The sequence below is a fragment of the Boleophthalmus pectinirostris genome, unplaced genomic scaffold (assembly GCF_026225935.1).
Source record: "Boleophthalmus pectinirostris isolate CB_2022bp ecotype Guang Dong unplaced genomic scaffold, ASM2622593v1 HiC_scaffold_19, whole genome shotgun sequence".
Classification (NCBI taxonomy): domain Eukaryota; kingdom Metazoa; phylum Chordata; class Actinopteri; order Gobiiformes; family Gobiidae; genus Boleophthalmus; species Boleophthalmus pectinirostris.
Genome location: NW_026571140.1, coordinates 4634885 through 4752384, shown reverse-complemented (window position 1 = coordinate 4752384; position 117500 = coordinate 4634885). Strand labels below are relative to the sequence as shown.

At 41.0% G+C, this 117500-nt stretch overlaps 1 protein-coding gene, 1 long non-coding RNA gene and 1 pseudogene across 2 annotated transcripts; all 3 read right to left on the bottom strand.

The window, feature by feature from the left end:
• Positions 1-5342: 5342 nt before the first annotated feature.
• On the bottom strand, positions 5343-13015 carry LOC110175810 (uncharacterized; annotated as a pseudogene).
• An 889-nt stretch (positions 13016-13904) lies between these two features.
• LOC129409283 (uncharacterized) lies at positions 13905-16360 on the bottom strand. The gene is made up of 4 exons (XR_008632343.1): positions 16284-16360; positions 14251-14322; positions 14075-14159; positions 13905-13992 (listed from the first exon to the last, which is right to left on the bottom strand). It is a non-coding gene; the product is annotated as an uncharacterized LOC129409283 (long non-coding RNA).
• A 25735-nt stretch (positions 16361-42095) lies between these two features.
• On the bottom strand, positions 42096-109152 carry LOC110153558 (neuronal acetylcholine receptor subunit alpha-7-like). Its single transcript, XM_020917463.2, has 11 exons — positions 109069-109152; positions 96445-96584; positions 94081-94125; positions 90812-90921; positions 81869-81948; positions 67497-67664; positions 59165-59359; positions 54191-54277; positions 52321-52430; positions 46571-46818; positions 42096-43894 (listed from the first exon to the last, which is right to left on the bottom strand). The coding sequence occupies exons 1-11, from the start codon at positions 109121-109123 to the stop codon at positions 43600-43602; spliced, it is 1533 nt and encodes a 510-aa protein (XP_020773122.1). The 5' UTR covers positions 109124-109152; the 3' UTR covers positions 42096-43599.
• Between the last annotated feature and the right edge of the window lie 8348 nt (positions 109153-117500).

Sequence of the window (117500 nt, the reverse complement as noted above, 5' to 3'; positions counted from 1 at the left end):
GTGGGTTCCACAGAAGAGGACGTCTGGTTTGGTGCTTCATGTTCTCAGGTTCAACTATATTCTCTTATGAACATATGACTGTTGTTATTGACAGATTTAAAGTCTTATTAAAACATTTTTCGATTTGACTCCAATAGAAAAAATGCATATCTCTGAATGAAAAAAACAGACAGCACGTTATCTTTTGTTTATCTCTGTTCATTAGAGTTACTACTTGAATCTTTCTATCTTCTTTCTCCGTGATGGGGGTTTGTGAAATAACACCAAACGCAAACTTTTATTTATTTCTGCCAAACAGTTTCAATCTGATTTTGTCTATGGTGAGGAATCTCACTGTATTATAAATGATGCTACTTTTAGGAATTTTCAGAGGGGTAAAAAAAACTGTTGGACAAGTTACTTCAAAACTGTAATGTGTTATTTATTCGTTACATTACAATATTAATGCATTTAAACTGTAAGACACCACAACTACTGCAGTACTTTTCACTTACTCTCACCAAAATAACTGTGCCATGATGCCCAACTTTTGTACCATATATGGACTAAACCAGGACTAAACCAGGACTGAACTGGGACTAAACCGGGACTAAACCAGGACTAAACCGGGACTAAACCAGGACTGAACCTGGACTAAACAGGACTAAACTGGGACTACACCAAGCCTGAACCAGGACTAAAACGGGACTAAACCAGGACTAAACCTACGCGGGTGTCCCTCCGGCGTGTTACTGCAGCTTATATCGCGGTGATTTGAGTGAATTTGTATGAAGAAAAAGGAAAAAGGCGCCATTTCAGTCCAGGTTAAGGCGCGTTACTGACATTTGGACCGAGTCAAATCTATCACAAACCTGAGCTTTTACCTCCCGAGAGTCCTGGAGTCCGAGTCAGGGGACGGTCACAAGCTGTTTGTGAAGAAATATCCCAAAGATGAGGCTGGTGTCCGTAAAAATATTCAAAGCAGGTTTAAGAGCGCACTTTCTCGTCTCGAGCAAAGTTTGCAAAGATTGCAATGTTTGAAAGATGCACGTAGCAACAAAAAGAACAACAGCACGCACGTGCGCACTGACGTAAGCACGCTGGCGTCTTGGCGCGTTCTATACAGTCACGTGTGGCGCAGACAGTGTATGGATCTAATATCCACACACTTTACATATGATCTAAAACTCTGTTACCGACGCGGACACAACAGTATGTCCCGTTTACATGACGGCTTTCATTATAGCTTTATTCAAAACAATTCATCGGATATTAAATAATAATAATCATAATAAAAATAATAATACAATCATAAAAATGACATGGTCTTTTTCAATTAAACACTTCATTCCTAATGATTATTCGGAATTAAATTTAAATTTGAATTAAGTGGGTGGTTTATTACGATTTTAAAGCCGAATTAATTTATTCCGCGATCATGTAAACGTTTATTCCACTTCAAAATAAGTGGAGTGTAATATGGTAATAAGGTTTGTATCATGTTTGTGTCCCCGTACCTCTGTTTCCCGGTGCCTATGTCATTGTGAAAGACACCGATGTCCCCGTTAACACCGCGAGCCGTCCTCATCCCAAGTTACCATCATGAAGTCATAAAACGGCAGCATGTGGCTCACTTTGTACGCAGCTCAGACAGGGGCGAGTGGTTCTGTGCCGTCCTCTGCGCGCTGGGCGCGGGCTGCTTCTGTCCTCTGTGCCGCGGACGCGGCTGGTTCCGAGGTGGTGCAAAACATCCGGACAGAAGCGCCAATCCAGTTTGGTTATTATATGTTGTTGTGAGCGCTCCACGCTCCGCGCATCACGGCCGCTCCAACTCCTCTGAGCCCGGCCTGATCCAGAGCTGCTCCTGCTGGATCACGACTCTGGTTTGGATCTAGTCCGACTGTGACATTTCTCACACGAGGCTAAAAGCACTTCATTTTATACGTTGAATCAGTTGAATAGGGCCTATTCAGTTTAGACTCTAAACTTCACAGCTCTGTATTAATGGACTAAGAAACAAACAAACTAATGGTGACGCTCCGTAGCCAATCAAATGTGAGCATTCAAGACGACTCTGAACACAGACAGAGGAAAGAGGATTTGAGAAATCTGTTGAAAAATGGATTGAGACTGTTAAGTTGAGATGTGAAAGTTCAAGAAAAAGGGAAAATCAAGCTGCTATGTTTTCCCCTGAAATGAAGCACTTTGTTTTGAGATGCACAATTTAGCCATTTGATTTATTTTCTCTAATTCATTTGAATCTGCAGCCCTATAACTAATGTAGGACTACTGTGTGTTTCAGTGTTAACAATACATTTTGTGGAAATGTTTTGAGCTTGTATTTTCGTTGATTTGACAGTCTATTGTTCGTACATTCAGACATTAATAAAGCGAGGCTGCTTCTGTATCACAGTCATAACACAAGTTAGACATTATGATGTCCCGGACCTCTGCTTGAGGAGATTTTCTCTTTTCTCTCTCCTCAAATTTGAGTTGAATACCCTGCTATACAGTGTTATAATTTAATGGGCCCTGGGCCACTCTGCACTGGAAAAATTGGGCCTCAGCGTCAAAAAGGTTAAGAACCACTGGTCTAGAGCAGGAAGTGGAGGAGGAAAAACTTGGCAGAACAGAATTAAAGAAAGAGAAGGCTGCCATGTTGAGGACCACTGAAGACCTCAAAGTAGAGCGAGACCTGCTGGTGGGCAGATGCAGCGCACTGGACCACGCCCTGACTAGAACACAGGAAGAGCGCTCCCTGCATATGGACAGATATATAGTACATAAGAGCAGCTCCTGACAAGAGCAGAGGAAGAGCGCTCCCTGCTGATCATGAAGAACAGGGCGCTACACCAGGCGACAGTGCAGGAAAAACAAATCAGAACTGCTCTAGAGGAGGAGAAGACAGCTCTCTCAAAGACCTGTGAGGAGCTGAACATAAAGCGCTCCCTACAGGTTCAAAGATTCACTGTCTTGGAGGAAAAGCAGAGGAGAACAGAAAAATAGTTCTCCCTGCTTGAGGAGATGAGCATTGTGATGCAAAAATGTCATTAGTCCGACCTACTGTCTGTAAATATGACGCAAAGAGTCAGAATAATAAATATAATAATAACAATAAATGTTGCCTAAATAAATCCATTTTAAAATCCACTAGAGCCAAACCTAAGTTTGTTAAACAATTCAAGATTTACAGTGAATTTTTATATCACGAAATATATCGGTGATTATATCGGCCATCAGCAGCTCAAACCCCCATTTTATCGGTAGCATATCGGCCACAACAAAATCCATATGGGTCAGGCCCTACTTCAAACATGTTCAAACTTAAGGATAAACTTCCAGAGTGCAAAAATAATGTACAAGGCAAAATGGAAAGAACGACCAAAACATATTCAGAAACATTTTATTGAAAGAGAAAGTTCATGTAATTTAAGGGGAATGCGTCTCTTTAAAATGTCCAGAGTCCGAACAACAAGGAAAAGTTTTTGTGTTTCAGTTTGTGGATCAAAATCTGGAACACTGAGTGATGAGCTCAAAAAATGTCCAAATCTGAAAATGTTGAAAGGAAGATAAAAAGAAATGATTCTAGCTAAGTGTGCAGAAGAAGGAATTGAAGTGAATTTGTCATCTGAATGTAAACTAGAACATTTATTTTGTATCTGGAGTGACGTACGATTAGAAGAGTCTGGCAGAAGCACATTATTGCTTTCATGAATTATTGATGTATATTTTTATCTGGAGATTATATTTGTGGTGAGTGATGTCAAATAATTGTCTATATGTATCTGTTGATTGCTGTTATTACAGTTGCTACAAACTCTTTGGGATTATTTGGATTTCTGCATAAATTTGGCATAAAATGTGTCCTGATCTTCATCAAGTCACAACAACAGAAAAACACATTCTGCTTTAACTAATACTGCACAAAAATGATATGTTTTCAGTTTTTCATTGAATACAACATGTAAAAACTCACAGTGCAGGGTGGAAAAAGTCTGTGAACCTCTGGGCTAATGACTTCTCCAAGAGCTACTGGGAGCCAGGAGTCAGCCAACCTGGAGTCCAGTGAATGTGATGAGTTTGCAGGTGTTGGTTAAAGCTGCACTGCCCTATAAAAACTCACACTAGTTTTCAGAAAGCTGTTCTCAAGAAGGACTGCCTGATGTGAACAATGCCCCACACAAAAGAGCTCTCAGAAGACCTGATCAAGAATTGTTGAGTTGCATAAAGCTGGAAAGGGCTATAAAAGTGTATCTAAGCCTCGATGTTCATGAGTCTACAGTAAAACAGACTGTCTACAAATGGAGAAAGTCCAACACTGTTGCTGCTTTCCCTGGCGTGGTCGTCCTGTAAAGACGACAGCAAGAGCACAGCGCAGAACGCTCAATTAGGTGAGGAGGAATCCTCGAGTCTGACACTCGAGACTAAAGACTTTGCAAACATCTCTGGCACATGCAAACATTTTTGTTGATAAATCTACAATACGTAAAACCTGAAACAAGAATGGAGTTCATGGGAGGACACCATGGAGGAAACCACTGCTGTCAAAGAAAAACATCGCAGCACATCTGAAGTTTGCAAAAGATCATCTGGATGTTCCACAGCACAAGTGGCAAAACTTTCTGTGGACAGATGAATCAAAAATTGAGTTGTTTGGAAGGAACACACAATTCTATGTGTGGAAAAAAAAACACACAGCACCAACATCAAAACCTCATCCCAGCTGTGAAACACGGTGGAGGGAGCATCATGGTTTGGAGCTTTACTGCCTCAGGGCCTGTGGGATTGCTGTCATCGACGGAAAAATGAATTCTAAATTGTACCAAGACATTTTAGAGGAAAACTTAAGACCATCTGAGCACCAACTGAAGCTCAAATGAGGGCGGGTGATGCAACAGGACAACGACCCCAAACATAAAAGCAAATCAACAACAGAATGGCTCAAACAAAAGAAAATGCACCTTCTGGAGTGGCCCAGTCAGAGTCCTGACCTCAACCCCGACTGAGATGCTGTGGCATGACCTCAAGAGAGCAATTCACACCAGACAACCCAAAAATATTGCTGAAGTGAAACAATTTTGTGAAGAGGAATGGTCCAAAATCCCTCCTGACCGTTGTGCAGGTCTGATCTGCAGTTACAGGAAACGTTTGGTTGACGAAAGGAGGGTCGACCAGTTATTAAATCCAGAGGTTCACAGACTTTTACCACCCTGCACTGTGAGTTTTTACATGTTGTATTCAATGAAAAACTGAAAAGATATCATTTTTGTGCAGTATTAGTTAAAGCAGAATGTGTTTGTTTATTGTTGTAACTTAGATGAAGATCAGGACACATTTCATGTCAAATTTATGCAGAAATAATAATAATCCCAAAGGGTTCACATACTTTTTCTAGCAACTGTATGTTTCTCTGTTTGGTTCATCTTGGTCCATTCTCAGACTGACTGAGCGCCCTCTGGTGGACAGAACACAGAACACAGCCTTGACATGACAAACATTTGGAAGTATAAAGACAGCGAGAGAAGGGTTTTCTCAAATATTTCATGACACTTTATAAAGTTGTGGTCCCGTACACATATAACACCCACACACATCTCTCACTCTAGACATGTGTCTTCATACAGACACTGAAGTGAGGCTCATGTCTGCACTCTTTTTCTGTCAAACTCCACTATTAACATCACTTTTTTTGTTAAGCGATGTAAAAATAGATGAAAAATGTTGAACTGTTTTACAGCGAGGAGAGTGAATCTGTCGGAGCACACAGAGACACTGAGGAGTCATACCAGAGCCTAAACCCTGGGAGCAGAGTGTGAGTGAATGTGGTGTTGAAGGTGTGGAGGTGGGTCAGTTGGTCAGAGGAGACTGTGTAGAAGGACAGAGAGCCAGCAGGACAGTCCACAAACACTGCTACTCTCCCACAAGAGGAGGACCAGGGCTGAGGGAGGAGGGTTTGTTTCTTATTATGATGAACAGAGAAACCAACTTTAGAACACTCCAGACTCCAGGACTGATCATTGCGTCCAAACAAACTGTCATCACCGTCTCCTTTCCTTCTAATTCTTCTGTAAGACACTGATATAGAAACCCATCCACTCCACTGGACCTCCCAGTAACAGCGACCAGTCAGACCAGTGGAACACAGAATCTGAGCCCAGTCAAATCTGTCCTGATGATCTGGATACGGCTGCTCCTCTTCCACATGTGTCACCTTCTTGTTGTTGTCAGACAGTTTGAGTTCTCTGTTCGCTGTGTTTGGATCCAGAGTGAAATCACAGAAATCTGATGGAGAGAAGATACAACACAGCAGCAGTTAGTCCCCTGTCCACTCTCAACTTTCCACTCTTCTGTTTGTCTCAGATTTATTTGAATGTAAAAACATTTCCTTTCACCACCCCACACCAGTCTATTTCAGATTATTCTCAGTGTAAATCTGGAGTCTATTTCAGATTATTCTCAGTGTAAATCTGGAGTCTATTTCAGATTATTCTGTAAATCTGGAGTCTATTTCAGATTATTCTCAGTGTAAATCTGGAGTCTATTTCAGATTATTCTCAGGTAAATCTGTATTTCAGATCTGGATCTGGAGTCTATTTCAGATTATTCAAAATGTAAATCTGGAGTCTATTTCAGATTATTCTCAGTGTAAATCTGGAGTCTATTTCACATTATTCTCAGAGTAAATCTGGAGTCTATTTCAGATTATTCTCAGTGTAAATCTGGAGTCTATTCAATTATTCTCAGATTAGTAAATCTGGAGTCTATTTCACATTATTCAGAGTAAATCTGGAGTCTATTTCAGATTATTCTCAGTGTAAATCTGGAGTCTATTTCACATTATTCTCAGAGTAAATCTGGAGTCTATTTCACATTATTCTCAGTGTAAATCTGGAGTCTATTTCACATTATTCTCAGAGTAAATCTGGATTTCTGTGGAGTTTGTTGCTGCAGTGACAAAGTGCAGCTTCAATCTCTGACGTCACTCCACACATTCCTACACTCCTCTGTGCTCCAGGACACACACTTTCTCCTTTAAAGAGGGGCTATGTTCTGAGTCTCCCCTCTCTTTGCTCCCCGTGTTAAATCCCTCCCCCTTCAGAGCACTATCCCAACGCACACAACCACTAATGAAACTCCTGCACATCACATGAGGTTTGTCCAGTTGCTGTGTTCAGTTTTGTGTCATGTTTTTGTATATTTATGGAGAATTGTCCTGTGGGAGCATGGGGGACGTAGGTTTGTGGGTGGAGCCTTGTACAGACTTGTACTGCTAACAGTAAGGAGGGTCCAGGAGAGATCTCTAGATTACTCAAACATGCATGGATGACTTTTTCTTGCATAAGAGCCGCACTTTAAAATCTGTCCACGTGAATCCAGTGTGACTTGTGCTTGTGTGGAGACAGTCCTGTGCTGAGTCCAACAGTTGTGTCTGTGTCAGTGGCTCCAGGGCTCCTCCTTTGCTCCAGCAGCAGTACTTCTGATGTTTAGATTTATTTATTGTGATGATTGTGATTTTGTACAAATAAACCTGCTTGGATTGTAAAAACAGTGTCCAGATGATTACCCCTGAAACTCTACATCTCTACATCACAATAGTGTTTGAACTCACTCAAAAAGGAAATTCTGTGACCCTCAAAAATGAGCCAGATGTGTAATAGAATGCTGACAGACGCGTTGTTTGTGTGACACAAATAAAATCATAAAACTGACCAGAGTTAAATGGGTTAAGTCAGACTTACATCTCCGGATTGGATTCATCCATCGTTCTCCAGCAGGTCTCAGTCTGAAGGAAACACACCACATCAGAGTTTGTCTCAGAGCATTTTCACCCAATGTGACATTCAAATGTGTTCTTCTGGCCCTAACACTCTTCTCAATCTGTGGTGCACAGGCCTCTGGTCCTTCTGAAGTCTGTTTTTATTCATGACACTGTCATTTATGATTTTGAGTGTTAAGCAGGTGAGCATGTCCATACCTGAGAGTGTCCAGTGTGCAGTGGGGGTCCTCCTGTAGAGCACACAGGAGCTTTACTCCTGTGTCTCCTGGATGATTGTAGCTGAGGTCCAGTTCTATCAGGTGGGAGGGGTTGGACCTCAGAGCTGAGGCCAGAGAAGCACAGCCTTCCTCTGAGAGCAGACAACCTGACAGTCTGAGGACACAGATTATTGGAATCAGTCCATTCATTAGAAACATTCAACCCAAATGAGACAAAGAGCAAGTCCCATATCTTTATGTGACTTTATCAAATGTGATTTTCCAATGCAAATACCAACAGGTTATGTAATAATAGTGAAGAATATGAACCCCTCTGACCTGAGCTGTTCCAGTTTACAGTGAGGACTCTTCAGTCCAACACACAACATCTTCAGCCCCGAGTCCTTCAAGTCGTTCAGACTGAGGTCCAGGACTCTCAGACTAGAGGACTGGGAGCTGAGGACTGAGGACAGAGCTTCACAGCTTCTCTCGGACAGGTTACAGCTGCTCAGTCTGGAGACAGAAAACATTGTTTATGTAGAAGTTGAATCAAACCATCCTCTGTTAAACAAAGGAGACTCACAGAGCTTTGGTGGAGGCCTTGACCACTGGCAGCAGCCTCAGGAGAACCTCCTCTGAAGCAGAGTATTTCTTCAGCTCAAACTGGTCCAGATCTTCTTCTGATGACAGTAAGATGAAGGCCAGAGCTGACCACTGAGCAGGAGACAGTCCACCTTCAGACAGACGTCCTGATCTCAGGTACTGTTGGATCTGCTCCACCAGAGAACGATCATTCAGTTCATTCAGACAGTGGAGCAGGTTGATGCTCCTCTCTGCAGACACATCCTCACTCAGCTTCTTCTTGATGTACTCAGCTGTTTTCTGATTGGTCTGGGAGCTACTTCCTGTCTGTGTCAGCAGACCTTGTAGAAGGCTCTGATTGGTTGACAGTGAAAGACCCAAGAGGAAGCGGAGGAGCAGGTCCAGGTGTCCATTTGGACTCTGTAAGGCCTGGTCCACAGCTGTCTGATGAAGATGCTTTAGTTTTTTTTTTCTTCACACTGAACTTTGTAGTCTTCTGTGTTTTCTGTGAGAGCAGGTTGATCCCAGTGTTGATGAAGGTCTGATGGACGTGAAGAGCAGCCAGAAACTCCTGCACACTCAGATGGATGAAGCAGTAGACCTTGTCCTGGTACAGGCCTGGCTCCTCTCTAAAGACCTGTGTGAACACTCCGGAGTACACTGAGGCCGCTGCAGCGTCCAGCCCACACTCGCTCAGGTCACTCTCGGAGAAGATCAGGTTTCCTTTCTGCAGCTGCTCAAAGGCCAGTTTTCCCAGAGACTCCACCATCTTCCTGGTTTCTGGACTCCAGTGTGGGTCGGTCTCAGATCCTTCTTCATACTTGATGTTCTTGACTTTGGCCTGAACCACCAGGAAGTGGATGTACATCTGGGTCAGGGTCTTGGGCAGCTCTCCTCTCTCTCTGCTTTTCAACACATGCTCCAGGACTGCGGCAGAGATCCAGCAGAAGATCGGCAGGTGGCACATGATGTGGAGAATTCTGGACGTCTTGATGTGGGAGATGATTGTGTCGGCCTCATCTCTGAACCTCTTCCTGAAGTACTGCTCCTTCTGCGGGTCGGTGAACCCTCTGACCTCTGTCACCATGGAGACGCACTCAGCAGGGATCTGATTGGCCGCCGCGGGTCGTGTGGTTATCCAGAGGCGAGCGGAGGGAAGCAGACTCCCCCTGATGAGGTTCACCAGCAGCACGTGCACTGAGGCGGACTCTGTGGGGTCGGTCAGGGCCTCGGTTTTGGTGAAGTCCAGAGGAAGTCTGCACTCGTCCAGACCGTCAAAGATGAAGAGCACCTGGAGGTCTTCAAAGCTGCAGAGTTCTGCTTCTGTTTGACTAAAGAAGTGACGAACAAGTGTCACCAAGCTGAAGCTTCTCTCCTTCAGCACATTGAGTGCTCTGAAAGTGAACGGGAACAGCAGCTGTATGTCCTGGTTGGCTTCACCTTTAGCCCAGTCCAGACTGAACTTCTGAGTGAGCACTGTTTTCCCGATGCCAGCCACTCCCTTTGTCAGCACTGTTCTGATGGCTCCATGTGTGTGAGCTGGGCCTTTAAACATGTCTTCACATGTGATGGCTGTCTCTGCTGGGCCTGGTGTCCTGGAGGCTGTTTCCATGTGTCTGACCTCATGTTCCTGGTTGACCTCTGAAGACTCTCCCTCTGTGATGTAGAGCTCTGTGTAGATCTCATTCAGAAGGCTGGAGTTCCCTGCTTTAGCGATGCCCTCAAACACACACTCAAACTTCTGCTGCAGGTCAGACTTCAGTTTACTCCGACAAACTCCAGAATAAGTCCCTGAATGAAGACAACAGATACAGACCTGAGTCTCAGAGAAGATAAAATGACTGTAAGATCCTTGTTAAATGTGTTAAATGGTCCTACTGCTCCACAGACGCTCAGCCAGCTCCTTCTGCTTCATCCTCCTCAGGAAGTTCAATGTGATCTTCAGAACAGCCTCACTGCAGCTCCTCTGCTCTTCATCCTCATCCTCCCCAGGATCTAAGCCTTCTGGCTCATCTGTACTCAGAACCTTGTGGAGCTTCTTCAGCTCCTTCTGGACAAAAGTGAAGATGTCCTCCTCCAGAAGCTGAACAGACACATTATAAACAACACAAATGCACTCAGTATCAGATCTGTGTGAAACAGGCTTCATTCATTTGAACATTTACAAACTTTATGGTCTGAATGACAGACCTTAAATATGGAGTCCAGCTGTGTGTGATGGTGCTGACCACTGGAGACCTCTGGACCCGGCTGCTCCCCTCTGTCACANTTCTTCAGCTCAAACTGGTCCAGATCTTCTTCTGATGACAGTAAGATGAAGGCCAGAGCTGACCACTGAGCAGGAGACAGTCCACCTTCAGACAGACGTCCTGATCTCAGGTACTGTTGGATCTGCTCCACCAGAGAACGATCATTCAGTTCATTCAGACAGTGGAGCAGGTTGATGCTCCTCTCTGCAGACACATCCTCACTCAGCTTCTTCTTGATGTACTCAGCTGTTTTCTGATTGGTCTGGGAACTACTTCCTGTCTGTGTCAGCAGACCTTGTAGAAGGCTCTGATTGGTTGACAGTGAAAGACCCAAGAGGAAGCGGAGGAGCAGGTCCAGGTGTCCATTTGGACTCTGTAAGGCCTGGTCCACAGCTGTCTGATGAAGATGCTTTAGTTTTTTTTTCTTCACACTGAACTTTGTAGTCTTCTTCTGTGTTTTCTGTGAGAGCAGGTTGATCCCAGTGTTGATGAAGGTCTGATGGACGTGAAGAGCAGCCAGAAACTCCTGCACACTCAGATGGATGAAGCAGTAGACCTTGTCCTGGTACAGGCCTGGCTCCTCTCTAAAGACCTGTGTGAACACTCCGGAGTACACTGAGGCCGCTGCAGCGTCCAGCCCACACTCGCTCAGGTCACTCTCGGAGAAGATCAGGTTTCCTTTCTGCAGCTGCTCAAAGGCCAGTTTTCCCAGAGACTCCACCATCTTCCTGGTTTCTGGACTCCAGTGTGGGTCGGTCTCAGATCCTTCTTCATACTTGATGTTCTTGACTTTGGCCTGAACCACCAGGAAGTGGATGTACATCTGGGTCAGGGTCTTGGGCAGCTCTCCTCTCTCTCTGCTTTTCAACACATGCTCCAGGACTGCGGCAGAGATCCAGCAGAAGATCGGCAGGTGGCACATGATGTGGAGAATTCTGGACGTCTTGATGTGGGAGATGATTGTGTCGGCCTCATCTCTGAACCTCTTCCTGAAGTACTGCTCCTTCTGCGGGTCGGTGAACCCTCTGACCTCTGTCACCATGGAGACGCACTCAGCAGGGATCTGATTGGCCGCCGCGGGTCGTGTGGTTATCCAGAGGCGAGCGGAGGGAAGCAGACTCCCCTGATGAGGTTCACCAGCAGCACGTGCACTGAGGCGGACTCTGTGGGGTCGGTCAGGGCCTCGGTTTTGGTGAAGTCCAGAGGAAGTCTGCACTCGTCCAGACCGTCAAAGATGAAGAGCACCTGGAGGTCTTCAAAGCTGCAGAGTTCTGCTTCTGTTTGACTAAAGAAGTGACGAACAAGTGTCACCAAGCTGAAGCTTCTCTCCTTCAGCACATTGAGTGCTCTGAAAGTGAACGGGAACAGCAGCTGTATGTCCTGGTTGGCTTCACCTTTAGCCCAGTCCAGACTGAACTTCTGAGTGAGCACTGTTTTCCCGATGCCAGCCACTCCCTTTGTCAGCACTGTTCTGATGGCTCCATGTGTGTGAGCTGGGCCTTTAAACATGTCTTCACATGTGATGGCTGTCTCTGCTGGGCCTGGTGTCCTGGAGGCTGTTTCCATGTGTCTGACCTCATGTTCCTGGTTGACCTCTGAAGACTCTCCCTCTGTGATGTAGAGCTCTGTGTAGATCTCATTCAGAAGGCTGGAGTTCCCTGCTTTAGCGATGCCCTCAAACACACACTCAAACTTCTGCTGCAGGTCAGACTTCAGTTTACTCCGACAAACTCCAGAATAAGTCCCTGAATGAAGACAACAGATACAGACCTGAGTCTCAGAGAAGATAAAATGACTGTAAGATCCTTGTTAAATGTGTTAAATGGTCCTACTGCTCCACAGACGCTCAGCCAGCTCCTTCTGCTTCATCCTCCTCAGGAAGTTCAATGTGATCTTCAGAACAGCCTCACTGCAGCTCCTCTGCTCTTCATCCTCATCCTCCCCAGGATCTAAGCCTTCTGGCTCATCTGTACTCAGAACCTTGTGGAGCTTCTTCAGCTCCTTCTGGACAAAAGTGAAGATGTCCTCCTCCAGAAGCTGAACAGACACATTATAAACAACACAAATGCACTCAGTATCAGATCTGTGTGAAACAGGCTTCATTCATTTGAACATTTACAAACTTTATGGTCTGAATGACAGACCTTAAATATGGAGTCCAGCTGTGTGTGATGGTGCTGACCACTGGAGACCTCTGGACCCGGCTGCTCCCCTCTGTCACAGAGACACATGAAACATGCATCATTATTATTTATTATTTATATATTGTTCTTATGATCAATGCTTTTGAAAACTCGTGGCTCTGTGGCAAAATGATGTGTCTCTCCCATAGAGCGGTCACTCCTGAGGGACTCACAGGTGGGGGACTCTTCAGAACACTCTGCTCTGTGCTGGAGTCTGCTGGATTTAATTAACAGGAAAATACATTTGAACTTTAAATTCAAATGATAAACCAGAGCACTGAGCAAATCTCACACCAATGATTTTTTTAAATATAGTTTTACCCTAAACTTTAACTTTTTAATTATAGTGACTGAGTCTTTACTTTGACAAACTAAGGAAACTTTCACTTGAACAGAATTAGAGAAACACTAAATAATCCGTATACCAGATATAACTCCACATATACTTCTAATATCATGCACCATAATACACAGCGCTCACTCACAGCTCTCTCTCCTGAAGAATATTGGATGTATCATAGACCAGTCACTCCTGAGGGACTCACAGCTGGGACCAGGTTCAGACGGAGGATGTTTCCTGGTGGATCCTGAGACACAGAAGAAAACACACTTCAGTCACAGTAAAACACATGGGACTGTTGTGACTCAGGTCAGATACTTCAGGAGGTTCTACAAAGTGTTCATGAGGCCTTCACCACAGACGCTTCAGTACAGCTCATTCAACAACAAACACATCCAGTTTAGATATTTTTAAAGTTTGAATGATGGAACAAAGAACAGACTTGTGTGTATCATTCTGATTTGAATGTGATTCTCTGTGAACTGTGGACCACTCCTGGACATGTTTTTTATTTCATTAAAACCACATCACCCACATTATATCCAAATGTTTGTTCACTTAAAGTGTGACATTATAAGGTGTTGTGAGTGTGACTTACTGTGGACCATGTTCTCTTTTCAAATCAATCCCTCCATCATTAGAGCGATCACTGTTGAATGAGTGGGCGCTGGTCCCAGGAGCAGGTCTGTGGACACAGATGGAGCAGTGGCTTTAGTCTGAGCTCTGACATGGAGAACAGTGGTGGAGCGTTAGAGATGGTCCCTTACCTCTGAGCTTTGGGGGGGTGAGTGGTTTTAGAGGGAGGGGCTCCGTCCTCTCTGTGCTCTCTCTGATCCATGCTCTGTTCATTTGCTTCAAAAGGAAAAACACACAAAACATTCATCCCAAACAACACTAATGTTTAAACATGTCACACAAATGTTTCTCTCCTCAACACACTTACATTATTATGTCAGCCCTGTTTGGAAACGGACTGATTTGGTCCAGATCAGAGTTTGTTTGTCTTTATTCACACCTGAAATAAAATCCAGACTTTCAGGGAATTGAACTCCCGTCCGTTGGAATCAGACTGAAGCCCAAACCAAAACTCTGATGAGTTAATAGAGCAACTTTATCACCGCAGAGTTCAACACTGTGGTTTACAAAGAACAACATGTAAAATAACACTTTACACAGAACCACATGTAAAATATCACTTTACAAAGAACAACATGTAAAATATCACTTTACAAAGAACAACATGTAAAATATCGTCCAGTTCGTCTCTAAGTTTAGAGCAGTGCTTCTCAAACTGTGGTGCGAGTCCCACTAGTTCAGATATTTGCTGAATTCATTGAATCCACATTTTTGTTCTCCTTTGGGTCAGTCCTTGGTTGTGTTTGTTGCACTGAAAAAGGTTTTTCAAAAACCTGCGTCCTTATTGTGAGTTGGCTTGCCTCTCCACAAACCTGACTCTCATTTGTCCTGAAGGAGGCTCTCCTCCTCCTCATGCCTCCTCCACAAATGCACACAGTGTTCCTCTAATGAATGCATTTGAACGGGAAATGTTGTAGAACAAAAGCTGCTACGAAATGTCCCAAATGTGAAAAGAAGTTGATTGTATTTGAAAGTATTTTTCAGTCTCTCCACAGTTTGAGGAAATAAGACACAGGAATAAGAGCCACACCTTTGGACTGGAGCAGCACATCACCAGACCAACGCCTCACACTGCACAAGACAAACATACATCTGTGTGTGGACTATTTCCTCGCTTTGTTTCACTCTTTTCTTTGCTTTATATTTGACTTGTTGCCTCTGATTTCTTGTTTTTTGTGTTATTAGTTTGAATGGTGTCCATGGTTACAGAAAGTGATCAGAGTGTTAAACAGTGCAAATGGACTGACGTTCTACAGCACACAGTGTTGGCTCCAACTTACTCACTTCTACTTAGTTACTGTCATTGGATTACAAGTACCTCAGTAGTGTAACGCACGAGTGTGAAAATCCTGGAGCTGAAATGAGGCCGGTGTCCTGTCGATTTGAGCTACTGCACATGTGCTCAACCCCCGAGCGCTGTGATACTTTAAATGCCGTCGATTTTATAACATTTTAAATTGTTATGGTTTTATTGTTTGTTCCAGTTAAACATTGATGTGTGCATGTTAGATTTGCAGCAGAAAACCTACGTTACATGATTGAATAGTTTGAATTTAATGTTTGATTTTATCGTTAAATCGTTGCAACTTTGTTTAGAAAATCACTGTATAAATAAAATATCACTATATTATAACAGGAAATTCACTTTGGAGCCTGTGATATTAGTGTTAATTATTATATATCTAACACTATTTAATCTAAAGATTTGAGTGTTTCACTCATTTCTTTCTCTTCTTTAGTGGAGTTTTATTTGATATTCAGATCTGGGCCTGTGGAAATGAACTCTGCCCAAATTCATCTAAATGTCTGAATAATGTTGATTGTTCAGTGGGACATTATTGGAGGAGAAATTGTCCTGTGGATCTGTGTGAACTTTAGAACACGACTGTCCACATGAACCACACACTCACATCAATGAACCACACACATTCACATAAATGAATTTAGATTTGACACACATCAAACCCGTGTCTCTGATCCAAAGAAACATGTTGTCAAACTGGTTGTGGTTTGGTTTTCTTGAGGCTGTAACTAAGTAGTGTAATAGATTACATTTTGAACAAGTAACTAGTAATGAGTAACTAAAGAGTTTTTCAAAATCACTTCCCCAACACTGAACAACACACAACGTCACAATGAAGTGTTGACATCATGAAATAAACAGAATGATGTTTGAACGACTAAAAGGAGCTCTTGGTTTCTTCATTAAGGCTCAGACAATAAACTAGAGCAGGAGACAAAGACTTTTACACATCAGTTACTGCAAACCAGACGGAAAATACTGCTTTTATAACCAAACACAAACAATACAAATGCACTTTAGAAAGAATCAAGTCAAACCTTGTTTGAACAGCTGAAAGAGGCAAAGAGAACGCGTCTTTAACACCAGCAAATGTTCAGTTTTTATAATCACTATCAATAACTTCCTCATGTTTCACAGACAACACAAGAATCCAGTTTGACAGGTTCAGTGTGTGTGTGTGTGTGTGTGTGTGTGTGTGTGTGAGCTGCCTCCTCATGGCAAAGACTTTCACTGTCGATGTGTTTTTGACACTGGTTAATAATCAATAAGATAAATTCACAAACGGGAGGAAAAAATGAATGCCTGAACATTTATTCATATTTTATCATGAATGAAGCAGAGCTTCATGTCGGCCCTCGAGTCTGGTTCCTTTGCGAAAGCTCAGAGAAGATGTTCATTTTGTCTTTTTCTGTTCTTTCACTTCTTGTTTTTTTTTTTTTTAAGACAATACAGTAAACAACTGATGATTAGTATTGGATTTCGTAAATGGTGTTGCAAAACACAAAAATGGAACACCATTTACGAAATCCAATACTAATCATGCAATAAATCCCACACAGGGGAAACAGGCCAGACATTTCACATCTGAGAAAAAGAACACCAAAAGGAATGTGAGAAGGAAACATCAGGGAGACTCACCAGAACACAAAAAGACATAGAACAGGACAACCTCAAATCTGTCATATCAGAGCGCTGTAAAATAAAGAACCACATTCTGGACTGGGATGGGGCTCGGGTCATTGGATCAGAGAACAAAGAGTTCAAACGTTGGATCAGGGAGGACAGTGAAATCAGGAAACGAGGCACAGACAGCATTAACCGTGATGACGGAGCGTTCCTCCTTTCACTCACCTGGGACGCCCTCCTCCAGAGAACACCGAGCGACGGGAGGCGTGGTCAGTCTGAGCGACCTGCAGGTCCATCAGACTGACCACGCCCACAGGAAGTAACAACAGCTGATATACGACACGTCACCACCAACACCGGGGACAGTTCTGAAGATGGCCTGCAGTTAGCAGCCGAAACATGTCAACAAGGTAAATACACTTTATTTTATTGAAACCAAGAAGTTAAAATTGTCATACAGGCTTTAGAAACCTGGTGACCAAGGACAGCCTGGTGACCAAGGACAGCCTGGTGACCCTGGGGAACATGGAGGCCCTGGAGAGCCTTCTGGTCCAGGAGAGAGCCCTGTGGTCCAGAGGAGCCTCGTGGTCCAGGGGAGCTCGCTGGCCCAGGAGAACCTGGTGGCCCAGGAAAGGCTGGTGGCCCTGAAGAGCTTGGGGAGCCTGGAGAGCCTGGAGAGCCTTGAGAGCCTGTTGGTCTAGGTGAGCCTTATGACACAGGAGAGGCTGGTGGCCCTGGAGAGGGTCGGGAACCTGGAAAGCGTTGTGGTCCAGAGGAGAGCCTGCTGGCCCTGAAGAACCTGATGATGAACCCAATGAACCTCGTGGCCCTGGAGAGCATGGTGGCCCAGCAGAAGCTGGTGAACCTGGATCATCAATATCTTCAGGTCCCTGGGGAACCTGATGGCCCTGGAGAGGCTGGCGGCCCAGGACGACCTGGTGGCCAGGAGAGCCCGGGGCCCAGGAGAGCCCGGGAGCCCAGGAGAGCCCGGGAGCCCAGGAGAGCCCGGGGGCCCAGGAGAGCACGATGGCCCAAGACAGGCTGGTGGCCCAGGAGCGCTTGGTGGCACAGCAGAGGCTGGTGATCCTGGAGAGCCGTGTGGTCCAGAGGAGAACCTGGTGGTCCAATGGAGCCTGTTGGCCCAGGAGATCCTGGTGGCCCTGAACAGGCTGGTGGGCCTGAAGAGCTCGGGGAGCCTGGAGAGCCTGGTGGTGTAGGGGAGCTCCGTGACCCTGAAGAACTTGGTGGCCCTGAAGAACCTGGTGGCTCCTGAGAAGCTGTTGGCCCTGGAGAGCATGGTGGAGCCTGAGAGGGCGGGGCTGAGGGGGCGGGGTTTTTAAGATGCAGACTCTGCCACAGTTTGTACAGAAGCTTGTGGCTCTGCATCACACTGAAAGAGAAGATACAAACACAGTTAATGATTTTAAGGAGAAATGTTGTGATCTTAGAGCTTTGAATCCAGCTCTCGACATAAACATCACTGGGAGAGCAGATTCACTGACCAACAGGTTGGTGATTCCTGCTCCCACAAATGAATGTTGCTGTCACTTAATGCCCCTCAACCCCAGTGTCTGTGTACACAGGTGTATGTATGTAGTAGTAGTATGTAGTATGTAGTATGTAGTATGTAGTATGTAGTATGTGTATAGTATGTATGTATAGTATGTATGTAGTATGTAGTATGTAGTATGTAGTATGTTGTATGTATGTAGTATGTAGTATGTAGTATGTATGTAGTATGTGTATGTAGTATGTTGTATGTAGTATGTAGTATGTAGTATGTTGTATGTAGTATGTAGTATGTAGTATGTAGTATGTTGTATGAAGTATGTAGTATGTAGTATGTAGTATGTAGTATGTAGTATGTAGTATGTAGTATGTAGTATGTAGTATGTAGTATGTTGTATGTAGTATGTTGTATGTAGTATGTAGTATGGAGTATGGAGTATGTAGTAGCAGTAGTGTGTGCGAGGGGACAGTGGGTACTCACTATTTAGGCTCCGCACCCTTGAGGTGGCTCATGGTGAGGAAGGGGTGCTCGAGCACCTCCTTGGGGCTGATCCTGGTCTCTGGGTTGAGGTCCAGCATACGTGTGAGCAGGTTCACAAAGACGGCCCGGTCGTGCTTCTCTGTGGGGGTACAGGAGGCCAGAGGACCCCGGGGGTCTCTCTGAAACACACACACACACACAAAGGGTCACATCTGCACCTGTGGCTCGACTTTACAATGTTACAATCACAACTCTGACATCAACTGCCCCAACCGTATGTGAGCTGAATCTATCAACACAACTGTGGCTGGAGGTGGGGATGTGCCTTGCTCAGGAGCACTACGACACTAGTGTGAAGCAGCAGCACTTGAGTTGGTGGCCGACACCTCTTTTGTTTTACAAAACCCTAACACACATGACTTTGAGACAGTTTAGAACTCAACCTGTGCCCTGAGTAAAAATGAGATGTGCTCTCACCTGGTGGATGTTCTCCAGACGTGTGACCCTGAGAGGGGTCTCCAAACTACACTGAAACAAGAGCACACAATTACTTACATATATATACATATCACACACACACACACAGAGTGATGACACATATAGCAGTGAACAGAAGGAGCTGGACGTACTTCATATATCCACTTGTCTTTGTAGAAGCTGTAGAAAAGTGTGGTCCAAAGACCCTGGTCCAGACATGACATGGGAGGATGTCCTACAGTCTCCACGATGAGATTCATCAGCTCCCACTCATTTTCAGCCCCAAAGAGACGAACTCCCAGGAACATCTCAGCGGCAATGCAGCCCAGGGACCACATGTCTATGGCCCCACTGACAGGGGCCTGGAGGATGCTCTCTGGAGCTCTGCACACAAACATTTTACACTCTGTTAGAACCACCTGCAAGCAACTGTTGTGGACCACAGCAGTATGTTAAACTATCCTATATGTACTTGTAGAAGTACTTGAGTAAAGTAGCACAGTACTGTGTACTGTCATACCTGTAACAGAGAGACTGTCTCTGCTTTCCCTGCATGGGTTCTCTCACTGAACACGCCAGGCCAAAGTCGATGATCTTGACTGACAGCGGCTTCTCCACGTGATCCTCCATCATGATGTTCTCCGGTTTCAGATCAGTGTGCATGATGCCCTCACGCTGAAGGAACAGGAGAGCTCGGGCCATCTGCAAACACACGTTACACACAGGACACGTTAGTACAATATCACGCTTGATAACATTTTGAAGATTATTTGGTCAAAGTGTGGTGCAGGGGCGTGTGTCTGTACCTGCCAGATGATCGGGCGGATCTCCATGAGGCTCAGACTCTTATCTGGCCTCTGGCTGAGAAACTGGGCCAGGTTGATGTCCAGCTTCTCAAACTCGTGGAATAATCTTCCAGAAGACTCAAAGGAGCCGAGCCAGCGCACCATGTGGACGTCGTGTGCGCCGCGTGCAGAGAGGACCTGGAGGATCTTCAGCTGTGGGGACAAAATATCAGTCATTCACAAGTCACACTTAAAGGAGATGTCTTATGTATGTATTGTACTTAAAACACTGAGTATGAGTGATCTGATTATGAGTGATCTGATTATGAGTGATCACATTTGTACTGGCCATGTGAGTGTGACCTCTTGTAGATGTGAGAAGAGACTGAATATGAAACATTAGTATCACATGTGACACGTAACCTGTTCAAACTGACCTCTTGAAGCCACGCTTCCTGGTCAAATGGTTCTTTCAGGATCTTGAGCACCACAATCTGACTGGTGGTGAGATTGTGGCAGAGACAGATGTTTCCGTACACCCCAGAGGCCCAGCACACTCTTGAGCTGATACACGGACGAGGCCGAGTAGATCAGATCTTCAGACCTCGGTGGTGACTCCATTATCTGTGGAGGGTGTGTGTACAAGTACAAGTACTATACAGAGCTGTGTACAAGTAAAGGTACAGGTATCGCGAGGGTAGGGGTACAAGTACAAGTATCAAGAAGCAGGAGCTGTGTAAATGTGTGTTCACTGTTCAAAGACCCAGAGAAAAGTGACGATCTGGACTGAACTTGCTTTCTAAGTAAGTCAGTCTTCCTTTATATAGCGCTTTTCACAGACATTTTATGTCACAAAGAAGCCAGTGGCCGGTTGCCGTGGTCACTGTTCTATGTTCTAAAACAGTAACCACGACAACGGGATTTAGTCACATGACAGTGGAATGTTCAAGAGTTCCGTCATTATATAATATTCTAATATATCAATGTCCATTTTATGTTCTGGTAAATATAGTTTTATGGTGATATTTGAAAACAAAACAAAACAATTAAATTTAAATAAATAAATAAATAAATAAATAATAAAAAGAAAAAACAGTTTAGCATGTAAAATTATAAACATAAATGATCCAAAAGTATTTGAACTGTAGGTACAGCAGACCTATTGTACAAAATGGACTTTACAGACCTTTGAACCATGTTATAGTAGTTTCTTGTCACACTTGACTCACCTGAAGTTGTATTTGAAGTGATTCGTGCATGTTGGAGTCTTCTGTAATCGCTGATTTTCAAGACACCATTTTGCCCATCACTGCTCTGTGTTTACTTCATCCTCCAGATTTATTTTCTTCATCAGTGATACACGTGGCGTAGTCATGTTGGTACAAATGTAAAGAAATGTTCTGTTCTGGTGTGATGTGCAGAGGAGGCGGGGCCACAGCCTGCGGTGCTTTGTTGTCATGACGTTTACGGCGCCGTCCGCTCCCGTTGGACACCACAGTTTTCTAACACGGAAGTCAGCGGACAGTGTTTCCTTTATTAAGTTTAACACGTAGATCCTGAATATTTAGGCTGAGTTCTTCTCTCAAACATGAAAACACTCTGTTCCACCTTGTGATGTCATGTGGTAATACAGGAAGTGCTCCACTGTGTTTTTAAACTCCATAAACCTTCACTTGAATTATTTGGATCATTTCAACCCTGGAATTGCAAATCTTTACTAAACAAAACATAAAAGGAGCTGTTAAATTTAAAACTATCACAAGGTGGAGCAGAGCATTTTGAGCTTTAGGGATGTAAACAGACTAATAATAAAGAGTTAAACGTGTGAATGAAACAAAACACAACTCCAGGTCTGTTTTAGATCAGGTAACAACATTAAAACATGACTTAAAGTTCAATTCTGTGTCATCTCCAAACTTTAATTCACAAAGTATTTGAATAACACAGAGCACTGATTTGTACATAAAGGAATATAACACACGTTTGTATTCTTTTTATGTGATTCATACACTGTATATGGACATAGCTAATAAGATAACGCGCTAGTCACCGCGTTCCAAATAGGAAGTGAACATGGTGCGGTGATCCCAGAAACTCAGGGCAGACGGGGAGAGTGTGGGACATGTGACGGCACAGAGAGAAACAGTTGTGTAGAAGTGAGGAGGCATCACAGCAGGACGTCTGCTCACTCACATGGAAATATATTTGTCACAAGCTTTGGTTGTTATTATTAAAAATGTAGATTAAAAGATGAATTCTGTTAAAATGTCTGTAAACTGTTTAAATCAAGGGGAGAGAGCCACTGCAGCACCAATAAAGAAAGCCGAGAGTAAAAGTATAAAATCATTTTTTACAAGGTTAAAAAAGAAATACAAATTAAAAAAAGGATTCTCAATAAAAACAGTTTTAAAAAGGGGTTAAAACACTTGGTGGGCCAAAGTTAAAAAGAGGGGGGCAGTGCATGGGTGTGATGTAGGGGGTCAGCAGCCTCACAGTTCCACTGAGACATATCACATATTCATTATGTAACGCCAAGTTTTACTTTAGTTTACTACTTTGTAGGACAAAGCTTCTACTGCACAGAATCCATGCACAGTGACTGGATTATTCATATCTAATACATTTTATAAAACAGTAGTGGATTTAACTTAATAACAATGTTCTGGACTGATCGCTCTGGGTCATTCAGACATGATGAGACGATTGTAAAGTGCTTAAGGACCAAACACCTTCGCATGGACAAAGCATGTTAATGCTTTGTCCATGGTGAAGAAGTCATCTTACAGCCATTTGTTAAGCATTATTTAACACACTGGTTAATCATTTGTACACACTTACCTCTTCATTTCATGTGATTTAATCATTAATAAACACATTATTTAATGTCTTTAATCATCATTAGTAAATCATTACTAATTCATTACTACTCATCAACTTTTAATATGTAAAAGCATTGTTACACCCAAATTTATCAAATTCTTAACCCACATACTCAACTAATGATTTGTTACTCATTTCTTAATGGGGTTATTCCCCAGTATTGATCAGTTATAAGCACTTGTACATGGTAGTTAGAATAGGTTAAGCAGGGGGTGTTTACGCTTACCACATGACGACCACCCTTCATGGACGCAATATGTTCTTCTAAAGGGAGACTTGTCTATGCTCTACTAAACATTTACAAATGATTTGTTAAGCCTTACTCATGATTAACTCATCAGTTATAACTGCTTACTTAAGTATTTTGTGGGAGCTCTTCTAAAGTGAAGCTTGTCTATGCTCTACTAAACATTTACAAATTACTTATTAAGGTTTGTATGAATATGTAAAAAAAAATGGACATGTCATGAAACCACACCATAGAGGGAAAGAAAATAACAAATATTTAACTGGTTGTGTTGAACACTCTTTTCAACAGAGAAGAATAGAATATGCTTGAGTTAATCATGAGTGAGCCTTACACTGCAAAAAGTGCCTGACTAGAAACAAGAAAAAAAAAATACAAAAAATTAGACAAATGTTCTTGTTTTAAGCAGAAAAAATCTGCCTATGGGGTAAGAAAGTTTTTCTTGCCTAGTTTTAAGAACATTAGTGCAATAAAAAAGTCAGAAATTCTTAATTTAAGCAACTTGCAAGTAAGATTTAAGCAAAATATTCTCAGTATATGGTCAAATTTAAGAAAATAATTCTTATTAAAAACATTCTAGACAAATGTGCTTAAATGTAGCTCAAAATAAGCAAATTTTTTCTAAATTTAGCCTAGATTTAAGCAAAACTTGCTCATATACTGTAAAATCTAAGCAATATTTTCTCATTATATACAAATTTCAGGTCAGTGTTGCTAGATTTAAGCTAAATTTACCTATATGCATTTCCTTAATTTAGTCATAAATTAGAAAAAAAAATAAAAATTTAAATCTTAAAATTATGCCCATTCAAAGCTGTAATTTTAAAACAAGACAACCCCCAAAAGTCTTTCCTAATTAATTTATCCATGAAAGCATGGTATCAAATACAGATGGCTCACAATAGCTACAGTAGAGCAGATTTAAGTAAATATAACTAAAATAAAAAGTAAAACACTCTTAATTAAATTACAGAGTAGTATATTATAAGGAAAACCAAATGTAAGAGCCTTCTTGTAAATGCTAAATCCTCTGGTAGCACAACACAAGTGTTTTGGAAAATTTGTTTGGCATAGTAAAAGGTCATCAGGTACACTAGTCCTTCATTCAGCTTGTCACGTGCAAAGGTGGTCACAGGTGTGTTGCCAATTGCGATCATGCAGTTGTCCTTGCTCAAGAGCAGCACTCTACACGATAGTGGCCGCTTTTGAAGATAGCTTTCAGGGTCCTCGGATGTCTGCGATACAAAACATGATAAGGGTAAGTATCCACTGTTATAAAACACTGAAACACCCTACTTCTAAAGAATAACATACACAAAGCTATTCTCACCTTACGTGCGTGAAAAAAGCTTCACCGCAGGAGCCTAATTTCTTTGATGGTGGTGCATTGGATGGAAAAAGGAGGGGTAGAGCTGCAAACACTGCTAAGGCATGATCAGACAAAAGACAAAACAAGTTACCATCTGTTATAACACTGGTGCATTAGTCTAATAATTGTGTTATCTCACCACTATTGAGTGTCTTTGGAGGCTTCATGGCTTTCTTCATTACCCCATAGAACTTGACTTTTGAAAAAACGTTTTCCCATCTGTCCCTAGTCTCAGCAGTGTAGTTGGAGTTTTTTGGTTGAATAATTCTCTCTACATCTCATCTACTACTTGGAAAAAATGCAAACTGCTTAAAGCACAGTAAAAGTAGAGTAACTAGTTTAAGGAAGTTGTACTTGCATGGTCCAATTCTTTGAAACAAGGGTAAAAATCCAAAAATGTTGATGGCCTGTCATCGTCTTTTAGAACATCTGATGTGATGAAGCATCGTCTTGAGTCAAATTCCAGGTTGAGCAAGTGGCTGACAGCAGCTTTATTCGCCTTTTTAGCCTTGTACATCTCTTGGAGTGTCTGACTTGGCTCTTCTGACTGTCCAGGACGTCAGTGTCAGCAGAACCCCCTAAGCGAGGACATAAAAATGTTGTAATGTTTTTTCTTTGAATGAATACAAAGTAAAACTTCATACTGTACCAGCATCATCATCTTCACTGCTGTCTGGAGGGGGCTCTGGAGTGCTGGCAGCAGCAGGGGACTTCTCCAGAATGATGGTGGATGCTTGGCTTGATCCAGTTAAGATTTCATCAAAGTCTGTTGAGCAAGACTCTTCATAGTTCATGCGACGTTTCTTGAAAGGTGCACTGGCTTTTTGGGCTTTTGATGTTTGAGAGCCTCTTTATGAGCTTCTTGGTGACATGCCCCTGCAAGATAGAGAAAATGGCAAAATGCATAAAAGGGAATCAGAAAAATATTCTTATATAAACAATACTGTGCTAGAAAAGTACTGACCCATTCACTCTCAGGTGTTTTTTTTCTCTTTAACATTGGATAATACTCGACTAATCTTTTCGCCACAGTGTCAACCTCATGTTTGGAAGGGTACCTTGAGTCTTCAAGGGCTCTTGCAATGGACACCATGTTTGTCATGGTGTTTCTAATCAGTCTGCAGAAGAGTTCCTTGGACAAGTCAGAAGTGGTGGAGCCAAGGCGTTTTTGTTCAAAGTAGGATGAACGGGCTTGTTCAAGTTCACTATCTGTGCAGACAATATACTTTGGGCTGGACATGGCTAGATACTTTGAGGGATTGGGTCTGTCTTCTGGAGAGCGGCTAGTTGCAATGGCAGATTGTTTTGATGGCTCCACATCTTTGGCAACACCTTCAACCTAAACAAATAAAAGTATTCTGTGATTAAATCTTTATTGCTTTAAGTTGCATGGAAAGTTTTGATTCATCTATATCAACAAAACATACCTCTTAAAGTGTCTACTGTAATTTCGTCAAGTGCAGTTATTGCGTGTTAATACTGGGTTCTCTCAAAAAATCTATCTTTTCCTGCTCCTGTTGAAACGAGCCTCCAGAAGAGCCGTTAGGATATCACAGGCACGCGCCGCGCGCGCCCTTGGATTTGAACAGCAAAGCGCCGCTCTCTGGACTAGTCCATTATGTGTGAGAGGGGTTTTCGCGGTGTTGGGTGTAGTTTAGCATTTTAGCTATATCAAAATCTATTTGACTGTTCTAATGGCAGGCAGATTACATTTTAATTGACTAATTATATGAGCTGACATCTGTCTGTCACAAACAATCATTTTGGACTAATCTGCCTGGAGTTTCTGCATATACTGGATAATTGCAGTTACTGAACAGTTTTTATAGCACATCAAGCTATTTTATCACTCATAGAACTCTCACCTGGCTCGTTCTGCAAACACTCAGGTCGAGTGGCCTACCACTGCCAGTCATGGCACCGGGAGTAAGACAATCCCCCTTAAAACCGGATAACGACGACAAAACAATCTCTTGTCTAGAAGAACAAATCCAGCGACTTCATACTGATCTTAAGAAAAAGGATGAAATAATCGCCAAACTTATGGATGTTGCTACAGGACAACACAAACGAATAGCATCACTCAACAGCGCCCTCATGGACACAGTATTGTGGGACCCACAGGCCTCTACCCATTAGAGATGCGCGGATTGCGGTTACAACCGCGGTATCCGCGGTTAATCCGCGGGTCGGGCGGATGACGTGACGAAAAATTATATTTTAATTAAATTCGGGCGGGTGGCGGATTCACTACTCAAATAAAAAACTTTGAACTCGGAGCAAATGGGAGGAGACCGAGCGGATGGCGGGCGGGTGCTGTTTTGAAAAACTGTGGTTGCAAATGGATAGCGGGCGGATGATGAGTTTTGCGATGCGGTTGCGGATGAAAAAGTAGCCCATCCGCGCATCTCTACTACCCATCCCTCCTGCTTTCAGACCGTGCCTGTATATTTTTTAATATAACTATTGTGCAACCCCCCATATCTGAATGCACGGTCAGAAAACGCTGTATTACTGCTGAAGTTATGACAAACTCTACAGAAATATTGAATGACACTCTAACCCCTATTTTATCCTCGTGCGATCTTACTGTTAAATATTTTAATAATAAGCTAAAATCTGCTCTTGATGCTGTAGCACCGCTAAAAGTCTAAACTGTGAAGACAAAAAAGTCCCCTTGGAAAAATGAAAAAACAAGACAACTTAAGCAAAATTGTAGGAAAGCTGAAAGAAAATGGTGCAAGAATAAAATTACTATAAATTATGAAATTTACCGTGAGCAGATGAGAAAATACAACAATGCCGTGAAATGTGAAAGACAAGCATATCTCTCTCAGCTCATAAGTAACAACATTAATAATCCCAGGTTTCTGTTTTCCACAATTAGCTCTGTTATTGACCCTGTTCATACTAGGAATGAGCCATCAAACATCCCAAACTGTGAGGATTTTTGACATACTTCAGCAATAAAATACAGTCCATGAGAGCTGAAATGCAACAGATCCAACCAGGCAATGCCTGTAATCCTTTGGTTTTATCAAATACACTTGAGAGTTTTGCCCTGGTTGATGCTATGACTCTTAACAAAATAATTTTTCAATTTAAACCAACCACTTGTTTTTTAGATCCTATTCCTACATCGCTTTTTAAATCAGTTTTTAATGTTTTAGCCCAAGAACTTCTTAGTATTGTAAATCTCTCACTACAGACAGGGGTTTTTCCTACAGCACTTAAAACTGCCATGGTCAAACCTCTGCTCAAAAAGGATAACTTGGACTCCTCCCTACTCAGTAATTACAGACCTGTCTCAAATCTGCCGTTTTTAAGCAAAATTTTGAGAAAAAAGTTTTTAACCAGGTCAATGATTTTATGATCTCCAGCAATATTTCTGAAATGTATCAATCTGGTTTTAGAGTTCAGCACAGCACAGAGACTGCATTAGTAAAGATCGTAGATGATATAAGATCCAACATGGACAAGAAAAACCTGTCAGTCCTGGTGCTGTTGGATCTCACAGCAGCATTTGACACTGTAGACCACTGGATTCTATTAGATAGATTGCATTATAAAGTTGGTCTCTCTGGGTCTGTTTTTAACTGGTTCAAATCGTTTTTAACAAACAGGGATTTTTATGTTAGTCTTGGGGAACACTCCTCTGCAAAATGTAAAATGGAGTGCGGTGTTCCCCAGGGCTCAATTTTAGGTCCAACCCTTTTTAATCTTTACATGCTGCCACTAAGACAGGTCATCAGGAGACACGGTGTTAACTTTCATAGCTATACTGATGATACCAGCTCTATATCGCCGTGTCTCCTGGTGACCTAAGCCAGATCGACACCCTTTTTAACTGCATTTTAGATATTAAGTCCTGGATGGCAGTACTTCCTCCAGCTCAACCAGGGCAAAACTGAGGTTTTAATAATTGGTCCTGAAGCTCAGAGAAAGAGGCTCAAAGCTAAGCTCCAAACCTACTCACTGAACCCCTGTGAGAGGGTCAAGAGTTTAGGAGTTACTCTTGATAGTGAGCTTAGCTTTGAACCACACATCAGGTCCATCACTAAATCTGGTTTTTATCATCTAAAAAATATTGCCAGAGTCAGACCTTTTCCCTCTCAAGCCAGTGCAGAGATTTTAATACATGCTTTTATTACAAATCGTGTTGATTACTATAATGCTCTCCTTTCTGGTCTTCCAAAGAAATCTACAGCTCCACTACAGCTCCTCCAAAACTCTGCAGCTGCTGACGAGGACCAGGAAAAGAGAGCACATCACCCCAGTACTGAAGTCTCTGCACTGGCTCCTGTGAGCTTCAGGATAGATTTTAAAGTTCTTTTATTGGTTTAAAAAGCTCTTAATGGTCTTAGTCCTATTTATTTATCTGATCTGTTTTATCATATGAGCCTCTCGGACTCTCAGGTCCTCAGGTAGTCGTCTTTTTATGGACTGAGAGGACAGGGGAGCAGCGGCCACGGGACATACCGGAACATCGCTTGCAGTAGCCTAAGGGGGGCTTGCGTCCCTTGAGACTGGGACCTTACCTTGGAGAGCCGGGAAATCGATTAAAGAGTCCAGATTGGGGAGTGCCTGTACCGGAGCGGGAGGAGCAGATGAGTCCGATGCCAGTAAAGAGAAACGATTTGTAAGGTTCAGTTGGAGGGTCATGTCAGATGTACGTTTTCTGTGGTTATTACATACAGCGGAGTCATCGCGGGGCAACGGGGAATGCGGGGTTGAGCAGGAGGGAAGGGTAGTTGCCTGTGGGTCCCATAAGACTGTATCCATGAGGGCGCTGTTGAGAAACGCTATGCGTTTGTGTTGTTCTGTAGCAACATCCATTAGTTTAGTAATTATTTCATCCTTTCCCTTCAGTTCAGTGGATAGTCGCTGGATCTGCGCTTCTAGATGAGTGATTGCTATGCCATCTTTATCCGTATTTGAGGGGGATTGTCTTTCTCCTGGTGCCATAACTGGCAGTGGTAGGCCCCTCGGCCTTAGTGTTTCCAGAGCGAGCAAGTAGAGAGTCCCGGGAGTGATAAAATATCTTGGTGTGCTGTAAAAACTGATTAGTAATTGTAATAATCCAGTATATGCAAAAACTCCAGGTGGATTAGTCCAAATGATTGTTTGTGACAGACAGATGTCAGGCCTGCTCAGACAGTTGCAGCCATCTTGGTTGTTCCTTTTAATATTGTAAATTTTTTCTGTTGTATGTGAAGTACTTTGTGCTACATTTCAAATGTATGAAAAGTGCTATTCAAATCAAGTTTGATTGATTGATTGATTGAATATAAATTGAATGTATAATATTAAATGTTCAGGTAGAACCGCTATTTTAGACAGTTTTATTGTACAATTTATTGCATAAGTGGTTCGACCCACCGTGAAAGTACAGCGGCATTATGAGTAAAATAGAGGTGCTGTAAACAAGTTTGTGCGGCATGTCGTGAGAGACTGTAGTCTTACCGAGAGAAAATATGATTTCACGTTGCGTTATTTGCTTTGTATTTGTCTAACCCTTAAATCTTTACTTAGTCGCATCAACTCTGCCCACAGCTGAAGTCCGGACTTCCGGGTGGTATGTGGTATTGATGGCTGTGAAAAAAAAATCGAGTGTACAACTCACTCTGGTACCATATCTGGAGATGTCAGTCGACGTATCTTCGCTGTGGCCAACACAGGGCAGCTCCACTCCCGGGAAGGAATTCTGGGAATCAAAATACGTGGGAATACAGAGCCGGTCTGGAGCACGGGGATGCGGAGGAGTGGGGCCGACCTGCAGGTGACACCGCTGGCAGCGCTGCGAGCATCTGTACACGATCAACACACAGACCAGCACCCGGATGCCCCGCCGAGACGGAGGAAATGCCACGACCACATTCAGACAGTTTGATTTTGGATCATTTTGGTGAATTCAGTGGTATGTCACTGTTCGGCGGGTTTAATGAGAGCACCCTGCTCGCCTCTCCTTCACACCGGGATGAAATACCCTCCTGCGCTGGGACCAGCCCAGTCCAACCATCATCTACACTGGATCCACCGGTTGAGCCATCGGATACTGCTCCTGCAGCATACATTCAGGTAATCCTCTGTGTATTATTTTATATATATTATTTGTTTCAGTCTTTATAAGAAAAAGTGTGTAGATCATCTACTATGGAGGTATAAGACAGGGCTGCTAGATTATGGAAAAAATCATTATCCCTATTATTTTGGGCAACATTGAAATCATGAGTATTCAAACGATTATTTTGTTTAGTTACACAATGCATCTATTGAGCATTTCTCTCATCATAGATTTCACTGAGTCCTGTCCTTTAGTTCGACAGAAGATGATCTGGGGAGGAGGAGATAAGACCGTTATTCCGACAGAGGGGGCGGGAGTGCGGGGGACACATGCTGCCTGTTCACCATGCTTGGTGCTAAATTGAAAAACAGACACAAGCATTTTTGACAATGTCGCATTAAAAAGTATATATATATATATATATATATATATATATATAGAGAGAGAGAGAGAGAGAGAGAGAGAGAGAGAGGGGTACATATTATTTCTACAGTAACATGAACATGTTAGACTGTATATATATATATATATATATATCATAAATTAATACATTTCTTTGTGGTTGTTTTTTAGACTGGCGTGAATGATGTTGTGGCTGCAATACAGCAGTATCAAGGTATGTTGGTGTCTAATTTGAAGAGTCGGTTTTAGAGGGTCTTCCAGCAACATCCAGAAAATGAACTTGAGGGGGAAACAATGGCAATGTTTGACCAGATTGAGGATCCATTTGCTACAGTTCCTACAACATACTTTCTCAGGTTCAACAAAATTAAAAGTTTTTTTGATCACACTGTCCTGTCTGTGACAGTGGGGTATACGGCATGCCCCGGATCTTTTGACAACTCTTTCATGTACTCTTCAGATGTTCATACCTTTTACTATGAGACACTGCAGAGATTTTTATCTTCCCTTGTGCCGAACTTCCACAAATCTGTTCTGTTCTCAAACACATATGAGGAGACACATAGGGGAGAAACCTTTCAGCTGTTCAGGCTCTCTGTTACAAAAAACACCTTTGTTGAATGACTTTTTGTCCCAAGACTACTTCATTCTGTTTTTTTTTAATTAGCCCTTAAGATAATGTAATGTATATCTAACAGATAAATTATAAATTGGTGGTATCTTCTCTACAAGTGTCAACATTACCAACTGCACCCACAGAAGGCACAGAGAAAAACAAAAAACAGTTGCTAAAAGGAAACGTGTCAAGTTGGATTCTAAATAATAAATGTTCACTACTGGACTTTGAACAATTTAAACACGTTTGTATCATGACATGTTAACCGGAACTCCAAATCACCAGTAGGCCCTATTTGTGTTGTTAGTAGTTAAAAAAAAAAGTAAAGTAAAGGTCGCTCTGAAAAGTTGATGGAACATGGAGCAACTATTTGTTGGTTGCCATAGTTTTCTAGTACTATTTTCCATAGTAACTAAAAACTAACAAATATGTCATTTTTGTGGAGGTAAAATGATGGAGGGTGTTGCTGTACTAACCCTGGGTGCTCTTTGTATGGCCACTGCTTCGCCGATCTGTCCTCCTCCTTTTGAAGCTGCAGCCGAGAGCAGGGAGAACACAGAGAAGACTCCAGCCACAAGAGGGAAATCAGTGTCTTGATTTGCTTTTCCATACGTTTAGATAATCGTCTAGCAGGAAGACGTAGGGAAAGAACAGCTAGGAAAAGCACACCACCTGCCATTTCCACACCTGCCGTCTCCTCTGCCCTTACTCCTCCTCTCGACCTGAACACTGAGAAACTGATGCAATTGGGAAGAATGAGGCTTAGTCCTGAGGAACGCCTACATCGTTTTCCCCTCAAACTTTGCATCTACAGCGGCCAGGGTGGTCACATTTTGGCCAATTGCCTCACTAGGCCAAAATAACAGGTTCATCAGCCAGCAGAGGGGCGTTGGTGAGTCATACCCGATTAAATTCCTCCTCCAAATGAATTCATTTCCAAGGTACTGTGTTCCACTCTAATGACTTCTTTCCCCTGTCAGCTCTAGTGGATTCTGGAGCTGATGACCACTTTATTGAGTGTAACTTTGTTTCCCTGTGTAACATTACTTCCGAACCACTGCCCGAACCTAAGAAAGATTATGCCTTAGATCGGGGTCTTCATTGTTTTTCAGGCCAGTGACCCCCAAACTGATGGAGAGCTGGAGCATGGACCCCCTGCTACATATATATGGCATACACTTGTGTTTTATATTAAACTGAGCCTTGTGTTGTGTATAAACAGCTACTCTGTTATTGTACATTCAACACTAAGGGGGTATTCCATTGAAGTCGCTTGACAAGTCCAGCCTTATCCTGAAATCCTGAGCTGAATCTCACTCTATCTCCAGTTTAAGCCTCAACTCCTTCCATGACTGAAATAAGCCTGAGTCTGACCAAAGCTTATTCAGACCTGAAGTTTAAGTTGCACTTTGTAACTCTGAGAAGGCCAGAGCAATGGAGCAATGCCGAAACGATGAAAATTGGCTCAACGTGTGACTCATTCAGCATGTTTTCAAACTCCATGGCATCCTGCCGGACACTGTCTCAGACAGAGGCCCGCAGTTCTCTTCCCAGGTATAGAAGGCTTTCTGTCGTGCTCTGGGGGCTTAAGCCAGCTTGTCATCGGCGTCATCCACAGACTAATGGGCAGACTGAGCAGGCTAATCAGGACTTGGAGGCAGCACTTCAGTATGTCACAGCTCACCATCCATTTTCTTGGTCTACTCATCTCTCCTGGATCGAGTACTCTCACAACTCCCTGGCCTCATCTGCATCCGGTATGTCCCCATTCATGGCTGCTAATGGCTCCAACCTCCTCTATTCCCTAACCAAGAAACTCATGTTGCGTCCATCCAACTCTCTCTTCAGCAAGTTTGGCATGAAGTCAGAGCAGTCCTCTCTCACTGCTAGGAACCAGAGACTTACAGACTATTGCGTTCTCCAGCTCTTGAGTATAACCCTGATCAGAAGGTTTGGCTTTCCGCATGTGATTTACCATTGTTCCATATGAGATTAATCCCACCCTTGTCTATTTCAAACTGTTTGTGTAGAGGCTGGAAAAATGCCAGTTAGAAATCAGACACCCGTCAAATTTAATTTTCTTATTTGAGTATTTTATTTTTATTTCATTGCTAATTAGTTCTACTCTATCTCTGTTGAGTTAACGTGCAATTCCTTCCCTGACCAGTAGATGGCGCATGTCGCAGCGTTGGTAGAGAGTAGACTGAGCACCGCAGAGGAAGAAACAATCTTCTGTTGTGAAGTAAAGTAGCTCTAAATGTGCTCTGTCTTCTGTCAGGTTGGTGACAATAAAATTATAAGTTTTATATAAATTGTCAAAGTTCTAAGATGTCAAAGGTTACTCTGTGCACAGTAGGAAAAAGTGGAGCAAAGTTTGTAAAGGGTTTCTGTGGTCAAGTGTAAGGAAAGTACAAGGTGGCTAAGCTCAAGCTAAAATAAACATAAACAGTGTTGGGAAGGTGACTTTTAAAATGTATTCCCCTACAGATTACAGATTACATACCCCAAAATGTAGTTTGTAACGTAATCCATTAAATTACTTAAAGTGAGTAACGTAATCTGAATACTTTGGATTACTTGATTTGCTGTAGAAAAACAAAGACGAGGAAATCTTCACATAAGAAGTTTTGTTTGCTAAAAGACAATAAAAAGCCCAGACTTTACTTTTATTATTATTAAATATATTATTGATAGAAGAGGAGGAGACACGGACTGCACAACATGGTTTAGTCCTGTTACATCCTGTTTCAGTCCTGTTTTAATCCTGGTTTAGTCCTGGTTTAGTCCGGGTTTAGTCCTGGTTTTGGTTCTGGTTTTAGTCTTGGTTTAGTCCTGGTTTAGACCTGATTTAGACCTGGTTCAGTCCGGGTTTAGACCTGGTTTAGACCTGGTTTAGTCCTGGTTTTAGATCTGGTTTTGACCTGGTTTAGACCTGGTTTAGTCCTGGTTTTAGTCCTGGTTTAGCCCAAAATGTGAAAACAGGAAAACACCGCCGTGTAATCCATTTATTTCAACAAAGTAACTGTAATCCAATTACCACTCACTGAAACAGTAACTGTAACTGAATACAGTTACTCATAATTTGTACTCTGATTACGTAACTCCGGTACATGTAATCTGTTACTCCCCAACACTGAACATAAACATAAACCAGTCTAAAGTGCAAGGAACCACTTGAGTCATATTCTTTAAGGATATTTATGAAACATTTTTCATGCAGTAGTGCATTTAGTGGATTGTATGTCACATTAAAGGTGCACAAAAGTTTAAAAAGTGTATTTACATTGATTTTACAAATCTGTACAAATGTTAATATTCATGGATTCGTGTCACTTGGATTGTATGTTATGTGCATGAGAGGAAAAAACAGTCTTCTATTGTGAAGTAAAGCAGTTCAAAATGTGCTCTGCCTACTTTTATTAACAGGCTTACTTCACTGAGGCATATGCCCTCTGAACCACTTGTCAGAGGAGCAACATTTGCTTTCTTTAAATGTTCATCCTACCTTCCACGTTTCCCGCCTGAAACCAGTCAGGTCTAGTCCTCTTGGTCCTACAGCCGAACTCCCTCCTCCCGCCTGGTTGGTCGACAGTCATCCTGCCTTTACGGTCTGGCAGCTCCTGGATGTCAAGCATTGCGTTCTTGGGTTCCAGTATTTAGTGGACTGGGAGGGTTATGGCCTGGAGGACCACTTCTGGACTTCCCGGTCCCTCATTTTGCTGTTAGGGTTTGGTGCCTATGTTACCCTCCCTTTGTGTTTTCTTTTTCTCTGCAGACTGGGTGTGTGACGGGGAGTTTCTAGAGCTTCCTGCAGCAGAGTGGCACACCAGCAGCTCATTCAGGGTCAGCTGGGCTATAAAAAAAAAACACCCTGCCTTCTCTTTGCTGCCAGAAAATTCCGTCTCATGCAGTCATCTTGCCAGAGCCTGCCTACTTCCAGCCTGCCTTCGTCACCACAGCCTGCAAAAACCCTGTAAATAAAACTGTTAAAACTTATGTGACTTCGTCTCTGCTTTGGGGTCCTTATTGCTAAAAACATAACATGCACAGCAGAAAAGCTGTTTTGACCAAACTTTTCATAGTTCCCCTTGTAGATTCCAGTCAGTTAAGCACATTTATTTACATTTTTGTATTCTGTTATATCATAGTGGTTCTTCTGTTGATGCGACAGAACACTGATTTATGGCAGTGTTATTTGAAGCAGAGAAGCATTTTCCAGTTAAACTGCATTTTCTGTTGATCAAACTGAGAGGTCCTGAAGACCAGTTCTCAAAGGTTTGCTTGCAATCAGCCTCATTCATGAATCTTTTCTTTAAAAAAGTTTGTAATTCTTGATGTCGTAACTTTTTATTTTGTATTATGATGGATAAAATATACACAATACATTTTATGTACGACTGGACTCATTCAAGAGTTTACAAATATTTATTTTATGCTCAACTACAGACAAATATGCACGGATTTCTATTCTATGCACACAAATATGTCTGAAAGCTTTCTTACTCCAGGATTTGTTCTCCCAGAAAAACTTTTTTTTTTTAAAGTTTTGTGAATGCCAAAAATGCTCATGAGAAGGCCTTAAGTCCAAATTCATTTGTAAGAATGTTTCATGAATGAGACATGAGTGAGTGTTTACAGAAACACATTTACTGGGCAAATGTATACAGTATAAAATGTGCCTTTTCTTAAAATGAGTACATTTTGCTAATGGGTAGACATCACTTTCAAATTATTTTATTTGACGTGTCTAAAAGCGCCATTGTCCATGACAAAGAGTCCAGAACAGTCCAACACTGACCTCCCTGTGCACATTTATGTTTCTGTCCCATTAAGTCATTCTTACAATATAGCCTTGACTACAACTTGTGTCAAGTTGTGTCATGATTTTACAAAGGCTCCTTTAGTAGTTTGCTTGTTATCATTGGTACATGGAAAGGACCATATCTGCATTGTCTCACTGCTCTGGAGTCTACTGAGCTTTCCATTGTCCCACTACAGCAGTTAGGCTTTTCTGTGACTGTCTATCTACAGCAGCAGAGAACTCCAGCGATGAACATGTTACACAGTAATGTGGCCTTCTCTGAAAGTCCATGAAAAAATGCTCTCCTAACATAGGCAGCCTTCTTCTAATTTGCTCAATTGTGACATCCTTTATACAGAAACAGGTTTATTAAAATCTATTAGCTCAACATGTAGAAGAGTTACTATCCAGTGCAGAAAGAACAAAAATGTGGCTGTTTGCTGCAGGTGTTCCAATCAGTAGGAGCAAATAGAGGGTGCTCTTGGAAAAAAGGATCAAAACTCAAGACACAACGTATTCCAGACACTCCAAAACAGTAGAAAAAATTAACACATCGCACGAGGAAAAATATAATTAAAAGGCCTTTATTTGAATGGCCAAATTAAAAACAAAGCATGGGCGTGGCCTTCAAGTAGAACACATCAACCAATAGCAAGGCTGGAGTAAATTGGAGGCAGACAAAGACAGGACATGGTACAGGCAAAAAAACTAAAACAAAACATCATTACCATTAATGTTTCCATTATTACTGTTACTAATAATTTATTAAAAATAAAATAAATAATAATTTATTAATATTTATAGTTTGTATCATAATTTATATATATATATATATATATATATATATATATATATATATATATATATATATATATATATATATATATATATATATTATATTAGTGTTATTAATATTTTTATTTTTTATTTTTATTATTAATATTATTGCCATCATTATCAATAATAACTATAAAAACAAATAATATACATAGAGAACCTATCAGCCTACAGTGGTTGTAAATACAACATTAATAAAAGAACATTATTAAACCTTATATTATAAAAATTATTGTAAAAAACAAGACAGATCAAAATCCTCATTCAAACCTGGATGTTCACATGCTCTCAGTTTATGGATCCAGAAAGCTTCTCTTTGATTTCATTTCTGAAGTCTGTCTCCACCTCTTGCCAGTGGTTTCACATGTTCAATACCTTCAATACGAAGCAGAGTGTCATTGCTATTATGATTTTCACAAAAATGGCGAGCCATTGGGTAATCTTGATTTTTAACCCTAATCGCATATTTGTGCTCGGCTAAGCGATCTCTCATATGCCTTTTAGTGCGGCCAACATAGAAAAAACCTTCAAGACAAGGGCAAGACAGACGATATACCACATGAGTAGTATTACAATTAATGAAATAATTTTGTGTGAATGATCTACTATTGTGTACATCCATGAACGTTTTTGTTTGAAAGACATTTGGACAATGAGGACAACACTTAAATGTGCCCATGGGTTTTTGTAGCCATGTACTTTTGTTTTCTGGAGGAAGATAAGAATTCATTAATCTGTCTCGAAGATTTGGAGCGTGTTTAAAAGAAAATAAAGGAGGTTCAGGAAACACTTTGCTTAATACAGGGTCACTTAAAAGTATAGACCAATTGTCCCTAACAATCTTTTTGATTTGTTCAGCACTAGTACTATAAGTGGTGACAAACATAGGCCGAGATAGCTCTTTAGATCTAGCCGTATTGTTTTTAGTGAGTAAAGTGCCCCGATCAAGAGATCGAGCCCTGTCACAAGCCTTTCTGACCACTGTAGGCTGATAGGCCCCATCTAAGAACCGGTTAGACATAGCCTCTGCCTGCTCTACAAAATCCTCTTCCCGATTACAAATGCGACGTAGACGTTGGAATTGCCCAAAAGGGATGTTGCACTTAAGGTGTTGAGGATGAAATGAATTTGCTCTAAGGATAGTATTACGTGAGGTTTCTTTCCTATATAATGTAGTGTTCAAACAGTCCCCTTCCCCCTTAAATATGGTAAGATCTAAAAAGTTTATACTGTTTTGTGAATATTCCATTAATAATTTAATATTAGGGTTTATAGAGTTTAAATATTTGTACAATTCCAATAGTTCTTGTGAAGTACCATTAAACAACAACAAAATGTTGTCAATATAGCGACCATACCAAGTGATACAATGGAAAAATGGATTAACTGTATTAAGAACAAAATTCTTCTCCCGAAGACCCAAATATAAACAAGCATAGTTGGGTGAAAAACAAGAACCCATTGGAACCCCAATCTTTTGAATATGAAGCTCATCCATAAAAATAAAAATATTATTATGAATAACCCATTCTGTAAGCTTTAACAAAAAATCACAAGAAGATTTGGGGATGTCACTCTCAGTAAGAAAATATTTTAGAGCAGATAAACCCTCTTGATGTTCAGTATTAGTGTACAAACTTTCAACATCCATTGTCACAAGAAACTGGTCTTTAATGTTCAGCAAAGATCCAATCCTGTTCAGTACATCTGTAGTGTCCTCAATGAAAGATGGAAGTGTTCTTACCAAAGGTTTTATGTAGTAGTCAATATATTTGGTATCTGGCTCAGTGAGAGTGCCATTACCAGATATAATAGGACGTCCAGGGGGATTGTCCTTGGGCCTCTTGTGGACCTTAGGCAACAGATAGAAGGCTGCCAGAACCGGGTGTTCAACTGTTAAAAAAAAAATTCGTTGTCATTAATAATTCTCATGTTCCATGCTTCCTTTAAGAGTATAACAAATTGTTTTTTCATAACTGACAATGGATTGGTAAAGAGTCTTTCATAATATCTCGTGTTGAGCTGTGGATGAGCCTCCTGCACATATTTAGCTTTAGATAAGACTACTACACCCTTATCTGCTGGACGAATTATTATATCTGTGTTATCAGAAAGTTCATTTAGGGCTTTGCGCTCCTTGTGAGATAGATTATTCCTAGGAAGGAATGGATTACTCTGTATTAATTTGTTTCCCTCATAATCAATTTTCCTCGTAAAAGTAAGTAGTGTCGGATTAGATACAGTCGGTTGAAAATGTGTTGACATAATACCATTCCCCATAGAGGCAACAGACCCGTTAGACACAGCCTGGTTGTTGTTAGTATTATAATACCAAACCTTAAGATGTAAGTTCCTATAGAAGCGGAATAAGTCAACCTTAGTCTGAAATTCAGGAACACCATTGGTCGGGGCAAAAGTAAGGCCTTTAGATAACACTTTTGTATGCTCATTACTTAAATTGAAATCAGAAAGATTCATTATCGTGGATAATGTCTCTGAGTCGTGTGTCTCAGGCCGGTTCTTCTTCGCGTCACTGGTCGTCTTTCTTCGTCTGCCTCGCAGTGTTCTGCGTATACTATCCAGTCCTTGTCTTTTTGTGCCATCTAGTGGGCAAAAAAGGCAATAGCACAAAATTAAGGAGGTGCAGGCTGAGCTTGTGTATTGTTTAATGTTCTTAACCCTCTTCAGGCAGGCGTTGCAGATTTGCAACAGCTACATTCCAATTACCTACTTACTCCACATCCATATTTTATGAGCTTTTTTTACTCAGGAGCCTTTTCTCCCATCCATGCTGATAAACGTGGACGATGCAGACTGTGCAAGAATGTCTACACGCAAATGGCCTGCCAGAAGTGCAAAATACTTTTGTTGTTTACAAAGGATAAAAAAGTCAGGATTGTATATTACTACCCCATATTATAATTTTCCCCAAATATCAGTTTTTTCCTGATACTAAAAATTAATTTGAGCCTGAGAGGGTTCTTCTTTAATAGTTTACACAGTGTAACATTTATTTTACAAAATGTGCACAGGGAGATCGGTGCTGGACTGTTCTGGACTTTGTCCTGGTCAGTGATTGGCTGAAAGCACTTTAAATTCATTGACGGGGAAAATCAGTGAGAGGAGATCATTCTCATATGGACAACAGCGCTTTGACGTGTCAAATAAAATAATTTGACGCGTCAAATAATAGTTTTGTCTTACCATAGGTGAAGGTGGACACGCCGATCGCGTCCCCAGCCCCATGTAGGGCAAGAGTTTGGGAGTGTTAGATAAAAGTCCTTTTTGTTGCATACCTGGGGCTGGTGGTTGTTAATGGTCTTCCTGAAGTTAACCTGTTGTTCCCGGTGGAACAGATTACCACTGCTGCTAATATTCTATCTCTCTGTTCTTACTCCTAGTGTTAATTCTTATTTGATGAAGGTTGTGGGATAATAGCTGAGGTTTTGTTGGGATTTGGAGGGAAGTGTAATATACGACTGGATTTGCAGTGCAATGCAGGGTTAGGCCTCGGGGTTAGCACAAGTCACTTTAGCCCAGATAGGCCCCGTTAGCACAACACACTTGAACCATCTAGAACTCTGTGCACTTTAACTTAACGCCAAAGCCTACCTCATGTACCTTTGCACATGTACTTTAAATCAGTAGTGGTACTACAGTTATCTTCATGGAGAGCAGGTTACAGGTCGGACCTGTGGACTCCCATCTTCCCTTAAGAATGCATGTTTATGTCTTACCCATAAGGACAGGATTGTTGAATAAATGCAAGACAGATACATTTAAGCCATACTGTGGAACACTGCAACAGCTATCAAACAGTTACATAGTGCACCTTTAAGTATATGCTACTGGTGTAGAGTTCAGTCTTCTGCTTTCTGCCCAGATGTATCCTGAATCTGTTTTTTTCATATCAGTGTGAACAGCCCAAATCTGAATTTCTCCAATAGACTCAGACCACTTTCATATGTGGAAATACATCTGATTTGGACCTGACCTTGTGCTGTGTGAACATGCAAGTCATTTGTCTGACTTTTACTGCCCTGAAATACTACAGGTGCCACATTTTTTCAATGGAAAACGTATAGTTTTTAAAAGCAGAACATTGATCTCGGCGTCTCCTTGTGTTTTGTATTGTCTGTTGGTTTGGTGCCCTCTCTCTGTCTTGGAGAAATAATGGAGAGCCCTGAGCACTTTTGTGTGCACTGTTGAGCTAAGCTTAAGCTGTGGTTAAGTGTACTATTGAATTGTTGTGTGTCTGCTGTATGTGTGACACTGTTGCACACTGCTGGACAATAAGAAAGTTGAAAGTTGAATGTTGTGTTGTAGTAGCCAACAGAGGGCGCTCTAACACACTGCGGTGTATTACTGCTGTGTTTGAAGAATGCTGGGCACTGGGGAAGAAGGGAAGTAAAGAGAGAACTGAAGCTGATCCATGCCTCATGAATGCTCATTTTACTTTTAATGCTACGATACCACAGTAGCCTACTATTTTAAAGATACATTTTCAAAAGATTTTTTTCTATGAACATTCTCGGCTGGCTGGAATGGATGATGTATTATTACATAAGACTAAATACAGAAGCATAGAACTCCCTTCACTTGCTTTACCCCAAAAAAGAACCAGGTTTCATACAAAAAATACCTTTATTTGAAAAAAACAAAACAAAAAAACATTATGCAATTAAAGTTAGAACAACAATATATGACATATGCAAACATATAATGAGTATGGCTAAAGGCACACTCATAGTTGGATTAATATTCATGTTACATATTCTGTTATACATTTGCTAATAAAAGTCATATCTACTACAAGGATAACCATATGCTATTATGGTATAATGGTTATTACTTATGATTTGTCTGTCAAATCCAGAATAACTCTGTGTATTTTTTATACACAGGTATATCAGTCTGATCACCAGGGCTCTCAAGTCAGAACCAAACGTGACTGTCCAATAAAATTGTTTTTTGAAGTGATGCATTTGAAATTAAGATCATTGGTCAAATACAAATAAAATCACATTTCTCTCATGTCAGATGAACAGAGTTTAGTGCTCCACTCTTTGATTCTGCAAAAATCACAATCATTTTATTGTGTAATTAATTTTTTTTTTCTTTTCTTTTTTCCTAGTAAACAGAAGGTTCATGTTTGATACGATGAAGCACGCATGTCCCCAACTGGCTAATCCACCTGTCAATCTTACCCATCTGCACATCTGAGATTCACTGGTGACCAGACTCACGTCTTCATAAAGTATTGAAGAAGTGTGTATTCTGGATCGCAGGCAAAACACATAATGGTTACATTAATATGACACTGAAAACAAGATAAATCAGTCCTTTGATTAAAACAAGGTAAGTTAGGGCTGAATAACTAATCATAATTTAACCAAAAATGTATTTTGCATTATTAGAACTGTTAATTCACATACACACTACTGGGAATATACTTTCCAATAGTCTCTATACAGTCTATGAATAAAACCAGCTAACTCTAGAGTTTAGCCCATTACAACAGACTATACTGGTATATATTTGATGCAAAATCAACTTTCAGAGCTTTTAACTATGTTATAGTTGTTCCCTTCACCAGTTACTCACCTGAAGTTATGTCTGGAGTGATTCGTGCATGTTTGAGTCATCTTCAGTCACTTAGTTTAAAGACGCCCCGTTTTCACCTCCACTTGCAAACACCCACTTAATCGTTAATACACGCAGGATTTGGTAACATCAAATAATCGTTATGGCACAAATGAAAAAAAATCTGTAGCTCGCTAATCTGATGTTCAGCTTTCCACAGGACGCGGTGACAGCTGCACAGCTCTGTGTTTTCATCAAGTTTAGTGTGACATCTCCCATTGGGCATCACATTTTCTAATGCAGCAGTCAAACGTGTTTCTTTTATTAAGTTATTTTAGATGAATATTGTGATTGAAAATGTCCCATTTATAACATAATGATTCATGGGTGTCACAGATTATAACTACAGCAGACACAAGCACGTGTCTGCTTATCACAATTCTTGTAAGAGTGGAATGAGTTTGAAATGTCCAGCTGCAAAGATTCAGACAAATACATATATTTTAGACATTTAGAGCTGTTTACAATTGTATCCCATCACGTTGTAATATCTGAACACATCATTTTGACCAAAACATTTCAATTAGCGTAAGTGCTTTTGGGAACCAGCAGCATTGCAGCTTCACCGAGAGTCCAAATGTTGAACACTGACTGTTCTATAAATCATTACCCCCATTTAATTACTGAAAAAGTCTTTGGAAATGGCCTCCACAAAGTTGGGCGCGGACATGAGGATCCCGATGGTGCAGAGGATGGTGAAGATGGAGAAGGCCATGAGGCAGAGGCGATCGATCACACATGCCGCAAACTTCCACTCATTGCACACAGTCTCCTCTGCGTCGTGGTCCCGGAAGCGTTTGGCGATGTAGCGAACTTCATCGAGGATCTTACCCAGCTCCGGCTCCACGCTGCCCACAGGGTAGCTTTGAGTGGGGGGCAAGAGCAGCTCCTCCTCCCCTGGGCGCAGCAGCCTGGGGATGTCACAAAGTGCAAGATTTGAATGATTGTGAGTAGGGGCGGGCGCTAGTGTTGTCATGCTACAAATTTCAAACTTGATTTCAGTACTAAGGAACAGAGCTGGAAATCACAGGGTCCCTCACAATTCGATACAATTCAAGACTTACAATACAATAATATCAGAATACTCACGATATTATTGTATTACACGATATATCAATACAACAGCCCATGATAACACTACACCACTGTGCAAAGAAACGTTGAGACGTCTTTTTAGAGTCATTTTTGCATGTCCAATCTTAGACTACTGAAGGGGCAGACTGTGACACCAGATGACGCCTTTTTTCTATCGTCTTCCAGACGTCCAGTACTGATGTTCTCAGGACCTCCGAATGAGGGCCACTTCTAGTCCAGATGAGGTAATTTTTGGCGCAGTGGGTATATTCCTTAATTACATAATTTTCCCACACCTGTTTTAGACGTCCCCATGACTTCCAGTTCAAATGTTTAACTGCATACTGACGTCCAAGTGGGGTCATAGTTAGACGTGTGGACGTAATTTGCACATCATTAGTGTAGAATTGGTCTTGGACAGATGGACGCAATATAGACAGGACCTGCATAAGACATTTAATGTTTAGAGGGACTGTATCAACAAAGGTAGTCGATTTTTTACTGGTATTTTTGCATGCCTCTACTAAGGAATAGACACAATACTCAATACCGATACCATGATGATGATTAAAAAAACACTTTTGGACAACAGAATGTAATTTTCAATATGTACGTTCTTTTCTATTCCCATGTGGTCTTGTATCTGTGTTATCCCTCAGTGGTCCAGTAGGTTCATAGTGTCCATGTGTGTGTACTCTATGTACTCTGATACACATCAACATAATCGATACCTGCTCAAATCTAGTTTCGATAGTAGTTTTAATATCAATTAATATTTGATTTTCTATACTTTTGACAACCCTCGTGTACGGTATGGTGAATAAAATCCTGTCACACATTCTCAAGGTCCTTCATCACAGTTTTTATTTTTGTAGGGCTTCTTCAGGTTGCTCTGTGTGGTGTGTATCCTAGTGTCTCAGACCAGTACCATCAAACTGAAAATGGCTTCTGGTTCTGGAGTCTTCATTTCAAAAACAGCATCCAGATGACAAGCTCTCAAACCTTTTCTACTTTGAACCACTCCTAAACAAATGAGGGCTTACACCATCCTGCTTCCTCTGAGAACTCACACTTCACTGTGATTGGTTACATCTGTGGAGGAGTGAGTAGAAGCATGGACATATGTTTGTGTTGCGGTGCATTATACAGAGAAACCCTGAATCACATCAGAACCATCTACCATCATGTACAAGGACTACTCTAGTTGAAATATGGCAGTGTCAAGATCTCAAATGTATATGGCTGTACACTGTTCACTTCCCGTGCCTTGGGTTATTGCTGTGTACTACAAGTCTAATTTCCTGTGAATAGTTTGGGATGAATCCTAATGTAAATTTTTTTCTGAAAATATTCAAAATGTAGCTGTATAAACTCATCTGACCCACAACCACAGCACATCACTGACATCTGTCGAAGCTCTGCCGTTTAAAAAAGATGTTTCAGTCATGCTATTCAATTTGGAACAGCTGTCTGCAGTCCACTCCATGATGAACTAAAGTTAAAAATCAAATTACTTCATTTATCCTAGAGGAGCAATTTGAGCACATCAAGTAGTTAAAATTATATTTAGTTGAATATTTTAATATTTTATTATGCTGTTTTCAGCTAATATAGTATTTTCAAAAGAATAAAAGGTAACATGGAGATCTAAATATGTTATGTGTTTACAATAAATGCCCCATAGAAGTAAAATAGCTCTCTTAAACAGGAGCACTGCTCTTGTGTGATCCTGTGTCAGGTTCACTCTGTGCTGTTTACCCTCCCATGAAAATACATTCCACAGACACAGTACCAAGATGAAGTCATTTGTGTGCAACACATGGAGAGACACATGTTGGCTGCTCAAGCGCTCCGACACAAGATTTCAAACTGAGTGGAATGTTCAAGTCAGAGAGTCTCCATTAATTACTACAGCAGCCACCTACTTCAGAAATACCTGTTCCGTTCTTAGTGGAGATAAGACACTATTATTGTCAAACGTATCGAAAATCAAATATGAATCCTAAAATAAAAAATATGAATCCTAAAACTAGTATTGAAACTAGATACTCATTTGAGCAGGAACGGTGTGACTAAAAAGCCACAGTCACAGGAGAGAATAGCTGAATAGTTTCAGAATGAAATAAAAGCAAACAGACTAATATACGCCCACGGACCACTATGGAACCTACCTGGACCACTGAGGGATTATACACATACTGTATAACATTGCATAATAATCATGAGAAAGTACTACTAGTAGTGTTATTTAATGTTGAAAATAGCATTCTATAGTGTAAATAATTATTGTTTTTCATTATAATTGTAGTATCACAATCAGTATTGAGTATCAAGTCTATTCCTTAGTATCAAAATCAAGTTTGACATTTTATTTTAGTATGACAACACTAATAGCAATACCAGAATGTTGAGGGCAAATTAATTATTTATAGCTATAACACCAAAATAATAATATCCTAAAAACAATTCTTTGAGCAGTATTTCAAACGTTCAGCGCAAATGGATTGTCGTACCTTCCACACATGACCCCAGAGTCGGGGGAGGTGGCGGCTGTGGAGTGGGGGTTGCTGTCCAGGCCCCTGACACTCACGTAGAGCATGTTACTGGTGCTGTTCTGGGAGGCCGTGGACAGAGGGGGGGTCTCCATGCTGCTCAGTCTGGAGCGGACGCCTTTGTGTGGGCAGGCCGGGCGCACCTTGTCCTCCCCGGGACGCTTCATCCGGAGGAACCAGGCGCACCATTTTAACAGAAACACACGGGTCTGGAGAGGCACACAGAAGATCACAACATCAGCACAGACGTAGGCTAGACTTTATCAAAAGAAACTAAAGAATGTACGTAAGATTCTGACTGTATCCTAATATATGAGGTAAACACGTTCAAACCAAATCAAATTTTTACTGATAATTCTAATGCTGATTTATTCTTCATTACAAAAACACTGGACATGATGGACAAGTTGTTTATATTTGGTGTTTTGGTTCAAGATAATCCAATCACAAAGCAGAATGAGGCTCACAAGTGTTGGGTTGTCAGTTTTAATGTTGTAATCCAGTTGATTTAAAGACAAAATGTCTCTCTCTGATCTGAACAGTCACTCCCTAAACCCCAGCTCCTGCAGTTAGTCATGAGTCAGTGCTAGTGCAGCCTCTGCAGCTTAGAGAGGCAATTCTGGAGGTTCTGAGGTTTAACATGGCTCTCGCAGATTTATTTGTATAGTTCCCTGAACTGAGTTCTACACATCAATCTGTCATGACTCTCACTGAAAACATTTGGAACCAGTCATCAGAGCATTCAAACAAATACTTCATGCTGATTGGTGGGCACGTCACAACAGAGGAACAGGCCAGAAACTCAAACTTCAGTTAAATCCTTTAGTTAATTTGAGAGAAAAGCACATCTTTCCCTTCACAAATGCACAAAGCGCTTACCCTCTTCCACTGAAAGTGTATTTTCACTGAAATAGACTGAAATGGGTCTGTCGACATCACCATGTTTGTTTCAGTTTGTTCAGCACTGGCTTCTACCCAAACCACAGAGCTGCTCTGTGACTGGTCAGTCTCCAGGGCCTATCACATGCAAATGCTTCAGCTGCAGCTGAACAAGACGGATTCTCAAAAGTTTGTGAACTCCCAAAAATTGCTGGATGAGGCATGGTCTGTCCTTTACGTGCAGGTTAAGGCTGTAACTGTGAGCCATGCTATGTGCTACATTATACCTATAGAAATAATGCTATATTTTGTTTTTATTACAGTGTTACGACCCAGCTTGTTTGGGGTGAGGGAAGTAACAAAAAAATAATATGGAATAAATTAAATAATGTTTAATTAACAGGAATGTAAAGGTAAATTAACAAAAGACTAAAATATACAGAAAACAACCTAAACTAAGAAACAGAACAGAATAAACGGTGTTTTGTGCCACAAAAGGGGTCACGTAGGCTTACAAAAAACGAGTGGTAAAATTTAGGGACACACACTAAACCAAAACACAAGTTCCCCAAATTAAACCACATAAACCCACAAACTGAATCGAGTGACCAAATCAAAAAAGGCACAAAACAGAATGAGACTAAACGACATACACGAAACCAAAATGGCATACTGGCCACCAAGGCCAGCAGCCCCGAACAGGCAATCTCCTTAAATAGGGGGAGGTGGCTGCAGGTGAGGTGGGCGTCGACCTCCCCCACCAATCACAGACCAGGGCTCCTGCAGCAGGAATCAAGAGAACTTGGCAAAAATCACACAAACAAATTAAAACCAAGGCCTGGGGCCATAACATACAGAATAAATAAAACTGCCCTTCAGAGGTAGCAAGGTAGAGTACAATGTCAAGCTTTAATGTAGGGTGCCCTATGCACATTTTTGATGTACCTAATACTTCATACATTTGTTGCCTCTCTACAGTACTGACTGTGTTTGGTTCATCCAGTACAATAGCTGTTGTGATTTGACAGGCAGCTCTCACAGATCCTGCAGAGAAGCTGTGAAGACGGACTGGAGCTGTCAGAACGCCACTCACACCACTAAAGCGTCCTTGAGCAGCTGCAGCGTCAGAGGAGACCATTACTGTGAGTTATGTGGACTACACTGGCCTGAAATGTGAGACGGGCACAGCAAAACACATTTCAGTCTGTCTTCTGATGCATCCTTTTTATTGTTGCATAACTCAGATTAAAGGAACTGCATGAAGCCTGCACTTTTACAGTTTTAAAAAGACACTGTCCCAACTGAACCTGGGTTGCCAGTGCCTGAACCTGCAGACAGAGGACACAGACAAGTTTTTTCAGTATACAGAATACTGACTGAGAGGCTGCACTAGCACTGATTCATGATTGGATTGCAGATGCTGGGGTTTAGGTAGTGACCATTCAGATCAGAGAGAATCACTTTAGGCTACGGTAGACAATAATATACAGGAAACAGTATTATTAGATTATTAAAGCTTCATTTGAATGAAAACACAGGACTTCATAGAGGGTTGAACGAAGGATTGAGTTTAGATAATGATGCATCATAGAAACACAAGTCAAACATCATCAGACTCATGTAAACGTGCTGGTGCCTGTGCAGGAGCGGAGGCATGAGCCACACTTCTGTCCCTCATCAGGTGTCCGGGTTGAACCTAAAGGACCCTGAAGACCTACAGCGACTTGATCCACTGAGGCCAAACAGATCCTGTGATGATCCTCAGGCGCACGTCAGGCGCACCTCTAAGGCCTGGCTTAAAATGGCACTCCAGCCCGCTCCCGCTCCACCACACACTGGGCTCTTGAGTGGTGCACATATTCATACAGCAGGTTTTGGTGTGGTGTGTAACAATGGGTACTGGTGCCCCATTGGCCAGTAGGTAATAGCCTGATGGAGGGTACAGAGCTTGGGGGAAATTGGGCCTGTTTTGGAGCAGACTGGCATTGTTTACTGATCCTAGATAACCAACAGATAAGCAGATGAAGCAGGCAAAAAGGACAGTCTGTAATTCAAGTCCATTGCATGGTGGTTCTAGGTCTAGGTTTTCCGGGCTGTTAGGCGCTCTGGATTATAAAACGGACTATCTTAAAATAGACTTCAATATTTTCGGACTTTTTTCCACAAATAAACCGCACCGGACTTTAAAGGAAACCCAACAGTGTGATGGGTGAGTGGTTTTGTTTGTTTGTTCGTTCACGGTGACTCTGGGCTTTGTTCAGTTGTGGCGTGTAGGGAGGGTGCTGTCTGGGACCAACGGATTGTCGGCGTGTTCACAGTGACTCAGTTGTTGCAAGAAGTGGCACATTTGACTCGCTTTTTCGGTTCGTTCCTACGTTCCGTTCCTCGTCGGCGTGGAGTGATGAGTGTGTCTGCGGGTGTTTTTCGCTGTGCGGTCGCTGTCTGCTCTGTGTGTGTTTGCGGCTTTGTAGTTTACTGAAGTCGTGCTGGGACACCCGAGTGGATTCGTGTATAGGGCGCTCTGGATTGTGGGGTGTGCAGTTGTTTTTTGATGAGGTTGGAGGCTTAAGAGCGCACCCTATAGTCCGGAAAATACCATAGTTTGATGAGCATGTTGCATCCATCCATTGTGCCGCTGTGAGCCAGAGAGCCAAAACCCAGCTGAGGTCAGGAGCTCCTATGGCATGGGCGAAGATTTGAAATGATATTCCCGCTCGCATGGTGAATGATGTCACTGTGCTTTTTGGAAGGACAAATACTGCACTGACAACAGACAAGGAGAGGCCATGAGTCAGGCAATACAGGAAGATCAGCAGCTGAATGCATGCTTTTCTCACCACTCGAATAGACTAGGGTAGGTGAGTGAGTGGAAGGAAATGTAGGATTGTTTTTAATCACTGTAAAGCTCTTTGGGTTACAATTTTGTATGAAAAGCGCTTTATAAATAAAGTTTGATTGATTGATTGAATTTCAGGCTTCCCCCACGATCCTTCATAAAGCGGAGGAGCTGCAGGAAATGCATGAAGGTCTGAAAGTCTAAAGTCCCTCTTACGCAACTGTTGCTGTGGTCAGTGTTGGGGAGTAACAGATTACATGTACCGGAGTTACGTAATCAGAATACAAATTATGAGTAACTGTATTCAGTTACTGTTTCAGTGAGCGGTAATTGGATTACAGTTACTTTGTTGAAATGAATGAATTACACGGTGATATTTTCCTGTTTTCACATTTTGGGCTATATCCCCCTTTTTAAATTTTTTTTGGTAATTCCACTCATTGCCGGAAGCTAAACCAGGTCTAAACAAGAACTAAACCAGGACTAAAACCAGGTCTCAACTAGATCTAAACTAGATCTAAACCAGGACTAAAACCAGGTCTAAACTAGATCTAAACTAGATCTAAACCAGGACTAAAACCAGATATAAACTAGATCTAAACCAGGACTAAACCAGGACTAAAACCAGATATAAACTAGATCTAAACCAGGTCTAAACCAGGTCTAAACCAGGACTAAACCAGGACTAAACCAGGTCTAAACCAGGACTAAACAAGGACTAAACAAGGACTGAACCAGTACTGAACCAGGACTAAACCAGGTGTAAAACAGGACTAAACCAGGTCTAAACCAGGACTAAACCATGCTGCACGGACGTGTCGTCTCCTCTTCTATCAATAATATTTTTAATACGGTTAAGTAAAGTCTGGGCTTTTCATTGTCTTTTAGCAAACAAAACAAAACTTCTTATGTGAAGATTTCGTAGTCTTTGCTTCTCTACAGCAAATCAAGTAATCCAAAGTATTCAGATTACGTTGCGCAATTTCAGTAATTTAATGGATTATGTTACAAACTACATTTTGGGGTATGTAATCTGTAATCTGTAGAGGAATACATTTTAAAAGTCACCTTCCCAACACTGGCTGTGGTAGACATTATTGGGCTGTTTGGGTTTCATCACAAATATGCTCCTGTTTCCTGTGAATGCGTAATGAGATCTGAATGAATATGGATTTAAGGATTAGGTGATTTATATTTAAATGGCGTGAATGATTCAGCAGAACCTCTTGGCAGTGGATCAGTAAGAGCAGATGTTTTAACTGTGGCTCACACCTGACTCGAGGCACATTCTGGGGCAGGTTTTTCACTGTCACAGCCACTACAGAGTGACATGACACTCTCTGTTATAGTGCATTTGGAAAGGGCAACAGGATGAAACAGGGAAACATGACCATATTTTCCGGGCTATTAGGCGCTCTGGATTATAAAACGCACTGTCATTAAATGGTCTGTTTTCGAACTTTTTTCACAAATAAACCGCACTGAACTTTAAACAAAACACAACAGTGTGATGGGTGAGTGGTTTTGTTTGTTTGTGGTGTTCACGGTGACTCTGGGCTTTGTTCAGTTGTGGCGTGTAGGGAGGGTGCTGTCTGGGACCAACGGATTGTCGGCGTGTTTGCAGTGACTCAGTTGTTCAGGTGTGTCTAGAAGTGGCACATTGGACTTGCTTTTTTGGTTCATTCCTCCGTTCCTCGTCAGCGTGGAGTGATGAGTGTGTTTGTGGGTGTTTTTGGCTGTGTGCTGGGACACCCGAGTGGATTTGTGTACAGGGCGCTCTGGATTATGGTCGTTTTTTGATGCGGTTAGTGGCTTAAGAGCGCGACCTATAGCTCGGAAAATACGGTATATTCACTCAGAGCCTGTGTGACAATGAATGATTCACAAAAGGACGATCTTTCCAGATGAGCAGATTGTCACAGAGTGGAGATCACGATTAGATTTAAATACTCCTTATGGCTTAGTCCAGATGAGCAAACGCAGAAGCTGCACTCACCCACTTGGGCATCTTGCTTCCGTTGGGATCGTGGTGGTGATACTGTAGGACCAGGACGGTGGCAATCACTGACAGACCCACGATCACCATAGTCGTGGCAAAGTACTGAGCTGAAACAAAAAGATATACACAGATACATGGTAAAGTGGACAAAGAAACAACAAAAAACACCTTATTCTGACCCTCTTGAAGATATATTATTATTTGTTTCTAGTAATCTTCCATTTTGTAACTCAAATAATAGATGTGATGTCATGTGATGTGTCCATTCCTGCATGCAGCCGATAATTGAGTTTTTGAAGAGTGGAACAGTGGAAGTGTTTGTGTCCTTTGCTGGCAACAGTTAGAGATAACAAAGCAAAAGAAGACCATTCATTCATTAATTTCTCTGACAATGACAATCAAATCTTGAATTCTTTGCTGAGAAGGGTCTGAGCACTAAAATGATTACTCACGGATTAGCTGTTGACGTGATAAAAAGCTTACACTACCAGTCAAAAGTTTAAACACTTTTTTTCACTGAATGTATTTTCTTTTTTCATTATTATTTATATTGTAGATTCTCACTGAAGACATCGAAACTATGAATGAGCAAAAGAGGAGTGTAGTAAAGACAAAAGACTGAAATAACTCAACTTCAAAATAGTCTTTACCATTTGCTTTGGTCATTGCTTTGCACTCTCTTTGCCTTCCACTAATAAACCCTGACGTGGCCCTGCTGAGAAGTGAAAACCACCTCCAGGAGATCTCATCATGAAAGCCAAGGGCTTGCAGAGCTATCGACAAAGCAAAGGGTGGCTACTCTGATGAATTTTAAACATCTTAAGGTTTTTTAACATGTTCTTTCTTTGCTACATTATTGTGTACATCTTGCCTCATATATTTGATATCTTCAGTCTATATCTGCCTGATTCATCAGCCGGTTTCACTTCGTAGAAACTGTCATTTTATCAATAGCTGCTATTTTGTCTAACTGGTATATTAAGCTTTTCCCAAATCCTGTAGGCAGAAGGACAATTACGTCTTTCCCCTTGACAAAATTCACCAAACATTCTCTTTGTTCCAGCTTTAAATCCTCGATCTTGGGAACAGTTGCCAACACAGAATGTCTGGCTCTTCGCTGATTGGCTGGTGCCTGAACTTGTACTTCCAAAGTTTTTGCAAACCATCTAGTGTATTCTGATTCCTGACCTAGTCGCTGGAGAGAAATTAAATTGAGTGGAGGCACTAGGTGGTGCCAGCCTGGTTATGTAGCTGCAATGTAACAAAGAAAAACCTGTGGATGTAAATGTCTGAACAATATTTCTAGACTCATCACTGATGTAGTAATATCACAGTAAAGTAGGGCTGTAGCGGTTAGGGAATTTCTCCTGCGGTGTGGACTAGCGGCTCAACAGTGCAGTATGCGGTGATACCGCACCCCCACCTTGGTTGTCGCGAGGATATAGCGTATGCTTCCAAAGGGGAGAAGTAATATTTGGCTATGGAAGGTAAGTGCCGCTGCCAACTCTCCAGCTCTCACTGTGGTTGGGTCAGAGTCCTGCACCAGGTCGGGTACCCGTGGACTTGAGAGAGAGAGAACCCTGAGCACGTGGAGCAGGGTGTCCGCAAAGTGTGATCGGGCGACATCTGCACTTTACCTCCATTAAAGTATTCAAACCAACACATGCATCATTACAAACTCATGTAACGTATGTATTTCTGTACATGTCATATGCTTGTGTAGACAACCTGCGGGGAGCCCTCTGCACACCCACTTATGGAACCACTGTTTTAGATGAAGGAAAAACATGACTTTAATGCTCATGTACTTTGTGTAAAAGTATACGACAAGCGTTTTTGAGTTTGGGGTTGTACTCTCTGAGCTTACCTATGAGAGGCACGGAGTCTGAAGTGGCCGGCATGATCTCTGCCACCAGCAGCATGAACACAGTGAGGGACAGCAGCACCGTGATGCCTGCGGAGACACAGAGAAAGAGCCTTACATGACTGACATTTCACCAGTGACGGAAGGTAACGAAGTACAAGTAGTAAAGTACTGTACTTAAGTCGAATTTTTAGGTATCTGCACTTATGTAAGTACATTTTACAGTGGATACTTTTCTACTTTAACTGTATTTGAGAGCAGGCATTTGTACTTTCTACTCCACTACATTTTAGAACAGCAGTAGAATTAAAAGATACAATATGTCACCTGCCATGGAAATGTCAATCCAAATTCATACATTTAACATGGAGATAGAAGTTTTATATGGTACACTGTGGAATGTTATAGACTAAGAAACAATATTTCCATGGTGCAATACAACCATCCATTAAAAAGGCTTTAAAGGTGCATTGTGTAACTTTTCTAGTAGAGGGTCCATCAAATGCTTTTCTCCATGGTTTCACAGCATGGCATTAAACCTGTCTGTCTGTCCATCTATCCATCCATCTATGCATCCATCCATCTATCTATATCTATCTCCATCTGTCCGTCCATCTATCTATACATCCATCCATCTATCTATACATCCATCTATCTAGACATCCATCTATCTAGACATCCATCTATCTAGACATCCATCTATCTATACATCCATCTAGCCATCCATCTATATCCATCCATCTATCCATCCGTCCATCCATCTATATCTATCATCCCTCCGTCCATATTTATATCTATCTCCGTTCGTCTATCTATCTATCTATCTATCTATCTATCTATCTATCTATCTATCTATCTATCCATCCATCTATATCCATCTATCCATCTATATCCATCTATCCAGTGTTGGGAAGGTTACTTTTAAAATGTAATCCCCTACAGATTACAGATTACACACCCCAAAATGTAGTTTGTAACGTAATCCAATAAATTACTTAAAGTGAGTAACGTAATCTGATTACTTTGGATTACTTGATATTGTCATGTTTTTTTAAATGACATGAATGTAGCAACCACATCCTCAAAATTCATGTTGTCTTCAAATTGTCTGAGCCCAAGTCTCCATGAATAAGCAACTGTTTGCTGTAGAGAAACAAAGACCACGAGATCTTAATATAAGAGGTTTTGTCTGTTAAAAGACAGTAACAAGATCAGCCTTTCCTTCACCATATTAAAAAATATTATTGATAGAGAAATAATTTTTTATATGAGATCACCTTAAATTATGTCAACCTACTGTTAGGTGTCATGTTGTTTAGACCTGGTTTAGTCCTGGTTTAGTCCGGATTTTTAGACCTGGTTTACTCCTGATTTTAGACCTGGTTTAGACCAGGTCTAGACCAGGTCTTTAGTTCTGGTTTAGTCGTGGTTTAGTCCTAGTTTAAACCTGGTTCAGTCCTGCTTTAGTCCTGATTTAGTCCTGGTTTAGTCCTGGTTTAGTCCTGGTGTTAGTTCTGGTTTAGAGGCGCACAGGAGGAAGCTCGGTTTACGTGAGAAAACACAGTCCACACGCGACGGCGGTGTCCGCGCAGTAACTACGGAAGGAGACGTGGTCTGCGGGTTCTCAGGTTGATGACGATGATGAAGGTGTGTGTGTGTTTGTGTGTGTTTGTGTGTGTGTGTTTGTGTGCGCGTCCCTTCATGTGGCAGGTCACTATAGGACAGTAGTGCAGATATTATGAGTCTATGCAGGTTGTTTTCACCGGTGCCAGTAGCTCCTGTTTCACATTTAAGTTGTAGGCGATTTTATATTTGTTTTTGTTTTTTTATATATATATATCTCACATCGGGAGAAGAATTTCCAAGACACAAATGCGTTTTTACCAATGCACTGCTGCTTCCACTGTGTGACTGACACCGCCAACTTTAACATGACGTTTCCATCGCTCTTACTGTCGCGTTCTGTTTGGGCTTCAGGCAATGAGTGAAATTACCGAAATAAAAAAAATTAATAAATGGGATGTAGCACAAAATGTGAAAACAGGAAAATACCGCCTTGTAATCCACTTATTTCAGCAAAGTAACTGTAATCCAATTACCACTCATTGAAACAGTAACTGTAACGGAATACAGTTACTCATAATTTGTACTCTGATTACGTAACGGCGGTACATGTAATCTGTTACTCCCCAACACTGCATCTATCCATCCGTCCATCCATCTATATCTATCCATCTATCTATCCGTCCATCCATTTATATCTATCTCCGTCAGTCTGTCCGTCTATCTATCTATCCATCCATCTATATCCATCTATCCATCCATCCATCTATATTCATCCATCTATCTATCCGTCCATCCATCTATATCTATCATCCCTCCATCCATTTATATCTATCTCCATCAGTCTGTCCATCTATCTATCTATCTATCTATCTATCTATCTATCTATCTATCTATCTATCTATATCCATCTATCCATCTGTCTATCCATCCATCTATATCCATCTATCATCCATCCATCATCTATATCTATCCATCCATCTATTTCCATCCATCCATCCATCTATATCTATCCATCTATCCATCCGTCCATCCATCTATATCCATCTATGCATCCATCCATCTATATCCATCTATATCATCCATCCATCCATCCATCCATCTATATCCATCTATCATCCATCCATCATTTATATCTATCCATCTATCCATTTATATCTATCCATCCATCTATATCTATCCATCAATCCATCCGTCCATATATCTATCCATCATTAATGTCACATTGTGGAACATTCCAAGCAGAGCAATAATATATCCATAGAAACAAGTGAGTGACAAACCCCCAGTCGAAAAATGACATAGTGCACCCTACAGAAGTGAACCAAGATATTTCTGTCATTCTGTTTACTAGTTAAGGAGGATTAAACACCTCAGAGCAGTGTTACTCTGTGTTTAAGGCACTGGTGAAGTTCAAACTGTGTAACGCACAAATCTGAGATGTTTAATCCACTCATACCATGGTCTCACCAACTGAAAATAGTTCACTTTTGAATCTAACTGCCTTTTAGAAGCTCATCAGTTATTGTTTGTGTTTTAGCTGAAGCTGGTCCCTCTTAACAATCCACAAATGCACTTCAATTTTATCATTTCCTTAGCTCGAAAAAGACCATGAAGCAGCACTTGAGTCTGTAGAATGGACTGAATCACGTTGAACAGCGGACCGCGAGAAGTGTGGCTGCGTCTCTTAAATCTTAAATTCAGCTGCGGTGGGACTTCATTACCCAAACTGCCCCTCTCTGCAGACGCCATGTTTTCTTCCAGGACATCTGACATAAGGCATTTACCGACTTGCGCCCAGAGCTATAATACTCCTCTTGTCTTTATAGCGCACTCAGTCTTTGCATCATTTCACATTTTCTTTGTTCACGTTGCTGTCATGTTGTAGTTTATATTTATTCAGAAAAGTATTTATAGATGTAATTTGTGTTTTCGTAAAGCACCACCAGAATTATTTACACTTAAAGTCATGGAGGTTTAATCATCCCTCACATGTAAGGATGAAGTATTATTTACTGGTACTTTCATCACGTCACATCATGCTGGGGGGATTCTATATGTATGTATGTGGTGGGATGTTCATCAGTTACCATCATGGTGACGCAAAGAACACAGTAGCAAACCAGAGATGTCCTGATCACATTTTTTTGCCCCTGAGTCCGAGTCTGAGTCATTTGATTTTGAGCATCTGCCGATACTGAGTCCCGATCCGATACTTCTATAAAAATTATGAAATGAACTAAGAGCAAAAAATAAGATCCAGGACACGTGTGGAGATTAGACTGTACTGATTTCATGTTTAGTATTTAACTGAACTTGTGAAAAATCAAATGTCCAAAACTTAAATTTTATTAACTTTTCTAACCATGAACCATCATCGTTGAAAATCAAATCAAATCAAAAACAGTTTGTATATTTGATATTATATGGAAGTTTGTGCATTATATTTGAAACATTTAGGCTTGTCTATGATTTCCAAATAATAGAAAATCTTACCAAATAAAAACGGGATGACAGAAGCCCCACAGCCTCTCTCCCCCAGCTGCCCCCACTCTCCCGCACCGCCACCACATCCACAAATCCACTGCGGAGCCCACTGCAATACCGGTCCCACCGCTCAACAGACACTTCATGCAGCTGGACGGACCCTCTCCGCCAAAAGCGCCAACTCCGCTGCACAACATGCAAACAAACAGCGCTGTGCGACGATCGCCATTGGAGTCATCACAGGTGTGAACACGGCACGGCCCAAAAGTCCGAGCGTAAGTGCTCCTCTAGTACAGCAGGCGCTGGGACAGACAGTTGCGCTAACTGGACGTCCCTGAGCAAATCCTGAACCTCAGTACCACAGTAAAAAAAAAAAAAAAACTGTTGTGTGCTGTGTATAGTATATATAAATATATGTATATTATTTATCCGATACCTGATCGGACCTTAACGGCTGAGCCCGGATCAACTCCGCAGTCACGTGATCAGCGGCGATTTCCGATCACGTGACTGGATCAGGACAACCCTATAGCAAACACTGCCAAATGAGTTTTAAAATAGTCTGCGAACTCAAGGAAAAAAAAAAAAAGACAAAATTGATTGAAACGGCATATTTTCAGGAGCCTGTGATCAGGTCCTGTTTAGGAGTTTGATTTGAACAAAAATTGTGAGAGTGACTTGTTATTTGAAAGAAACTTGTTTAACACCCCAAATCAGCTCTCCCATTGTAGTTCCAGCTAAGTCAGTTCCTTCTGGTCAGGTTGTGTTCAAACAAAGCTCAGATTAAATTTGAGATTAAAGTTGAGTTTAACAGACCTTCACACAGAGCAGTGCCTACAGTTAGTTACTGTAAACGTTACAGTTTAAAATATATTTTTTCAGACAAATTATGGACCAGTGTAGGAAGATTCCTGCCCTAGTGCCTACCCAGTGAGATCTTCTCCCCAGAGTCGGCGGGCAGCAGGAACACGAGCAGGGCCAGGGTGGAGATGAGGATGCAGGGGATGAGCAGGTTGAGTCCGTAGTAGAGCGTACGTCTCCTCATCACCACAGTGTAGGTGATGTCTGGGTATGGCTCCTCACAGCACGGGTACTTCTTATCTGTCTTCTCCCCCGGGACCTCTGCGAACACAAGAGAGAAGCGAGGGCAGGGTGAGAGTCCTCGTAAACTACTGGAAATGTTTGTATTCTATATTTTATTTTAAAGGTCCTATATTTTGCAAAAGTGCCTATTCTGAGCTTTTAGTCTCTTCAAAAACATACCTGGAGTAGCCTTTTGTTTCATTCACACACGTTCATCATTAGTCTATCTGCATCTCCATCCAAAGCTCCAAATGCTCCACCTTGTGATTCATGAAGTGGTAATTTTCTTTGTTCAACAGAGATAAGCAATTCCAGGGCTGAAATGATCCAAATGATTCTACCGAAGGTGTATGAAGTTTAAAAACACAGTGGAGCACCTGCATTACCACATGACATCACAAGGTGGAGCGTCTTCTGTCTGAGAGAAGAACTCAGTCTAAATCTTCAGGGTTTGAGCGTTAAAGAAAACACAACTCCAGATCTGTTTGTGATGATGAAACAACATTATAACAGATCAGAAATAGTGTAACACAGTCCCATTAATGCATTGCCAAGTACTGAAAACACACCGAGTTCCCACGGTCATGGAAATCCTGGAAAAGTCATAGATATTGAAAATGCCATTTTCCAAGACTGGAAAAGTCATGGAATTATGTGAATTCAGTGAAAGTTTTGGAAAAGTCAACGTTACAGGTCAGATCTATGGAGAGGCGACCATAGTCATTGAGAGAATTATTGTATTTTTGAGGAATAGAATCACCAGGAATGAACAGGGATGTAACAATAACTAAAATATCGTGATATCGTATCATCAAAAGTCTAATATTGCTGTCACAATATATTGAATTACAAGTTCCTTTGCTTAAATTCATGGTTTTATAGTAGCAACAGCTTATGAACATAGGGAACTACATATCCCATGATTCATTTCAGTGCAAACATGAAGAAATATGTTTTTTACTGGAATTCTTGGGATTATGATGAAAATTTCACGCCAAAATCGTGTCAAGGTATTTTAAAAGCAGAAATGTGTCCCATCTACAATTACATAATTACATCTCCAAAATATTGCAATAAATATCGTACCGTGAGATGCATATCGTGATAATATCGTACCAAGAGATTTGAATATCATTACATAATGAACTAATGCTAGATAGAGTTTTTAATCTCACATCATCGAACATTCCAGGCAAAACAATAACATCTCCATGGAGACAAGCAGGTGACAGACAAATTACACAGTGCACCTTTAACAAAAGCTTCATTTAGTGAATTCAATGAAAGTTTTGGAAAAGTCTTGGAATCTCTTTCACACAATTACAGTGTTCTGTTAAGTTCTCATGAGGCTGTTCTGATTATTTCTGAACGTCTGCGCCTTTTGTTTCAAAGAGACGACAATAAATGCACTGACAGGATTTTGAATGTTAAAAAACTATAATCCCAAACCATATGGTGAGAGGAAAGGGTTAACACAGGGATCTCCAACCTGCACCTCGGGAGACACCAGCAGCTGTCCAACCTCTTCCCAGTAGCTCGCCAAGAAATGTCTGAATTTTATGCATTGTGTTGAAGAACGACATTTTGGTTAATTAAATGGCTATTACCATTGAAAATGTTGATGCCTAACTTTGTGCAATAATAAATGGTTTAAGTTTTATAAGTATCTAACTATACCCATCTAAGGCCACGGCTCTTTTATATACTCCACTAAAATAAGTAGCTCTCTGGTGTTTTTGTTTTGTAAATGTAGCTCACTGGACAAAAAAGGTTGGAGACCCCTGGGTTAACATTTCATATTTAGCCCTAAACGTATGCTCAATTCTACACATGTAGGTGCTGTAAAGCAGTGTTTCCCAAAGACTGGGTCGCAACCCTCAGGTGGGTCACAAGAGATTTTTTGTTTGGGTCACCTTGTCATGATCTGCATGTAGGTCTGTGAGAAACAGTTCTGACACATGTTGAAATGTTAAGACATATATTGTATAATTAGTGCTGTCATGCGATTAAAAAAATTGAGAGATTAATTAATTATGATCTGTAATTAATTAATCTAATTAATCTCATTTTAATCTCACCTAAAAATTGCTGAGAAAAGCCTTCAATTTGAGGTATTTTCATTTAAATTCATTATTACATTATTGTGGCCGATCAAAAGACTGATATAGATTTAAAAAAGTGACTTTATAAAGTCATTTATTGTTTAACAAATCTCTCCAATTTGGCTGTTGAGCCTAAGTCTCCATGAATAAGAAACTGTTTGCTGTAAAGTAGCAAAGACGAGGAAATCTGAACATAATAACTTTTGTCTACTTAAAAACAATAAAAAGTCCAGTCTTTCCTTAACCATATTAAAAATATTATTGATAGAGAAATGCTTTATATATGAAATCACTGATTTTAGTCCTGGTTTAGACCTGGTTTAGACCTGCTTTAGTCCTAGTTTAGTCCTGGAATGGATTAATCCTGGTTTTAGTCCTGGTTTAGTCCTGGTTTAGACCTGGTTTAGACCTAGTTTAGTCCTGGTGTTAGTTCTGGTTTAGTCCTGGTTTAGTCCTGGTTTAATCCTGGTTTAGACCTGGTTTAGTCCTGGTTTAGTCCTGGTTTTAGTTCTGGTTTTAGTTCTGGTTTAGTCCTGGTTTAGTCCTGGTTTTAGTTCTGGATTTAGTCCTGGTTTAGTCCTGGTTTAAGTTCGCGTACGCGAGAAAACACGATCCACACGCGGCTCACGGGAGCACGTCGATGTCCGCGCAGTGTCTACGGAAGGAAACGTGGTCCGCGCGTTCTCAGGTTGATGACGATGATGAAGGTGTGTGTTTGTTTGTGTGTGTTTGTGTTTGTGTGTGTTTGTGTGCGTGTCCCCTCATGTGGCAGGTCACTATAGGACAGTAGTGCAGACATCATGAGCCTATGTAGGTTGTTTTCAGGCGATATTATATTTGTTATTTTCTTTTATATTTCACGTCGGGAGAATAATTTCCAAGACACGAATGTGTTTTTACCTGTGCACTGCTGACTCTGTTCTACTGGCTCTACGACCTCGTCCATTGTGCCAACGCTGCCAACGTTAACATGACGTTTACTTACGCTGTTACTGCGCGCGTTTTGTGTGAGTTTCCGGCAATGAGTGGAATTACCGAAATAAAAAAATGTATAAATGTGTTTTGTGTGTGTGCGTGTGTGTGTGTTGTTTCCCAACAACACATAAAAACAGGTTTTATAATAAAGAAACTCACATACAGAAACACTAAAGTTAGAGATTAAAAATGAGATTAACGCGATTAAAAAACATAATGCGCTAAATATGACTGTAATTAATTAATCGCAATTAACGCGATAATTTGACACCCCTATGTATAATTTCTAATCTTTTTGTAATTATTTTATTGACTATCTTGTTCCAGTATTGTTGGCTCAATGAAATGTTGAAAAGAAAAAGAAATGGGCTACAAATGTGTCCAAATAGGCAATTTATTGATCCTTTTATTGCTGGTTCAATCACTCAACCATCAATAAAATAACCTCATTAATGTTCAATAATGGTCAAATCCACCTTTATTTTGTGATTCATGAATAATGTCTATTGACTTGGGTTGCAAAGGTTTGTGACTTTTAAAATATGGGTCTTCAGAAAAAAAGTCTGGGAAACACTGCTGCAAAGTCATGGAAAATTCACTTTAGGTCATTGAAAAAGTCATGGAAACATTCTGAAATTTTGCCAGTGAAAAGGACTGGGAGCCCTGAACACTGCAGCGTGAGACTTTTCCTCTTTATTTAATCAGGAAAGTACTGCTGAGATTTAGAATCCCACTTGATGCTAAATATATAATCCTCATAAAACCTAAATACTTGTTAAAGCTCCCATCTGGAGGTGGATTTGATTTTAAGTACAACAGAAGAGTGTATGAGCACATCACCGGTGCTATATACTCAAAATGTTGCCACTTTATTATTTTATTTAAAGGGCCCATCTCATGCAAAATCAACTTTTCAGAGCTTTCTACCTTCTAAGAGTGATGTGTGGGCCTTGTATATGTTGCCCAAGTGTTTTTTAGATTGACTGGGCATTTTTTAAACAAATTGCAGCAACTCCACCCCACATCAGCTGACAATTCCCACATGAACACCTAAACAAAAGTGACAGCATAAGCTCACTGTTCTCCACTGAAATGTTCACGATATAATAAGTTTATCTGTCAGTAATGTTCAGCTGATGTGGACGTGGTGCTTGAGCTTCATGCACCTCAAAGTCCTCGTCCGATTTCCGGGTCCAACACATGCGGCTGAACGCGCTGTATCTCCATGATGAATAAAAGTTTATTCCTTCCACTATCAAGGTGCACGTCTGTCTCCCCCTCCCTCCCTGAAATGGGCGGAGGAAGGGCGGCTCACTCAGAGTCTACGTCATGTTTGGAGGGCGGAGCCTGTGCTTTCTCAGGACAGGCGGGGGGAGGAGCAATAGTCGGCCTTTCATAGTTCCTGGTCTGTGACTGCCTCCAAGAAATCTGGAAGATTTCATAACTATTGTGTAATGGATGTTCCAAAACCCAAATTGTGCTTGTAAATGTGCAGAAGATACAATATGAAAAGAGTTATTTTGCAGGAGATGGGCTCTTTAAGTGTGCGGGTTTTGTCTTGTTTTCTAGCTTTATAAAGTATTCTTCACTAATCAGTCATTTATTCTTGACAAGTGGTCTTAATTACAGCGTTATGAGCTTTGGTGATTATGTTTGAAATAGGAGATGTTTTCCACAGGGCATTATGAAATATAAACACTTGAAAAAAAGACAGTAACAAAAATCAGATTGAAGTGGCCAGAGGCTAAGTGAGGACATGTTCCAGGCAGTGTGTGCCAGCAGCCTCTCCAACCACCACCACTCACTCACACATTACACTTACACTGTCACAGAGGAACCTACTTTGTCTTTGTATTTGTACACTTTCCCCAAGTAAAATTTGATCACAGCATTTTAGGCCGTCCATCAGCCAGTGCTTGAGGGCACTCACAGCAGAGCCTGGGACCAGCTCCAGAACATGAGCTAAGACCACGCTCACACTGACCCCTACTGTGACCCCTTCTGTCAGTGAAAGCACCAACAGCCTGTCTGAGAGTCTAAACCTGGTCAGCAAGATATATACTCGCAATATTTGAAGACTCCATCTGGGCTTGGCTCCCACCGATGTGACCGCTCCGGGACAAAGGTGCTTCTGTCCATCTCAAATGAATCAAAACAAACAGGGTCAAGTAGCTATTTCAGAGCAAATACAAGCTTGTTTGTTTGCTTTTACTGGATTTAAAGGGTCCATCTCATGCAAAATAACTCTTTTCACATTGTATCTTCTGCACATTTACAAGCACAATTTGGGTTTCCATTACACAATAGTTATGAAATCTTCCAGATTTCTTGGAGACAGTCACAGACCAGGAACTATGAAAGGCCGACTATTGCTCATCCCCCCGCCCGTCCTGAGAAAGCACAGGCTCCGCCCTCCAAACATGACTTAGACTCTGAGTGAGCCGCCCTTCCTCCACCATCTCAGGGAGGAAGGGGGAGACAGACGTGCACCCTGATAGTGACAGGAATAAACTTTTATTCATCATGGAGATACAATGTGTTCAGCCACATGTGTTGGACCCGGAATTGGACGAGGACTTTGAGGTGCACGAAGCTCAAGCACCACGTCAACATCAGCTGAACATTACTGATTGGTGAAGTATTCATAAACACTAGTAGATAAACTTATTATATCTTCATCGTTGTAGCAGCTTTAGTTCGTTGTCACGTGGGAGGGTGGCAGAAATACACAGATTTGAGCTGCAGTGGGTTGAATTCATCACTTCTATGATTCATTATAGAGACAAAATAGTTTCCTTCTACTCTTTATTTACTGCGTGTTGTGTTTTAGAACCACATTATACATTTAAAACACTCTTTTGGGGGTAGTTGTACTTTAGGGTTATTGTGCCAGTGGCATAAACGGGCCCTAAACTGCAGAGGGCCCTCCTGTTACACAGCAGAGCTGTTACTGTAACACAAACTCTTATTCTGGCACCACATGACAAAAATTCCTCTAATTAAAGCTTGCCTCGGCTCACTGAGCCCCTCAGTCCAATCCAGCGTTAGAAATCTGGGAGTGCTGTTGGACAAATCAGTGTCTTTGGAGGGTCACTGCAGCCATCACTAAACTGAGACCGGTTTTATCAAATGCTGACCTTGAGATGATTGTTCACTCTTTTATTTCATTTAGTTTAGATTTTTGTAATTCTCTTTTTACTTGTTTTAACACATCCACACTTATGCGGCTGCAACTTGTACAAAATGCGGCTGGAAGGTTTTTAACAGGAGCTATTTGGCGAACACACATCACACCAGTTTTATCTTAACTTACAGAGCTCTAAACGGACAGATGCCCCAGTACATCAGTGACTTACTGTGCCCCTACACCTCAGGCAACACCCTCTGGTCCTCAGGTCAGGGACTCTTCATCGTCCCAAAACCCACTTTAAAACAACAGGTTGGAACAGTCCTTTCAGGCTGTAGCCCCCAAATTATGGAATGTCCTGGCCCCAGCCCTCCGCATCTCTACTGACTCTTTAAAAAAACAGCTCAAGACACTGCTGTTTCGATCAGCTTTTGCTTGAGTGTAATTCCTCTGTTTTTACGTGTTGTTTATTGCACTCTGCAAAACACTTTGAGATTTTTATCTGTGAAAGGTGCTATATAAATAGTGTAACTTACTTTCCTGGAGAGTTTTAAATCAATGTTGAAAACACACTTTTTTACACCGGCTTTTAACTTTTAACTTGTAAGTTGATATTCTATAGTTTTATTTGTGTTCTTAACCTTGTTTTATTGTGTTTACTTGAGTTTTATTCATATGTTTACCTGTGTATAATTCTCATATTGTGTTTGTATTAGGGCTGGGCGATATGGATCAAAAAATATATCTCGATATATGATATATATCTCGATATATGTTCAAGAAAAAATAATCCCCTAAAACTGAAAACTGCAAAAACAAATCTGCCAAATTCCACAAGGTCCTTTTTTTTAATTGAAGTGTAAGAGGTTGGCAGTTCATACAGGAACATTTAAGATTACAAAAAACCCTAATTACATAAATAATAATTTAACTGTAAAATAAAAGAAATAATACATATTTCCTTCTTTTCATTCATAAAGAAACCAACTCAACACAAGCTCATCTTTGTATTAACTCTGTTATCCAAACCAGAATCATAACCATGAGCTCATTTAGCAGAAGAAGCTCAGGATGTTTCTTATTTCAATAGATCCATGTTATTATCCAGCAGTAAGGAGCTCTGAGATTTCCCACAATCCACTGCAGACCAAACCCAACCTTTCCAAACACTATTGTACAAGTGACACTGCCGCAGATTATTAATTAAAAAATATTCTGCATAATTAAACTTTACATTGCTAAACTTTACAATATATAAAGCATAACGACTCGAGCCACATCAGCTCGTTTGTGATAATAATGTGTTTAATGCAGTTCTGCGCACGTGTGTTTACATTTTACAGAAACGAAACTTAAGCGCATGGCTCATTTGCATAAACAGCAAACTTCTCATGCAGCTCAGCTCGTTTAGTTTCTTTCGGGCTAAAGGACGCGACTCGGTGGAATATGAGGATGTGCTGTTGATGGTTTTGTCTGTAAATGGTGGAAAAGATTCGTGGTGCTTGAAGCTTTTCACTGACACCAACTTTCGGCGTTCATGGCGATAGTGAGGAGTGAAGGAGACACGAGCGAACAAAATCAGGGAGGCGGAGGCGACGAGAGAGAAGACAAACAAGCGAAGCGGCAAAATCAAAATTGAATATAAGCATTATATCGATATATACGATATGTCAGAATTCATATCGAGTTTAAAAACTATCTCGATATATTTAAAATATTGATAAATCGCCCACCCCTAGTTTGTATCTATTTTGTTAAGCACTTATGGGGAGTACTGTCTGTTTTTGAACCTGTTATATAAATAAACCTTAACCTTGACCTTGATAAATTAGTTTCAATACATCACCTATATTTTCTTCAGCAAGTTCAAAATGTGTTCTCGCCCACACGCACATCAGTCAGGTTAGTGAAAGTCCTGATACATGTAGACTGTGTCCTGTATTGTCCATGTGAGTGCGCTGGATGTTCGTACCCACGAGGTCCCACTCCCCGTTGGACGTGTACCCGGACAGGTCGGCGTCTAACATCTTGAGGTCCAGGGCCCAGCCGTCGTAGGTCCAGGAGCCGAACTTGAGCTCGCACCTCTGCTCGTCGAAGGGGAACCAGCGCACGTCGATCTTACACGTGCTCTTGAAGATCCCTGAGGACGCACAGCAGAAAAACAGTGATATATGATGCTGTACATACCCAATGCTTTGCTCTGTTAATGTGTCATATAGCATATAGTGTTTATGTGTGTGTGAGTGGACAACAGGGGTCTCCAACCTTTTTCCTCCGGTGAGCTACCTTTACAAAACAAAAACGCCAGAGAGCTACTAGTTTTAGTGGTCACAATAAATTTAGTATATAACAGAGCCTCAGCAAGCCTGAGATGAGGTACAGTTAGATTAGGGTGACAAGTAGAGATGCACGGATGGGCTATTTTTTCATCCATTTGCTGTCCATTTGCACCCAAGGTTTTGACCAATTTTCAAAACCGCACTCGCCCACCATCTGCCGATTGATTTTAGATTTTAGAACAATCATATAGCAAAAAAACTAAGGAACCTTGATAAAAATGCAACCCCGAGTGGCAGCCTACACTACAATGTCTGCGTGTTTTAAAATATAACTGATATAGAAACAAAATAGACAGATAGTCTCATCCAGATGAACAGATGAACCTTTATTGAAATCAGGCAATGCCCACTTTATGTTCCAAATGAAATAGGGAAGAAAAAAATATTACTCTCACGTACCCCCACTTCAAAAAGCTGCACTACACGACTGGATGTGAGGAGTGATACGAGCGAGCAGTAAACAGGCTGTGTGCTTCGGCCCATAATTCTGGTGAAGCCTGGAGTATTCAGACAGACGGGCTCCTGACAAACTGTAAAAGTCTCTCCTCTTAAACGCCTGGACAGGACTGACACGCAGATGTGAGGGTGGAGACAACTGCACATTTGTACTCAAGTAAAAGTACAGATATGTGGCTGCTAGATTTAGACTGAATTACAAGTACAACGGCCAAATTTTATACTTAAAGCCACACTATGTAACCTTGAGCAATTTATGGTTTTAACTCTTTATTTCCATGGATGTACTAAACCTTTAAATGACCATATTACCCTATTTTCTGATCTGTTATGATGTAGTTTCTTCATCATAAACAGAACTGTGTTTTGTTTCATTCACATGTGTTTAACACACAAACCCTTCTTCTTTTCAGAAAATATACAAACAAACATTTGCGGCCATACCGGCTTGTAAAAGTCTGATCCCGTCAGATCTCAGAAGCTCAGAGGCTGGGTCTGGTTAGTACTTGGAAGGGAGACACTGGGAAAAGCAGGTGCCACAGTGGGCACCAGTGGCAAAAACGGTTGTGTCCTTAGGCAAGACACTTCACTCACATTGCCTAGTATGAAAGTGGTGTGTGTGTGTGTGTGTGTGTGTGTGAGTGATGGTGGTGGTGGGAGGGGCCGATGGCGCAGATTGGCAGCCTCGCTACTGTAAGTCTGCCCCAGGGCAGCTGTGGCTACAGTAGTAGCTCACCATCGCTGAGTGTTGAGTGAATGAATAATGATCTGTAAAGTGCTTTGGGTATCTTGAAAAGTGCTATATAAATACAATGATGATGATTATTATTATTATTATTAAAACACTGTTCCACCTTGTGATGTCATGTGTTAATACAGGAGGTGCTTCACTGTGTTTTTAAACTCCATACACCTTCATTACAATTATTAGGAAAATTCCAACCCTGGAATTGAAAAAGTACTGTATTTTTCAAACTATAAGTCACACTTTTTCATGGTTTGGGTGTTTCCTGTGACCTATACTCTGGTGTGACTTATATATTAACATTTTCACACTGAAAACTCCAGAGGCTCTAGTCTTGTGTGTGAGTATGTGCTGCTCCTGTTCCTCCTGTACCACTGTCACTTCACTCTACTGCACATGTCTCCTCCAGAAAGAGCCTCTGTCCTGTCTGTGTCATGTCAGTCGATCGCACCATTACTTCTGTACCACTGAAAATATAAAATTTAAACAAATTTATAAAGATGACTGAGAAAACTGAACATAAATGCCCCCAAAAAGAAAATCATATTTTGCAGATTACAATCTGCAATACAGACTGCAATTCGTGAAATCTGCAGCTGAAAATGGTAATCGAAGTTGCCGAGTTGTTCAGAAGTGACAGCGAGGATGAAGAATTGAATGGATTTAGTGATCTGGAGTGAGATGGAGAGTTTGGTAAACTTGTTCTGTTCTGTTGTTTATGTTATAGTTTATCTGAAGAACTGTTCATATGTGACGTTAACAGTCTGTTGTTCTCTCTTCTAGTGTTATTACTAGAACTTCACTTTCAACAGGAAATGTCAGTTCCTGGTCTCTGATTTTATAAAATTAATTTCCCCCAAAAAGTGCAACTTATAGTCCAAAAAATAAAGTAGCTGTTAACATGAAAATTATCACTTCATGACATCACAAGGTGGAACAGAGCATTTTGAGCTTTGGAGATGAGAGACAGAGTAATAAAGCAGGATTACTCAGACTTATGTGAAGGTAACAATATTCTAACATGACTCACAAGAGTTTATTTTGTGTAATATAGGACCTAGAGTAAAAAGTGCAAAGCAAGTACTAGTTTTTAGATAAAACTTTTAGATAAAACTTGACCAGTTAAAGTGGGTATAACAGGCACCCCACGCTCCTCTTGTGTCTCTGTGTGTTTCCCATCTGTTTCATCTTCCTCGTAAATGACCTGCAGTATTTAAACCTGGACCTCCACCAGCACCAGTTTGTCTGATCCGTGTCTGCGATAGAAAAACTGAAATTTTTTAGGTTTTCAGAAACTCACAGTACTTTTTTTTGGTAATTTTGAACTTTTTTTTCACAGGTGGAGATCTATGTCTATGTCAACTTTGACTTGGAAGAAACTAACCTCTGCATTTGGAATTCTTGGATCTGCATTTGAATTCTGTTTTAAAATGTAACAACGCAGTATTCTCTATGAATTTAAATGTGCTTGCTGCATGCTTTAAAGGTCCTACATCACACAAAAAAATGACTCATTGTCATTTTAAGCCAATGTTGTTACCTCATAAAAAACATACCTGGAGTTGTCTTTTTTTAAACATGTGTGATTGAAAAATGAAACAAAACACAACTCCAGGTCTGTTTGTGATGAGGAAACAACATTAGAACAGAAAATAGCACAATATTGGCCCTTTAAATGTACTCAATTACTACTCAAAAACATCCACCAAAAGTACTCGGGGACAGTGTTTGTAAGGACGCAGATGTGTCACGTTTGCATTCGTGCCCGTGGAGCCGTTTCTCTCTATGAGGATTCATCTGGAACAAAGTTGAGAGGCAATTTGCTCCTGACAGAGTCGATCAATCCAGCGAGGATTTAGTGAGCGGGCGGTTTACGCACGTATTGATTAAGATGCCCCCGGGAGAGCAGGCCACGCTTCTGCTCACTCAGGGAAACGAGGGATGGAGAGGAGGAGAGGAGAAGGAGGAAGAAGAACAGAGAAGGACTGGAGAAAGAGGAGAGAGAGAGGAGTAGAGAAGGTTGAAGTGAAAGAGAGCAGGAGAAGAGGAATAGGAGTGAGGAAGAGAGGAACGAATATGAGAGAAGAATGAAGGGTAAAGATGAAAGGAATAGTGGAGGGAGAGAGGTAGTAAGAGAGGTCTCGAGGAGATGAATGAGGAAAAGGATGAGATGAACAGAGGAGAGAAAGGAGAGCTAAATAAAAGAGGGATGAGCTGGAGGAGAGGACAGGGAGTCATGAGGTGAAGTCAGTGCTCACTCAGGGAAACGAGGGATGGGGAGGAGAGAGGAGAGGAGCAGAGAAGGACTGGGAGGAGGAGAATGCAAGGAGCAGAGAAAGATGAAGAGAAAGAGAGCAGGGGAAAGGAATAGGGGGAGAGAGAGAGGACGAGAAGAGGGAGAGGAAAGGGGGATGAGCAGGAGTAGAGGGATGCATGGGGAGAGAAGATGCAGTGAGGAAAGGAGGAGAGGAAGGAGGTGAAAGAATGGGAGAGAGGAGAGGAGATGAATGACAAAAAGGATGAGAGGAACAGAAGAGAGAAAGAAGGAGGAGAGAAAGGGTCACAGTGAGGAGAAGCGGGGACAAAGAAAAAGAGAGGAGGAGAGGAAAGAGGAATGAGCAGGAGGAAAAGCAGACCAAGGCTTCAGCTCGCTCAGGGAAACGAGGGATGGAGAGGAGGAGAGGAGAGAAGGAGGAGAAGAGGGGGCAGAGCGTAGAAGGAGATAGAAGAACAGAGAAGGACTGGAGAAAGAGAAGAGGGAGAGGAGGAGAGGAGGAGCAGAGAAGGATGAAGAGAAAGAGAGCAGGAGAAGAGGAGTGGGAGTGAGGAGGACAGGAAAGATGCTAAAGATGAAAGGAATAGTGGAGAGGGAGAGGAAAGGGGGATGAGCAGGAGCAGAGGGATGAATGGGGAGAGAAGTCGCAGTGAGGAAAAGAGGAGAGGAACGAGGTGAAAAACGGGAGAGAGGAGGAGAGGTCTGGAGGAGATGAATGAGGAAAAGGATGAGATGGCGATGAAAGGAAGGGCGATGAGGAGGTGGAAAGACAGAGAGAGCGATGGAGGAGAGGAGGATGAGGATGCTGCTCGCTCAGGGAAACGAGGGATGGAGAGGAGAAGAGAAGGACTGGGAGGAGGAGGAGAAGAGGAGGAGAATGCAAAGAGCACAGAAAGATGAAGAGAAAGAGAGCAGGGGAAAGGAATAGGGGGAGAGAGAGAGGACGAGAAGAGGGAGAGGAAAGGGGGATGAGCAGGAGGAGAGGGGAGGGAGTGGTGGAGAAAGGGTTGCAGTGAGGTGAAGAGGAGAAGAAGAAAAAAAAAGAGAGACCAGCGGAGGACCATGGCTTTTGCTTGCTCAGGGAAACGAGGGATGGAGAGGAGGAGAAGATGGCAAAAGAGGAGCAGAGAAGGACTGGAAAAAGAGAATGGGGTGAGAGAGGAGAAGAGGAGAAGAATACAAAGATGAGCAAGAGCAAGAGAAAAGAATAAGGGAGAGAGAGGATGAGAAGAGGGAGAGGAAAGGGGGATGAGCAGGAGTAGAGGGACGCATGGAGAGAGAAGTGGCAGTGAGGAAAGGAGGAGAGGAAGGAGGTGAAAGAAAGGGGGAGAGAGAAGAAGAGGGAGAGGAAGGAGAGAACAGACAAGAGAAAGAGAGAGAGGAGAAGGATGAAAGGACAATACATGAGAGAAAGGAGAAGAACAGGGGAGACAGAGAAAGAGAGAGAGAAGGGGAGGAAGGAGAAAAGAAGAGGAAGGATGAGATGAATGAGAATGAGGAGAGAGGAGAAAATGAGAAAGATGGACAAGAGAGGAAAAAAAAAGGAGAAGAGAAAGAAAAGGAGGAGAATAACAAGAGAGAGAGAGAGAGAGAGAGAAATAGAAAGACAGAGAGAGAGAGAGAATGAACGAACAATGGAAGAGAGAAAGGAGAAGAACAGGGGAATCAGAGAAAGTGAGAGAGAGAGAGATAAAGGGGGGAAGGAAAAACAAGAGGAAGGATGAGAAGATTGAAAATGAGGAGAGAGAAGAGAAAATGAGAAGAGAGAGAGAGAAAAGGAGGAGAATAACAAGAGAGAGAGAGAAAGGAGAAGAACAGGATAGACAGAGAGAGAGAGAGATAGATAAAGGGAAGAAGGAGAAGAAAAGAGGAAGGATGGTAAGAATGAGAGAATGGGGAGAGAGAAGAGAAAATGAGAAAGGGATATAAGAAAGGAGGACAAGAGAGAGAAAAGGAGGAGAATAAGAGAGAGAGAGAGGGACAGAAGAGAGAGAGAGAAAGGGGGGAAGGAGAAAAGAGAAGAATGAGAATGGGGAGAGAGAGGAAAAAACGAGACAGATGAATAAGAAAGGAGGACAAGAGGGAGAAAAGGAAGAGAATAACAAGACAGAGAGAGAGAGAAAGAGAAGGAAAAAGAGGAGGAAGAGGAGAGGGCAGTAACAGCAGCCTCAGCATCATTTTGATCGAGGTTTTGTCACGTGGAAACTGATAATTCCAGAGTAATGATAAAGCCAGTCTGTGTGAGATGATTGGGTGAACACCAGTACTGTAGTTACTGTAGTACTGTAGTAGTGTAGTATTGTAGTAGTAGTAGATGGATGGTGTGGTTACTAGTAGTAGTGTAGTAGTAGTAGTAGTAGTAGTAGTTACTGTGGTAGTGTAGTATTGTAGTAGTAGTAGATGGATGGTGTGGTTACTGTAGTAGTGTAGTATTGTAGTAGTAGTAGATGGATGGTGTGGTTACTGTAGTAGTGTAGTATTGTAGTAGTAGTAGATGGATGGTGTGGTTACTGTAGTAGTGTAGTATTGTAGTAGTAGTAGATGGATGGTGTGGTTACTGTAGTAGTGTAGTATTGTAGTAGTAGTAGATGGATGGTGTGGTTACTGTAGTAGTGTAGTAGTGTAGTAGTAGTAGTAGTAGATGGATGGTGTGGTTACTGTGTAGTAGTGTAGTAGTAGTAGTAGTAGTAGTAGTAGTAGTGTAGATGGATGGTGTGGTTACTGTAGTAGTGTAGTAGTGTAGTATTGTAGTAGTAGTAGATGGATGGTGTGGTTACTGTAGTAGTGTAGTATTGTAGTAGTAGTAGATGGATGGTGTGGTTACTGTAGTAGTGTAGTATTGTAGTAGTAGTAGATGGATGGTGTGGTTACTGTGGTAGTGTAGTATTGTAGTAGTAGTAGATGGATGGTGTGGTTACTGTAGTAGTGTAGTATTGTAGTAGTAGTAGTAGTAGTGGTAGTAGTAGTGTAGTAGTAGATGGATGGTTACTGTAGTAGTGTAGTATTGTAGTAGTAGTAGATGGATGGTGTGGTTACTGTGTAGTAGTGTAGTAGTAGTGTAGTAGTAGTAGTAGTAGTAGTAGATGGATGGTGTGGTTACTGTGGTAGTGTAGTATTGTAGTAGTAGTAGATGGATGGTGTGGTTACTGTGGTAGTGTAGTATTGTAGTAGTAGTAGATGGATGGTGTGGTTACTGTGGTCATCCTTCAGCGTCCTTTGGCACACGGGGGTCGTTAAAGGTGAGGGAGGAAAGCGGCTCGTCTCTGTAACACTACAGTAAAACTCCTGTCAAATCAATGCTCCCATTTTCCTCACAAGAGCCACTTTCTCTTTCTCTCAGTAATGTAGTAGTGGTAGAGGAGAGCAAAAATACTGAAATATCGATATATCTAGTTTTTTTTTTTCCTAATTCCACTCATTGCCGGAAACTAAACTAGGTCTAAAACCAGATCTAAATTAGGTCTAAAACCAGATCTAAAAACCAGGTCTAAACCAGGTCTCAAACAGGATTTAACAGGACTAAATCATGCTGCGTGGATGTGTCTCCTCTTCTTCTATCAATAATATTTTTAATTTGATTCAGTAAAGTCTGGGCTTTTCTTTTTTTTTTAACAGACAAAACTTCCTATGTTACGATTTCCTCGTCTTTGCTTCTCTACAGCAAATCAAGTAATCCAAAGTATTCAGATTACGTTACTCACCTTAAGTACCTTAATGGATTCTGTTACAAACTACATTTTGAGGTACGTAATCTGTAATCTGTCGGGGTGGAGGGGGAGTCTCTGGGGACCTCTAATTGTCCTCACCTGCAGCCAATCAAGGGCCTGACTACTTGAGACCTGCTCACCTGTGAGACTCTACCAGATTGTTTTTGTCCTACGTACGGTGAACCTCTTGGCTCCTTGTTTCCATGTTTTTCTACTTACCTTTCTTCGATATTTTGACTTACCTGCGTTCTTGCTCTCCAGTGTTCCTTGTCATCTCCTGCCTGAAACCCAGCCCTGCTCCAGCCCTGCTCTGCATTTTTGAAAAATAAATTCTCCTTTTCATTTTTTATCTGGTCTGCTGTCCATTTTTTGGGTCCCTCCATTGCTCAGCCGTAACAGTTTATTCATGCTATTCATGTTAAACATGCACATATTTCAATTATTCACCATATTAATAAGCACCAGTCTGTGGCCCTCGATCGGCCCTCTGCTTCATCTGTGTTTAGATATGTGGCCCTTGATGAAAAAAGTTTAAATTTAAATGTTTGTGTTTCATATGAACTTTGCACAAGAAGTGGTTTAAAAAACACTTTTAGTCACACAGACATGATTTAAACCAGGCATGTCCAAACTATGGCCCGTGAGTCAAATGCGGTCCTCAGACAAATTTTTCCCGGCCCTTAGGCTTCCAGGTGAATTGGCCCAAATTACCTTGTATCAATTAAAAATTAACTTTTTACTGCATTTTTTTTTTTAAATCTACCTTGATAAAGCTAATATTTAATATTTAGTGTGTGGTTTTAAGGATCTTAGCACGAATAAAGACTGACGGCCCATTCTAACGTGTTAAACATGCACATATTTCAATTATTCACTGTATTGAGCACCAGTCTATGGCCCTTGATCGGCCGTCTGCTTCATCTGTGTTTAGATATGTGGTCCTTGATGAAAAAAGTTTGGACACCCTTAATTTAGACTTTATTTTTTTATTGAACCAAATTGATTTCAAATATATTGTATCAAATTAAAAGTGCACTGTATTGAGACACTAGGGTTGAACAATCTGTTTCTTGGACCGAAAATCATAATCTCAACACGATTTTGGGAGAGTCAAAGCTAAGTTTTTCTGCAGTGATCCTGAAGCCCAATTTAAGGGCGAAGTATAGTTCTGCGTCATCTCAAGCCACACTGCCGCCGTTGCCTTGTTGCCGTTATTTTTGTATTTTTTTTTAAGTAATTCACCACCACAGTGCTAGGAGGCTAGGACTTAAACCTGGTGTTAAAGTTTAATATGAACCATCTCCATCTTCATCGATTACGTTCATTTTAATCGACAAATCGAATGTAGGTTGCTGTGCGTAGCGTAGGGTGACCAAACGTCCATGTCTGGGGACAAATGGGTCTGTACATGTAGCTCTCTGCACTCAGAAGGAGCGAGACACAAACAGTCGGTCAGTCTGCAATGTGCTGAAGCGCAAATGCATATTTAACGATGACTTGTACAAGAAATTCCACGCTTTCTGTTGCATTCGGGACAAGTGGGAGTCCATGTGCATTGTATAAAGCAGCACATATGTTTCGGTGTCCAGTGGGAAAAGGTTTTACCAGGTGAGAGTCGCTCAATGTCAATGACGAGTCCCCACCTCCCTCCCCCCGTACGGTGTCCTGGTTTTGACAAACGCAAATATGGTCACACTAACCTGTATTCACCTGAGTCGTGTCTTTTAATCCGACAGAAATTGACCGCATCAGTGCACAAGAGCTGTAGTTTTATCTTCGCTTAGTTTATGCAAATTAGCGATGTGGTTTTAAGTTTCATTTCTGTGAGAGTTGTGCAAAGTTACATTAAACACATTATAATGTCAAAGAGGCTGATGTGGCTCTAGAGTCGTAAAGTTGAATTTATTTATGCAGATTAGTAGTGCAGATAGTAATAATAATGATGATCATTTTAATATAAAAACATTAATGATTAATCGATAATCAATCGTTAATTCTCCCGGCGATCAATTAAGAACATTTAATCGAATGCCCATTCCTACTATGGAAAGAAAGGAAAGTGGAGTATAGGAAATGTCTGTAGCTCAGATGCAGAGAGGACCAATCACAGCTCTTATTGTCTGCATAAACTGGGCTTTTTATGGTCCAGCATTAAATCATCAGTACACGACTCTGGTATGATGTAAGTTTCTGTGATATTTGCAAATGTTCGTGTGCTCTGAAACTTGATTTGAAAAAAATTGTTGATGAAATCGAAATTGCAATATCTGCTAGAAAGATCGCAGTTCAATTTTTTCTTAAAATCGTTCAGCCCTATGAGATAAATATCGTATCATGGCCTGTGTATCGAGGTATGTATTGTACCAGCAATTTATGAATGATACCCAGCTCTAAGTAGTAGTTGTATAGTGAGATGATTTATGAATGCCTAACCTATTTACAAATGGAATCCCAACATTATGTTAAATCAAAACAACAAGCTGCAACTTGATGGATGGAAAAAAACCTGAGCTGAGTCCAGTGGTTTTTTTGGCACGTACTCTCTTCCAGTTTCATCACATAAGCCACAATAATGTACTTTTCCCTTTTGAAATCATCCATTCCTGTCAACATTTATCCTTTACACTAGCTGTTTCTGTAGTCTGTCCACATTAGGTCTGTAACGATAATCAATCAATAAATCAATTAATCGTACAATAACTTTTAACAAGCTCGATAACTTTTCTGGCCGCAATAAATTCTATTTGCATGTTTGTTTGTTTTCCTTGTCTCTCTCTCTCTCGCTCTCTATCAAAGCGTCTGAATGTCAAAAAGGCTTCTATCACTCTCTGACTTCTCTCGTTTAATTTAATGACACTTGAATGAATATGCCAGCGTAGACTAGACAGATTATTTGTTCATCAACACAGCAGATGAGAGCAGCCTGAGTGCAGAAAGCACTGCTGTCTGTGGTGAACATGAAGCTGCAAAGATAGCACCGCATCAGAACCAAAACAGTTCATCGCTTGTGACAAAACAAGTCACGATGCCAAATCGACACTAGTGAGTGGGACATGTCTCAAAGGTCAGATACGTCAAACGCAGCGAGCGCGCAAACAGCTAGAAGAAATGGCTCAAAGCCCAGCAGCCGACATAAACACATACCCCATTAACACAACTAACCTCGTCCCAAGGAGAGCCCAAAATCCACTGAAATCCCACAAGACACTGACATGATACCAGACAGGACAGAGGCTCCCTCATAGAGAAATAGCATGCTGTGTTGCGGGTTAACACGAACACTTCAAGACCAAAATGACGAGGCCACAGCAGCAGCCACAGAGAGAGGAGACACAATATACCAATGTAAGTCAGTGACTAAAATCACTTTTAAGGGCAATTTTGTTACAGAGACTTAATAATCCATTTTATTTATTGTTTTGGTTGTATTTGGTTCAACAATGGTTTATTCAAGAGCATTTTTGTGAAGAAGTCCTTGCTGTCAGCCAGACACATTAGGCTATTCTTATGTTAACAAATCTATTTTATTTAGACTTATTGTTTTTTCTTGTTTTGAAGTTCCGGTGCTAAATATTTTTTAGAAAGTAAGGTTTTTTGATCTTTGAGAGGATGTATTTGCATTTTTATTCCATGGTCATTACATTAGTTGAAATCGGTGAAATATTATCATTTATCGCAATAATTTCTTGGTCAATTAATCGTATACAATATAATATAAAAATTTTATTATATATACAAATTTGTATTATTGTATTATTCTTATTATTATTCCTGGTTTAGTCCTGTTTTAGTCCCGATTTACTCCTGTTTTAGTCCTGGTTCAGTCCTGATTTAGTCCTGGTTTAGTCCTTGTTCAGTCCTGTTTTAGTCTCTGTTTAGTCCTGTTTTAGTCCTGTTCTAGTCCCGGTTTAGTCCTGGTTTATTCCTGTTTTAGTCCTCATACATATAGCTATACATCACACAAGCTAAATAAACTTCCCATGATGCTGTGATGCTTTCAAATTAATTACCCAAATAGTAATGATCAGACAGGCATCGCAAATATATTTTGTAGCAACACTGACTTATCTTTTACCTTACCTTACCTTTGTTTTGAATTTTATTTCTTTGGATTCTCAAATCCAGCTTCCCGCACTTTTCACAGGAAACGACGTAAGCGGACACGCCACTGTTCCCATTATTCTTGAGATGGATGTAAACAGAAGAATCGTGTCCATTGAACGATTAACACCCAGGGAGCAAATAGACACTCCGTTATTTGATGACCTTTTATAATTATTGCTGTGTACTGCACTTTGGTCATCATTAGAAATAAGGCAAGATTGCAGCTGTGTATAAAAGTTCAGAGGGTGGACTGACGACTACCAAAATGTATTCAGAAAAACAAAACAAAAATCCAAAAACCTCATCATATTCTTTATTTAAATATTGTTGAACCTGGGTAATTCAAATGGAGATTTCATTGCGCTGCTGTTCCAAGAAATCCTCCAGCCTGTGTCCTGTACTAATAGGAAATAAACGTCTCCTATGTTGGTCTCCTTGCTCTCGGCACAACTCCCCGCTACTTTAATTATTTCCAGCACGGTCCATTAGTCCCAAACCAAGCAGAAAACAACATCATTCTCTGGGCTAGAGTAACACATAAACAAGTGAAAGTGGGACTTAAAAATGTCTATATTCTGGTAAATTGAATCTTGACATAACATGGCCTTGAACACTGCATGACGCGCCTTTTAGAATCTGCAATTTCCTTTGGGCATTATTAAAAGCAGAGAATCTATTTAGTACGCATTTGTTGATACAAAAAAAAAAAAAAAAGTGATGGTTGGTTAAATTTGCCAGTTAGATGTAGGGGATTAAATCTGTAGACTGGTATTAAGTCTGGTTTTAACCTGTTTTAGCCAGGTATTAGCCCTGGTTTAGTCCTGTTTCAGTCCTGTTTTAGTCCCGGTTTATTCCTGGTTTAGTCCTGTTTTAGTCCCGGTTTATTCCTGGTTTAGTCCTGTTTTAGTCTGGTTTTAGTCCTGTTTTAGTGCTGTTTCAGTCCTATTTTAGTCCTGTTTTAATCCAGTTTTAGTCCAGTTTTAGTCCTGTTTTAGTGCTGTTTCAGTCCTGTTTCAGTCTTGTTTCAGTCTTGTGTAACCCAGGTATTTTCTGTTCCTGGCCCTCTCTACCTAATATTTTGGCTGCCGTTGTTCTCAACTATCGCGAGACTGATTGCGCCAAGCTCTTTAAACATGGCCGCGCGCACGCTCCCATTCACTCGTGTGTTGTGACGTGGTTGGGTGTGACTGAGCTGCTGCAGGTAGAAGATTATTGCTCTAAAAACTCACTGTTTCACTCTAAAAGTATATTAAAGTAACTCATATGTCATCAACTTCCCTAGATGCCTCTTGCCTTAACGACGAAGTGCTGTCGTGATCCTATGTGGTTAAACTAAGTGCAACTGGTGAGTTCACTTTGTTTGTTGCTGTGCGGAGCTAATGCTAATGCTAATGCTAGCGCTCCGATTCAGTGTAATTCAATACGGAGCTGTGAGCGCGTGCTCGGTTGTTCACATTCATTTATATGACCGCTTTTCAATACAATTTATTCGGTTTTGTACTAATATTGACAGCAAATTATGAATGATATGACCCTGTTAAATTGTTAATCTAAGTAATTTAAAATAACATATTACCTATTGTTAATGGGAAATATTTTACAATGGAGTACTCTTGATATTGACTAATACTGGTGCATGTACATGGATGGAATTATTACTCAGATTTATTATGACAAAATGTTATGATGTTTGGAAAATGTTTTATAGTGACTTAGTTGTACTAAATAATTGTATTACTCACTGCTGGTCCTGTTTTGGTTCCGAAACTGAACTCTCCAGAACTGAACTCTTCAGAAACTGGACTCTCAGACACTGGATGGCGAGCTAAGGCCTAGAACCAGAACCAAACTAAGAGTGCAAGCATCTGCCTGTGCAGTGGGAGGCGTAGCAGCCGCTCAACCCACACACACTCACACACCCACTGCCCCCTGCTGTGGGCATTGGGCCCCTTATTGACTCTGCTAGAAAATCACCCACTTTACTCTTTTTTTTTCCTTTCACATGATCTCCGTGTGGATTATATAAACTTTTGCTGCTGCTCAACTGCAATTGGACTAAGGACTATAACACATTGAACTCCTCGGACTCTGAACACAGTCACATAAATGTGCACATCTGTAAATATTGTAAATACTGTCTGTTGGTACACTGTAAATAATAACACCACAACTAAGCTACAATCTTGTGTAAGTGTCTCATTAAACACCTCACTTCCCTCCGAGCCGAACTCTATCTTCTGATCTAGCCTATTACCATTACTATTGTTATTATTATTATTATTACTACTACTACTATACCTCCTATTGTGGCATTGTATAAGTGCTACACTTGGTTCAGTCCTGGTTCAGTCCTGGTTTAGACCTGGTTCAGTCCTGTTTTAGTCTTGGTTTAGTCCTGTTTCAGTCCTGTTTTAATCCGGTTTTAGTCCTGTTTCAGTCCTGTTTTAGTCTTGGTTCAGTCCTGTTTCAGTCCTGGTTTAGACCTGGTTCAGTCCTGGTTCAGTCCTGGTTTAGTCCTGGTTTAGTCCTGTTTTAATCCTGTTTCAGTCCTTTTTCAGTCCTGTTTCAGTCCTGTTTTAGTCCTGTTTCAGTCCTGTTTCAGTCCTGCTTTAGTCCTGTTTTAGTCCTGTTTCAGTCCTGTATCAGTCCTGCTTTAGTCCTGTTTCAGTCCTGTTTTAGTCCCTAGTCTTTACTCTGTAGTCCAGGTGTAGTCCTTACCTGGGGGTAAGTAGGAGCATTCGCCTGTATGCTGGACCAGGATGTTGGTTTGAAACGTGGCGTCGAAGCGCTCGTCCGCACTGTAAAACAAACACAGTTCTTGTTCAGGACTGAGCCACACGAGCGTCAGGCACCAGGCTCTAGTGTGAAACAGGCCTGATCATGTGGCAGTGTTCACCCACAGCTGTGAGGAGATGAGCGCTGAGAGAACAGTCAAACTCAACACACACAGGGATGTAACAATAACCGAAATATCGTATCGTCAATTTCTCATAAGACTATCATGGACCATCACAATGTATCGAATCACAAGTCTTTACTTAAATTAAGAGTTAAGTACGGAAGCCGAGAGGGGTCACAAGAAACACAAACGCCGCAACAAATACAAATGCGACAACACAACAAAAAGCCACAACACACCAAGAAAAGCCACAACGGAAGTGACCACGGGACTCTATTTTCCCACGGACTGATCAAGCAGCAAGTGAAGAAGAAGAACTACAACGTGAAAAGTAAAGGAACGGAGAAGTTGGAAACGTAAGTAAAAGTAATTTATTGTTTTATCATTATTCGTTTCATGTTGTAGTTCTTCTTCTTCACTTGCCACTTGATCGGTCCGTCAGAAAATAGAGTCCCGCGGTCACTTCCGTTGTGGCTTTTTGATGTGTTGTGGCTTTTTAATGTGTTGCGGCATTTGTGTTTGTGTTGTGGCATTTGTATTTGTTGCTTCGTTTGCGTTTGTTGTGACCCCTCTCCGCTTCCGTAGTTATGGGCCAGCAATAGCTAAAAAGACAGAGGGAACTACATAGACCATGATCCTTTGCTCCATTTCAGTGCAGACTACAAGAAGAAATAACAGTTCTGAGCACTTTGAAGTCTTAGCTCTTTGGATTAAGTCTTGTCAAGGCATTTTAAGAGGAAAAAGTTGCATATTCAGTTTTGTTAGCCTCCACAAAATATCACAATAAATATCATGCCGTGACATGTATATCGTGAAAATATCGTACCGAGAGATTTGGATATTGTTACATCCCTAATCGTGAGCCTCTCCACCATATCGTGAGCTTTCCCACGATATTGTAATAAATATCGTGTCATGAGACTTGGATATTGTTACAGCCCAAAACACACAAGAGGACAGTTAAATCCTGCACTTTTCTCATAATCCAACTCAACAACTAGATGTATAATGTAATAATATAATGTATAATGTAACAATATAATGCTGTCTTCTTTACAATCACAATCAGAAAAGGTTTTATTATCATTGTTGTGATCAAAATTTACAAACTATGATAGAATAAAAAATAAAGTAAATACAGCAGACTTTGACTAAATAGACTTTAATGTACTATAATAAAATGCTGTTGGTCTAAGTCACTATTTAATGGATCAACCAGGAGTGACCAGAACTGGGCTTAGGGTGTACAGATGTATAGATTTACTTAAAGGAACTCTATGTAGTGTGTGCGCATACAGTTTCAGAAAGGTATTACAATGAAAGCTCAGAACCTCCAGAATTCCCTCCCTGAGCTGCAAAGGCTGCAGTAGCACTGATTCAGGATTGGAATTAGGTTCTTGGGCTTACGGAGTGACCATTCAGATCAGAAAGAGACATTTTAGGTTTAAAAGGCCCATATTATGCTATTTTCCGATCTGTGTTATAAAACCTGGAGTTGTGTTTTGTTTCATTAACACATGTTAAACACACAAATCATGCATATTTAGTCATATTTAGGCTCTCAAACACTCAGCTTGTGATGTTATGTGGTACTACAGGAAGTAGTACCACTCTATTTTTAGTTTTTAAATTCTATTCACCTTCACTAGAATCATTTGGATGATTTTAGTTCTAGAATTGCCAGTGTTGTGGAAAAAAATATGATCTCTTGATGATAAATAATTAATCCATCTGTGAAGCCTGATGAGTTTTTGGAATACAGACAAAGGTTAATTGTTGTTGCACCAGATATGGACAGGGTCTAGGTCTGCCCTGGCCACAGACCAACAGCCTCTCCCGAGAGAGTCTCCTCTCTCCAGTCACCCCTTTTCTGCATTTCCTGAGTATCTCCCCCAGAGCATCTGACCTCTGAGTATTTATACAGAAGTACAATTTACATATATATCAAAGCAGACAGACTTGAGCTAATCAACTTACATTTGAGGACAGGTTTATATTTATTTATTTAATGAGACAGGGACAGTGCACAATTCACATTAAACTTAACAGAAGAGTGCATTGTACCAGGTTGTAGCAACTAGGGGTGTGCAAAAATATCGGAATATCAATATACCGTATCGTTTAATGTGATGATACAGTATCGATATCGTGGGCTACTGTATCGATATATCACAAAGAGTATTGTGTGTTTTACTAAATTATTTTGTTACAGCGCTACAGTTTTGTTGCTTGTGGAGTGAAAGGAAACTCATTTATGAAACACATTTGACATTTTGCCTCTGTTTTGATGATTAAAATGTTTGTGTTTCATATGAACTTTGCACAAGAAATGGTTTAACAAACACTTTTAGTATCACAGCCATGATTTAGCCTTTATTTTTTATTGAACTGTATCGAATCAATTTGAATTATATCATATCAAATCGAAAGTGCACTGTATCGGTATATGTATCGTATCGTGGCCTGTGTATCGAGATATGTATCGTATCGGCAACTTCTTAATGATACCCAGCCCTAGTAGCAACAATGCTGATTTCCACCTGTAGTCCCTGGGCAGGTTCATTGATTGACCTTGTCTATAAACTGTTCTGTCTGGAGACTTATGTAGTATGTTTTGGGGATCAAACCTGGAACCTTCTTGCTGTGAGGCATGAGCGCTAGCCACTCAGCCACCGTGCCGCCGAAGGTAGTACAACAAAGAGCTTCCTTAGTCTGTAGATAGTTGTGTCTGTTCTGTCGAGCCTTTATACATGTTAATGATGCTCTGGTCTCGGATTAGAAATCACATTCATTTACACAAAGAGATTTCCACAATATAAATTTCCATCACACCAATCTCTACTGAACAAACGGTAAAAGGTTAACTTGAAAACTACCCTCTTCATGACATCACAAGGTGGAAAAGAGCGTTTGAGTAGACATACTAATAATAAAGGATTACTCAAACATGTGTGAATGATACAAAATACAACTCCAGGTCTGTTTTTGAGGAGGGAACAACATTCTAACATGACTTAACGCTCACAAGAGTCAGTTTTGCATAATATAGAACCTATAAACCATCTGGATTTCAGCACTGAAACTGGCAACCCAAATAAAACTCATGTGAGGCTCCTTAATGAAATGTATATTCTTTCATGTGTGACCAATCTCCCTGAGGTGTTAGAGCACTGATCCAGATGAGTGGACTTGACTCTGTGACACTGCCCATGAGTACAGGACAGGGACAGCAGTGACAGATGGGAGCTGCTCTGGGGCTAACGTCATTTACTCACATTTTAACCTGACGCTCATTTATACTGATCCATGCATCATTTTTAGACTGAGGGATTGCTTTCTTTTCAATTAATGAAATTACTTATCTTGGACATTCATCACATAAAATTAAAGCTGGCACTAACTCAATTTGCAATTTTGAGGATTCCCGAAATGTTGCAGTCTGCAAGTAGACTGTTGTGACGTGACATTATTAGGAGTTGTAGAACTTTACCCAAAATGCTCTGAGAGAAACTCTGAGTGAAAGACAGCACTCAATGTGTTCTACTCATTACCCTGTAGGTGTTTTAGACTACGTTTATATGATGACGGTCTGAACAGAAGACACAAAAGTGGCGTCGCGTCGTCACTTTTTATTCAGTGTTTAGATGAGTGCTTTTGGGAGGAAATACAGTGGAATACAGTGACGCAAAGTGTGTGGAATTCGATTGGGTATGCATGTACTTAAAGCAACAAGGACATCTTTGGACACACAGAAGTTTTCACACCACACATTTTCATCAGCTCCTCCTTCCACAAAGTTGTTCCACCATCAACTGGTTCTCCAGGTCTCATCCATATCTGTCTAGCTCGCCTGCAACCAACTGGTGCATCCAGAATTTAACAGAGGTGATTGCAGATTCTTCTCTCTTCACTAATAGTATCTCTGCAGATTCTGTACATTTGTTGGGAGCCTCCTGTAAGTTTATTAGAGCTGCCAGAGCAGCTTGAAGGTCCAATGCATGGAAATGATCCCACATGTTTGTTTCTGTGTCTTGTATGTACACTGTACATACTGTATGTGAAGGAGATCTGAGCAGATCTGATCAAAGTTTTGCCTCTTGGGCAGTGTAGACAGAAACGCTACGGTGGAGTGTATTCAACTTTTCCACTCCGGAGGATGGTTTCAGATTTTTGTGTTTTTAAGCCCCAAAAACTGTCTAAACGAAAGGCACTTCCGATTTAAATATTTTGTTGTTTTTACCTGCAAGCGATCTCGTGTTAACAGGCCCTTAAAGGTGCAGATTTTGTGGACTGTGTCAAACCTCCACATGCTGTTATCCTGTGTGCAGCTCCACTCTGCTCACTGTGTTCTTGTTTGTTCATATGTGTGATATTTTTTACGCTGCTCTGAACTTAAAGACCACTGTGTAACTTGCTATCTTCATGCAGACCAAACCAGACCAAGTTACAGGTCAGATCTGTGGAGAGGCGACCCTGCTTACAGTCAGAATGTCTGTTTTTCTAAGTATTTCTGAGTTATAAAACCACCTGTAATTGAATAAATGTAATGTAGAGCTGTTAAATGTTACACTGTGGAACATCCAGGTGGAGCAATGGCATATCCATAGAAACAAGAAGGTGACCCTCATAATTACATAATGCACCTTCAATGAATTTCACACTTACATTAGAAAAATCTAAAGTATGCAGTAAACTTTGAATGTGTTGATGACATAGGTACACATATTCAGAGTCTTTTCTTGTCTTCCTATGATAGATATTCACTACAGGTACACTCCCGCCACACCCAGTCATAAATAGAAAAACATGAAAACCTGTCACATTCACTTTAAAAGAATAAGCCTTATCATAGAGATATGAACCAAAACCATGATCATGACAAATAACAGAGAATATCGCTCATAATAAACCCATTCAAACCAATGTGTCACGTGGAAACAGAGGGAGGACCCAAAACGCAGGACTGCTTCAAAATATTTAATGACAAAGCAAAAAAATCTAAAACGCAAGACTAAATTGCCACGATAAGAGACACGGAGAAACTCGGACAGAGACAATGGACCAACAAAGGGCAGAGGAGAACACAGGGTATAAATGCACACACATAGACACAGGTGAAACACATTAGGGTGGGGCAAACAATCAAGATGGGAAGTAAAACTCAAAAATACAAGGTGACAGGACAAATGTCAAAATAAAACACAAACTACAACCACTACAAAACATGAACCATGACAGAAAGGATGGCTCCCAGACGTCCCAAGGAGTCACAGTGAAGTCGGGAGGGTGGAGGGGGACCTGGAGGAGGAACAAGAGATCTGAAAAAACAGTCAGGACAGTCTGGGGTCATGAAGGTAAAGGCAGTTTGAGGGGGTCAAGTGGCCATGGAGGCAGTCCAGGGAAGTTCAATGTTCTGGGAGCTTTTAACTACGTCACCAATGGCGATGGCAAAGACCGAGACAAGAAGCATCGTTTGGAGCACACTTTGAGGAGGAGCAGGGGAAGGATCTGGAGGCAAGCTCCCTGGACGGAGAACAGTGTCCAGTGAAGCTGCAGCAGGGACACAGGGAAACAACCACCCCAGACGGAGAGAAGTGTCCAGCAGTGGCTCAGGAACAGAAACAGGCAGGTCAAGGTCAGAAGCTCCAATAAAGGCTTTAACGGAATAGGATCCAGGGATGGTGGGCAGTCTGTACTGGCATTGGGCTCCAGTGGCTATTGTGAAACAGGTGGGAGCTGAGGTGTAGGAAGGGCTGAATAAGCAGGGCCGGGCTGCCTCCTGCAAGCCCCATATCTCCTGGTGACACATCTGGAGGTGGCAAACTCAGGCAGGCTTAGTCCTGGGCCTGCAGGAGACAATCCACTTCCCCACACATAAAAAATAAAAAAGTAGAGCAGTCTGCTTGGGTCAGATCTGGTTGGTCCATTGTCTCTGTCCGAGTTTCTCCATGTCTCTTGTCATGGCAATTAAGTCTTGAGTTTTGGATTTTTTTGATTTGTCATTAAATATTTTGAAGCAGTCCTGCGTTTTGGGTCCTCCCTCTGTTTCCACGTGACACAATGGGCCTTATTCATTAATGTTTTATTATCGTTTGTAACTTCCACTTTGAAAAGATGCTGAGAACTCTGCACTTTGGTCTGCGTTCTGAAGCAGCCAAATGTCTTCTTAAAGCAGATTTAAGATTAAGATCTATTGTGCTTGTGTCTGCTATATAATTGTACTCTATGGCACACATGGATCATTATGATATAATTTGAGCATTTTAATTCAAAATATGATCTAAAATCACTTTTAAAAAATCACACTAGTGAGTAATGTTTTTTTTTTTCATTTGTATCAAAATAAATTGGACAAGGAAGTAAGTGCAGAGCAATAGGCATATATCAGGATTAAAATAAGTGATCAAAGACCGCTCAAACATACACGGATCACTCCAAATACAACTTTCAGAGGGTCAATAAGGAAGAAACAGCCATAACATGGAGAAAAGTTCTAAAAAGTCAATTTTGCGGAATAGATCTGCCTTAAATGAGAGCTGAACCTAATTCACCAACATCCAGATATGAACAACATTCATTTACATTTTATTTACATGAAGAAACGCCGTCTGAACTTCCATATATGACGAGTGTGGAATTGGCATTCTATCGTGTGAAAGTGTGAGGGATACAGTGAACGAGGGAGTCCGGTTTTACGTTTTACAGCTTCAGCAGCATTTTCAAATGTCCAAACTCACATGAACACACTGAGGGAGGCAATATTTAAGTCATAAACCTATTGAAACAAGCAGCTGCTTTCACTGTATTGAGTAGTGGATGCACATACAATAGTATGTGTGGTCTCATGAGGGGTCAGGTGGGTGGGTGATGAATCCAGACGAGTAACCAGGCACAGGGCTGTAACAGTGGGACATATGGAAAACACTGCAGACTGTGGAAGCTTGTTTAAAGTCTGTTAGACCAAGTACTACCTGTTCTATAAGACTTCTCAAGATTGTTACTAGATATTTTATAAATCATGGAGGAATTAGAATTTTTGATAGCATTATAAGAGTAATAATAGTAATATTCTAGCATTCTAGTAGCATTTTTGTTTGTACAGTTTCTCCGGACTGTTCTTAGGATTTGTTGATAAAAACACTTCGTGATTGAGGCCCAGTCCACTATAGTGTACAGTTGTGAGTGTAAAACTGAGTGTACAGCGAGTGTGGTGGGTGTACAGTGGCGAGTGTGGTGAGTGTACAGTGGCGAGTGTGGTGGGTGTACAGTGGTGAGTGTGGTGAGTGTACAGTGGCGAGTGTACAGTGATGAGTGTGGTGAGTGTACAGTGGCGAGTGTGGTGGTTGTACAGTGGCGAGTGTGGTGGGTGTACAGTGGCGAGTGTGGTGGGTGTACAGTGGTGAGTGTGGTGAGTGTACAGTGGCGAGTGTACAGTGGTGAGTGTGGTGAGTGTACAGTGGCGAGTGTACAGTGGTGAGTGTACAGTGGTGAGTGTGGTGAGTGTACAGTGGCGAGTGTACAGTGGTGAGTGTGGTGGGTGTACAGTGGCGAGTGTACAGTGGTGAGTGTGGTGAGTGTACAGTGGCGAGTGTACAGTGGTGAGTGTGGTGGGTGTACAGTGGTGAGTGTGGTGAGTGTACAGTGGGTGAGTGTGGTGTGGTGTGTACAGTGGCGAGTGTGGTGAGTGTACAGTGGCGAGTGTGGTGGGTGTACAGTGGTGAGTGTGGTGAGTGTACAGTGGCGAGTGTACAGTGATGAGTGTGGTGAGTGTACAGTGGCGAGTGTGGTGGTTGTACAGTGGCGAGTGTGGTGGGTGTACAGTGGCGAGTGTGGTGGGTGTACAGTGGTGAGTGTGGTGAGTGTACAGTGGTGAGTGTGGTGGGTGTACAGTGGTGAGTGTGGTGAGTGTACAGTGGCGAGTGTGGTGGGTGTACAGTGGCGAGTGTGGTGAGTGTACAGTGGCGAGTGTGGTGGGTGTGTACAGTGGTGAGTGTGGTGAGTGTGTACAGTGGCGAGTGTACAGTGATGAGTGTGGTGAGTGTACAGTGGCGAGTGTGGTGGTTGTACAGTGGCGAGTGTGGTGGGTGTACAGTGGCGAGTGTGGTGGGTGTACAGTGGTGAGTGTGGTGAGTGTACAGTGGCAAGTGTACAGTGGTGAGTGTGGTGAGTGTACAGTGGCGAGTGTACAGTGGTGAGTGTGGTGAGTGTACAGTGGCGAGTGTACAGTGGTGAGTGTGGTGGGTGTACAGTGGCGAGTGTACAGTGGTGAGTGTGGTGAGTGTACAGTGGCGAGTGTACAGTGGTGGTGAGTGTGGTGAGTGTACAGTGGTGAGTGTGGTGAGTGTACAGTGGTGAGTGTGGTGAGTGTACAGTGGCGAGTGTACAGTGGTGAGTGTGGTGAGTGTACAGTGGTGAGTGTGGTGAGTGTACAGTGGTGAGTGTGGTGAGTGTACAGTGGTGAGTGTGGTGAGTGTACAGTGGTGAGTGTGGTGAGTGTACAGTGTGCGAGTGTACAGTGGTGAGTGTGGTGAGTGTACAGTGGTGAGTGTGGTGAGTGTACAGTGGTGAGTGTGGTGAGTGAACAGTCTTGAGTGCACAGTGGTGAGTGGACAGTGGTGAGTGTACAGTGGCGAGTGTGGTGAGTGAACAGTCTTGAGTGCACAGTGGTGAGTGGACAGTGGTGAGTGGACAGTGGTGAGTGGACGGTTGTGAGTGAACAGTGATGAGTATACAGTAGTGCACGAGTGCCACAGACGGCTCACCTGTTGTAGAGCAGGATGTCAGGTTTCCAGATCTGATGGTTGGGGAACCTGACGTTGCGGACCCCTGGGTAGTCTGCTGGGTCCCACTGCAGGGAATAGTCAGTCCATGTCTGTACAAAGACAAAAGGCTTATTTCATGTTTAAATGCCACGTCACATGTGTGCCTGTAGATGTATGCACGTGTAGATGTATGCACATGTCTGTGGATGTATGTAGTGGACATGATGGTCAGCGCCCACAGGCATTAGGGAGACAGATGGAGGAGCAGATAATGAGCAGGCTGAGATGAGCAGGCTCTAGTGTCACTGGGGCTGTAATTGTTTATTACAATAGAAAAGCCGCCTGTGAGAGTCCTCCAGAGGCATTCAATGTTTGAGGCTCATGTGATGTATTAAAAACGTGAAAAACAGAACCAGTTCATTTGAAATGTGTGCAGTGGTCCAAAATGCTTTACAATTAGATGCAGATAGCACAAGGTGGACTTATTTTGACCTTAAGAGCTGCTTATATAATACATCTGTACCGGGGAAAGACACATGTTGCACTAATCCTTGGGGGGAAAAAATGAGGTATAGGACCTTGAAGAGTCAGATACAGCGACCTTAAAATGATGCAGAATTCATAAATATAAACATAAATCTCAGATACACTGAAAAACAGAACTGTGCAAGCAGGTTGTGCAATGTAGTTTTAATCACAAATAACTCTGTAAGTGATTCATGCATGTTTGAGTCAGATTGTATTGTCCTGCATTTGAGACTTGAGAGCTCAGAATTTGTGTTTTCCCCTGTACCCCTATTCTCACTTCATCCAGCACCTGCAGCCAACTCTTGTGAGCTTTTAGCCAGGTTTGAATGTTGCAACATCCTCAAAAACATACCAGGAGGTGTGTTTTGTTTCATTCATGAGTAACACTTTTTATTAGTCTGTCTATCTCCAAACTCAAAGTGCTCTGTTCCACCTTCTGATGTCATGAAGTGGTAGTTTTCAAATTAACAGCTCCTTTTACCTTTTGATTAGTAGAGATTGTCAATTCCAGGGCTGAAATTATCCAAATGATTCCCATGACGATGTATGAAAACACAGTGGAGCATTTTGTGTATCACCACATGACATTACAAGGTGGAACCAAGTTTTTTTTTTTTCAAAGAAGTTGTGATGAGGATAGAACATTAAACATAAATCAGAAAATATTTAAATATGGACATGTTTATCAGTGCTAGTGCAGCCTCTACAGCTCAGTGACTGAATTCTGAAGGTTCTGAGCTTTCACATGAGGTCTGGTCTGTCCATATACTGAGAATGAACTTGTACATGTTCTCTTCAGTTGTGGTTATGGTACCTTTTTTTTTAAACCATACCTTTTTAAAATGGTTACTTTAACAGAAAATTAAATTTAAGAATATAAGAGATTTTTCTAGAAAAAGGAAAGTAGGGCAGACTTGATGAGGCTGATTTATGAGCCAGCAGCAGTGGACAGTGTTACAGAGAGACAGGCTGCTGACGGAGCACAGGGAGGAGCTCCGCCATAAAAGCTCCATCTGTGACAGCTGCACATGAGCACAAGAGAGAGGTGAGGGGGGTCTCACATGCTTATATGAAGAGTGTACTGTATATGATGTTAAGCTCCTGGTTCTAAAATGCATTGTTTTGTTACAGCACCAAAGAGCTGGAGCAAATATATACAGACCATGGTTCTTTGCTCCAACATGAAGAAATGTGTTTACCTGTGTCATTCTTTTTGACTGTGACACATAAAAAAATAATAAAGTACAGAGTAAAGGGCGTGTATAGGGGGTAGGGGAAAGCAGGAATGGTGCCTCAAATGCAGAGCAATAAAATAGATTCAAACATGCATGAAATCTTCACAACATGTTCAAAAGTTGATTTAGCACAATATTTTCCATTCAAGGGACATTTAAGTGCAAAGACTACAGGCTCAATGCAGCATTTTAACATGTTTTTCATGTTTGCTTTTCTCTCTAAAAATATAAAGAAGTTAATAACCCTAATCATTATTCTTCTGAAATGTGGCATTTTGCTTTGACAATTAGTTTAGTTTAGTTTATTTAATGAGACAGGGACAGTGCACAATATACATGAACCTTAACAGGAGAGATGCATTGTACCAGGTTATAGTGCCAGTGCTAATTTCCACCTGTCGTCCCCGGGCAGGTTGATGTTATAGTAGACAATATGTCAAAAAAAAAGAATTTATCTATATTTTTAAATACATAAATAAATAACTAGTTTGTGTCAAAGCGTTGTGATTTCTTCTAATGAGACAAACACTGTAAAAAGCTAAATGTCTTATTTCCCTGACATGTTTGGGCGGGAGCATTTTGACATTCGCCAGAGGGGTGTCTGTTTGATGGATCTGGCAGGTCTATCACACTGACCACACCTACCATGGCATGGTGGTCTCTGGAGAAGTGAGCCCCATGTGTGAGGCAAGGTAAACGCCCCCTCATCTGTAGATCTGCCAGAAAAATTAAACTGAGGACGCCTGAACAACAGCTGATCAGAGACAAGTCACAGCAGTCACACCTCTGATGAAGGCGGAAGTGCTACAGACAAGTGCCAGACATGTCAGGGAAATAAGACCCCGTTTACACTGAAACGAATCCGCGTATCACTGTATCACCTTATTGGAAACAATCTGCATCCAGACACATCCCGTCTGCAATCCTTCCCTATCCACACAGCTTTGAGCATATATGTCTTCACATTTTACAGAAACGAAACTTAAAACCACATGACTCATTTGCATAAAGTAAGTGCTCAAAAAACAGCTCGCTATTGTGCGCTGATGCGGTTCAGGTTCTGTCGGACTAAAGGACATGACGCAGTGGAATATGAGTGTTCTTTCTGTGACTGAGGGGTGTTCTGTCTGTTCACATTGAAGATGGTTCATGTTAAACTTTTCAGAGATTATACATCTGCAGGTCGTACACACAGACCGTGTATATGAATGGACATATATTCTAGCCTCTTAGCGTTTTAGCGGTGAATTACTACATCAATGTATCAGTGTTTTCAGGCGTCCACACAGTGCCGGATCAGATCTGTACTCAGATGAATTCGTGGGAGATGGAGGCATCAGAGCGTTCCTTCTCTGGAGCCGTTTTCAATCAGATTAGTGTGGAGGAAAACTGCATCCACAACGAAAATGACTCAAATACACACTAGTAAGGACAGGGCCTAAGACGTTAACTTTTTACAGTGTTTTGTCTTTGAAAAATGTGTTTGTGTAATCAAATAGGTCTTACCATCTGCAGCCAGACGTTGGTGGTTAGGACCTGGTTCTTCTCATCCTGTGGAGCAAATGCACACTTAAATATACTCTTCATCAGTATAGGTCACATTCTAGAAACAAAGGAGCTCAATGGTCGCCTACAAATTTGAACAAAATCAAACTTCTCTCGTGTCATTTAGTGCGTCGCTCATTGAGATCAGACATTTTTTCCAGGCCTGTGTGATCTTTGTGCTCCTTTCTGCATTTTGACTTATTTTGTGTATGAATTGTATCTTCTTTTCCCCTTGTAAGCAGACATATTTATTTTCCAATCATGCCCAGACTCACCTCTTGGTAAAGTATTGTATTGTGTGTATTTTGCATCCCAGGCAATATTGTCACAGGATTAGGCCTGTAACGATAATCAATAAATCGATTAATTGTATGATAACTTTTAACGAGCTCAATAGCTTTTCCAGCCACGATAAATTCTATTTGCAACTTGTTTGTTTTCCTCTCGCTCTCTCGCTCCCAAAGAGACTGAATGTTAGAAGCTTCTATCATTCTCTGACTCCTCTCGTTGAAAAAGCGTAATGACGCTTGAACAAATGTGCGCTGTGTTTATAAACAGAGCGGATGCGTGCGGAGTCTGCGCGTTTCTGCAAATGCAAATGCAGAAAGCACCGCTGTCTGTGCGGTGCGCTAGTAACATAAGCTAACGCCGCTGTCAGAGTGACAAAACAGTTCATCGCCGAGCGCCAAAACAAGTCACGGTGCCGAATCAACACTGGTGAGTGGGACACGTCTCAACAGCCACGTGCACCAAATGCAGCGAGCGCGCAAATAACGAGAAGAAATGTGTCAAACCCCAGCAGCTGATATAAACCCAAACCCAAGCGACAGAACTAGCCTAGCGCCCGGGAGAACCCGAAATCCCGAAACCGAACCGACACGATACAGACAGGACAGAGAGTCCCTCATAGAGAAACAGCATCCTGTGTTGCGGGTTCATATGAACATTTAAAGGGATAGTTCAGGTTTTTTACATGAATCTGTATGTCATCCCCGTGAGCAGTGTCGTGCATCCACACTGACTTACCCCCGACAGCGTCCGGTGAGTCGAGATACTGGCCGTTTTCGGTGCTGACGAAAGTAGTCCGGCAAGTTCGCTGGGGACAGTAAAATAAAAAGTTTTTCTTTTCAAAACAATATGTGTTCAAAAGAGTGATACATTTGCATCACAAAACCATCGTTCTCCAAAAAAGTCAGATCTCATTATCGCTTGGCACTATTTTCTCTCCGTTCGTATCACTGCGCGCTGCCGCCAGGTGACAGCCGTGCACGGATCCATCACTTTCTTCAGTTGTTTGGCAGTGTTTACATGCGCAGACCACTGTGACGTGAGAGCGTTAACATGAGAGTTAGAGCGATAAGTATATAAGCTTGTATAAGATACATAAGAATATATCTAAAAAATGGTGCGAGATCTTGATTATCCAGGCTGTGAACCAGGCGCGGCTGTCACATGGCGACAGTGTGCACTGATATGAACGGAGAAAAAATAGTGCCATGCAATTATGACGTCTGACTTTTTGGAGGACGATGGTTTTGTGATGCAAATGTATCACTCTTTTGAACACAGATTGTTCTGAGAAGAAAAACGCTTTATTATACAGTCCATAGTCGACTTACGGGACTACTTTCGTCAGCACCGAAAACGGCCAGTATCTCGGCTCACCGGTCGCTGTCGGGGTAAGTCAGTGTGGATGCACGACACTGCTCACGGGGATGACATACAGATTCATGTCAAAAAACCCAAAGTATCCCTTTAAATGACCAAAATGCAGAGTCTCACAGCAACAGCCACAGAGAAACGAGACACAATATTCCAGTGTAAGTCAATGACTAAAATCACTTTTAAAGATAATTTTGCTACAGAGACTTAATAATCCATTTTATTTATTGCTTTGGTTGTATTTGGTTCAACAGTGGTTTAATCAAGTGCATTTTTGTAAGTTTGCAAGTCCTTGCTGACAGCCAGACTACATTAGGCTAGTCCTGTGTTAAGTCTGTTTTATTTAGGCTTGTTGTTTTTGGTTGTCTTACACTTCCTGTGTTAGATGTTCTTTAGAAAGTAAGGTTTATTGATCATTGAGAGGATGTATTTGCATTTTTATTCCATGGTTTTATTATTATATTAGTTGAAATTGGTCTCAAAATGTCAATATTATCGTTTATCACAATAAATTCTTGGTCAATTAATCATCCGGCAAAATTTTTTATCGTTACAGGCCTACACAGGATTGAATTTGATTTAATATATATAGGCCTTTGTTCAGATCTTTTTATAGGTATAGTTTTTGGTGTAAATAAATGCCTGTGTGCTGGTGAGACTGACCACGTCCATGATCTGCATGAGGGTCAGTCCAAACTGCACCATGAGGGTCTCGGAGTCGTTCTTCACCGGCCGCTCTAGGGGGTTGTAGTCACTCATCAGGTCCCTGTAGAGGCGCCGCTGTTCTGGGCCCTGCTCCGAAACTGGACAACACAAAGAGACACAACACAAAGAACATCTGAGGTCAAGTGTGCACGGCAAGTTTTTCTTATACATAACACTTTTCACAAACAAGAAAGTCACCAAGTGCTTTACTACAAAGAGTTAAGATGCAAATACAAAAACACAAGTAGATATTTTGGGTAACTGAACTTTTTTGACTAGATTAAAACCTGAACTTGTATTTTAATTGAGTTAAGTTCTCACTGTGTAATTGTAATTAATCACATTTAAAATCATATAAGCACAAATCTCAGCTGTTCCAATCCACGTCTGTCTCTGATTCTTTCTGCCTGACAAACACATGACACCATCGCCTGCTCTGATTGGACAGAGCTCAGAGAACATGCAGATTGTGGTTTAAAATGGTTCAATTTATATAAAATACTTATCTAAAACAATTGAACCTACCTGGACGACTCAGATATTACACAAATATAAGACCAAATGGTAATATAAAGGAAAGTACTATGATTTCATTGAAAATCACATTATATTGTCTAAATAAGTGTTTTTATTATAAATGTGGTATTAGAATCAATATTGAGCTCTGAGATCTGTTCCTTAGTATCAAAATCATGTTTGAAAGTTTAGTTGTGTGACAACAGTAATATGAACCTAGCTCTGATATCCTGGGGCCATAGTGACATTTTCTACAGCTACTATATTCTAGGGCCCGACCGATATGGATTTTGCTGTGGCTGATATGAAACCGATAAAATGGGAGTCGGAGCTGCCGATAACCGATATAATCGACGATATATTTAGTGATGAAAAAATTCACAGTAAATCTTGAATTGCTAAAAAAACTTTGGTTTGGCTCTCGTGAATTTTAAACTGGGTTTATTTAGGCAACATTTATTGTTATTCTACCTCTTTATGTCATATTTACAGGCAGTAGGTCGACCTAATGGCATTTTTGCATGTCTAGCTACTAGTAAAGAAAGTAACTACCACTATTAGCCTTTAGCGGTAAATGCTGCGCAACGCGGTAATTAATTATATGCGCAAATGACGATCATTCACACCTCTATTCACAGCTGATTTACATATCAATGCTGGTCCAGTAACAAATATACAGTCACTTTACAATAGGCCAATAGAAGAGAAAACAGTCTGTTTATGTGTGGGAGCTACAGCAGCTAATCGCTAACCTGTCAGAACGAACCAAAACTAGCTTCAAAACAGACACAATTCCAACACTCAGCGCTCACACAGACTCCTCTCACATCACACGTCTGCACTAATAAATGTCCTTTGAATCCAGACTCAAAAAGATTGTCCGTAAAAAGAATATAATCTCAATGTTGCACATGGATCTGTGTCTGCGGGTGTAAACAAGTGCATGTGAGTGACGCGACTCTGTGGTGTGTTCAGGGACAGTACGGACACACACACAGACAAATTACACCGTAGATAAATACTGATGCGGTGCCACATATTAGGACATTTATCTGCCTGTAAATTGGATTAAATGAACATAATGTAGAGAGCCTAAGCTTGAGAACAAGGTACAACATGCCCACTTGAAATATCGGCCCATATCGGCAAGATTTAGGTCGATCACCGATATCTTTCCAGGAGCCCATATTGGCAGATAATATCGGCTAACCAATATATCGGTCGGGCCCTACTATATTCCACAGCAAACAAGTCATGCTGATGCAGTTGTATTATGTCAGATGCCCTTCTTGTTGCTCTCAGGCACTTAGCAGTAATTGAACCATGTGCCCTCCTGTTCATAGTCAAATGCCAAGCTGAACCCACTGCACCACGGCCACCTCAGCCCCAGTGAAAGTGCACGCAGTGTTACATGTACATGAGGTTTGTTTCTCAGAAGGACTCGCCCGAGTTTTATCACTCTTGAGTTATGGAGCAGTTTTGGCACCATCTCCTCACTGCACTAATGGCCATGCATCATTATTCTAATCCTCTTATAGGAGACACAGAACCATCTGGAACTGGACCAGATTTGCATGTAGAGAAAAGCTGAAAATCATAAGTCTAGGGCTGCACCATATAGAATCTGACTAGTGTGACACATACTGTATGTTTAAAAGTAGGATTCTGTTCAGAGTGCACACTGTAAACAGCTCCAGGACTGTTCATATTTGAACCTACGTAGCTCATGCCAGACAGACAAGTGCATGAGCTCTACACATTATCAGTCTGTGATGACTGACTGAAAGTCAATTACTGAGATGTTCCAGCCAATACTGCAAGCTGATTGGTTGAACCATTACAACTGAGAACAAGCCAAAAAATCTAATGTTAAATCTGTTAAATCTACAGATCCATAAATACACAAAGCTCTTCCCTCTGCACATATTTCACAAACTAAAGCGGCTGTTTTTTTTTTTTTTTTTTTTTGCTAAAATAGGCTGAAGAATGCTGACAAGAGCAGAGGAACCCATCTCCAGATCTAGAATTAGTCTTGGTTGGACTATCTCAGCTGGAGGATTAGACCAATGATGCATGTTTTGGGTCGATGGAGGAAACCGGAGTGCCTGGAGGAGACGCACTCAGACAGGCCCACACAGAGTGGCCTGCATGAGAGTTGAACTTAGAACCTTCTTGCTGGAAGGAGACTGTAGCCACATAGTTGTGATGCCTTAAGTCTTAAGTACAGTGTGAGAGGTTGTTTTCGTGTTTGCCCCGTCCCTCTGGGTCAGTTTCCTTCTCCAGAACACTTTACAGAAGTGTGAAGAATTGGAGGGGTCTTAGGCCCCACCGGCCTCCCAGCTGCTGTCCAATGGGAGAGTGGGATTACATGTTTGGAAAGAGGGTCCCCAGTCCCCATAAAGGAGAGTCGTATGTTACATAACCTATTATTAAACAGATATGGGAAGGGTAAGCAAATAATAACTAATAGGTTCATAGGTAAGTCTATGAAACCTGTGCAAATGAAAATCATACAGGGTACAAAATAAAACTGTCAAACTCAAAATAAAGTTTTAGTCCCATGGTCCCATGTTATGTAACTTCCTCACATGTGGGAAGTGCAGTGTATAAGGCCTTCATGGCCTAACTTTTCCAGTGGAGGATCTGCCATCTGCTCGTCTTTATAGAGATGTTAGGGCTCTGCAATGAAGTAAGTAAGTAAGTCCCCATATATATATAGTGCATTTCACAGACATTTTTGTCACAAAGATGCTTTACAGAGCATTACATTCAGCATATATATATTTCATTCACTCTATACCTGGCGATGGTAAGCTACTGTTGTAGCCACAGCTGCCCTGGGGCAGACTGACAGAGGCGCGGCTGCCATGCCAATCGGCGCCAACGGTCCCTCCGACCACCACCATCACTCACACACACATCACTTTCATACTAGGCAATGTGGGTGAAGTGTATAGCCACTAACATCAGTGCCCTGGACAGGTTCATTGATTGATTGTATTTAATTGACTTTGACTATTAACTGTTCTTGGAGACCTATGTAGAATGTTTGAATGTTTATTAAAGGTTCTATATAACACAGAATTGACTCTTGAGAGTTCTAAGCCATGTTATAATGTTGACTCATCAAAAACAACAACCTGGAGTTGTCACACATTTGAGAAAATCCTGCATCATTACTCTGTCTATATCTCCAAAGCTCAAAATGCTCTGTTTCACTATGTGATGTCATGAAGTGATAGGTCAGGTTGCCTGCTACATTTTCCCCTTTGTTCAGTGGCAACTCTAGATTGTTCTAAATTGTCCAAATGATTCTATGAAGGTGTTTAAAAACACAGGAAATACAGGAGCATTTCCTGTATTTACATACAACATCAAAGGGTGAAACTGAGAAGTCAGCCTAAATATGCTGCGTTTGTGTGTTGAACATGTGTAACTGAAACAAAACACAACTCCAGGTCTGTTTGTGATTTTGAAGGAAACATTATAATATTGATCAGAAAATAGCACAATATTGGCCCTTTAAATGTATTTCCAGTGAAAGAACAAGGATTTAAACCCTGAGGGACGAGCGGCCGCTGCAGCTCATTGGTTCTCTCCCGTGTCCTCTGACCACGGTCCGAGGACTGAGACAGGAGAGGTTTAACATTGGCGACTGTGAAGGGACCCACAGTTGTTAAAGGAGAGGTGAGCAGAATAAAAAGGGAAAATAACAACTCGCTATCACTATCCCCGTGTTTATGGACCGAGACAGGAACAATATTTTATATTCAAATCTAGTATCCATCCTTTGTTTTGTTGACAGCTCTGCAAACCCTTGGCATTGTCTCACTGAGCTTCATGAAGTCTCCTGTAATGGTTTTCATCTCACAGCTTGTGCAGTGTCAAGGTCAGGCCATGCCAAGAGTACAAAGCAGGGTTCAAAGCAAAGGGTAAAGGCTTGTTTTAAACTTGCTTTAATCTATAAATGATCTGTTACTCTGCGTTATTCTGAGTTTATTTTTGTTTTGATGCCTTCAGTGACAATCTGCAGTGGAAATAATCATGGAAATTAAGAAGAAACATAATTTGACCGGTCATGTATTCCAATGAGTTCCTTTATTTCATATGTGTAGAGTTGGGAAGGTGACTTTTAAAATGTATTCCCCTACAGATTACAGATTACATACCCCAAAATGTAGTTTGTAACATAATCCATTAAATTACTTAAAGTGAGTAACGTTATCTGAATATTTTGGATTACTTGATATTCAGTAGAGAAGCAAAGAATAGACAAGATGTTTTATTTGCTAAAAGACAATGAAAAGCCCAGACTTTACTTAACCATATTAAAAATATTATTGATAGAAGAAGAGACACGTCTGAGCAGCATGATTGAGAAGTGTTAAATCCTGTTTCAGTCCTGGTTTACTCCTATTTTAGTCCTGGTTTAGATCTAGTTTAGATCTAGTTTAAACCTGGTTTTAGTCCTGGTTTAATCTACCTGGTTTAGAGTTTACCTAGTCCTTTTTAAACCTGGTTTTAGTCTAGTTTTCTAGTTTAAACCTGGTTTAGATCTAGTTTAGACCTGTTTAAACCTGTTTAGTCCTGGTTTAGATCTACCTGGTTTAACCTGGTTTTAGTCCTGGTTTAGATCTAGTTTAAACCTGGTTTTAGTCCTGGTTTAAACCTGGTTTTAGTCCTGGTTTAGATCTAGTTTAAACCTGGTTTTAGTCCTGGTTTAGATCTAGTTTAGATCTAGTTTAGACCTGGTTTAGTTTAGGCAATGAGTGGAATTACCAAAAAAAAAAAAAAAAAAGAAAAAAGCGGGATATAGTCCAAAATGTGAAAACAGGAAAATACTGCCGTGTAATCCATTTATTTCAGCAAAATAACTGTAATCCAATTACCACTCAGGGAAACAGTAACTGTAACTGAATACAGTTACTCATAATTTGTACTCTGATTACATAACTCCGGTACATGTAATCCATTACTCCCCAACACTGCATATGTGTCACTGAAATAAACAAATCTGACTGGACGATCACGTTTGTTTCTGGCTCGAGATGTGACGGAGGAAGCCGGGACCAGACAGATCTCCCTCTTTGTAAATAATACAAAGAGACAGCAGTCTGGATTTTCAAGGCAATGCTCAACAGTCACTGAAAATAAAAGAAAGAAAAGCCCCATTCTAAAGTTTTGTCTCAGTGGTGTTTGGAGGAGGATTTTTGACTGGACTCCACTGTCACCAAGTCTTTAAAGAATACCTTTTAATGCTACAAAACAGCAGCTGGGTAAACAGATACTACACAGCCAGTTTGGACAGTAGTGAACTAAAGTCTGAATACGAGGCTTTTAGCGGATTGCCTCATTACTCAAAGCATTCAGTACGGAGCTTTGCGAGAACTGAAATGAGCAGTGACCTGAGTTTTCGTTGGCTGTTCTGAGCAGGGATTCAAAACAGTTGCAAGCGTCCTCATAAATTACCACGAACAATACATGTATTCAAACATACCAAAGTACAAAAACTACATTCATGGTCACAGTCAATGGCCAGTGTTGGGGAGTAACAGATTACATGTACTGGAGTTACGTAATCAGAGTACAAATTATAAGTAACTGTATTCAGTTACAGTTACTGTTTCCACGAGTGGTAATTAGATTACAGTTACTTTGTCAAAACAAATGGATTACATGGTGGTATTTTCCTGTTTTCACATTTTGGGCTAAACCAGGACTAAAACCAGGACTAAACCAGGACTAAAACCAGGACTAAAGCAGGACTAAAACCAGGACTAAAACCAGGACTAAACCAGGACTAAACCAGGACTAAAACCAGGACTAAACCAGGACTAAACTAGGACTAAACCAGGACTAAAACCAGGACTAAACCAGGACTAAACCAGGACTAAACCAGGACTAAAACCAGGACTAAAGCAGGACTAAACCAGGACTAAAACCAGGACTAAACCAGGACTAAACCAGGACTAAACCAGGACTAAAACCAGGACTAAAACCAGGACTAAACTAGGACTAAAACCAGGACTAAACCAGGACTAAACCAGGACTAAAACCAGGACTAAACCAGGACTAAACTAGGACTAAACCAGGACTAAACCAGGACTAAAACCAGGACTAAAACCAGGACTAAAACCAGGACTAAAACCAGGACTAAACCAGGACTAAACCAGGACTAAAACCAGGACTAAAACCAGGACTAAACCAGGACTAAAACCAGGACTAAACCAGGACTAAAACCAGGACTAAACCAGGACTAACCAGGACTAAAACCAGGACTAAAACCAGGACTAAAACCAGGACTAAACCAGGACTAAAACCAGGACTAAAACCAGAACTAAAACCAGGACTAAACCAGGATTAAACCAGGACTAAAACCAGGTTTAAACTAGGACTAAACTAATACAATATGACACTAACAGTAGATAAACATAACTGAAAACAGCAGTGATCTCATATATAAAGCAGATTAAGATTGTTAAATTGTTGAGATTAAGAAAATTTCATCGAATGCCCGTCCCTAACTACAACATATAATTAAAGAATACAAACATTACATGGAACATACAAAGAAAATGTAGTTGATCATGCACATGACCTGTAAATGTCATGCAAAATGTTCACTTTATCTTTACTAGTTTTTCATAATATAGTTGTATGAGAAAAATGCAAAAGGGGAAACACTTTCAGGAGTAAACCACATATAAAGATTTACTACAAAGACACTGGTCAATTCTTATATTTTTTTCCCTGTTTTTTTCCATATGGGAAGCACAATAAGTCTTCTTCGAACATATGAATACAACAAATCCAAGAATCTCAAACATTTCAGGACATTTTTGGTGAGTTATTTTTAGATATTAACACAATTCAAATGGCATGTTTCCAAAGAACAAAAGCACAAAAACTCTCTTCATGCTCTAGCAGCTGTAACAGTGAATATTTTATGACGTAATCTACACAAAAATACTCAGACTCCATGGGTCCTGACCTGTGACATCGCAGGTCATAAAGTCTTACAATGGAGCAGAGGCACAGTTGAATGGTGAAGTTTATACACCACAATGTCTCACAATGATGTAACTAAAGTTCTAGTGCAGGAGGCCACTCATTTCTTTAACACGCAAAGGGATCTCACAACTCCAGAAAGGTGGTGTCATGGGCTTTAACCTTTGACCATTTGAGAACTTCCATGTGTTGTTTGAGTGAGAACACATGCTGGAAGATAACCAGATGTGTATGTGCGTGCTCAGTTGAGTTCTGCACTTTCTTGCTCAAAGTGACTGGAAAATGCAGAGCGTCATGATGTTAGTTTGAATCTGATTTTGAAAAATCGGTGTATCATTCACAATAAGAAAATGAAACAACAGTTTTCTTCATTATTCGTCTCTAAAACTAAAATGAAAAAACAGATAGTGATTTGTTTTTTTCAGTTTTCAATTTTGTTTAAATGAATAATGGAAAAACGGATAACAGCTGGTATCTGCGATGCCGGACTTTTGTGCCACATACAGACTGAACCAGAACTGAACCAGGACTAAAACAGCACTAAATCAGGACTAAACCAGGACTGAACCAGGACTACACAGGACCAAACCAGATCTAAACCAGGACTAAACCAGGACTAATCTTGGACTTGAGAGATGAAACCCTCAGCCCACAGAGCAGGGTGTCCGCAAAGCGCAATCGGGTGACGCTTAGTCCTGTGGGGCGTGGCTGTGTGCCCGTCCTTTTGCCTGTGGTCTCCCGATGGTCTATGCGATTGCACACTCAGCCCTGGTTCAGTTCTGGTTTAGTCCTGGTTTGTTCCTCCTGGTTCAGTCCTGGTTCAGTCCCGTTTTAGTCCTGGTTCAGTCTGTATGCCGTTGTCTGTTTTTCCATTATTCATTTAAACAGAATGGAAAACCTAAAAAAAATATCACTATCCATTTTTTTCATTTTGGTTTTGGAGACAAAATAATGAAGAAACAAAGAAGTTATTGTTTCATTTTCTTATTTTGAATGATACACAGATTCTTCGACCAATCAGATTCAAACTAATGTCATGATACTTTAATATTTTGGTGGCTGCCTTGACAATAATTGCCTCCTCGCCTTGACTACGTCCCTCTGAACCATGTGAATCCTCACAAAACTACAGTCATCATGCTCCGGTCCTCACCTCCCCATACCCACGACCTCTGTCCCAAGCGAGAGGGTATTTTCAAACACTGGGGACATTGTAACTGCAGCAGATCTGCAGTTACTGAAGACAATGTGGACAAGTTGTAACATAATCCATTAAAATACTTAAAGTGAGTAACGTAATCTTTGGATTACTTGATATTGTCATGTTTTTTAAAACTACATGAATGTAGCAAAATGAAAATTAGAGCCCGACCGATATATCGGCTGGCCGATATTATCGGCCAATATGGGCACCTGGAGACATATCGGCTATCGGCCGATATGCTTGCTGATATGGGCCGATATTTCACGTGGGCATGTTACACCTCGTTATAAAGCTTAGACTCTCTACATTCTGTTCATTTAATCCAATTTACAGACAGATAAATGTCCTAATATGTGGCTCCGCATCAGTATTTATCTACAGTGTAATTTGTCTGTGTCTGTGTCCGTACTGTCCCTGAACACACCCCCAGAGTGACTTCACTTCACTCGCGTGTGTTTGTTTACACCCGCAGCCGTGCGCAACACTGAGATCATATTCTTTTCGGACAATCAGTTTGAGTCTGGATTAAAAGGACATTTATTAGTGCAGATTTGTGATGTGAGGAGGAGCCTGTGTGAGCGGTGAGTGTTGGAAATACATCGACTTTGAAGCTAGTTTAGGTTTTGTTAGCGGTTAGCTGCTGTAGCTCCCACACATAAACAGGCTGTTTTCTATTGGTCTATTGTAAAGTGACTATATTGGCCGTATATTTGTTACTGGACCAGCATTGATATGTAAATGAGCTGTGAATAGACGTGTGAATGATCCACATTTATGCATATAATTAATTACCGCGGTGCGCACGTTTTTACGGCTAAAGGCTAATAGCAATAGTTTACTAGCTAGGAGTTATGGGTCGGTTGCGATCGAAGCGGCTCTTAGTGCCGACTCTTTGAAGCGAACAACAGGAGCCTGCTTCTTTTTGGGAGCCGTGTTTTCTCTTTTTCTCACTTTTTCTCTTCATGCCGCATGTAGACCCGTAGTTTGACAGCAGCAGCGGCTGTTAACGAAACTTTCAGAAATCTGCGTGTGCATAGGATAAAAAAAAGTGCATATTTGGCTGCAGTTCAGCATAAAATGAATAAACCAGGACTAATCTTGGGCTTGAGTGAAGGAGAGAGATAGAAACCGAGTCCCGACACTCAGTCCTGGTTCAGTTCTGGTTTAGTCCTGCTTGCAACAAAACCATCTCAAGAGTCGCTTGGGAGCCGAAAGAGCCAGTTGCTTTAGTGAGCCGAGCCGGTTCTCCAAAAAAATAGAAAAAAAATGGAATACCCATCACTAGCAGTGACAGTAACAGTAGCTAGAATGTGATGCAAAAATGCCATTAGGCCAATCTACTGTATGTAAATATGATGTAAAGAGTCAAAATAACAATAAATGTTGCCTAAATAAACCCAATTTAGAATCCACTAGAGCCAAACCTAAGTTTTTTAATAAATTCAAGATTTACAGTGAATTTTTACATCACTAAATATATCGGCGATTATATCGGCTATCGGCAGCTCCAACTCCATTCATATCGGTCACAACAAAATCCATATCGATCGGGCTCTAATGAAAATTCATGCTTGTTCTTTTCAAATTGTCTGTTGAGCCCAAGTCTCTATGAACAGACTTTTGTTTACTGTAGAGAAGCAAAGACGAGGAAATGTTAACATAAGATAAACATAAGATGTTTAAAGACAATAAAAAGCCCAGTCTTTACTTAACCAGATTAAAAATATTATTGATAGAGAAATGATTTTTATATGAGATCACTGCTGCTTTAAATTATGTTCACCTACTGTTAGTGTTATATTGTTTAGACCTGGTTTAGACCTGGTTTAGACCTGGTTTAGACCTGGTTTAGACCTGGTTTAGACTTGGTTTAGATCTAGTTTAGACCTGGTTTAGTTTTCGGCAATGAGTGGAATTACCAAAAAAAAAAAAAAAAAAAAGCAGGATTTAGCCCAAAATGTGAAAACAGGAAAATACCGCGGTGTAATCCATTTATTTCAGCAAAGTAACTGTAATCCAACTACCACTCATGGAAACAGTAACTGTAACTGAATACAGTTACTCATAATTGGTACTCTGATTACGTAACTCCATTACATGTAATCTGTTACTCCCCAACACTGATTATTGTACATAATGTGGATGAATGAAATGTAAAATGTGGGACCTGCCTCAAATCTGCAAAACAAATTTACTTACGGGTACAAATAAAGCGACCTAACCTAACCTCGACTCATCATGTTTATTTCAACGAACACAAGAAAACAGGCTCGTTTGTGCAAAGAATTTCTACTCAGACGCCTTATTTCTGCTCAATAAAGTTTGTCTAAGCAGTTGTCTTTTCCAGTGTTGGGGAGTAACAGATTACATGTACTGGAGTTACGTAATCAGAATACAAATTATGAGTAATTGTATTCAGTTACAGTTACTGTTTCAGTGAGTGGTAATTGGATTACAGTTACTTTGTTGAAATAAATGGATTACATGGCGGTATTTTAACGGCGGTAACGAAATGAAAACCGTGAGAACAGGTTGGCTCATATTGCAGCTTAAATAGATTCGGCAAAATAGCAACAGTGCAGGGTTAAATTTCAAACACTCCTGCCTAACTCATGGTCTGAACGCTCCCCCCCGAAAATGACTGCCTGTCAATAACTAGCCCCAAATAAAAACAATCCCATAAAGCACTGCGACAGTTTGTAGGTCGCTACAGTATTTTCCTGTTTTCACATTTTGGGTTATTCCGTTTTTTTTTGTTTTGTTTGGTAATTCCACTCATTGCCGGAAACTAAACCAGGTCTAAACCAGGACTAAACCCAGGTCCAAACCAGGTCTAAACCAGGTCCAAACCAGGACTAAACCGGGACTAAATCCAGGACTAAATCCAGGACTAAACCAGGACTAAATCCAGGACTAAAACCAAGTGTAAACCAGGACTAAACCAGGACTAAATCCAGGTCTAAACCAGGTCTAAACCAGGTCCAAACCAGGACTAAACCAGGACTAAACCAGGACTAAACCGGGACTAAATCCAGGACTAAACCAGGACTAAATCCAGGACTAAAACCAGGTCTAAACCAGGACTAAATCCAGGTCTAAACCAGGACTAAACCGGGACTAAATCCAGGATTAAACCAGGACTAAATCCAGGACTAAAACCAGGTCTAAACCAGGACTAAACCAGGACTAAAACCAGGTCTAAACCAGGACTAAACCAGGACTAAATCCAGGTCTAAACCAGGTCAAAAACCAGGTCTAAACTAGGTCTAAACCAGGACTAAACCAGGAATAATACAGGTCTAAACCAGGACTAAAACCAGGTCTAAAACTAGGTCTAAAACCAGGTCTAAAACCAGGTCTAAACAAGGTCTAAACCAGGACTAAACCAGGAATAAACCAGGTCTTAAACAGGATTTAACAGGACTAAATCATGCTGCGTGGACATGTCTCTTCGTCTTCTATCAATAATATTTTTAATACGGTTCAGTAAAGTCTGGGCTTTTTATTTTCTTTTAGCAGATTAAACTTCTTATGTGAAGATATCCGAGTCTTTGCTTCTCTACAGCAAATCAAGTAATCCAAAGTATTCAAATTACGTTACTCACTTTAAGTAATTTAATGGATTACGTTAGAAACTACATTTTGTGGTGTGTAATCTGTAATCTGTAGGGGAATACATTTTAAAAGTCACCTTCCCAACACTGGTCTTTTCTAAATAAGTATCTGCTCAAGTTATCCGCACCGGGAACACTACTTTTTGTCCTCATTCCACCAAACCTACTGCAGTTCACGATATTTTACGCAACGAGGCGAAGACCGTGCAGAAATAAAAAAAATAACTTTGCAAATCTTACCTCTGAATGCGCACAGCAGCGTGGCCAGCGGGAGAAGCACTCTGAGCGCGTCCATGTTGGAGGTGATAGTCCGCGGTGTCCCTGCTTCCCTCCGCGCACTGACCGTTCCGAGGGGCCGGAAAGGGGACGGTGGCGCGCCGGGGGGAGGGCTGAGGGTGCGTGGGGGGAGGTACAGACCCTCCTCCGCCCGCGCCTAATGGATGTGCACGGCTCCGCTCCGGTGGCACGACGCGGCGGGAGATGGAGATTTGCGGGTCCGCTGGGAGCTCGTCTCGACTGGGAGCGGGAGATGTTTCACTGCCCCATAAAAAAGATGAGTTCGATTGTGCAGTGTTTCCCGATCAGAGGCTCGGGGGACACTGCTAGTAGGCTACGTGGTTTCAGGTTTCTAAAAAAGTGGAATAGAGAGCCTAATATTTGAGTTAAAAAAAAAAAAAAAAAGTTGTTGTTAATTAGTCATTTTAACGATTTTTGGACATAAATCGATTTTATGTCCTGTAATCAGTGTTGGGAAGGTTACTTTTAAAATGTATTCCCCTACAGATTACAAATTACATATCCCAAAAATTTAGTCTGTAATGTAATCCATTAAGTTACTTAAACTTAAATACTTAAATATTTTGGATTACTTGATATTGTCCTGCTTTTTAAAACTACAACTACATGAATGTAACAACCACGTCCTGAAAATTCTTGTTTGTTCTCTTCAAATTGGCTGTTGAGCCCAAGTCTCTATGAACAGACTTTTGTTTACTGTAGAGAAGCAAAGACGAGAATCTTAGATAAGTCTGTTTAAAGACAATAAAAAGTCCAGTCTTTACTTAACCAGATTAAAAATATTATTGATAGAGAAATTATTTTTATATGAGATCACTGCTGCTTTAAATTATGTCCACCTACTGTTAGTGTCATATTCTTTAGACCTGGTTTAGACCTGGGTTATTTCTGGTTTAGTCCTGGTTTTATACCTGGTTTAGTCCGAGTTTAGACCTGTTTTAGTCCTGGTTTTAGTCCTGGCTTAATCCTGGTTTAGCCCAAGATGTGAAAACAGGAAAATACCGCCATGTAATCCATTTATTTCAACAAAGTAACTGTAATCCAATTACCACTCATTGAAACAGTAACTGTAACTGAATACAGTTACTCATAATTTGTACTCTGATTACGTAACGCCGGTACATGTAATCTGTTGTAATGTAATCCATCCATGTAATACAGTTTAATGTTCTGTTTAGATGTACATACATCTGGGCTGGCATGGGAAGTGTCTGGGGTGAATGAAGTCTGGGCATCCCTACTAGAGGCCTGTTTACATGAGAATACTTGCAGGTAAACACGACTAAATATTTTATGTCAAGTGCTTTTCGTTTAGACAGTGACAACGTCTCAACACAAAAATCTGAACCCACCCTCCAGAGTGGAAAAGTTGCATATGCTCGGCTTTAGCGTTTCCGTCTACACTGCCCAAAACACAAAACTCTGTACTGTATGTATGTGCTTACGTCACATACATACAGTACACAGAAACCTGACATGCATCCCCAATTGAATTCCAAACACTTTTGCATCACTGTATGCACGCAGATTTCCTCCCGAAAACGCTCGTCTAAATAAAAAGTGAAGACGCAACGCCACTTTTACTTCTTCTGTTCAGACCGTCATCATATAAACGTAGCCTCAGATTGTGGCCCCAGATAAAGCAGGAGAAAATGGATAGATTTTCTTCCGTGTAATTTTGGTATTTTTGCACACTTTTCATCATCATCAGCATCAACATTATTTAAACAAGAAACTCTAGAAGGGTAAACGTAATCATTGTTATATATAGTTTATAACTATAGACTAATAAGCAGTTTGATTTTGACTATTTTAACAATAGCTTACCCTGAGTTAGCAGATACACAGTTGATAAGACAAAGTTAAAGTTATAAAAGTTTGACAGAGGAGGTCGGGTCATCGGTATGTGCAGGCAATGAGCTAAAACTGCTGTAATGCTGTAAAGAAGTTCTGTTGATTCATTCAAAGAGACACAAAAGTGCGTTCACATTTAGTTCTAGTCCCACTGGAGTCATGCAGACGTGGTTTGGTCCTGGTCTAGTCCTGGTCTAGTCCAGATCAGCTCCGGTTTAGTCCCAGTTTAGTTCCATTTGCGTTCAGGAGTGACACTAAGTTTTGGGGACTGTCCTGGCCATTTTAAAAGTCTTGTGAGGTTTAAGTCATGTTATAATATTGTAACACGTTCGAGTAATCCTGCGTTGTTGCGTTCCCTGAAGCTCAAAATGTTCTGTTCCAACTTGTGATGTCATGAAGTGGTAGTTTTCAAGTGAACAGCTATATTTTATCTTAAGTTCAGTAGAGATTGGCAGTTCCTGAGCTGAAATGATCCAAATGATTCTAGTGAAGGTGTGTGGAGTTTCAAAACACAGTGGAGCACTTCCTGTATTGACATCACAAGGTGGAACAGTGTGTTTTGCGTTTGAGAGAAGAATTCAGCGTAAATCTGCAGTTTTTGTGTGTTAAATGTGAATGAAAGAAAACTACTCCAGGTGTGTTTGTGAGGAAACTACATTAAAACATAAATAATAAAAATGGTGTAAATTGGCCCTTTAACTTTATCTCTGATGTTAATAAGATGCAAAAAGAGCTGATAGAAAATATGTTATCTGCCAATCAATGGAAATTATTCATGGAGTTGAGTGATTCATTTTAGTATTTTTCTTTCATAAACCAAACAAAACAGTAAAAGCAAAAATAGACTCTACGTGAACTATAGGGTAGTCTTATTATATATTTATTTTTTCTTTTCTTGTGTTGTCAGTCCATTGGCGAGTGAAATTCCAGTCAGTTTCCCTGGTGACTGAAATGAAAAACATGTTCCACACTGGTCACAGAGTTATCACAGTGCGCCCTCTGCTGGACTCTAGACAGAATTATGTGAAGAAAAAGTACTTCATCTGACAAAACATCAAAACAACATTTCACATCATCAGGTTTCAGAACTTGATGATGTCATAATTTCTATTTTCACAGTTACTCTATATTGATCCTGATCATTATTTGTTGCCATATCAACAGACAAAAACCTCGTCTTTGGGTTGAATAACGGCTCCTGTTTAAAGTTTAAAGTGAATGCAAATGATTTTTAGACTCTCATTTCTAATGTGTAGCCCGAGTGAAATGTCAGTTTTTCTTTAATACACGATATGTTGACCAAGTATGATTCCAAAAACAGGAGGCATTTGGACAGTCATGTCGGGAACTTGGCTTGGGCACAATATTGAGCACAATAAAAAATCTATTGTCAAGTGTAGAAGAACATAAACAATGATGTAATGCCACATAAAAGAATGTTGGATAAAAAGGTTTCTCAGTTTCACTCATTTCTGTGAAAGATTTGATCAAATGTAGAACAATGAGCTTCCAGTTAGAGGTTATATGAAAAGATCTGGACATCGAGCCCATGTGAAATGACAATATCAAACATACTGTGTATAATGAAAAGTACAAACTGAAAAGAGAGATGCAGAGATTAAAAATAAAACCTTGGTTTGTAATGGTGAAATATTTCAAACAAAGACATTTCTGCACTTTTGTGGTTTATTTTAAAGTCCTTTCACTTTTTGTTAACCCGTGTTGTCAGAGCCTGAACCCCACAGAGACACATCCAAGTTTGTCTCATTCTCACTCTATAGACAGGACAGGCCTCATGTGAAAGATCAGAACCTCCAGAATTCCCTCCCTGAGCTGCAGAGGCTGCACTAGCACTGACTCATGTTTGGTTCTGGGGTTTAGGCAGTGACTATTCAGATCACAGAGACAGTTTTAGATTTAAACCAACTGGATTTCAGCTTGATTCAACACAAATGTGAGTTTCTTGTGAGGTCCATTCTGTTTTCTGATTGGATCATCATTTTGAGAACTAAAACAGAACATTATAACACCAATAAATGGGTCATAATGTCTAATGTTTTTGTGAATAATTCAGCATTATAATTGTCAGGAAAAGATAGATTTGAACATGTTTACTTGTATCTAACCTCTTCACTGTTGCATCAAAAACTTAGCGCCTTGATGGAAATTAGCTAGGGACAACGAGTTAACATTTAGGTATATCGTATCAAATTATTGCAATGCATTATGCGGAGAGAAAAAACTTTTATAATAAGAGATCTGATTAAACCAAGTACAAGATTATTCACATTAAGACATTTCTTATGTTATGTACATGTCTTGTTCAGGTTTCTTGGAAATTCATCAATGTACCATTTATATATGCTATTGTCAAAAGAGTAATTGTCACGACAGGGGTTGTCATCCCCAATAATCGTGTTTCATGAATATCAGCTTTGAAATGATTCTGTAGTTCGTTACCAAGGTGACACAATGCACACATGAGCAAACACAGCCAAAAAAAAGTTTTAAGATAAGTCTGAAAACTCAAGAAAAACTACAAAATGGATTGAATTAACGCATTTTCATGAGCCTGTGAACAATACAAGTGTGGCGGTCTCCCTCAGAGTCACTTGATGTTGCTATGACTTGTCCGTTGAGCTGATTTATACAGGTTTTGGCGCTGTCTTCCTACCGGTGGAGGCAGGACGACTCGGGTTGGACGATAATAAGGTATCCCACGGTATCAAAAAGTAGCAACGGTATCAGTTTCATTACCGTTATTAAAAAAAATCTGCAGCGCTTAAGGACCTAATGCAATATTATCATTTATTGATGCCTAAATTTGTTTGCTCAGCACAAATGAACATGTGGTTGTATTTTCAATTTAATACTATCATGATTTAAAACTAATAGTATCTATAATATTTCTTTAAACTGCGTGGGGAGGTGACGTTTGATTAGTTTCATTCTGTTGTCACTTGACACTCATNATAGGATAAAAAAAAGTGCATATTTGGCTGCAGTTCAGCATAAAATGAATAAACCAGGACTAATCTTTGGGCTTGAGTGAAGGAGAGAGATAGAAACCGAGTCCCGACACTCAGTCCTGGTTCAGTTCTGGTTTAGTCCTGCTTGCAACAAAACCATCTCAAGAGTCGCTTGGGAGCCGAAAGAGCCAGTTGCTTTAGTGAGCCGAGCCGGTTCTCCAAAAAAATAGAAAAAAAATGGAATACCCATCACTAGCAGTGACAGTAACAGTAGCTAGAATGTGATGCAAAAATGCCATTAGGCCAATCTACTGTATGTAAATATGATGTAAAGAGTCAAAATAACAATAAATGTTGCCTAAATAAACCCAATTTAGAATCCACTAGAGCCAAACCTAAGTTTTTTAATAAATTCAAGATTTACAGTGAATTTTTTACATCACTAAATATATCGGCGATTATATCGGCTATCGGCAGCTCCAACTCCATTCATATCGGTCACAACAAAATCCATATCGATCGGGCTCTAATGAAAATTCATGCTTGTTCTTTTCAAATTGTCTGTTGAGCCCAAGTCTCTATGAACAGACTTTTGTTTACTGTAGAGAAGCAAAGACGAGGAAATGTTAACATAAGATAAACATAAGATGTTTAAAGACAATAAAAAGCCCAGTCTTTACTTAACCAGATTAAAAATATTATTGATAGAGAAATGATTTTTATATGAGATCACTGCTGCTTTAAATTATGTTCACCTACTGTTAGTGTTATATTGGTTTAGACCTGTTTAGACCTGGTTAGACCTGGTTTAGACCTGGTTTAGACCTGGTTTAGACCTGGTTTAGACTTGGTTTAGATCTAGTTTAGACCTGGTTTAGTTTTCGGCAATGAGTGGAATTACCAAAAAAAAAAAAAAAAAAAAGCAGGATTTAGCCCAAAATGTGAAAACAGGAAAATACCGCGGTGTAATCCATTTATTTCAGCAAAGTAACTGTAATCCAACTACCACTCATGGAAACAGTAACTGTAACTGAATACAATTACTCATAATTTGTACTCTGATTACGTAACTCCATTACATGTAATCTGTTACTCCCCAACACTGATTATTGTACATAATGTGGATGAATGAAATGTAAAATGTGGGACCTGCCTCAAATCTGCAAAACAAATTTACTTACGGGTACAAATAAAGCGACCTAACCTAACCTCGACTCATCATGTTTATTTCAACGAACACAAGAAAACAGGCTCGTTTGTGCAAAGAATTTCTACTCAGACGCCTTATTTCTGCTCAATAAAGTTTGTCTAAGCAGTTGTCTTTTCCAGTGTTGGGGAGTAACAGATTACATGTACTGGAGTTACGTAATCAGAATACAAATTATGAGTAATTGTATTCAGTTACAGTTACTGTTTCAGTGAGTGGTAATTGGATTACAGTTACTTTGTTGAAATAAATGGATTACATGGCGGGTATTTTTAACGGCGGTAACGAAATGAAAACCGTGAGAACAGGTTGGCTCATATTGCAGCTTAAATAGATTCGGCAAAATAGCAACAGTGCAGGGTTAAATTTCAAACACTCCTCCCTAACTCATGGTCTGAACGCTCCCCCCCGAAAATGACTGCCTGTCAATAACTAGCCCCAAATAAAAATAATCCCATAAAGCACTGCGACAGTTTGTAGGTCGCTACAGTATTTTCCTGTTTTCACATTTTGGGTTATTCCGTTTTTTTTGTTTTGTTTGGTAATTCCACTCATTGCCGGAAACTAAACCAGGTCTAAACCAGGACTAAACCCAGGTCCAAACCAGGTCTAAACCAGGTCCAAACCAGGACTAAACCGGGACTAAATCCAGGACTAAACCAGGACTAAATCCAGGACTAAAACCAAGTCTAAACCAGGACTAAACCAGGACTAAATCCAGGTCTAAACCAGGTCTAAACCAGGTCCAAACCAGGACTAAACCAGGACTAAACCAGGACTAAACCGGGACTAAATCCAGGACTAAACCAGGACTAAACCAGGACTAAAACCAGTCTAAACCAAACTAAACCAGGACTAAATCCAGGTCTAAACCAGGACTAAACCGGGACTAAATCCAGGACTAAACCAGGACCAGGACTAAAACCAGGTCTAAACCAGGTCTAACCAGGTCCAAACCAGACTAAACCAGACTAAACCAGGACTAAACCGGGACTAAATCCAGGACTAAACCAGGACTAAATCCAGGACTAAAACCAGGTCTAAACCAGGACTAAATCCAGGTCTAAACCAGGACTAAACCGGGACTAAATCCAGGATTAAACCAGGACTAAATCCAGGACTAAAACCAGGTCTAAACCAGGACTAAAACCAGGTCTAAACCAGGACTAAACCAGGACTAAATCCAGGTCTAAACCAGGTCAAAAACCAGGTCTAAACTAGGTCTAAACCAGGACTAAACCAGGAATAATACAGGTCTAAACCAGGACTAAAACCAGGTCTAAAACTAGGTCTAAAACCAGGTCTAAAACCAGGTCTAAACAAGGTCTAAACCAGGACTAAACCAGGAATAAACCAGGTCTTAAACAGGATTTAACAGGACTAAATCATGCTGCGTGGACATGTCTCTTCGTCTTCTATCAATAATATTTTTTAATACGGTTCAGTAAAGTCTGGGCTTTTTATTTTCTTTTAGCAGATTAAACTTCTTATGTGAAGATATCCGAGTCTTTGCTTCTCTACAGCAAATCAAGTAATCCAAAGTATTCAAATTACGTTACTCACTTTAAGTAATTTAATGGATTACGTTAGAAACTACATTTTGTGGTGTGTAATCTGTAATCTGTAGGGGAATACATTTTAAAAGTCACCTTCCCAACACTGGTCTTTTCTAAATAAGTATCTGCTCAAGTTATCCGCACCGGGAACACTACTTTTTGTCCTCATTCCACCAAACCTACTGCAGTTCACGATATTTTACGCAACGAGGCGAAGACCGTGCAGAAATAAAAAAAATAACTTTGCAAATCTTACCTCTGAATGCGCACAGCAGCGTGGCCAGCGGGAGAAGCACTCTGAGCGCGTCCATGTTGGAGGTGATAGTCCGCGGTGTCCCTGCTTCCCTCCGCGCACTGACCGTTCCGAGGGGCCGGAAAGGGGACGGTGGCGCGCCGGGGGAGGGCTGAGGGTGCGTGGGGGGAGGTACAGACCCTCCTCCGCCCGCGCCTAATGGATGTGCACGGCTCCGCTCCGGTGGCACGACGCGGCGGGAGATGGAGATTTGCGGGTCCGCTGGGAGCTCGTCTCGACTGGGAGCGGGAGATGTTTCACTGCCCCATAAAAAAGATGAGTTCGATTGTGCAGTGTTTCCCGATCAGAGGCTCGGGGGACACTGCTAGTAGGCTACGTGGTTTCAGGTTTCTAAAAAAGTGGAATAGAGCCTAATATTTGAGTTAAAAAAAAAAAAAAAAAGTTGTTGTTAATTAGTCATTTTAACGATTTTTGGACATAAATCGATTTTATGTCCTGTAATCAGTGTTGGGAAGGTTACTTTTAAAATGTATTCC

Excerpts from the sequence above, each read along its gene's own strand:
- LOC110153558 (XM_020917463.2), bottom strand. The coding sequence starts at position 109,123 with ATGGACGCGCTCAGAGTGCTTCTCCCGCTGGCCACGCTGCTGTGCGCA. Across the intron at positions 59,360-67,496 it reads CGGGGAGTGGGACCTCGTGG|AGGTCCCGGGGGAGAAGACA; the intron begins GTACGAACATCC and ends TTGTGTTCGCAG. Across the intron at positions 54,278-59,164 it reads TGGGGAGAAGATCTCACTGG|GCATCACGGTGCTGCTGTCC; the intron begins GTAGGCACTAGG and ends GTGTCTCCGCAG.